The sequence below is a fragment of the Saimiri boliviensis genome, chromosome 1 (genome assembly GCF_048565385.1).
Source record: "Saimiri boliviensis isolate mSaiBol1 chromosome 1, mSaiBol1.pri, whole genome shotgun sequence".
Taxonomy (NCBI): Eukaryota; Metazoa; Chordata; class Mammalia; order Primates; family Cebidae; genus Saimiri; species Saimiri boliviensis.
This window is the reverse complement of record NC_133449.1, coordinates 150,097,462-150,240,635: the sequence shown is the minus strand read 5'-3', so window position 1 is coordinate 150,240,635 and position 143,174 is coordinate 150,097,462. Positions and strand designations below refer to the sequence as shown.

The window sequence follows — 143,174 nt, the reverse complement described above, 5'->3', positions numbered from 1 at the left end:
ACACAGGGCTCTGGGGACCCGAGGCCTTTGTCCGAGCCAGCCACTCTCTATCGCTCCCTCCAACCATCCTTCCCGGAAAACTCCTACACACCCTTCAGGAGCCTCTTCAGAGAGATCACCGTGCCTATGAACCCTCCTTGATGGGTTTGCTTCTCCTCTTGGGTGGCCCCATGGTAGCGTGGTCATCTCACACTCCCTCCTGGGCCAGAGGCCTTGAGAGCTGGGACTGCCTCACCCATCCCTGTTGTCCCAGCCCACAGCCGGCACTGTAGAGGGCCCAGCTCTCCCTCCCACTGTTCCCCGCGGCCTCTGCACCACATTCTCCACGTCTCCTGCCCTGCCTCTCCCTCCGCTCATTGAGGCACGCATCAGCTCAGCAGAGCTTAAGCTCCTCCCCAAGGACAGCTTCGGGACCTCTTGTCCCAACCAAATAAACCCTGGGAGCAGCCAGCCACCACTTCCTGCCACTGCGGCTTCGTCTAGGACCGAAGTCCACGGAAGCGGCTTCTTTTTGACTCCCTCAAAGGGGTCAATTGAGGATGCAGCCAGAGCCTGGTGTCCCTGAGAGTCGTCAGGGAAGGTGCTTCCAGCAGCTCTTGGGATCACTCTCAGGACTTCTGAGAGGAGCCAGCAGCAGCTAAAACAGCGATTTCTCCAAACGTCACAATTCAGCAACGGGCCTGCTTCCGCCAACACCTGGGCTGCCTCTGGTGTTCTCGCCTGGGTCTGATTTCCTTCAGATGCGTTGTCCCGTCTGCATGAATCTAACAACTTTGCCAGTTGCTGTCTGCTGTGGGAGATGGAGCTTTTTGGCTATAAAATGTGAGTTCTTGCCGGGCACGGGGGCTCAAGCCTGTAATCCCAGAACTTTGGGAGGTCGAGGCGGGTGGATCACGAGGTCAAGAGATCGAGACCATCCTGGTCAACATGCTGAAACCCCATCTCTACTAAAAATACAAAACATTAGCTAGGCATGGTGGCGCGTGCCTGTAATCCCAGCTACTCAGGAGGCTGAGGCAGGAGAATTGCCTGAACCCAGGAGGCGGAGGTTGCAGTGAGCCGAGATCGCGCCATTGCACTCCAGCCTGGGTAACAAGAGTGAAACTCCATCTCAAAAAAAAAAAAAAAAAAAAAAAAAAAGTGAGTTCTTAAAACTGCCGATGTGGGACTAGTATGTAATTCCAGCTGTCACTGCCCACCCACAATCACGGAATTCAGAGATCCATCAGAGGCTCCACCTCCCAGCTGCTTCTGGTCTGGGGACCTCTCACAAGGGGTCCAGACACAGGGGGCAGAGGCCACGTCAGAGAGGCTGCCCCACCAAGAGGCCTCCTGGAGGCCTGAAGCCTGGCTGTTCTTAGATGGGCACACAGGGACCCAGGCATGAGCGTTTGCTGAGCGCCTGTGCCCGGCGCCCCTAATCACTGTCTTGCACAGCATCAAGCCTCCCTGCAGGCAGGTCTTCTGTCCCGTGTAAGGCAAGGAAACAGGCTGGGGAACACAACTGGGTGCGATGTGGCCCCAGAGCTTGCCATCTCCCTGATGAGGCCTTGCAGAGCAGATGGGCCTGTGTGCAGAGACTGCACCCTGGCCAACGCCATGTCCGGGCCGTGAGGAGACAGGCCCAGCTGTACCATCCTCCTCCACTGCCTCCTCTTGAGTCTGGCCTTTGGGAGGGAGGGCAGTGGATCCGGGCCTCAGAATCTTCTTGGTTAAAACGTGGAGAGATCATGCGGGGGGTTCTGCCCATTTCTAAACTCCTAGCATGACGTTGCTGTTCTGAGCTCACACTGAGCACACAGGCCCTTCTTCACCATTTCTGCTTCAGGGGTGCGCCCGGGGTTCCCACTGTGTGGCTGCCTGTCCAGGCTCCACGTACTGCAGGATGCCCCAAGCAGCAGAGGGCAAGGCCAGTGGTCCTGGCACACAGGGAGCCTAGGGTCTCTGCATCTGCCAGCTCCGGGGCTGGAAGCCTGGTTTCCTCCTCTGTGCACAGGAGGAGATGCAGATTGTGAAGATTGGAAACCAGGTGTGCTAAACGTGGCTGCCCCTAAGCTGCTCAGTATTGTGGACCTGCTGGAAGACGGATGTGGTCGGTGTGGCAGAGCAGGAGCCAAGACTTTTCACATGGGAGGAGCTCCCGGGAAGTGGAGAGAAGGTTTAGAAAGTGAGGAAGGGGTCAGAGGCAGCAGGTCGGGGTGTCCAGTAACCACAGGGCCATGGGCAGGACACCTCATGGTGTCAGCCCAGCCTCAGCGGTGCCCTGGGAAGCCCTGGGAAGGGAGGGAGCTCTGGGAGGTGGTCACAGACCTCTGCTGGAGGGGGAGGGCTCTGCTCATCCTGAGCTCACCCGCGTGAGCATTCGGGTTGGCCTGTCTGGCTTACGGAGAACAGCCAAGCCAGGTAGCAGCACTCCCCACCCCTCTGGGGCTCCTCCCTCCCCTCAAGTCACCTGCTTTGGCCCAAGGTGAGGCACAGGTCTCGTATCACAGGCACCAGTGGGCCTCTTTTCCCTGTCCAGCCTCGGTGTGGCTAACAAACTGCTCAGCCCACACGCAAGGCTGCTGTCACGGATGGACCCCATCTGGGGTGATAGCTGGAGCCAACATATGTGTCAGATGCACCCCTGAGCCCACACCCCAACCCCCACGCCCCATCTACTCTGAACAGCTGAAGTCAGTTTTCAAAGCAGGATTCACTGCCTCTCACTTCCCTGCACCTGGGGGAACTCACTTTTTCAGATCCTGGTACCACCTAAAACAGCCAGTGACTACCCCCGGGGGGTCACAGCCTCACACCCCATCGTGGGGCTGGGAGCCGGCAGCATCTCCTGGACAGCGAGAATCTTCCTGACATGGATGTGGATGGGCTTCAGCAGAGTGAGGCATCCTGCCCCGGGCCAAACAGGTCACCCAACTGACCAGCAAAACTGTGGGGTGGTGGCCGACTTTGTGGTGCCGGCTGAGCTGCTGAGCTGCTGAGCAACCCTAGGTAAGTCAGTTAACCTCTCTGTGCTACTATTTCCAATATTTTGAATGACATGGCAATTATGCAATGCAAGGTATCATTACTGTAAGAAATTGCATCAGCCGGGCGCGGTGGCTCAAGCCTGTAATCCCAGCACTTTGGGAGGCCGAGGCGGGTGGATCACGAGGTCAAGAGATCGAGACCATCCTGGTCAACTTGGTGAAACCCCGTCTCTACTAAAAATACAAAAAATTAGCTGGGCATGGTGGCTCGTGCCTGTAATCCCAGTTACTGAGGAGGCTGAGGCAGGAGAATTGTCTGAACCCAGGAGGCGGAGGTTGCAGTGAGCCGAGGTCGCGCCATTGCACTCCAGCCTGGGTAACAAGAGCGAAACTCCGTCTCAAAAAAAAGGAAATTGCATCATTATTTTCCTCCTCTAGGCTGACAGACGAAACCTGGAGAAGGCCCCAATAGGCTGTTCCTACTCCTACCCACCTGAGCAACAGAGCACGCCCACCAGAGCCTGGGCCCTTCAAGACCTATCAGCCAGCAGCAATGGCGGAGAGCCCAAAGGCAGGTAAGAGAAGAGATGTGTGCAGTGATGTGTCTGGGCCAGTGTGCATGCACATGTGGACACATGCCTGTATCCATGTGTGTGCCCGTACACACAGATATGCACACACCAAACACACATGTGCATACACGCCTGTACATACATGCACACATGCATGTCCATATCCTGTATGCACAGCCATGCATGTTCACATATATGTCCATATACATATGCATGCACATACGTGTCAATCACGTGTGTGCATGTACATGTAGGCTAATGTGCGTGTGTATGTACCTCACATGCACATGTATGTGTTTGTGTGTATATACACGCACTGTATTCATGTGTGTTCATGCACACATGAATACAGTGCGTGTATATACACAGGTATGTAAACACAGGTGCGTGCATGCCTGTGGACACACATATACACAGCCACACACCGCCGTCTTCAGCAAGAACCATGATGCAAATCTTCTGTGTACCCAAAAGTGAAGTGGGCAGCCCTGGCAGAATCAGACGTCACAGGCAGTGCCAGGACTGGTGCAGGACCAGCTGTGGGAGTAACATGTAAGAGACAAAATTTAAACACACCCCCGCCTGCAAGGCACCCCACACACTCACAGAGGCCCAGTTTTCCTGCTGGCTCTGTTGCTCAGATTGGGCTGACACTAGGCTCCTGGGCTCCCAGCCTCACCCACATGCCCTCCTTTATGACCGTAGCTTGCAACAAAGTCCTTTCGTCTGTTTCTTCATGGTTCTAGCCTCGAAACATGGAACTCAAGAAGAAACTGAATTGTTTTAGCACCCGAATACGGAAGTGCGGTGCGAGCCTTGAGCTGCATCCTGCATTAAAAATAAAGGCCCAAATGCAAGGAGACTTCAGCTCTGCGTAGCTGGCAGCTCAGTCCCAGGTGCCACAGGTGGTGTCACTTAGCCACACTGAAGACCTCTATGTATCTCTACGGTCCTGGGGGCTGGGAATGCCTCTTGGCAGGGAGGAGCTGCAGCAGGGAGCAGCGGTGGTAGTGCATGTTGGGGGAAAGTAGAGATACCAAGGTCTTTCCCAGTGCAAACCTCTCTGCATCGTCGAGGCCTGTACCTCTAAGAGCTGGGACTCATGGCCACCCAGTGCTGGGGTTTTGTTTGCCCTGTCCTGGCTCACCCTGCCATGCCTTTCTTGCTTACACTCATGGCCTCCCAAGGGGTGATTTTTGCCCCTCTGCAGGGGAAGGGCAGCTTAGGGGAGCCGCAAGGTGGGGTCGTGCTGGGCACACCCAGATGTGTGATCACCACGCTGGCTCCGGCTAGCGCAGGCGGCATGAGGCCGACAGAGAGCCTAGAACAAGCCCCACGCAGCATTTTGCCGGCTGGGAAATGCAGGCTCAGTACCCAAAAAGACCAAGCAAAGATGTGAGGCCAGAATCACCTTTCTAGCTTTCCTCTTAAAAAAAAAAAAAGGCAGAATCTTTCTCTCTAGGCCAAGGATAAATTAGCTAAGGACAAATGCAGCACGATGATCATTCATCATCACGAGCCCAGAGAGGATCCTGGGAGCCCTGTCCAGGCCTCAGGACTCAAGGGCAGAAGCTGCTACTTTCCCTCATTATTTCTATTTTTAACAATTATGTTCAGGTCTCCTGCAAAAATAGCAAGAGGTGAGGCCATTTCAAGCACTGACATGCTACTCTTTTGTCAGAAAACCCCGGGATGCAGGAAAAAGTGGCCAGGACTTCAGCCATGTGGCAGCAGTGGAGCTGAAATGGTCCTTTGCTATGCCCTAATCCATTGCCCGGTAGTACAGGGGTAAACTGAGGCCAGAGAGGGCAGGCAGTGCCCAGACTCATCCAGTGACGAAGACCCCAGCTCCTCTGAAATGCAGGACTGGGTGGCCAGGACAGTGGGGCCTGGTCCCTGCCTGGCAGAGGAGCTGTGAGGGCAGAGCCGTGCCGCTAAGCCTCACAGTTCTCTAGTGTCCACGTCACCAATGCACCTGCCTCAGCCGGCGCTGAGATCCTGTGCATCACCTGGCCCCCGAGAAGCTGGCCACGCTCAGGGTCCCACCACAGGGAAATCAGACTCTGTCCCTTTGAAAGACAGCTAAGGGGTACAGAAGTGCTTGGGAGCCTCTTTTGTGCATACCTGTGTGCACATGTGTGTACATGCACAAACATGTATGTGTGAACGTACACACGTGTGCATTACACATACATACATGTGTGAATGTTCATATACATGTGAATATTCATACACATGTGCATGTGTGTGCACGTACAGACATGCATGTGTGAATGTTCATGCACGTGCATGCATGTGCGTACATGTACATATATGTGTAAATGTGCATGCCCGTGTGTATGTACATGTACATACATGTGTGATTGTGCATACCCAGGTGCGTGTGTGTGTGTGTGTGTACATGTGCGCAGTCACTCCCTCGAGGCCCAGGGCGTGGGGCCTCTTCTAAAAGGGCCAGAGGCTCCGGCTAGCTGCCTGCTCCTCCCCACCCAGGGCGTTGGACATGGGTCCCCCATTTTGAGGGCTGCCTTGAGACTGAGACAACCCTGGGACCCAGGCCTGGCCTCCCTACACTGAAGAAACTCAGAGAGGGTGACCACTGAAATTCACTGCTGGTCTGTCAGGCAGCAGAATGCCCTCGGATGCCGCTGCCTCCCCCTGGGAGAGCCTGGGGTCTCAGGGTCTTGCTGCACATCACCTGCTGAGTGTGGCTTGGGAGTGAGGGTCTCAGAGTAGGAGGGTCCCTCTTTGGAATTCACCCTCTGCGAGGCTCTGACCTCGGCTGGCCCCTCTTGGTGGATTGCTGTGTCCAGGCCCTGGCCTGGCCTTGTAGTGACCATGTGCTGGAAGTACAGAGCTCCCTCAGAACCCCAGGCCCCAGGGCCCCTGGAGATGCTGCCGCTCCTCAGCCATGGGTCCTGCAGAGTCCGTAGCTCCACTCAGAAACCAGAACCCGGAATCTGCAATCAAGCTCACTGGACTAATCAGTATGCCTAAATGGTCCCTAAATCCTGCCGCCATGCCTGTTTCTGACAGACGCCCACAGTTAGCTCCTGCGGCAGCAGGCAGGCAGCGTTCCTGAGGCCCCAGGTTGCCCTGCCTCCGCTCGCTGCAGACCCCCACTCCCCGCCTCACCCACTGCAGACAACCCAGGTGGCTCTGCTCATCCTCCGTTCATTAACTCCCTCATCTACAGCCCCTGGGGTGGGCTGGCCCAGCCGAGAGAAGGTTCCCTGGGGGGGTCCCTGCCCCATCTGTGGACACAACACTGGGACCCCCTCTCAGTCCTCAGAGAGTCCAACCTTCAGCACTGGCAGTGTGGGGCAGCCCGTGTCCTCTGAGAGCCCAGCTGGACTGGGGCTGACCTGAGTCCCTCTGCCCAGCTCCTCCGACCCACTCTTATTAATAGGTATTTTTCAGACTTCCTGGTTTCCTAGCTCTTCTCACTCCTCTCCTGAAGTCGGTGTCACAGATGGCTGGGGTGGGCTGCCTGATCACTCCTCTCCTGAAGCCGGTGTCACAGATGGCTGGGGTGGGCTGCCTGATCACTCCTCTCCTGAAGCCGGTGTCACAGATGGCTGGGGTGGGCTGCCTGATCACTCCTCTCCTGAAGCCGGTGTCACACATGGCCGGGGTGGGCTGTCTGATCACTCCTCTCCTGAAGCCGGTGTCACACATGGCGGGGGTGGGCTGCCTGATCACTCCTCTCCTGAAGCCGGTGTCACAGATGGCCGGGGTGGGCTGCCTGATCACTCCTCTCCTGAAGCCGGTGTCACAGATGGCCGGGGTGGGCTGCCTGATCACTCCTCTCCTGAAGCCGGTGTCACAGATGGCCGGGGTGGGCTGCCTGATCACTCCTCTCCTGAAGCCGGTGTCACAGATGGCCGGGGTGGGCTGCCTGATCACTCCTCTCCTGAAGCCTGTGTCACACATGGCCGGGGTGGGCTGCCTGAGAGGAGCTGCCCCCTTCTCTGCATGTACCTTCGGTTTGCCCAGGGACCCTCAGGTCAGCTGGATGCTCCTGTGAATGTGAGGCACCCCTCACCCCCACTCTCCAGTAAGGGCCCAGGAGTCCTCTGGTCTCCAAATCTCACAGCTCTGCTCCCTCCAGAGGGAAGTTACAGAGAGCAGAGTCCAAGGCCTGTGATGCCAGGATGGCAGGGGCAGCTGTGGCTCCCCCAGCCCCAGAGCTGCGTCTGGTGTTGTATTCCCTTGAACAGGATTGGAGGTCAGTGTGGAATTCCAGGAGCAAGCCCCTGGCCTCCCAGCTCCTGCACCCCTTCCAGTAACTTCTGCTTGTCCCACATGTGCGTCTCAACCTTTCGTCCAGGCTGGACCCTCACATGGGAGCTGGGCCCTCCAGCGAATCTCCGCCCATCTGCATGTGCAGGCGCTGTGCCCGGCTCTCTGCTCTCTGTGGGTGTTCAATGCGGAACTGAACCGTGCCCCAGCAGAAAAAGCAGATGACTTCATATTGAGATTTAAAAAAAATTTTCTGTGAATGTAACGTTTAAAAATCACCTGAAAGTAAAATGATCATTTCTCAATATAATATTACTCAAAGAAGTTACTACCTACTTTCTTAGAATTTGAAGTACCCACCTGAAGACATGAAGGCACAGACGGGAGAGGAGGTGTGAGCTGTGGGGCTCTGATCAACACCCCTGGGCCTGAAAGAGCTCCCTCCTGGAAAACAATGAGAAAGGGTGTAGTGCTGTGGCCCTGGGTGTGGACGTCCACACAGGGACACTCGGAGCCCTTTGCGGGGACGGGACACAGCCTTCTGTGGGTGTGTCAGGGAGGAGGCCGGGATGCCCACAGATGGGTGTGCCCTGCGGCAGTGAGACCAGTTGTGTTGAGTGGCTGCAGTGAAGGGAGCTGCTTCCCAGATGAGGGGAGCTCGAGGTGAGTCTGGAGTTGGTATGGTTTCACTTTGGCTTCCACAGTAAGGTGCAGGCTTAGGACAGCCAACTCCTAATCGGGAAAGGAGGTGGCTGTGTAAGCCCCTAATGGGGGCAGCTTTGGACACTGCTGTCCCATGCACAGAGCTGAGACTTCATGTAAATTGCAAAATGGTAGAGGTGGCAGTCCCTGCCGGTATTCCCGTCATTGCTGCTCAGCAGAGGACCCTGACCTGGCATCCTGAACAACACCCCTTGTTTCCCTATTTTCTGTGGCTGGGTGGCCTCTCCCGGCCACATGGTCTCCAAGCTCACTCACGTGGCTGCAGGTGGGATTCTCTCCTGGCGCTGCCGGGCACTGCCCAGGATTCCTGCCATGTACACCTCTCCATGAGATCACTCACTTCTGGGCACTCCCCAGAGGACACCAGAAAGAGGGCAAGAGAGGGCACAGCTGTCCCAGCTTCAGCCCAGGGGAGGCAAGGCAGCCTCCAGGCCACCCCAGGGACAGGCTTCACGGAACGCACACCAGAAGATGGGCTCATGGGGGCCAACATGCCTGTAGTCTACTGTGTGCCCCAGATGCCCACAGATGGCTGAGTGGGTGTGCAGCGTGTGGGGTATACACAGGAGAATCTGAACAGCAGTGACAAGCGAAGATCCCTGCCCCTCTGACATAGCTACAACTAGACTCGTCTCAGCCATGACCCTGAGACCAAAGGGTGGAGACAAACAGGGTGGGGTCACATTTATAGAAAATCCTCCAGCAGCCGAATCAATCCACAATGTTAGGGCAGCGATCACTGAGCAGAAGGGGTAGGTGGATACCGACGAAGAGGAAACAATAAAATTGTGGAAAGTAGAACAGTTCCTCTTTAAAGTTTCCTTTCTTGTTAAAGAATAAATCATAAGTGTGCTAATAATTCTTTGTTAAGCCCTATCCTATGTAGCTGTTAGACATGCCATACTTACAGGCACATAGTACATTCTGTGTCCTTGTACTTTAACCAAGACATCTGTGCTGGACGTGCTCACAGGCATGTCCCAGCTCTCCATTGCTTTTATGTGTTTAGAAAAGTTTTAAGTTGTTAGCCAATCGGGTTTTAATTTAGATTGTGAGGTCTGGCTCCACCAACGGAGATCAGACATAGCAGTAAGGATGACTCCAAATGCATAAGGGATAAATATGCCTGCTTTTCCTTTGTTCATTGCACGCTCATGGCAAGATGGCTAGCAAGAGTACCCTTCCTGCAGCCCAGGATGCAAAAGTTGCTTGCTGAGAGATTTTTTTGTCTCACACCTAATTTTTCTTTGTGGCACCAAGCATCTGTTCCCAACAGAAATGAACTAATTCTTGAGGGTCCTGCCAAGGCCCAGTGAGTCACCCAGCTCTTGTCTCTCACCCCTCCTGAGAGACCCCAAATGTCTCCCCTGCATCAGGTGTTTGTAGCCTTGCAAATCTGCTCAGCCTCTTTGGAAATCGAGACCCACGAGTGACTCCCCAACCAGCAAGGCCACTCTTCGATTGAAGAAACAAAGAGACAAAAATAACAATGCTAAAGAGACAAACTTCCATTTCTAAGGATATTTGCGGCATTACCTGTAAAAGTACTGAAATTGGTAAAGAAGAGTGTTTCCAGCATGTGAAGGATAGATGGAGAATTATGACTTAGGAAATTATCACGATATGTGCAATGATTGACAATGACAGTTTTCAAAACGTCAGATCTTGACAATATCATGCCAATTATAAGTTAAAACCACATTGTATGTGCACTAAAACAGAAGCCACATAAAAATGTCCCCATGAGCACTTCAAGGGACGCAGACATGGGTGAGATAAAAATGTGTCAAAGTGCCGGGCGCGGTGGCTCACGCCTGTAATCCCAGCACTTTGGGAGGCCAAGGTGGGTGGATCACGAGGTCAAGAGATCGAGACCATCGTGGTCAACATGGTGAAACCCCGTCTCTGCTAAAAATACAAAAATTAGCTGGGCATGGTGGTGCGTGCCTGTAATCCCAGCTACTCAGGAGGCTGAGGCAGGAGAATTGCCTGAACCCAGGAGGCGGAGGTTGCGGTGAGCCGAGATCGCGCCATTGCACTCCAGCCTGGGTAACAAGAGTGAAACTCCGTCTCAAAAAAAAAAAAAAAGAAAAAAGAAAAAAAAGAAAAGAAAAAAAAAATGTGTCAAAGTAACAGACTACCGGTGTGTGGCTTTTTCAAGTCTCTTTAACAACAAGATAGCTTTTGCTCACAGAGGACCTGTGCACATGAGGGGCCCGCTGAGTGGAGCCACAGGACCGGGTGTGCAGGGTCCAGGTGAGTGTGATGCAGGGGCGCAGGGCCAAGTCTGGAAGGAAAGCAGAGCCCAGGGCTGGAGGGAGCCAAGGTCGGGCGCCCAGGCTGAGGAGGTGCTGGCATGCTCCACTCCAGCCCCCTGCCCAGATTCATCACCATCTGAGAAACAAAGGTCAGTGACGTCAACATTCTCCCAAGATGATGGTAGAGAAACAAATCATGGAGAAAAAATGTGAAGGGAATGGAAAATGAGGTGTGTGCATGAACATATTTTTACCTTTGAATTCATTGTGATTAGAGGGGCCGATGTCTGGAGTGCCGTGCCGTCTGGGTGACAGGATGCACGGTCTTCCTTCTGCCGTCCTGGCTGTTGTTTAACCAGGGTCTTGACGACAAGAAACAAATCACCCACTGGTTCATTTTACAGCTCATTAAGCAGGCACAGCAGACACCCATTACTGCCTTTTGGCATCAAGGAGATTTGGAGACGCAGGCACTGCTAATGACACTGGAATTAGCAAAGGTCAGAGCGAACCTTAATGGAATTCTCAGAACGTTAATGGAATTCTCATCCACACAGAGTAAGCGGATCCATTTCCTGGTAATGGTGTGGGTGCTATTAAAGCTGGGCTGGAACCCACACAATGAGATGTGGGTCTCCACCGCCTGGGCCAGCCCCTCTGGGATGGGAGGTGAGGGGATAGGCATGTTCCCTGGTGCTGGGGCGCTGCTTCCAGCAAAGGTTCCACTTAACCATTTCCTGGCAGGGTCTTGCGCTGAGGCAGAGCGTAGCTCAGGTCTATTTTCCCTTTGAAACGATCCTAGTGACTTTTTTTTTTTTTTTTTTTTTTTTTTTGAGACGGAGCTTCGCTCATTACCCAGGCTGGAGTGCAATGGCGCGATCTCGGCTCACCTCAACCTCCACCTCCTGGGTTCAGGCAATTCTCCTGCCTCAGCCTCCCGAATAGCTGGGATTACAGGCACGCGCCACCATGCCCAGCTAATTTTTTGTATTTTTAGTAGAGACAGGGTTTCACCATGTTGACCAGGATGGTCTTGATCTCTTGACCTTGTGATCCATCCGCCTCGGCCTCCCAAAGTGCTGGGATTACAGGCTTGAGCCACCTTGCCCGGCCGATCCTAGTGACTTTTAACGTGGAAGTGTTTTAGATTCACTGGATTACATATATATATATAGAGAGAGAAAGAAGTGGACTCACTCTGTCACCCAGGATGGAGTGCAATGGTGCGATCACGTCTCACTTCAGCCTTGACTTCCGGGTGCAAATTATCCTCTCACCTCAGCCTCCGGAGTAGCTGGACTGCGGGTGTGTGCCACCATGCTTGGCTACTTTTTAATTTTTTTTGTAGAGGTGAGGTTTCACTTTTTTGCCCAGGCTGGCCATAAAGACCTGGGCGCAGCTATCTGCCCACTTTGACCTCCAAAATTGCTGGGATTACAGGCATAATCCACCATGCCTGGCCTGGTATTTTTTTTTTTTTTTTTACACTTTTTTTTTCATTCTGAGGACCTGTAAATAAAATTGAATGAAACCTCAACCTGCAGCTGCTGTGAGGGTTTTGAGCCTCTCACCAAGCCTCTCACCAGACCTCAGGCAACAGGGACATCCCTGCAGCTGCGTGGGATCTGAGGGGCTCCAGTGAGACCTTGGACCACAGGGAGTTCCAGTTGTCCCTGTAGACGGGGACACCTAGCCAACAAGGGGACCCACACATGTTTTCCTCCAAGTGGATGCCCACTTGGGGAGGACGGCTTGGCCACCAGCCCCTCCCTCCGTGGTGAAGAGCAGCATGCGGCTTTGGAGAGGGATCCGCTAGGGACATGGATCTGCCAGCGACATCGACCTCACCAGCGACACCCACCCACCTAGGGACACTGAACCCCAGGGACACCCACCCACCTAGGGACACTGAACCCCAGCGACACCCACCCACCTAGGGACACTGAACCCCAGCGACACCCACCCACCTAGGCACACTGAACCCCAGCGACACCCACCCACCTAGGGACACTGAACCCCAGCGACACCCACCCACCTAGGGACACTGAACCCCAGCGACACCCACCCACCTAGGGACACTGAACCCCAGCGACACCCACCCACCTAGGGACACTGAACCCCAGGGACACCCACCCACCTAGGGACACTGAACCCCAGGGACACCCACCCACCTAGGGACACTGAACCCCAGCGACACCCACCCACCTAGGGACACTGAACCCCAGCGACACCCACCCACCTAGGGACACTGAACCCCAGCGACACCCACCCACCTAGGGACACTGAACCCCAGCGACACCCACCCACCTAGGGACACTGAACCCCAGCGACACCCACCCACCTAGGGACACTGAACCCCAGCGACACCCACCCAGCAGGAGCACCAACCCCACCCAGGGACACTGACCCAGCAGGAGACAGATCTACCAGGGATACCCACCCACTCATCCAGGGACACTAATCAGCCCAGGGACACCGACCTGCCAGGAGATGGATCCGCTAGGGACACTGACCCACCGAGGGGCACCCACCCACCCAGGGACACTACCCACCCAGGAACACCAACCTGCCCAGGGACACCAACCTGCCAGGAGACTGATCTGCCAGGGATACACAACCACCCAGAGACACCAGTCTGCCCACAGACACCAAGCTGCCAGGAGGTAGATCCATTAGGGACACCAACCCACCCAGGGACACCAAGCTGCCAGGAGATGGATCTGCCAGGGACAATGACCCACCCAGGGACACTGATCCGCCTGGGACACCTGATCTGCTCAGGGCACTGACCTGCTAGGGACACCCCACAACCTCCAGGGACACCCTGACCCCAGCCAGACTCAGGATGCCCATGGGGCTCTGGCCAAGGCCTCTGCAGCAGCTGCCTCGAGGTCAGGACTTGGTCTGTACTGCCAGTGCCTCTAATTTTTGATCACCTCCCTCCCCTGATCACTCCCACCTCAGGCCTAGCCAGAGAAGCCATGGGCGCTCTCTTCTGACCCATAGGATGGCCTGGCGCCCACAGCCTGGAGCTCCCCCACAGTGACGTGACACCCTGAGGTCACCAGAAGCTCCCGTGCAGAGCCCATGTTTGCTCCCATCGCAGGGCTCTGCGTCTCTCCGCATGCCCCGTATGCCTGGTCATACATTACAGAGACTCTGTCCATCAGATGTGGCACCACCCTGGGACTTAGATGAGGCACTCAGGGAGGGGAGAGCAGATGTTCCCTTTCTGTGTATGTTCAACTCTATCTGGGGATATCCTGGAGTCACAGGTAGAAGGGGACACAATGCAATTGAGAGGTGGGGTCCTGGTGCTGGCTGTCCTGGTGGGGACCCTGTAAAAACCTCTGGCTCCTGATCACATGAATGTGCGTGCCTGGTGGGGAAGTTCCTAGCACCACAGGAAGCTCGATTTCCAAGCTGTGAGACGTTCTGGCAACCGAACAAAAATAGAGCCTGTTCCTCACACAGGTGCTGATTCGGAACTTGTGACATGTGTGGTCACGACGCAGCGCCTCCCGCTGGACTGACCCAAACGTTTAACCAGCAGATCTGCCTGCCTGCTGCCTGCCCCTGGGGCCCCCGCAGTCCCTCTGGTGATGAGCTTCAAGTCTGCCTTGGGAGCCTCGGGGGCTCTGAGACGGGCAGGAGAGCTGGTCTCACCCTGCCTTGAGTGGAAACGAAAGGAAACACCCCTGAAGGGGAAGGCGAGGGGACTTCTGGGGAGCTGGGAGGAGAAAAGGGTTCTGGGGCCGGCCTGAGGCTTCTGCCTGCAAAAGACAGGGAGAAGGGGAAGCTGACAGGGTGGTGGACACACCAGCTCCTGCCTGGGGCGGCTCCCAGCCTGTGAGCAGAGGCTCGTATCAGCACCGAAGGGGATGCCAGCCGGCCAGGCCGCAGGAGGGAGGTGCGTGAACACTGGGAAACCCACTTAGGGGCCTTGGCTAAGCCCTTTCTCAGGGAACACCCTCACTTCAACGTTTTGCAATCATTTCTCTTAGTATACATTAAAAGTTAATAATGCTTGTTATCAGAAAAAGTTACCTGAAACCTGGAACACGCCCCACTTCCTTCCTGCCCACACCTTCCCACAGATCAGCTCCCAGGTTGGGGCCCAGCTGGCGGTGGGGAAGGGCTGGGCGTTGGGGGCTCCCCAGAGACACTGTTCGGTAAGTAGCTGGCTGAAGGAAGGAGGGAAGAAAGGAGGGAGAGAGGGAGGGAAGGAAGGAAGGAGGGAGCGAGGGAAGGAAGGAGAGAGGGAGGGAAGGAGGGAGGGAGGGAGTGAGGGAAGGGAGAGAGGGAGAAAAACAGGGAAGGGAGGGAGAGAAGGAGGGAAGGAAGGAGAGAGGGAGGGAAGGAAGGAGAGAGGGAGGGAAGGAGAGAGGGAGGGAAGGAAGGAAGGAGGGAGCGAGGGAAGGGAGAGAGGGAGGGGAGGGAGAGAAGGAGGGAAGGAAGGAGAGAGGGAGGGAAGGTGAAGGGAGGGAGAGATGAGGGAGGGAGAGAGGGAAGGAAAGAGAGGAGGGAGAGAGGAAGGGAGGGAAGGAGGAAGGGAAGGAAGGAGGGAGAGGGAAGGACAGAGGGAAGGAAGCAGGGAGGGAGGGAAGGAAGGAGAGAGGGAGGGAGGAAAGGAAGGAGGGAGGGAGGGAAGGAGGGAAGGAGGGAGGGAGGGAAGGACGGAGAGAGGAAGGGAGGGAAGGAAGGAGAGAGGGAGGGAAGGAGGGAGAGAGGGAAGGAGGGAGGGAGGGAAGGAAGGAGAGAGGGAGGGAGGGAAGGAGGGAGGGAGGGAAGGAGGGAAGGAAGGAGGGAGGGAGGGAAGGAGGGAGGGAGGGAAGGAGGGAGAGGGAAGGACAGAGGGAAGGAAGCAGGGAGGGAGGGAGGGAAGGAAGGAGACAGGGAGGGAAGGAGGGAGAGAAGGAAGAAGGGAGGGAAGGAAGGAGAGAGGGAGGGAAGGAGGGAGGGAGGGAGGGAAGGAAGGAGAGAGGGACAGAGGGAAGGAGGGAGGGAGGAAGGGAAGAAGCAAGGGAAAGAGGGAAGAGGGGAAGAAGAGAGGGAAAGAAGGAGAAAGGGAGGGAGGGAGGTTCCTCCACAAAGCAGCCACCTCCCCAGCCATCACAGCCCTGACAGGACCACCCAGCCTTCAGCCCACAGGATGATTTTAAGGTGTACCTATATGTAGTCAGAGAACCATTTACGTTGCTAATGTATAATTTTCAAAGGCGTAAAATCACGATTCTCCAGCAATGGAAAATAGGTACGCATGGAAGATTTCGTTTAATTCATTAACAAATGAGGGACGATGTTTCGACAGGCGTGGTGACACTTCACAGGTGAGGGTATTTACAGGCAATTTGGAAAGAAAGGCTGAAATAAGACCTCTGGGTTATGAACTGGTTAATGTCCAACTGGCTTTAAATCTGTGTCCCTGGACAGAGATCACTACATCTCCCTTGGGCTAAAATTCAGGTAACAGGGGATGTCCCTGAATCAGGAACATTTGATCAACAGCAAACTGGGAGGTGAACTAAGTCCTCCCCAGCACGGGTCTAGGGAAACTTCCCCCCAACACTGCCCATGTTGAGAGGTCAGTTCCCGGTTTCTGATAACAATTACTATTAACTTTTAATGTATACTAAGAGACATAATTGTGAAACATCAAATCTGTGACAGAAAGTCTTCCATGTAAATACATTTATCTATGTAAAACGTCGGTTATTTTACAGGAAGGTATGTTCTTAAGTAATTGTAGATACCTTCCCATCCCACAGTGCCACAAGGCTGTGAGTGGCATCATTTTAAACTGTTGGGCAAACCAAATCTCAGCTCCATAAATTAAATGACATATTTAATTCAGTGATGCTCTCTTTTTATTGCAATCAAGTTTCTAAATATTTGGGAGGAAGTCCTGGCTAGTCCTGGCATCCACCAACACAGGGTGTGGCTGCCATCTTCCCAGGTTTGGAGAGGCTGTGTCCTCGGAGGCAGTGGTGCTTTGAGGCTGCTATCAGGTGGTTTTATGCTGAGGAGCCCCAGCCTGGACAAAGGAACCCCCACAGCGGCCAGTCCCCCTGCCTTCTGGGCACCTCCTGTGGTGGTGGGGTGGGTGTGGGGCGGAATTTCCTCTCCTGGACAGGCCAGCCACTTAGGATGGAACCCTGTGCCCTGCCCACATGTGCTGTGCCAGTCTCTAGAGGGCCTGAGGGTCAAGAGAACATTGGCAGGTGGAGATGGAAGGAGAAATGGCATCCAGTCAGCACAAACCGTAAACAGCAGGTGCACGAGGGTGGAGCTGGAGCCACATGTCTGGGTGGGGAGGAGCAGGGGCTGGAGGAGAACGTGGGTGGGGAGGAGCAGGGGTTTGAGGGGAGCGTGGGTGGGGAGGAGCAGGGGTTGGAGGGGAGCGTGGGTGGGGAGGAGCTGGGGTTGGAGGGGAGCGTGGGTGGGGAGGAGCAGGGGTTTGAGGGGAGCGTGGGTGGGGAGGAGCAGGGGTTGGAGGGGAGCGTGGGTGGGGAGGAGCAGGGGTTTGAGGGGAGCGTGGGTGGGGAGGAGCAGGGGTTGGAGGGGAGCGTGGGTGGGGAGGAGCAGGGGTTGGAGGGGAGTGTGGGTGGGGAGGAGCAGGTGTTGGAGGGGAGCATGGGTGGGGAGGAGCAGGGATTGGAGGGGAACATGGGTGGGGAGGAGCAGGGGTTTGAGGGGAATGTGGGTGGGGGGAGCAGGGGTTGGAGGGGAATGTGGGGAGTGGGGCTAAAGGTGCCTGGATTTAATCTTAGAGACAAAGGGGTGGAGAGGGGGTGCCCATGTGGGATCTGTGCACGTGGACAGGGCCTGCACTGAGGTGAGACTAGCTGGCAGAGATTGGGCCTTCATGAGCCCTGCCCACGACGGTCAGCTCTGCGCCTGATGGCCATGGAAGGGACATATTTCTCCACCCCACTAAGGTGGGTTTTGGCCACGTGGGCACTGGTGGATATCCACAGGCCCTGCAATGTGTTCCAGGGAGTCAGCTTCAGGAAGAACATGCCTGTAGTGCAGCAGAGTGAGGGGCACACAGAGCAGACCCGACCCAAGCTGCAGCCTGGACCCCCACCCCACACTCAGAGCCCTGAGCACGAGGCTCATCTGTGCTCACTGCGGGCAGAGGCTGTGGAACCACCCAGCAGTGCCGCTGCATCAGCACCTGCCAAGATGAAAATAGGCATGTTTAGGTCAGGCAGGAGGCTGGGGCACACCCCTCCCTTACCCCCAACCACCTACCCTCTAAGCCTCAGTTTAGGTGTTCCCTCCTCAGACCAGCATTCTCTGCCTGGTGCCTCACTTCAGGGCCTGTGTGCCTCCTGCCTGTCTGAGTCCAACCTCAGCTTCCTGGTGAGCAGCTCGGGAACCCTCAAGATCACGCAGCTGACAAGCCGAAGAGCCAATGAGCAACTCTCACACGCAGGTTGGCTGGGTTGGGGGCGTATGGCTGCACAAAGAGGCAGCTGGATCGATGGGGGCTTGTTTCTCCTGCTGGGCCCTTGCTTTGTGTGGCGGATCGGGGACCGTCCTTTTGGCTGCCTTGGCCCTGGGTCTCCTCCAATATCACAGTCCAGGGAGGGGGTGGCCAGTCCTAGAGGTCGACCTAAGCTGCCCTCAGGGGCTATGGGGATGAGGAATTGATGTTGATGGTACAATTAGGAAGGGAGATTTGACAGATGAAAAGATCACCAATATGGCAGGAAGCACGGCTGCTGATGGATGAAGAGATCACCAATTAGCAGGAAGCGTGGAATTCTGTGATCCCGTGCTGACGGATGAACAGGAGATCACCGATTAGCAGGAAGCGTGGAATTCTGTGATCCCGCACTGCTTCTCCATGCAGAGCTCTTGGCAGTCCCCAGACACGGCTGTCTTCAGAGGAAGAGTAGTCCTGGCAGCCGCAGCCGAGCGCTGACCCCCTCAGTGGTCTGCTGACCAAACAGCATGGCTCTGGTCTCCAGGCTGGCCACTTAGAGCCCTCAACCAGGGAAAGGAGTTTTGCCAGAGGAACCTTGGAGTCACATGTGTGGCCCCAGGATGGCGAGGACGAGGCCCCTGGTGAGCTGATGCTCATTTCGTAAGGACTGGTTAGAGTCACTCAGAAAACCCACCACATGCCTGCCATGGGCTTCCCCCTCGCCCAGGCACCGCCGGCCCCCCTGAGCTCAAGATGTGGTAGAACCCCTCCCATGTGGTGTGGTGCCAAGATTGATGGGTGTACCAGCTGTGTCTGTGCTATGCTGTGAGGAGCATGAGGCCACAGCCAAGTCTGAAAGGCAGTACCCTGAACCAAGCGGACCGTGTGAAACTGGTGAACAGGCTACAACTTGCTCTGCTTTCAAGAAGAGAGACTTTAGAGAACCGGTATCAAAGATGGTTGCTGTGTTTGCAGGATCACATGGGAACTTGGCTGTAAATATTTCTGTGCCAAGGCAGCACTGTGCCACACAGGGGCCATGAGGGCCTGTGGGTTTGATTTACCCTTTCCAAGATGCCCGCAACATTTCTTGGATGTGAAAGTTTGTTCTGAGCACAATAGTTGGAAAACCACTGTCCATGTCCTCTGACGCACCTGCTGCAGGGGAGGAGTTTTGCTGAGCAGACCATGTCACACTCAAAGGTGATGAAGAGGGGATGCCCCACAGGGTCCTGGGGACAAATGCTGCTGGCATCTGGCCATGGCTGAAAGACAGCCTCTGGGGTCAAGGGCACGACAGTAGTCTCAGCAACGGCTGGAGATGAGCCCACAGGCTGTCTTCCCCAGTGGGGATGTTCCCTCTCAGAGGAGGGTGGGTCAGAGGAGGATACACAGGGTGCTGGCGGTGGCCAGAAGCAATGTCCAGCCTCCTCTCCCCAGCTCCTGGAAGCAGATTCCGTCAGGGAACAGGGAGCTTGTCTGGTCACTGGCTAATGCTCCACATGACAGCCATCTGCCAGGCTCTAGGAGGTGAGAATTCCTCCACAAATTAATCTCATGCCTAGAAACCCATCATCGCCACTGACCAGGATGGAGAAGTACAGGTTCCTCTACAGAAACCTACATTCGAGCTTAATGATTATACTCAGATGGCTACTTAACAACTAATTGTTCAACTGACTCATCACAGACGTGTGCATGCACCCAGCTTTCCCTGGAGACCTGGGCCCCCTGGTACTTGCATTTTGAGTTAAAGAAGAATCATCGACCACGTAAGTGAGGACACATGTTTACTGAGAAACCCCCAGGTCTCTGTTCACAGCAGTGTTTACTCAGAGGACACAGAAACACACACACACACACACACACACACACACACACACACACCTGGGAGTCCTTGCAAATGGCCCCAGGCTTCATGAAAGGCCATGATGGTGACAGTTGGAACATGTTACTTTGGGGATAGCCCAATCGCTATGAAATTAATCTTCTGAGCTCCTGAGAAACTTGCCTTCCTAAAAACCATGATGGATGCAGAAGAACAAGGTGCTAAGTGGCCTGGAGTGGGCCCACGTGGGTGGCAGCTGCACTCCTAACTCTGGCCGGGTGAGGAGCCCTATCCAGGCAGCCTCAGTCCAGGCCCCAGGCAATCGGCGTGGCCACAGGGGCCGCCTCTTGGGGCGGTGCTGGGACTCTGCTGCAGGGGTAGTAGACAGCTCGACCCACCGACAGCAGGTCCGCACGCCACCTGAGTGCTCCTCCGACCTCCCCATCGGACGTCCACCTTCAGACCTTCCTTCGTGTAAATGTTCGGTTCCTGTGCAAGTAGCCAACGAAAACGGTAGCTGAGTGAAACGCCCTTGAAAATGCTTCCATCAGGAAACATTCAGACACCTTAAATATATACTTTGTATCCAGTTTAATGAACCCTTGACTACCTTTGATAACCATGATTTCTTTATCTACCTGGTGAACAGAGACCAGGAGCTTTCTCTTTTCACAGAAAACACGCTCTCAGTGTCCGCTCTCCAGCAGCCTCTCTGTGCGGTCATCCCATGGGCTGTGGGGAAGGGCCGTGTGCTGACCTCATGGGGAGTCTCTGCCTCACACTCGGGTGGCCGCCATTCACCGAAGCTGGGACAGAAGCCCTTGAGGAGCCGGTGGAATTGGGAATGCTTTTGCTCTAGCACCTCCTGTCCAGGTCTCTGGGTCCTGGAAGTCGCCAGAGCCCTGCAGTTCTGTGAATGACACCAGGACCTGTCCCCCTGGGGCCTGGAGGGCTTAGAGGAAGGGGCCCTAAAAAACCCTCGTTCTCAGAAATGCTGGCCGTTTCCTCCGTGTGCATGAATTCCTCAAACTCACCCTTGCAGAGGATGCTGCTGCTTGGTATGAAGCCCAGGGGATGTGACCGTCACGGATGGGACCTGGGGCACCGTCCTCAGAGTGTCTGTCCCCTCAGAGGCATGACTGGCCCCAGTGAGCACACTGCTCAACCTTAAGCCACCTCTGGAGGTGATGAGCTCAAGTTTGAGGAACAGAGAGAGAAGCCGTTTGTCCAGGATCATCAGCTCTGAGGACGGATGAACTCAAGCTGATGGCGGCCAGCCTACTGCCCCGTGCAGAGGAGCTGCCTTCGAGTCAGGCCAGAGGGGAGGCTTCTGAGCAACAGGCGGGGTGGGGGAGCCAGAACTGTGTGGATCTCTAGATCCACCGTCAGCTGCAGCCCAATCTTTATTGTTTTAAATGCGTTTTGTCTGATTTAGTCTGGCCTTGGTTCTTATTACTTGGAACCTAAAGAATCTTTAGTTCTATGCCATGTAAAGGAAATACTCCAGTTTACACAGGAGAAGTTCGAGGAACAGATGGGCAAAGTGCCAAGCGCACCAAGCCACGAACAGCTGTGGCCTTGTGAGCTCAGTGACCCTCATCACTGATCAAATGTGTGGTTCTGGCGCAAACCAGCATGGGACTCGCTGTGTGAGGCTGCCAAATGCAGAGTGCAGGGCCCCCACCAGCAAGGATTGTGTTCAATAGGTTAGGGCGGGTTCCAGGAATCTGTGTTTTTATCAGATGTCCCTGGTGATTCTGAGACAGCCCACATCTTACTGAAGACAAATCCACTGTGTAAGGTGGGGTGCACTTGGCCACTGGGTTTAACATCTCACTCAAGAGTCTTGCCAAGGATCAAAGCCTCGAACGTTCCCATGGACTCTCCACTGACCACAGAGGAGCTGTGGAGATGCTGGAGGAGATGCGGACATGTTCCGCCTGACACAGGAGTAATGTTCCCTGGGTCTCTCCACTGGCTCCAGGCAGGGGTGCATAGGGCAGTGGGTCAACCTTGGTGTTTCGGCCCCACCGGGCTCTGTGAGTGACAGTATCAGGAGGGATGTGTGTGCAGTGCAGAGGTGGCATCCATGCCTTCAAGGTCCTCTTTCTTAGTGGCAGGTGGCTCATGCCTGAGCATCCCCTGCACTCTGTCACGTTCACTCTGGTGCATCACAGACCTCAGTCACCTCTTTGCGTTGGCCGCTAGGAAGCTTACGGGCAAATGTGTGACCCACTCTGGCGCCTGAACAGGAGCTAACAGACTTCATTCTCGAGTTAATTCCTGGGGCCACGTGATTCTTCTGCCTCTGTTTCCCTCACTTGGATTCCACCAGGTTTGTGCAGCATTGCTTTGAACCATGTGCATTTCCGTCAGAGGCCTGATGGGCCCCATTTGGAACGAGGTGGAGCATTCGACAGACCAGCTCAATTCCCACCCCAGAAAGAAGGGCTGCTGCTGAGACCCAAACAAACGGTCTGCTGGGAGTGAAGAGCTCTGACAATAAAAACTTTGCCACCAAAACTCGTATTTCACAGGCTCTTTCTGAAGAAAAGAGAAACAAATCATGTTGGTGTAATTGTATCCATGCCTGCCGCCGTATTTATGTGACCGAAAGGGGCTGGAGAGGTCAAGTGTCTGGTGGGAGGAGGGAAGCAGCTATGAGCAGAGATGTCAATGGATCCTCAGTGCCACAGAATTTTCTAAGAGACATAAACCAGTGTGGTGGTTGGGCTCAGAAGGGGTACAAGGTGACAACCGTCAGCCGCCTCCCCCCAGCACTGCTCCATCCTGATGTGGCCATCGCTGCCCTGTCAAGAAATCCTGCAGCCTCTGCACCGCCAGGCCCTTTCCCACCCCTCTAACTTTGCCCAGTGCACGTGGGTAAGTGCATTAGGGTTGATGATGTGCACGCAGGAATACTGACCCAGAGCTCCTGGAAGCCTCCCCGCAAGCAAGGTGATAAGAAAGCTGGAGCTCCAGAAGCCATGTTGGCAGTGAGCACGGAAGCCAGGAGCAGGACATGCAGCAGAGAAGCGGATGTGCTCCTGTGGCCCTGAAGCCCCTGTGAGCCTCACACTGGCTGCTAGTGCCAGCCTCCAAGCTTCCTGTGCGTGAAAGCAAATGCACCCTGTCTTGTTTCATCCATTGTGGTTTGGGTTTCTGTTCAGGCAGCTGAACGTAATCACAGGGAATACCAAACACCACTGCCCAGTGTGCAATTACTTCCCGGCAGCTTCTACTGTGCGGCATCTTGAAGCCCACGTCAGCACCCTCTGCGATGTCCCAGGGTTCACCTGGCTGCCTGGTCCCCAGACTGCTGTTGCTGAAGAGTGGCTACTGTATTGATCCTGCATGTACCACAGGCAGGTCTCATGGCCCAGTAGATCCACAACAGGTGTCTTCTGGCTTGTCTGGTTCTCACTCACTATTGCCCCCGACCCTATTAACTGAAAGGGAATTATTAGTCGCATCCTATCAGTTGTAGGAAAGTCAATTGCATAGCACGGCACAACATCTGCTCCCTCCCCTGTTGGTGTCTGGGAAGCCACAGTCTGTGCGCACCAGGTGAGAACTTCTGGCCCCAGCCCCTCGAGCACGGCCCTTCTAGGCTGCTTGTCACACTGAGATGTGAACAGAAACAGAGTTGGGTAGGCAGGTGTCTTCAGGGACACCTGGCAAAGGGAGGGTGCAGCTGCTATCTGGCCGGGTTTACAGGAGGCTCTTCCCACACAGTGCCTCACATGTGTATCATAGGAGCCCTTGGAAGTGGGGGGACCATTGTCCCAGCTCTGCAGATAAAAAAAGGAGGCAACCCCGCCAAGCCACCCAATAGGTGCTCCGTCCATTGCATGTGAATTTTCTCCACCCGTCGGATGTGACTTTGTGTCTGTCTGAGCCTAAGCCTATGCCTGTTCTCCGGAGCGCCACTCTGAGTGGACAGGCTGTGGTCATGAGCTGATACAGCCCAGGCCCAGGTGTGCTATCAACTCAGCTGGGCCTGCCATTTCTAGGCCCTCTGAGGGATGTGCCATCAGCCTCTGAGGTCTATGTTGGGACAGCTCAGCCCCAGGCCGGTGCCTGCCATGGCTCCTGCAGCAGCCCCCATCCCAAAGGCAGGTCCCAGGCCCTGAGCACTGGCCACACACACGAAGAACAAAATGCTGCCCAGAAAACCCATGCTCTCAGGCCAACCTTTATGGAAAAAGAGCAGGCAATCTTTCTAGACCTTTTGTGTCATGACAACTAAGCAGTTGGCTTATGAAGCATTAAGCCGGCCTCCCACCCTCCCCGCCACGCAGCGACAGCTTAGCTTTCAGTGAAATGCATAAACCAGTGCGTTGTTCATAATAATCTAACCACGAGTCCTCTGTCACGTTTGCAGCTTCAGAAAGAGAAGGTAGCAAGTGTCAGGTCTTGGTAATGCCTCCAGCATTATTTCTTTAATTCTGCCCCAAGAGCAACACCATCCCTGAGGAGGGGGCAGAGTCAGCGGGCAAGAGCTCCTTCGCTGATCATGAATGTGAACAGGAGCCCATCGAGGCTGTTTTCTCATTCCAAGGGAAAAGGAAAAAAGGACAATCAGAAAGGTCCCCTGTCCCCTCTTTCCTCACGGCTCAACCGTGTCCTGAAAGGAGGCTGGCCACGGCCCGTGGCTCATGGGACTGCCACTCATTGCCCAGCCTCTCCAGAGGTCTTCGTCTATGGTCTCCCCATCTGAGTTCTCTAGGTGTTCGGGTTCCTGCAAGTTAAATCCGCCGCCATAAAACAGCTCCTGCGTTCACAGGAGGCCTCTATTCAGAGGTAGCTTGGCCACATCCTTCCTGCACTGTGAACCTCTCAAGGCCGATTTCTCCACCTCTGCTCTGGAGGAGGGAGGCTTCTGCGGCAGGGGACAGCCCAGCCCAGACATTTGCAGAGGTGACCACTGGGACCCGGGTAGGGCCAACCTTCTGCCACTTTCAGGCGTGTCCCTAAACCCGTGTCCTCCAGCCCAGACAACCCCACGTGTCCCCATGAAGAAAGCGCACCACCGAGGTGTGGGCTGGCAGCCTGCTCAGTATTGCTCAGCTCCTGCTGCGGAAATCTCTTGGGTCCTGTGGAGCACAGTGTGGAGCGGAGCCGGGGAAGGACAGAGGGTGCAGGTGGGACAGGGCCGCCCTGGAGGGCAGCTGCAGGTGGGGTTCTGGAAAATTATCAGGATGATGACAGACCGGGGCTGACGGCCACGGTTGAGGACCGGTCCCCAGAGTCTGCCAAGGGGAAAGAAACGGTGATGTTGACCTTATTTTACTCTTAGTCGCTGAAGTTTCTGGGCTGTTAAAAGGGGATGGCAGAGAAATAGGATGAGTCCCTTCAACCCCCCGGCACCTATCCTGACAGAAGAGACCTCCAACAGGATCCATGAGGGCCTCAGTGGACACGGGTGTTGTCCCATGTCCCTGCAGCTGGAAGCCTGGGACCATCTGGTCCCAAGGTCTGGCTGAGAGGAGGGCCAGTGGCACAGGGCCTGGGCAGTCGCCCTCACACCTGAGGCAGCAGCTCTGGACAGGGGCAAGCCCTAGGAACTCAGCCACCGGTGAGCAGACCCACTGCCTGGGGGGAGCTTGGGAAGTGGGAGCCTCTTCTCACCAGCAATGGTGGGAAGAGAGGTCAGTCTTCACATGCTCAGCCATGAGAAAGCCTAGGCATCCTTTGTTGTTTTCTCACTTGAATAAAACAGCAAATCAGCCTCACACTGCAGGTTCCTGGATTCTTCCCGTTTCAACGGCCTTATTAACTGGTTAGTGACTGGGAAAGCTGAAGGTTCCAGGTCTGCTCCATTTAATGTTGGACAGACTGGAGAGTTTGGATTCACTCTCTAAAATGACTTGGGAACTCATCCTTTTTTATGGCTACATAGTATTCCATGGTGTGTATGTGCCACATTTTCTTTATCCAGTCTATCACTGATGGGCATTTGGGTTGGTTCCTAGTCTTTGCTATTGTAAATAGTGTCACAGTGAACATATGTGTGCCTGTATCTTTATAGTAGAATGATTTATAATCCTTTGGATATATACCCAGTAATGGGGTTGCTGGGTCAAATGGAATTTCAATTTCTAGATTCTTGAGGAATCGCCACACTGTCTTCTACAATGGTTGAACTAATTTACACTCCCACCAACAGTGTAAAAGCCTTCCTATTTCTCTACATCCTCTCCAGCATCTGTTGTCTCCAGATTTTTTAATGATCGCCATTCTAACTGGCGTGAGATGGTATCTCAGTGTGGTTTTGATTTGCATTTCTCTAATGACCAGTGATGACAAGCATTTTTTCATATGCTTGTTGGCTGCATAAATGTCTTCTTTTGAAAAGCGTCTATTCACGTCCTTTGCCCACTTTTTGACGGGGTTGCTGTTTTTTCTTGTACATTTGTTTAAGTTCTTTGCAGATTCTGGATATCAGCCCTTTGTCAGATGGGTAGACTGCAAACATTTCCTCTCTTTTTGTTGGTTGCTGGTTCACTCTGATGATAGTTTCTTTTGCTGTGCAAAAGCGCTGAAGTTTAACTAGATCCCATTTGGCTATTTTGACTTTTGTTACCGTTGCTCACATACCGGGGCCTGTTGGGGGGTGAGGGGCCTAGGGGAGTGATAGCAGGGGGTGGGGAGATTGGGGAGGGATAGCATTAGGAGAAACACCTAATGTAGATGAAGCAGGGATAGATGCAGCAAATCACCACGGAATGTGTATACCTATGTAACAATCCTGCACGATCTGCACATGTACCCCAGAACTTCAAATAGAATTTTAAAATTAATTAATTTTAAAAATGACTCTGGCAAAGAAAATTAACTGACTTATGAAAAGGTCAGTCTCCATTACTGACAGCTTTGTATCACAAAGAAAGGCATTTTCAGAGCAGAGACACTTGATCACTGAGAATTATTGACTCGCAAGTCCAGAAAATGCCACTTGATACACCAGCGAAAGTCCTCCATTAGAGCACAGGGAATCGGACGGCACCGGTGGGATTAGCAGTACCATTAGTTCCACTGCTCGGAGCTCCCAGCCAGGGCAGCCTTGCGTGAGGGACTTCTCACCAAATACAGGTGAGCTTTGAGCTAAGGCTTCAGCAACGAAACGGTTTCACAAGCAGGCTTTAGGTTAATGCTATGCTTTTTAAACGAAATAAAATATGAAACTACTTTTTATTGGATTACATAAGAGATCTGGAGTAATCAACCTCTTGCATGGGTTTTCTACATGCAAACATAAAATGTGTTGTGATCTCAGGGTCAAGCTTCTATTGCTAATTCTGGGTCAGTCCCTCTGGCCTTTCTGTAAGTATTTGAAAATGCTGACGTGATCCTCACAGGACTTCTCAAATCTCCTGAGGACAGCATCCTTGGCCAGGATGTGCTCGGGAAAGACCACAGGAGCATCTGTTGACTGAATTGATGCTTTCCCACAATTAGAATAGGAGTTAAATATAAGCAAACTATGCAAACTAGGTGTACCATGAGGTAAGTCAACCTCCTTAGAAACCAACATGACAATATCTGAGATTGCAGTATCTGTATAACAGCAATAATGTTGCAATAGTCAATACCTGTACAATTGCAATACAAAAACTACAAAAATTCGATGTGATAAATGAAGATTTTACCTAGTGGGTAAAAAAAGCATGTGCTGGTAATGTATGTGCTGGTAAACATTTCACAGCTGGATCTCAGGAACAAAAATGCATGCATGTATATATATATGGGTAAGTTTATTACAATTTTTAGTAAAATAAAGCATCTGCAGCATACAGTTTACAAATACAGTATATGGTACTCATTTTTGTAAATTCTGTATGATCAATTGAAGAAAACATTCTTGCAGAAAACATCTGTTTAATTCTGACAAACTTGTATCCGCAGGGAACCTACAGCTGTATTGGACCAGGGAGGGCAGGCCCTACACTAAAGTTGGTGAGTGTTCTCATCTGCATTCATGAGTCAGACAAAAGCAAAACAAAGAAGTCAGTGTGATCTCTTGTTTGTCAGTGACTTCTCTGCTGAATTGAGTAACTGTTTTTAATGCCAGAAGATTCCCTTAATTTTTTTTTTGCTACTCACAATGTATTGGCTTCAACACTTTTAAGTCTAATCTGCGTTATCAATGTCTTCTCCATCACGTTTGAGTTAAAGGACGGCCCTGGTTTGTAGCGCTTGCTGACGTCTGCAGCGCCCACGTGCCCACCGTGACCCACTCCAAGCTTCCACCTCGGCAAGGCTGAACAGGAGCATGCGGCGTGGGACGCCTAAGAAAGGAGATGCCTCCTGTGGACCATCCAGGTTGCGCTCGGGGAGGCTGGCCTGTGGGCTTCATCCATTGGCTTTCATAGCCTCTGGCTTCCCGTCCTGTTTTGCCAGTGGGGACCCGTGGCAGGGAATGGCAGGAGGCAGGAGCATAAGTCCAGGTTTTACTCTCTTATGGGGTCATGTTAGTCTCTCTCTGGCCCTCGGTGAAGGTCATAACATCTTTCAAGGTGACTCTGTGCAACCTGACTTCCAGAATCCATTAACTGCTCCTCCCCTCATCCCTTCAGACCAGGGTGAGAAGAGCTCTGCTATTATTAGGCCCAGAACACTGCACTTTTTTTGGTAGTTATCCAGCCCTCTGCCTATGTCTCTGCAAACAGTCCCCTTACCAAGCCCTCTGGGGATGATGCTAATGTGCCCTGTGTTCCTGCAGGGACACAGATACAGACAGAACCCACAGAAACAGAACTGCCCGGAGGACAGCCATGTGGTGCACACAGTGACAGGCCCACCCAGGTGTTCCAGGACATCAGAGGGGTCCCAGATGGAGTTCTCCAGGAAAAAATAACAATTCCACATGGCTGCTATCGTGACACACTGGATCGACCTGAGCATGTGGGGGAAGGCACCTCATGCTTTGCCGTGGTCTGAATGTTTGCAGCCCCCAAATTCATATGTTGAAATTCTCACCCCCTTGCCAAGTGAGGTGGCTCATACCTGTAATCCCAACACTTTGGGAGGCGGAGGTGGGTGAATCAGAAGGTCAGGAGATTGAGACCAGCCTGACTAACATGGTGAAATCCTGTCTCTACTAAAAATACAAAAATCAGCCAGGTATGGTGGCACACACCTGTAATCCCAGCTACTCAGGAGGCTGAGGCAGGAGAATTGTTTAAACCTGAGAGGTGGAGGCTGCAGTGAGCTGAGACTGAGCCACTGTACCCCAGCCTGGGCGACAGAGCGAGACTCTGTCTCCAAAAAGAAAAAAGAGAAGAAATCCTCTCCCTCAAGGTGATAGTCTTAGGGGGTGGGGGCTTTCCAGGTGAATAAGTCACGAGGACATAATGTCGTGGATGGGATGAATGTCCTTATAAATAAGGCATGAGCTAGAAGGTACTGGGAGCAATGGGCCTTCCCCAGATGGCACCTTGATCTTGGACTTCCAAAGCCCCAGAAGCATGAGAGATGAATATGTTATTTATAAGCTTCCCAGTCGGTTACAGCAGCCAGACAAACTTCTATGAAAAAGAATAAAAGAACAGCATTTAGAAGTTTAATAAATAAAAGGTCTTAGTTTAAATATAAAGAAACTTAAATGTGGAGGACTTTAAAGAAATAATGGAGTACAAGGAAAAAGCACATCTGATCTTAAGGCTGGGAATGATTCCTTCGAGTGGCTCAGGGGTTGTCGTCCTGGGCCTTAGGGAGGGATGTACCTCCTAGCAGACTGCTCAGCTCTGGTGCACACCATTCATACGGATGTGCAGCAGGGGAAACTCAGTTAATGGTTACAGGGCTAAACGTACACTTCATCAGCTATAAAAGTCATCATCTGAGAGTATCTGGGAGATGAAAGAGGGAGTGGGGAGAGAATGGTGGGGCTGGAACCCCCTGGCATTACAGGGTAGGGACCACCAGACACTGCCAGAAATGATGGGACAAGATATAGTCCTGAGTATAGTCATTTAAAGCAACAAAGGCAACCACAGGCAAGCCGGGTCTCCTCCCACCACCGCCACTGCTGACCTGGAGGGAGGAGGCCAGCAGAGCCAAGTCCCTGGGGTCAGTGCCGCTGACCTCTCCCCATTTTCAGTGCTCTCTGTCCCGACACCTGCGCCTCTCACTTGGTGTTATCTCCTCCATCCTTTCTTGTTTGCCAAGCCCCTCTTACAACGTAGCACTTAAAACAGCTTTTCTTTATGGAAATCTACTTATTCCAAAGCTCTTACGCAGTGTTATAAATACTGGTTCAAAACATCAGCCAGGGGATTATTGATAAAATATAAAATAGAAACTATTTCTTGAGGAAACTTCATCTGAAAATACACCAGTTTCCCCTCTCTCCTCACTTGAGTGGAAGGCAGCTGAGGGGGTGCCAGGACCCGTCTTGGGTGAAGGCCACTTCCTCATGCCTCTCTGACATCGTTCCCATGAATTCCCCGGGAATGGGTTGAAAAAAAAAAAGTGACAATGGAGAAGAGTTGTACCCAAAGAAACATGCATAGGTCTTTCAGCTAGAAAAAAAAGTTCTGCATAAATAATTCAGATTGCTGAGCTTGGTGGCTCACACCTGTAATCCCAGCACTTTGGGAAGCCAAGGCAGCAGTTTGAGACGAACCTTGACAACATCACGAGACCCCATCTCTACAAAAAATACAAAAAAATTAGCCAGGCAGGAGGCTGGGGTGGGAGGATCACCTAAGCCTGGGAGGTTGAGAGAGCCATGATCACACCACTGCGCTCCAGCCTTGGCGATGGATTGAGGCCCTGTCTCCATGATCAATAATGATAATGATTCAGACAAACCAGGTTGAAAGATGTTCTGAGATGGGGAACTCGGAACCCTGCCACCTAGGGTGGACGCTGTGGCTGACAGATCATGGAAGAGTAGCATGGAAGGGCTCTGGAAGGTGTCTCACTCCTGTCTGTCGTTACTCCCGTTGACCGCTGAGAGCCTTTACACTCCCCAGAATTGCATAAGGGGCTCCTGGACAGAAGAGGGGAAACTGTCCCAGTGACGAGGTCTTCCTGCCCAGGGCTATGTTACTTCACTCCATTTAAGTGACAGAGCATGAACAGGTCACACTAGTGTCACATGCACGTGATTTCATTCTCCGTTCGCAACAATGAAAACTGCGTAATGACATTGTTATATACCCCAGAATTACAATTAATTCTTATTAGCCAACAGAATCTGAGTGCACTAAAATTACGGTTAGCTGGGACGGATGTAGCCACAATGGCCATGCTGTAGAGGCCAGAAGAGGTGGCTCAGGCCTGTAATCCCAGCACTTTGGGAGGCTGAGGCAGGTGGATCACGAGGTCAGGAGTTTGAGACTAGCCTGGCCAACATGGTGAAACCCCATCTCTACTAAAAATACAAAAATTGGCTGGGTGTGGTGGTGTGCACCTGTAATTTCAGCTATTTGGGAGGCTGAGGCAGGAGAATCACTTGCACCTGGGAGGTGGAGGTTGCAGTGAGCCGAGATGGTGCCGCTGCACTCCAGCCTGGGCGACAGAGCAAGACTCAGTCTTGGACTGGGGGTAGCGCAGGGCAGAGAGAAGGAGAGAGATCAGGCAGCAATATCATCTAAAACAAAATTGCAATCCAAATTCTAGGCCAGATTCTGGGATTGGTTTACATCCAGCTTGGTCTGGACTTGCCACGCCCACAGGGCAGGACACACTGAAGTCTGCCTGGGGGCGGGGGCTCTAGTGCTGGCCTCCCACTTTCTGCAGTCCCAGGTGCCCAGTATTCCTGCAGTCCCCCCTGGACACAGCCTGTCCTCATCTCAAACTAGGGACTGCTGGCCTGGGCATGATTCCTTCACTGTTTCTCACTAATATTTCACCCTTGCCTCTTAAAATATGACAAAGACCCTCTCCTTTGACCACACTCGCATCAGGCTCCTCTGAGCCCTCCCTGTGACCAGTCCCTGACCTTGGCCGGTTTAGGCCAATTTAGCAAGAATCCTGCTGAGTCGGTTTGGTGAAAATCCCCGACCAAAGTCCTCAACTCCCACCCTTGGTATCTGACCACGCTGCCTGCCTTCAGCAAAAATCCTGTCAAGTCTATGCAGCCAGAATCTGCCTTGTCCCTGACCCTTTATTTTAGTAATGTTCTATCCACCTCCCACCCTACTCCTTGGCTGTAAATTCCCATTTTTCTTTTTGGAGTCAAGCTGGACCTGCCTCCCCTAACCCCACACCTCGCTTTAGCAGCCCCCTCCCTTTGCATAAAGACACCTTTTCCCTCTTTAACAAGCACAGACTGGGAAAGGACATTCCCCGTCCCCCAACCCCAGTGCCCAAGAATCCTCAGCCCCAGTCCTCAGACCTCAAGAAACCCAGGGGGTGACAAGCATGAGTGTCACCAGCCAGGATTGCTGGTGGAAGCACCGGAGCTCCGGAGCACTTTTGTAAGTGATCAGGGCCTGAACAGGGGCCTCTCTGCCATCCACGCCTGGGGAGGACTCTGGGCCCTCGCTTTGGACTGCAGGGCTCCTTCTGCTGTTGCCTGCTGTCTCCGCGACCTTGGGGGTTCACTTAGCACCCGCAGGCCAACATCTGGCCTCTCCTTCCCTGGCTTGTGCCCTGCCTGCGTCTGGACTGTGGGTCACCTAGTGTGCACGTGGGCCTCGGAGGCGCCCTGTGGAGCCCGAGGTCCCAGGGAGAAGCAAAGGGGACCAAGCTCGCACTCACCCAGCTTCCTCTGGAACAATGGCCTCTGCAAGGCAACGACCCCGCCCCTCTCCTCCCCTCCACTGCCACCAGGGCCTGCGACCCCCCTCCGCAAGGGGCCAGGGTCCCACAACTTCGGAAGCACGCGCTCTCCAGGATGCTCTCTGGGTGTCACCCCGCCCTGCTCCCCTCGCCCCCGCACGGCCAAGTCCAGCCTGGTCGCTGCCATGACGGTCAGGGCTGCTCAGGACCGGTCGCCGCCCGCCACCACCAGTGGGGACCGGTCAGCGTCGGTCCGGGCCTCCACTCCCGCGTCCCCGCCGAGGCCAGGCAGCGGGGCGCGGGTGCCCCGGGCTCTAGAACCAAAATCAGCCAGGAGAAAACCTAAAGGACGAACGTTCCGAGTACGTATAAGGACTGTTAATATTTATTTCGCCACTTTTTTTTAACGTCCTTGTTAAAGAGGAAACTCTAACGCTATAAATAAAACGACTAGCAGCACTTATGCCTGCGTGGGTGGCGCCCACGCCTTTAAACCTGAAGTCACAGGGACTCACCCCAACACCCGCGCCAGACGGCTGCTGCGCATGCGTAAGCGGAGGGGATCGCCGCGCGCCCAGGACGACGCACAGGGGACGCACGGGCTAGGGAGGAGGTGGCCTCCGAGCACGCGCAGAGAGGAGGGGCGAGAGAGCGACTCCTGCGCAAGCGCAGAGTGAAGAGCCGGAAAGGGAGCTGAAGGGGTGAGGAAGATACTGGGGGAGGACCGCTGTGAGCCGACAGGAACACGCAGTCGATCAGCCAGACTCGGCTGTGCAGAGAGCAGATGAGGTGAGGAGGCTGCCGCGCAGGCGTTGTGTGGAGGCGGGTTGTATTCGGCACAGGCGTTGTGAGGAGGAAGCCCCGGCGCAGCACGATGTGAAGGCGGCGGACTTGGCGCAGGCGCGGTGTAAAGGAGGCCGGACTTGGCGCAGGTGCGGTCCAGGCGCGATGTAAAGGAGGCCGGACTTGGCGCAGGCGCGGTGTGGAGGAGGGCTCCGCGGCGGTGCAGATGCAGAGGCATACGCAGACAGAACAATGCTGCTGGGGTCTGATGGGCAGCCCGGGCCTCCTCGCGTCTCATGACCTTGGCCTGCCGGCCTTCTTCAGCTGGTGCCTCTGCAGTCGCCTGCGGGCCTGGCCATATCCTCCCGCCTGGCCAGGCACTTCTGTGCTGCTTTTTAATTGAGATTTTTTCCATCCCCTGCACAGGAAGTGTCCTTTAATTACTCCAAGGTTTTTATAGTTACTTTTTAAGAAACATTTTGGACTTTTCAATACAGAATGGTGTCAAAATAAAGTTTAACCTTCTTCAGGTTATATTTTAGTGAATGATATTAATAATATGTTCCAAAGTTGTATGGGATTTCTAAAATTCTAATTTGAGTATATGCTACCACTCATAATTATGGTTATTATGTTGTTATTGTAACTAAATATCCTTGTCTATTGTGTCTTTATGAGTACTCAGAATCATTTCCTCAGTTAATTGCTTCAGGTTGATGTAGTTTCTGAAAACTTCACAAGCACACAAAATCCTAGAACATGTGTCTTTTAGGAGGTTCATAAAAGGATGGCAAGGACGCTGAAAAGCACTGCTGAATGCAGGTTTCTAATAACTTTAAAATCACATCATTTGGACTGGGTAAGAATTGCTGAAACTTTAATGAAAAGACTGACTGGCTTATAAAATTGCTAACCCAAATAGAGCAAAAATTAATTGACTACCAAGGAAATACTTCAGCAGGTTTGCATGCTAAATCAGCCAATACGGAAATTGCTTAGGTACTCAATTTGAATGCACTCCATGGTCTAAGTCAAATTACCTGTGGTAACCCATCAGTTATCTATGCTACACACCCAATTTGGAGAAACAGTTGGCACCCGAGAGGCCCTAAGTCCAGTGTTAAGCATGCATTCATGGAGAACCAGGACAGCCGCCTTGTCCTTCCTGAGTCCTTAAAGCTTTTGTTATTAAAAGTTGTGCATTCCATGACTCATCTGGAAGAGACAAAATGATCCAAATTAAATATATTGGTGTGGTGACTTATAAATTGTTAAAATAGTTTATAACCAATGTTTAGTTTGTCACACTATCAAAGCATCATGTACATTTGGCTACCTGAGGGACCATTTAAACATTTATAAAGAGATTTCATTCAGTTTTCATTTTCAGTGTATGTTTTCTGGTTGTATGAAAGCTTTCCCATGCAGGAGGGCTAATGTTATAACAGTAGATTATTATGCTTCAGTGTATTTTCACCAGGTGAAGAGCTTTTTTTTGGTTTACTAAGGACAATCAATCCCTTCACAGTCTAGAACCCAAAGATGGGATCTCTGAGAAGATCAGAGAAAAACTTCCCTTGCCATCCACACTGCAATGAAACATCAGGATCTTGAACCTTGTGGTCATAATCTCACAACTGAGGAGGGTCACTCCACACTCTTGGAACGGTACATTCATTGAAACCCTTAAGGTAAAGCTAACCAGGGAAGTTTCTCCCCAGAAGAAGATGGCATCTTTGATGTCAATAGATTTTTTTGAAGATCTTGGATTAAAACTTCTCTACTGTCATGAGACTCTTATATCTTTGAATTTTTTCCCCTTATGCCTCCGTGAACAATAGAAGTGAGAAAGGAGTCTGTTGTGTGCACTTATGGTGTATACTTTTATTTGTGAAGGATTTTGCAGCCAGCTGTATACATGGATAATCTTGTAACCTGAGAGATAAGAGATGAAGGCCCAGTGTATCATAGGTGAGAAACTTTAATGGTACATAATGTTGCCTCATCACTCAGAAACAGAACATTGGTTCACTGCCCTTGCCCAAAACAGAGCAGACGGCTGCCCGCTGGGTGTGTTCCAGGCCTCGGCAGATGCGCACCCCTGCTGCTTTGCAAAGCGTAAGTGTCAGCCTGGCTCACAAACCTGCCTGTTTTCTGGGAGTCCTGGCCCTTCCTGGAAACAGTGGGGAGGGTGGCTTGCCAAGCTACCCACATGGTGTGTGCAGGAGGTCAGCCGATCACTGGGCCACAGGCAGCTGGGGGTGACCAGCCACTGATTGGGTCAGGAATAAGTGAACAGCACCTTCGAGAGTCAGGGATGTTTGGCGAGGGCCTTCCTTTGAACGAGAAAGGAGGTGGATGCTGAGTATTCAGCGGTTTGGGAGCAAGAAGGGTCCCTACTCTCCTTCCCTCCCTTCCCTTTTCCCTCCTGGGCCATGCAGTGGGCCTGTGAACAGCACAGAAAATGCACCCAGAGGAACTCGGGACGTCCAGGAAGACCTCGAGGAGTACCCGTGAAGAGGAGGCTTGCACCCCGAGTCTGTGGTGGGCTGGGGTGGGGCTCCTGCTCTGGAAAGAATAAGTGCTCTTCCCAAATAGGAGGGACATCCAGGGCCTGGCAGGGACCGTGGCCCAAGCAGGAGGGACATCCAGGGCCTGTGGGAGGCAGGGACTGTGGCCCGAGTAGGAGGGACATCCAGGGCCTGGCAGGGACAATGGCCCAAGTAGGAGGGACATCCAGGGCCTGGCAGAGACAATGGCCCAAGTGGGAGGGACACGCAGGGCCTCTGGGAGGCTGGGCCACTTCCGCAGTCGTGGCTGCAGGGCCTGGTGAGGGTCACTTTCAGGCTGGTTAGACCTGTCCCCTCCCCAGGTGGTGTGCTCACTCTTCCTAGAATTTCTTCAGCTTGGGCATTGGGAGCTCTGAAGACCTCCTTGACATTCACTCCCTGAAGTCCCCAGAGCCACTGCCCTTCCCTGACATCTTGTGCAAGGCAGGAGGGGCCAGGTCAGTTTCCACAAGGAAGAGGGACTCATCCAGGCTGTTGTTCCCTGGAGATGTGACTTTTGCAACGTTTGTAACTTTCCTGTTACAAACCTCATAACTTTCCTGTTAAAATTATCTCAAAATACAAAGTTAAAAAATGAATCAAGTGAGTTAACTCTGGAATTTGCAGATGAACAGTGACGATAGCAACGATAATAAAAATAATAGTGACCTTTGTTGAGTGTGGCAAGCTGTGTGCTAGCACCTTGTTAAATCCTCCTTAGGAACCTAGGGTCTTCCTGTGAGCATCCTGGGAGTGTGGCAAGGCAGCCAGGGAAGTGGAGGCATTCCAGGGACGCCCGTCTACACTGCCGCTTGCTGGCAGTGTTCACTCTGTCAGCTCAATGTTTGCCTTAATGGACCCTTTAGAATCACACTGTATCCTTGGAGGCTTCAGCGGCTGATAAAAAAAGAAGGCTTCTGTGTACACATTGGCAACTCTACCACCCAATTTCCAGTGGAGCTCCAGAAGCTAAAAATAACCACGTGCTTTCTGTTTCATGCAGAAAAGAGGACGTGTGCACTTTATTTCGTAACACTTGCCATTTTTGAAACTCTGATTTTTCCCACATGTATTTTTAAAATGTCCTTGAAGGAAAAGACACCATGTGGATTTTGCCAGTTTTCTCTTTTCTGTAATCCAGCTCAGGTCTAGAGGCAGGTCCAGATCTTCAGGAAACAACTCCCGGAAATCAGACGTTGGAAGAAAACCTGGAGCCAACATGCATGGCCTTGGGGTGGACTTGCCAAGAAGGGCCCGGAGACAGCTCCCTGGGGTCTGAGGCTGAGGCCCATGGGAGGAATGGCATCTTCAAGGGTCCCTGGATCCCTGCAGCCAGGGGCAGGGAGGAGCAGTGGCCTGCCAGGGTCTCTGCATGGCCTGTTTCCTGTGCAAGGAGAGGCCACAGACTTAGAGCACAATCCAGGGCTCTGTGTCCTGAGGTGGGAGCAAGGATGGCCGTCCAGGGCTCTGCCTTCCCCAAGCTGTCAGCGCTGTCCTCACCAAGGCCAAGCGTGGTTGCTGGAGGGAGCCATTTGTACCAGGTTTCCATCTGTGTGATGCTCACTTGCTTGCTTTTCACTAAGTGAGCCCCACGGAGGTACATTTTGGGGAATTTCCAGTGAGCACAGAGCAGGTGGGCCACAGGTGGGTCAGGGCTGGGCACGACATCAGAGGACGACCCTGCCCTCTGAGGAGCATCCTCCTCACAGGTTGGGCCGCCTGGTGGGTTTTCTGAGTTAGCTCCCTCCTGAGGCTGCCAGGCCAGGCCCTTTCCCATCTGGCTGCACTCACCCTGCCTGGACCAAGGATCCCAGACTTACCACCTGGCTGATGCTTGGGTGTGAGCAAAATTCCTAGGATCCAAGGTCAGGGACTAGAAGGGCAGTGGGAATGGTGTCTGTGGCTGGAAAAAACCCAAGGCCACACAGCCAGGAGGTTAGGCAGAGAGGTGGGACATGCCCTTTGACCCCAGTGAACCTGCGCAGTGCTGGAAATACCGCTGGGACCCTGCACAGACATACACAGCTGGTTAACCCTAGTCCTCCCAACTAGGACTGAGCAGAGCCCCTCCCAGCACCCTGCCTGCTGTTACTCAAGTGCAGCTGACTGCCTTGTGCGTCTGCTAGGGCTGGGCTGGCCTCATCTCCTTCAGTGACACACTGACAGGGCCACTGCAATATGACAGGAAGAGGAAATACGCAGTAAGAACGGTGACAATGTAAATGCATACAATGAACACGTTACCTCTAGAAAGTCAGCCATAAATTAGAAAATGCAATATGGACAAACTTAGTTCTCTTCTCAGTACTAACAACCCACACGTGAACTTAGCAGAGAACTGGATTAAGAACAGTATTAAAGCTGAGGCTTACTAAGGTTAAGGAAATTTACCTGTGTAGACACATTATCACCCCATTATTACCCTGGAGACAAAGACGGATGAGCAAATCGATTAATTCTCCTCTGGATTTAAGAACTTAGAAAGTCAAAACAAAATTATATTTGGCTGTCTTAAAACATGCTAATAGGATTCAAAAGCTTATCTGGAAAGCAACTGAGCTTGAAGAAGCACAAGCCATTTTAAGAGAAGATTATTAAGGAGGAACGTTCCCTGTCAGATATTAAACCATAGTGTGAAGCTACAATCACAAAAAACGTGGTACAACTGCAATCATCAATTATATCAGGGGAAAACACATTGCTCCTGAAAGAATTAGATTTTATGAAATAATAAACACTAGGGGTTAATGGTATCATTACATATCTCTGGAGAAAGATTTATTCAATCCGTGATATGTGATAAAAAAAAAATGATGTTCATTAAGTAATGTCTTCTCATATCTCCTTAAAATACAACAAGTTTTAGGCAATTTTTACTTTAAAATAAAACCATAGAAAATGAGATAAAACAAAACAGAACAATGTCCTTTGGCTCTAAGGCAAAAATGGCACTTTAAGAAAAATGTGTAAGAAAGTGCACAAAATAGACTTAATTAAGTTTATAATTTAAGACAATAGCAAAAATAAGGATAAAAACAAAGTATAAGAGGAGTCATAAAAAGCTTTCATGGACGACTTCCCTTCTCTATAATCATTTCTTAAAAATAATGATTAACATATCAACTGGAAAATGAACAAGTCATGAGAAGACAAATGTGATCAGATACCCAACATGTTCAGCCTTGCCTAATTGGTTACCACTCAATTTTTGGGAAGAGTATGAAAGTCAGAGAGAAAGCAGAAGAGCGGCCATGTTGACATCTTACATTAATTAATGCCTACAGAGAGTGTGTATGTGTTTCTGCCACCACCCAATGAGCTTGAAAATACCTCATTACCAATGTTGCATATTATCTTAAAAACAATAGTAACAGTTTCTTTTTATGTTTGCTTTGATTAGAGATGACAGTAACATTTTTCATGTTTATTGACTATTATTATCTGACATGATGCCAGAAGTCCTGATATCAGGAGCCATGATGCCAGGAGCCACGATGTCAGAGTCATGATGCCAGGAGCCATGATGTAGAAAGTTATGATGTCATGATGTCAGAGTTATTAAGTCATGATGTCAAGAGCCATGATGCCAGAAGCCCTGATGTCAGGAGTCATGACGTCATAAGTTAAGATGTCATGAGCCATGATGTCAGAAGTTGTGATGTCATGTCAGAAGTCATTATGTCATATTTTCAGAATTGGGGACAGTGGTTATTCTTCGGGAAACGGTGATGAGAAGAGGCACCTGAAGGACTTCCAGGTGTCTGTAACTTTTTATTTCTTGATCTTTATGTGGCTTACACCAGTGTTTTCAGTTTATGAAGCTCTAAGTTTATAATATCTGTGTATTGTAATCTCTGTGTATCCCATATGCTTTAATTTAAAAGTATAGAGAAAAGGATTGCAGTCTGGCTCTGTGTGGGGCCCACTGGAGGGAGTCATCTTTGGGGTGGGGGGCTCCGGGGGCCTCCTGGCTTTTGGGTGATGGTGGGCTTCTGGCATGGGGTGAGGGCACCCGATGCCCCTTCAAGCTGCTCTCCTGGCCCTCAGTGGGGGAACCGGGATCCGGGCTCAGGAACTTTTGTGCCTGCTGCTCCCACTTCCTTTTGACCTCACCCACCGGATTTCAGCTCTGCCCTCCCCTCCCTGCAGCTAAGAAGGAGTCCTTGGCCTCTGCTGACCTAATTTTAAACTCACTGTCACAATGTTTCATGGAAACTTCCCAATTATCACATGATGACAGTGGCAATGATTTCTTTATTTTATTAGACTTTAAGTTCTGGGGTACACGTGCAGATCGTGCACGTTTGTTACATAGGTCTACACGTGCCATGGTGGTTTGCTGCACCCGTGTCCCCTTCACCTACATTAGGTATTTCTCCTAATGTTATCCCTCCCCAATCCCCCCACCCCTTGCTATCCCTTCCCTAGACCCCCTCCCATCCCCTGGCAGGCCCTGGTGTGTGATATTTCCCTCCCTGTGTCCACATGTTCTCATTGTTCAACACCCACTTATGAGTGAGAACACGTGGTGTTTGGTTTTCTGTTCTTGTGTCAGTTTGCAGAGAATGATGGTTTCCAGATTCATCCATGTCCCTGCAGAGGACACGAACTCATCCTTTTTTATGGCTGCATAGTATTCCATGGTGTATATGTGCCACATTTTCTTTGTCCAATCTATCATTGACGGGATTTGGGTTGGTTCCAAGTCTTTGCTATTGTAAACAGTGCCACAGTAAATGTACGTGTTCATGTGTCTTTATAACTGAATGTTTTATAATACCTTGGGTATATGCCCAGTAATGGGATTGCTAGGTCAAATGGCATTTCTTTTTTTTTTTTTTTGAGACGGAGTTTCGCTCTTGTTAACCCAGGCTGGAGTGCAATGGCACGATCTCGGCTCACCGCAAGCTCCGCCTCCTGGGTTCAGGCAATTCTCCTGCCTCAGCCTCCTGAGTAGCTGGGATTACAGGCACACACCACCATGCCCAGCTAATTTTTTGTATTTTTAGTAGAGACGGGGTTTCACCATGTTGACCAGGCTGGTCTCGATCTCTTGACCTCGTGATCCACCCCCCTCAGCCTCCCAAAGTGCTGGGATTACAGGCTTGAGCCACCGCGCCCGGCTAATGGCATTTCTATTATTAGATCCTTCAGGAATTGCCACACAGTCTTCCACAATGGTTGAACTAATTTACACTCCCACCAACAGTGTAAAAGTGTTTCTACTTCTCCACATCCTCTCCAGCATGTTGTCTCCTGATTTTTTAATGATAGCCATTTTAACTGGTGTGAGATGGTATCTCAATGTGGTTTTGATTTGCATTTCTCTAATGATCAGTGATGATGAGCTTTTTTCATGTGTTTGTTGGCTATATAAACATCTTCTTTTGAGCAGTGTCTGTTCATATCTGTCACCCACTTTTTGATGATATCGTTTGTTTTTTTCTTGTAAATCTGTTTTAGTTCTTTGTAGATTCTGGTTTTTAACCCTTTGTCAGATGGGTAGATTGCAAAATTTTTTCCCATTCTGTTGGTTGCCAGTTCACTCTAGTGATAGTTTCTTTTGCTGTGCAGAAGCTCTTAAGTTTAATTAGATCCCATTTGTCTATTCCAGCTTTTGTTGCCATTGCATTTGGTGTTTTAGTCATGAAGTCCTTGCCCATGCCTATGTTCTGAATGTTATTGCCTAGATTTTCTTCTAGGGTTTTTATGGTGTTAGGTCTTATGTTTAAATCTTTAATCCATCTGGAGTTAATTTTTGTATAAGGTGTAAGGAAGGGATCCAGTTTCAGCTTTCTGCACATGGCTAGCCAGTTTTCCCAACATCATTTATTAAATAGGGAATCCTTTCCCCATTGTTTGTTTTTGTCAGGTTTTTCAAAGATCAGATGGTTGTAGATGTGTGGTGTTACTTCTGAGGCCTCTGGTCTGTTCCATTGGTCTATATCGCTGTTTTGATATCAGTACCATGCTGTTTTGATTACCGTAGCTTTGTAGTGTAGTTTGAAGTCAGGTAGTGTGATGCCTCCAGCTTTGGGTTTTTTGTTTGTTTGTTTTGCTTAGGACTGTCTTGGCTATGTGGGCTCTCTTTTGTTTCCATATGAAGTTTAAGGTGGTTTTTTCCCAATTCTATGAAGAAAATCAATGGTAGCTTCATGGGGATAGCATTGAATCTATAAATTACTTTGGGCAGTATGGCCATTTTCACTATACTGATTCTTCCTAACCATGAGCATGGACAGTGGTGATGGTTTCTTGCCTTCTCTGCAGCTAGGCTATGCTCAAGACTCCAACCATTATCTCATTTACCTCAGAAATGTCCCTAAGCTGGTGGCAGGGACAGCATCAGGGGGTGATGGCTCCTCATTTTTACAGGTGGCTAACCTGGGGTTCCAGCGGTTGGCCCTTCTTTGTCCTGGTGGATGGCCTGAGGCCCAGGTGTCCCTGTCACAGAAGACTGGCTAATGCCTGCCTATAGTTTATTCCTATCTAGACAACCATGTGTAGGATGGCACTGATGGGAGGAGAGGTGGGTTCAGGTGTCCCAGTCAGGGGAGACTCAGGCGGCAACTCCACAGAACACTGGAGATAACAGTGTGACTCACAGACCTGGAAGAAGAGGGCAGCCACTTTGCAGGGCTGCTGGTGGGAAGGGAGTGCCGTCTTGCACTTAGCCAGAGGGACAGGGACTGTGGCTGAAGCCTTCACTGGGGTCCAGGGTATTACCTAAGCAGGTTTCCCACAGGGAGCTCCAGGGGTTCAGAGGCAGTGGGGCACGGGCCCAGGTCACCCGGGGACTGGGAGGGGTCTGCTGTGGGACAGCGGCCCAGTCCTTGCAGGGCGTGGGGTCTAGGTGCATCCTGTGAGCTGTCCCATAGCAAGGTGGTTGCCAGGAGGCATCTGCGTAAGGCAGGTTTCTGGACGGACCACCCTGAGAAACTGTGGGGCAGTAGAGAACTGGAAACAGTGTCAAGGGTGACTGAGCCCTGATTCTGGGAGGACAAAGCCCAAAATGGGTGCTGAGGAAATACAGCATCGTCAGAATTCCACACAGACCCTTCAGTGTCACAGATGAGACAGGGTGTCAAACTGTGAGCACGTCAGAGTCTGGGTGGTGTAAAGTTATTGCACGTAAATAATCTGGAAACAGCTGCCTAGAATAACCTTTATGTTGGAAAGTGTGCTTTGAGGTCATTATGCAGGATTTTATAGCCATTTCTTGGCTGAGCTCCAGGATGGCTTACGGCTCTGCAGAAAGGCATCATCACATTTTATGAATGACAGATGGCTTTTATCACACCTTTGCATGATCACTTATGGTAATAGGGCTGCGACGTCTGAGCTGTGGGGACCTGCGTGAGTGCCCTGGGCAAAGTCTGCTCTTCTGGCCTGGAATCTGGATCCCATGTGAGGCCTGAGGATGTTATTTCTTCCTCTGATCTCCAGCTGGCCGGGTCACTGTGGCAGAACAGTGGGGGGCCCCAACCCCAACATGTGCAGGTGCAGGCCTGTCTAGGGGAGATCGGTGGTTCCCAGGGGCTATGGGATGGTGCACTGGTCCCAGAGCCCTGCACGGGAGGGCTTTGCACCCCCACCCCTCCTCTCCTGGACCAAAGCCAGTTCTTATCCAGCCTTGTCTTTTCCTTTTTTTTCTACGCCCCCATGATCCAGGCTGGGCTCTAGGGTGAGGGCTGCATGTTCTGCTCTACCCAGCTGTCTGGACACTGCTGCTGGACTACGGCCTGGCTCCCATGGGCTCCCGCCCATTGTGGCTCAGGTTTACCCAGCTCTGCATTGCGGCAACACAACCTTGTAAATAATAGATATTTCTCAGACTGGGAGAAATCACTGCATTTGGTCAGACAATGATTTATATTTTTAAAATGAGTTCTGCTCTGCTAAACAAGTATTTAGAGAAAAGATGGGCACAAGCCAGTCTAGACTGTTGAGATGGCATCAAGAGGACCCTGGGAAGAAGAACCAGGGCCAGGGGCTGAGCCAGGACGAACACCAGGGGTCAAGGCCACAGCCAGGAGGGTCAAGGCAGGCACCAGCTGCTGTGGGTGAGGCCAGGCCAGAGCAGGATTGGGGGTGACACTGATCCCTGGTGAAGAGACAAGAAGAGGGACAGGGGTCAAGGAGACTGGCAGGGGTCTCCAGGGACTTAGTATCTGATGAAAGAGTGGACATGACCTATGAGATGAGGCAGAGGGGCCTGGTAAGTGCCTGTTAAGGGCGGTGTAGAAACAGAGAGGAAGGCTCCTATCTCAAAGTGGGCTTATGGAGAAGAGCAGGTCTCCATGTCCAGAGCAGGAATCTGAAGTTGGAATGGGTTTGCCGGATGTTGTCTCTCTGTCTCCCGACTTCACTCTGCCTCCATCTCCGTCTCTCTGTTCTCTCTGCAGTAGCCCATCCACGTCCCTCATCCAGCAAACTCCACGGCCATGCAGGGCTCTTCACGATGCTGCCATTGTGCCCTGCTTAAGAAAATGACTGTTTCTCAAGTTTTGAGAGTGAAGCCACCGTGACCTTTGCAACAGCTAAACATACACTTTTTCCAAGTGTGACTCAAGGACAAAAGGTTCACCCACAAGGCAGTTCTAAAAGTGGATGGGTAATTGCTGGTTCTGCTTCCTGTAAGGATTTTGTAAGATTACACCAAACCCACTCCCTCGCTGAAAACAGCTTCAAAATCTGTACACAGACAGGCCGCTGGTGGGCACTGGAGAACGAACAGCAAGACAGGCCTGGGGTGCGCACAGGGGATAATGGAGTTGCAGGATGCAGGTTCTCACTGCCTGTGGCTGTTAGCCTGGGTCCTGTGTAGTTAGGGCATGAGGAAGTGGGGGAGGGGGTCCTCGGGGAAGACCACAGTCTTCATGGCCTGGAACAGGAGCAGAATGGAATTGGGGAAGCTGTGGTCCCTGGAGAGGGGGAGCATCCAGAAGGGGAAGGATTGCAAAGGGGAAACTTACAACTCGTGTTTCCGGCTGGCCCTGGGCTGCACACGCACAAAACAGATCAAAGATATCCAGCTAAAGGCAGAAAGTTTGAGTTCAGGCTGCAGCGGTAGCCAGGAGCCACATTTGCAGTTCAAGCCCAAACATGATCACTACCTAGTACACGCACGGTTACTGCTTACTGCCCCAGGGGAAACAGCAGCTGGTGGAAAGCAGCAGAGTCCAGCGCCTCCACATCACGTGCATGGCGTCCAGGACTCAATTCAGACTTACTCGGCATACAGGGAAACCAACTTAGCGGGACGCTTTCTTAGAAGAAAAGAGCCTCAGCTGAGATGGATTGCAAATGACCAGGTGTTGTGATAGAAGACGAGGATTTTACTTCATGTGGCTTGGAGCTGGATGAGGTGCAGAAACAGTGTTATAGCCTCTTGGGTAATTGGCCGTGTTGGAGTTACAGAATGACCTGCTTATAACCCGGGTCGTGTTCATTGCCCTGAAATCCACTTTGTCCAATATTAATATAGTTACTCCAGCTTTTTTTCTGACTAGCGTTAGCACAGTGTATCTTTGAAAATCCCATTGGTTTTCATGTATTTGTGAATTTATATTTAAAGGGGGTTTTGGGTAGGCAGCGATGAGTTGAGTCTTGCTTTCTTATTCAGTCTGACAAACTGGCATTTATTTAGACCAATGGTTATGGACCATTTTCATCTAACATGCACTGTTGACTATGGTTGGCTGTAAACCACCGCCTTGCTATTTGAGTTTTATTTATCCTGCCTATGTTTTGTTTCCCTGTTTGTCTTAGTCTACCTTCTTCGGGACTGGGTATTTTTTTAATGAACCCACTTAATCACTTTTGTTGGCTTATTCCCTGTAACTCTGTGCGTGTGTGTGTGCATGCGTGTGTTTGTGTCTGTGCGTGCATGTGTCTGTGCATGTGCGTGCATGTGTGCGTGTATGTGCGTGTGCATGTGTGTGTGTGCATGTGTGTGTGTCTGTGCACGTGCGTGCATACATTTTAGGGTTTACTGTATGCACCGTCAACCACATTCTATCTTCAAATAATATGACACCACTTCATGATGGTTTAATAAACTTAAAGTAGCACACTTCCATTGCCCACCCCTCCTCCGTGTCACTGTGGGCATACATTTCACTTCTTTACGCTCTACATCCAGCAAAACATACACTTCCTTTCTGCGTTTCTATCAGGTCTCCTACAATGTCATTTTCTCTTGTTCAAAGGGCTTCCTTCAATATCTCTTAGTGCTTATCTGCTGGTAGGATTAATATGTTAGCTTTTATATGTCTGAAAAAGTTGGTATCCCACCTTGTTTGTACCTTGGTTCCCAGGTACAGAATCAGGAATCAACAGCTTTTTCCTTGCAGTACTTTGCAAAGCTTGTTCCACCGTCATTTTCAAGGAGAAATCTGCCGTCATCCTTGTCTGGTTCCACTGTACCTAGCACATCTCACTTCTGCCTGCTTTTAAGATTGTCTCATTCTCATCCAATTTAAGCAATTTGATTAAGATGTGCCTTCCTCCTACTTCCTACTTCTTTGACTGGGATATGTAGCTTTTAAAAAGCAAATTAGAATATTTCAGTCATTGTATCTTTCTTTTTTTTCTGTTTTCTTTCTGGGACTCTAAATGTATGTATTTTAGGCCAACTGAAATACATACATTTGCCTCCCAGTGAGCTTTCTGCTCCTTTGGAAGGTGTCTATTTCCTTTCACTTTGTGAAGGAAATACTTTCACAAAGTGTCTCATGTTGGGTGGTTTCTACTATATAACTTCAGGTTCATTAATCTTTCCTTTTGTAGTGTCTGTGTAATCTGCTCATAATCTCATCCAGTGAATTTTCTTTCTCTCAGTCATTGTTTCATCTCTAAAAGTTTGAATTGGGATTTTGTGATGTCTTCCATATCTCTACTTAACATTATCATGTGGAGTACAGTGGTAATAACTTCACTTCGGCTTTTCTATGAATTCCTTCATCTGTGCCATTTGTGAGTCAGTTTCAATTTGTTGATGTTCCTCCTCATTACATGATACGTTTTCCTGCCTCTTTGCATACCTGGTAATTTTTTTACCAGATGCTAGACATTGTGTATTTTTCCTTGCTAGAGCCTGGATAGTTTTGCACTCCTAAAAATATTTTAAAACTTTTTGTGGGGTGAAGTTACTTTACTTGGAAACGATTTGATACACGTGAGGCTTGATTTTAAGCTTTTTCAGGTGGGGCCTAAATTAGCCTAGGATTGCTTATACTCCTGTACTGAGGTGATACCATGCTGAAAAGCTTCGTATACATCCTATCATGAGGAGAAAAATCAATCAATATTCACATAATCCTAAAACAAGTTAAGAAATGAGGGACCAAGGGGAAGACTGTAGTACAAAATTACAGACCCAAACAGAGCCATGTCAATACTTATTTAAATATTAGTGAACCTGAGATTTCAGGTAAAAAGCAGAGGTTGTCAGAATAGATATAAAAACAAGATTCACACATACGGTGTCTCCAAAATTGCACTTTAAGAACAAAGACAGAGCTAGCTTTAAATAAAATTAAAATTAAAACAAAAATTGGAAAGGAAGAAGAACTGCCTCTTTATGCAGATGTCATGAATCATGTATGAGGAAATATCTTAAGAAACCTGCAAATAATCAGCATAGGCATCGAGAAAGTGTGGTCTACCCATATGATGGAATATTACTCAACCATAAACAGGAATGAAGCACTAACACGCTACAATATGGATGAACCTTGAGACTGAAAACATGATGAGTGAAAGAAGCCACCAGACACAAAGGGCCCCATGTTATCTGATTCCAGTCACAGGGAATGGACAAATCTAAAGAGGCAGAACCCAGATTCATGGTTGCCAGGACTGGGGGAAGGGAGGAGCAGTGTGACTACTTAGTCGGTATGGTGTCTCCTTTCAGGGTAAGGTGAATGTCCTGGACAGTGGCTATGGCTGACAACATTGTGAATGCACTGGATCCCACTGAGTTGTGCACTTCAAAATTGTAATGTTTGAATTTTACTATGATAAAAACCAAACTATTAGTCCAAATAAATTAGTTTAGCCAAGTTGCAGCATTTAACCATTATTGAAAAATCAATTGTAGGTCTATATACTAGCAATGAATACTTAGAAAATAAAGTTAAATTAATTGGAGTAAAAAAAAAAAAAAAAAACTTTCTTAAGAATTGAAAGACCTTTACACTGAAAACCACAATACATTGCAAGGAAAAACACAATAAGTGGAGAGATATACTGTGGTCATGGATTGGAAAACGCAATACCGTTAAGATCAAAATTCTCTCCACATTGATACCAAGTTGATTTACATATTGAATACAATTTTTTTTTTTTTTGAGACAGAGTTTCGCTCGTTACCCAGGCTGGAGTGCAATGGCGCAATCTCAGCTCACCGCAACCTCCGCCTCCTGGGTTCAGGCAATTCTCCTGCCTCAGCCTCCTGAGTAGCTTGGATTACAGGCACGCGCCACCATGCCCAGCTACTTTTTTGTATTTTTAATAGAGATGGGGTTTCACCATGTTGACAAGGATGGTCTCGATCTCTCGACCTCGTAATCCACCCACCTTGGCCTCCCAAAGTGCTGGGATTACAGGCTTGAGCCACCGCGCCCGGCCTGAATACAATTTTGATTGAAATTTTAGTGCTCCTTTTGGAAGGAAGCTTTGCTCACCAGTATACTACCAGTGACTCATGGTCCTTTTGAAGAAATGGGACAGCGGATGCTAAGATTTATGTGGAAAGATAAAAGGCTTAAAAAAGCCAGAAACAACTTTGAAAAATAAGAACTAGGTTGTGGGGCCCACACTACCTGATTTCAAAAATCCCTCTACAGGTATAGTCATCATGACAGTGTGGTTTTTGCATCAGGAAAGAGACAGAGACCAATTGAGCTGAAGGGGACATCAAAAGAGACCCACATTTATATAGTCACTTGATTGTTCGTAAAGGTATAAACTTAATTCTTTCAGAACGAACTTTTTCAATAAATGGTGCTAGCACAAGTTGATATCCACATGGAAAAAAAAAAATACTTTCAAGCCTTACCTTCCCTCACATGCAAAATTATCTTGAGATGGATCATGGACTGAAAGTTGGTGCTAAGACTTTTAAAGTTCTAGAATAAAACATAGGGAAGACTTTTTATGACTTGGGCTAGAATAAACATTTTTTAGAAACAAGATGTGAAAAGCACAGATAAAAAAATGAAAAAGTGAATTCAGCAAAATTGAAAAAGTTTGCTCAAAATTAAAAACACAGAGTTAAGAAAATGCAAAAGCAGACTACGGACTGGAGGAATAATTTTACAAAATGCATATCTGACAATGGGCTTGTACTCAGAATATGTGAAGATATCTTATAAATCAGTACTTTGAAAATGCAATGAAAAATGGCAAAGGACTTAAACAAATACATAACAAAAAGATGGCATATGAAAAAATGATCAACATCATTTTCCATCAGAGAGGTGGTACACGTTTAAAGCAGTCTAAATTTAACAGGATTGACAATACTAAGTGTTGACAGGGATAAGAACAATGGGAATTTATGTACAACTTAAATGGGAATATATGTAAATTTTGTTGGAAATTTAAATGGAAATACTTAGGGAAAATGGACACTATCTGAGAAGTAAAACATTTACCACATGACTCAGCAATTCCAATCCTAATTATTTACCCTGAGAAAATGAAAACATATCCACACAAAGATGTGGACACAAGTCCCCACACCAATGATATTTGTAATACATCCAAACTGCAAGAGCCCAAATGCCCGTCAACAGGCAAGTTGATAACCTATGGTCCATCCATATTATGGGATACTACCCATTAATAAAAAATGAACAAAATATTAAGCCCACATGACTTGAAATCATTGAGTTAAGTGGAAGAGATAGAACACCACTCCATGTCTATGAGCTTCCAGGAAAGGCAAAGTTACAGGGACAGGAATCAGATCACTGTCTACCTGGGGCTGGGAGCTGCAGGAGGGAATCTGAAGGAGCAGGAAGGAGAACACTTTTTAGGAGAATGAAATGTTCCACACCTCGACTGTGGTAGATGTTTCATGACTGTATACAACTGTCACATGAATGGGCTTTACTGTTGGTGAATCAAACCTAAACAAGCCGGGGAAAGAAACTGAAGGAGCATGGGCCACTGAAGCCATGTCTACAGGTGGGTGCTGGAGGCCATGGAGCTGTGTGGCACAACCCACAAACAGTGGGTGTCTCCCGTGGGTGCCTGGGGATGATCGAGGCAACCTCAAGAAGCCCACCAAGGTGCCCCTGGGGAGGCAGGAGCCCCACAAAAGTTTCTGAAAGTGACTTCATTTCCAAGCAGAGAGGGAGGTGGGGATGGGGCACCACACAGAAGGGCTTCGATGGAGAGGGCGTCTGCACAGCATGGTGATTACACCTGATCAGGGCTCAGACTTCCTTGGTGCACAGCCTGGTTCTCACCTGCATTCACTGTGTGACCTTCAGGAAGCTACCTACCATCTCTGTGCCTAGTCTGTTCTTTCATAAAAGATGGTTCATGAAGTGGCTGACTTACTGTGCCCTTGAGAGAATGACGTGAGAGAATACAGGCACAGCACTGGGAGCAGAACTGGGATATGGAGGGGTGTTTGTAAATGGCGCCTGCTGTCATTACTGTTGATCTAGGAAGAGGACCTTAGCTTTAACCCCACTGTGGAAAAAAGGAAAAACCAAGGAGGAGGGACTGGTCCAAGGCAATCATCCCATGTTCCAGACACCAGGCCAAGAGGTCTGGTGTCCAAACACAAGCGTGGCAGAGAGCCTTTGCTGCCTTTCAATGCCCATGGTGGCAAGGGAAGATCTTGGCCCTCAGAGGACCTGAGCAGTGCTTGGGGGTCCCCCTCAGCACTGGCAGGGAATGCGGAGTTGCTGTGACTCACTCAAGAGTGGGATTGGGCCCAGGTTCCTTTCCTTACCACTCAGAGTCTGACAGCACAGTAGCTGCCTGAAGAACACACAGCCCTTGCAAGTCTTTGGGAGCCAAAGGAACTGTCTTCCTTTCTCTGAGAAGCATTCAAGTTGACAGCTGTGCCACCACTTGCTGCTATTTCTCTTCGAACTTCGGAACTGTGGTCACAGTGGCAGACACAGCCATTATTCCCTGTGTCTGCTGAGGGTCTGAAAGTGGCGTGGTGATTCGGCTGTTCCCTGTCCCCAGAGCCCACCCCGTGTGATGGGGCCAATGATGCTGGATCCCTGATGGTCCTGGTTCTGGCTGTTGCTGGAGGGGAACACAGACTCCGCCCGTGCTGAGCGTGCCATTACCTGCGTTCTCCATCTCCGTGTTACCACCAATTCCTGCTCTCTTTTCCTCGTGTATCAGGATCTCACAGCTGCCTAAGGGTCACCACGTGCTGTCCCTGCAGAGCGCAGAGATTTCCCTTTGATGAAAATGCCCTAGAGCAATCGGAGGGATGAGAGGGGATGCAGCCAGCTGCAGTCCCACGCTGCTCCTCAGACTGAAGGTGCTGAAGGGTAAGAGAATGAACAAAAGGTAGTGAGTGTTTTTCTCGTTAGGATTTTAAAATCCTCCAGGTAATAGATCATTCTGTAGCATCTTGCATTTTCTGCTTATACTAACAATGTGGTATTAACGGATCTGGATAATTTTAATGAGGGAAATTCTTTTCCTTATAAAAATGTGAAGTGGCTATCCATTTAAAAAATATTATCCAGGTAACTCTAAGGGTGTAAATCAACAAGGAGGCCGTTAGCTGTGGTGACCCAGTGCCCCCGTGTTTTAGATATCAGGGCCTTGGAGGAAGCAGGGACCAGGACCTGCCTTCTGCAGTGGGGCATTCCCAGGCTTCTGCCGGACAGGGCCAGTCTGTCTACACTGACTGGGGTAGGCCCTGGCGTGTGCACAAACTTCCACAGGGACTTGTTTTATCTGGGGTGTGGCAAGAAATCTTGAGCTGAAAGAGAAGGTGGTGGATGCTGAAACAGCCTCTGTCCTTCTGCCACTACCCAAGAAGTTTTGCTGTTTGCCTCAAAACAATCCCTCTCCTTCCTTGGCTTGTTTTTTTCACCCGTGAACATGTGTCCGATGCAGACTCACCGAGTTTCCTCTAGGTCTCTGGGTTGCCTGGTGTCTCCAAGTGCTCATTTCTCTTCCTTGGTCACCCCATGAGCCCTTACCCCAGGAGGGAGCAGCACAGATGCCCACACAGACGCTAGTGGTTTGGGGTCCTCAGCTGATGCCATTTTAACTGGGTTCCCTCACCTGAGTGACAAGCTAGGAGGAAGTGGTGGTTTATTACAGGGACCGATCACACTGCACCTAGGAATGCCAGGAAAATGTATTCCCATTTTACCTCCTCTAGTAGTCTATTTTCATCAGTGGCTGAATGAACATGGCTTGTTCCTCCTCCCAAGGATGGTGCAAATGTATAATTTCTCCCAATGAAATCTGATTTTAATGAGAGACTAAATCAGAGGAAAGAGTAATTTTTTAGATAGTATGCACATGTCAGTTTAATTTAAAATCAGCTTTGAGGTCAATCTATCTTATTCTATTAACTGCTTTTGATAGCAATTCCGATCATTGTATTAGCATAACACTTGTGAGTGTAATTGCTTTTTGGATTCTGTTCATTGTTACATCAGTGTCTGTTCCTGGACCTCTCTCCCTGGTGAACTATGCTTGGGTTTAATATGTATGCCTGAGTGTGCCTGTGTGCGTGTTTGGTTTGAGTGTGTGCTTGGGCTGTGTGTGCACGTTTGTGCAAGTGCACGTGTGGTAGGGTTGAGTGTGTGCATGAGTGTGCATGTGTGCATGCTTGGGTTGGGTGTGTGCATGAGTCTGTATGTATGCATGTGCTTGGATTGAATGTGCTGATGGGCATGCATGTGCACACATGCTTGGGTTGTGTGTGCACGTGTCTGCTTATGTGCTCGGATTGAGTGTGCATGGGTGTCCATGTGCACGTGTGCTCAGGTCGAGGGCTTGTGTACATGCACATATGTGTACATGGGCTTGGACTGTGTGCTTGCATGGGTGTCATGCACATATTTTTTTTTTTTTTTTTTTTTTGCCAGCCTGGAGTGCTGTGGTGTGATCTCGACTCACTGCAACCTCTGCCTCCTGGGTTCAAGCGATTCTCCTGTCTCAGCTTCCTGAGTAGCTGGGATTACAGGCATGTACCATTATACCTGGCTAATTTTTGTATTTTTAGTAGAGACAGGGATTGAGTATGTGTGCGATGTGTACATGAGTGCATGTGTTTGGGCTATGTATGCATGTGAACACGTGTTTGGGTTGAATGCGTGGGCATCCACATTCATGTGTGTGCATTGTGTCTGCACAGATACACGTGTGCATGTGCCTGGATTGTGTGTGCATGGGTATGCATGTGTGCACATGCTTGTGCTGAGCACGTGTGCATGTGCTCAGGTTGCATTTGTACATGGGTATAAATGTGCCACGTGTTTGGGTTGAGTGTGTGGGCGTGGAGGCACACAGGCATGCATCCTTGGATTGGGTGTGCATGAGTGGAGATGCTTGGGTTGAGTGTGCACAGGTGTGCCTGTGCATGTGTGCTTGAGGAGTGGGTGCATGGGTGTGCATGTATGTAGATGCTTGGGTTAAGTGTGTGTGCGTTGGTGTGCATGTATGTGACTGTGGGTGTACATGTATGCCGATGCTTGGGTTGAGTGCATGCACACAGGTGTGTGTGTGCATGGGTGTGTATGTGTGCGTGAGTGTGCATGTGCTTGGGTTGTGTGCGCACAGGTGTGTATGTGCATGTGTGTGCATGTGTGTGTGCATGGGTGTGCATGTGCATGTGTGCTTGGGTTGTGCGCACAGGTGTGTATGTATGTGTTTGCATGTGCATTAGTGCATGTGCATGTGTGCTTGGGTTGAGTGCACAGGTGTGCATGTGTGCGAATGTGCATGTGTGCTTGGGTTGTGTGTGCACAGGTGTGCATGAGTGCGTGTGCATGTGTGCTTGGGCTGTGTGTGCACAGGTGTGTGTGCATGGGCATGCGTGTGTGCATGAGTGCATGTGCATGTGATTGGGTTGAGTGCACGTGTGTGTGCATGGGCATGCATGTGTGCATGAGTGCGTGTGCATGTGTGCTTGGGTTGTGTGTGCACAGGTGTGTGCATGGGTGTGCATGTGTGCATGTGCATGTGTGCTTGGGTTGTGTGCACAGGTGTGCATGGGTGTGCGTGTGTGCATGTGTGCTTGGGTTGTGTGTGCACAGGTGTGCGTGTGCACTTGTACTTGAGGAGGTGCTTCCCTCATTATTAATGAATGTATTTTCATGGGGTTTATTGATATCAAGGACCCCATCTTCATTTTTTTTTTAAATAAGCTTCATTTGAGAATAGTTTTACATTTACAGAAAAATTGTGACGGTAGCACAGCCTTCCTCTACACTCCGCACCAACGTTCCCCTGCTCTCACCATGTCACATTATATTGGACCTTTGTCACAGTGAATTAGCCCATGTTGATACTGTAGTAGGAACTAAAACCCATACTTTGTTCAGATTTCCTCAGTTTACCCTTAATGTCCTTTCGTTCTTCAGAATCCCATTAAGTGTGATGTTGTAGTTGGTCCTGTTTCCTTAGGGCCCCCCTAGCTGTAACAGTCTCAGACTCCTTGTTTTTGGTGATCTTGACAGTTTTCAGGAGAACTAGTCGGGTATTTTGGAGAATGTCCCTCATTTGGGATGTGTCTGATCTTTTTTCTGATTAGCTTGGGGTCACGTGTTGTTGGGAGGAAGGGCACAGATGGAAAGCACCCTTCCCACTGCATCACATCAAGGTCCTTGCTGTCTGCGTGACTTGTCACTGGTGACGTCAACCTCAGCGACTTGAGGCAGAGATTTCCAGTTCTCTCCACTGCAAAGTTACTATTTTCCCTTTTCATGCTCTCTTCTTTGGAAGGAAGACACTATGCAATGCTTATACTTTTAATTGTTTATTGATGCATAATATTTTACATACTTATGCGGTGCATGTGATAGATGGATATGCCTGCGCGATGTGTAGTGATGGAATCGGGGTATTTAGGATCTCCATCACCTCGAACGTCCTCCTTTCTTCATGTTGGGAACATTTCAAATCTTTTCTTCTTGCCATTTTGAAACATACAGTGTGTTGCTGTTAACTACAGTTCCCTCATTGTGCTGGCAACACTAGAACTCACTCCTCCTACCAAATAGTTTATTCGTACTCATCAACCAACTTCTCTTCCTTCCCTCCACCTGTCCCCCACTATATTTAAACAGCTTTACTGGGTTATAATTCACATACTGTGCAATTCACCCATTTAAAGTGTACAATGGCTTTTAGTGTATTCACAGAGTTCTACGACCATTACTACAGTGAATTTTAGAAAATTTTCACCACCTCGAAGAGAAACTCCATACTCGTTAGCTACTCCCAGCCACCAGTGCTACCCCTACTCCTGCCTCTTGGGTTCAGGCAATTCTCCTGCCTCAGCCTCCTGAGTAGCTGGGATTATAGGTGTGCGCCACCACACCTAGCTACTTTTTGTATTTTTAGTAGAGATGGGGTTTCACCATGTTGGCCAGGCTGGTCTCAAACTCCTTACCTGGTGACCTGCCTGCCTCTGCCTCCCAAAGTTCTGGGATTACAGGCGTGAGCCCCCATGCCTGACCAGATGTATGGTTTTAATCATCTGGGATACACACCTGGGAGTGGGATTGCTGGATGAATTCATACGCTTACTCTATGTTGAATTCATACCCTTACTCTATGTTGAATTCATTTTCAGCACCTTTTAATTGTTTTGTCTGCATGATTTTCCCTCCCAAAGAAGGTTTCCATTTCTCAAGTCCTTGTCAACACTGTTTTCTGTCTTTTTGAGGATTACCCTACTAGTGGGTGAGGGGGCATCTCCCTGTGGTCTTGATTTGCATTTCCTAATAACTAATAATGCTGAGCATCTTTTTATGCACTTTCTGGTCGTTTGCATACCTTCTTTTGAGAAGTGCCTATTCAAATCCGTCGTGCATTTTAAATGGGGTTATTTGCCCTCATTTTTGAGTTTTAAGTGTCCTTTCCACATTCTGGATATGGGCCCCATATCAGATACAGTACGCCCCACTTACCCGCTGTTTTGCTTTCTCAGTTTCAGTTACCTGTGGTCAACCATGGCTTGAAATATGACATGGAACTGTACATCGTTCTGATTAACAAAATGCAATCTTGCGCCAGCCCAAGCTATCCCACCCAGGTGTGAACCACCCCTTTGTCCAGCGTATCCATGCTATATAGTCTGCTCCTTCCTTAGTCATCACATCACCTGCCCCTGACATCCAGCCATCAGCCTCATGATGGCTTGAGGATCCTCCTTCCGATCAGGTTAATAGCACCCTAAGGCAACGTCACAAAGCCTCCATCATTCACCTCACTTCACCACATCCCAAGGGCATTCCGTCATCTCACACCATCACGACAGAGAGGGTGAGTCCAGTACAATAAGGGATATGTATATATGAGAAAAAGCAGTATATACAGCGTTTGGTAATATCTGCTATCTCAGGTATCTACTGGGACCCTGGGATGTATCACTGGCACATAAGAGGGGATTACTGTATATGATTTCCTAATATTTTCTTCCTTTATGTGGGTTATCTTTTCACTTTCTTAGTGGCATTGGTTGCAGCCCAGAAGTTTTTGATTCTGATGAAGTGTAATTTATCTCTTTTTTTCTTCTATCATTTGTGCTTTTGGTGCCACATTGAAGAAATCATTGCTAAACTCAGGCCGTGAGAATTTCCTCCTGTGTTTCCTTCTAAGAGTGGTTCTGTATGGATCCGTGAATACACTGTATTATGTTGATCAGCTTTTGGATCACAAATCAACCTTGAGTCCCTGGGATAAATCTCATCTGGTTTGTGTACATAATTCTTTTTATATGTTGCTGGATTTGATTTGCTAGTATTTTGTGGAGGATTTTTGCATTTATATTCTTAAGGATATTGGTCTGTAGTTTTCTTGTAATGCCTTTCATCTCGAAGTATTTTCTAATTTCCGTTGTGATTTCTTCTTTGATCTGTTTGTTATATAGCAGTGTGTTGTTTATTTTACACATTTTCGTGAATTTCTCAAGTCTCCTATTATTGATTTCTAATTTAATTCTATTGTGGTTATGGCACGCACTTTGTATGATTTCAGTCCTTTTAAATGTATTGAGGCTTAACATGTGGTCCCCTGGAGCAAGCTCTGACATGCTCGAGAAGTGTGTACGCTCTGCTGTTGCCAGGTGGCGTGTTCCGCAGATGTGGGTAGATGGTTCCAATCTCACATTTCCCGATTGACCTTTTGCCTACTTGTTCTACCCACAACGAAAGTGTGCTATTGAAGTCCCCATTTATTGCTGAATTGTAGTCCTGCCTTTTTCCTCCAACTTAGAATCTGAGTCTAAGCTTCTTCATGGGAAACGCATGATTGGCTCTCAGGTCCTGGCTTCTGCTCTCTCTGCATGACATGCCTGAAACATCTCGAGGGAGCTCAGAGCAGGCAAAGGCCTGGCTTCATGCTTCAGATGTGCTTCCATAATTCCCACCTTACAAATGAAGAACTGAAGGGCAGAGGGGTCAAGAACACTGTTGGCTGACTCAGAGCTATACTGTAACCTAAGGCAGCTCCGTCTCAAATTTATGCCCAGCTCCTGGTTGGTCCATGCCCTCCCGGGGTAGCCAGAGGGTATCATGATTACACCAGAGATGGAGTAATCGGAATATAAACCCACTCCTGAGCTGCTGTGTGGGGAATTCCAGAAGTGCACACCAATGGAAAAATAAAAATAAAAATTTCTAAGAAACAATTTTTATTATTTATTAGAATAATTAATAATAAAAAAAATTTTATTAGCAGGTATAGCCATGACACCAGCGACCCTCAGGCCCCACTCTGTGGCTTTTGTGAGTGACAGGTGACTGCTCAGTGACTGAGCAATGGTGCAAATGAAATGCCAGGGGATCAGACCCATCTGGAGTTTCCTTAAGAAGTAAAACCCTGGACACAGGAGGGGGACATCCATGTCTATTCAGCCTCCTCTGCCTTGAAATCCATGAAGCTCGGAAGCTTTCTATGGCAGGCTTGCTGTACATGGGCCTTTCAGCCTCTTCAGGGGGAAGGAGTCCTCAGCTTTCTGGGCCTCCTTAATGAGCCCAAGGCCTGCTGTGACCCAGTGAGGCCCACTCTGTGCTTTTGTTGGCTTTGGTGAAGTCAGTCCTGCCTTTAGTAGGCCTGCTCGCAATTAACATGAAATATAATACTGAAGAAAATCCTGTAAAGCACTCGGCCTCTCAGGAGCAGAACACTAAATGTTGATGCACAGAGGCACTAAATCGCGTGCACACTTAGGCAAATAACTCTCCCCTAGTTTCCAACGTAGAGAAAGGAGGGAAGTTAAGGAGGGTATGTTCAAGCCTGTTGGCTCTGTGATGCTAGGGAGATCCCTGGGGCTGGCTTCCTAGGGCCCAGGGTCCTGTGAATGACTGGGCAAAGCAGCCTTGCCGTGTGCCCTTGGAATACTCTCAGGGAAAGGTCACAGGAAAAGGTCACACTTCAGTTCTTTAGGCAGGTGCAGCTCACAGCTTTCCAGGCTGATCTCTATCCCAGGGAACAGCAGGCCCAGAGAGGGGATGGACCTGCCCCAGGCCCACGGAGATGGAAGACCCTCGATTCTCCTGCAGATGAGGCTTGAATCTGTTGGGTTCTTTTGGAAAGTAAGTCTGGAGAAGTTCAGGGTGCAAACGGGATAAAACGATGCCGAGTTACCGTTTTTCTCATCACAGGGCGTTGAATTTTCTCAAGTCCTTTTTCTCTGTCGACTGAGAAGGTTGTGTAGTTTTTGTCCTTCGTTATGATAATGTGGTTCATTATCCAGGTTGACTTTCATACGTTGAGCCATCCTTCCATTGCAGTAATAAATCCCTCTTGGGTCAGGGTGTATCATCCTTTCGATGTGCCATGGAATATGGTTTGCCAGCATTTTGTTGAGGATTTTGCATCAACAGTTATCAGGAAAATTGGTCTGTAGTTTTCCTGTAGCTTTATTGTCTGGTGTCGGTATCAGGATAATGCTGGCCTCATACAATGAGGTTGGAAGTGTTCCTTTTGTTTAGCTTTTCAGAAGAGTTTGAGGAGATTTGCCGTTCATTATGTAAATGTTTGGTAGAATTCTGCAGTAAAGCCATCTATCTGGTCTTGGGCTTTCATTTTTTGCGAGATTTTTGATGACTAATTCTGTTTCCTTGCTGGTTAGAGGTCTTTCCAGATAATTATTTTTTTATGATTCAATCTTGGTAGGTTGTATATTTCTAGGAACTTATCCAATTTGTTGGTGTATAGACATTGATCATGGTATTATCATAATATTTTTTATGTATGTGGCATCAGTTGTAATGGGCCTCTTTCATTTGATTTAATTGAGTCTTGCCTCTTTTTTTTTCTTAATCTAGCTAAGAGTTCCTGTCAGTTTTGTTGATCTTTTCAAAAAGCCAGCTCTTCAGTTTGTTGGTTTTTCTATTTTTCTATTCTCTATTGTGTTTATCTCTGTTGTAATCATTACCACTTCCTTCTTTCTGCTAATTTGTGTTTAATTGTTCTTCTTTTTCCAGTTCCTTGAGCTATGAAGTTAGGTTGTTTATTTGAGATTCCTCCTCTTTTTAAGTGTAAGTTTTCACCACTATAAACTTCCCTCTTAATACTGCTCTCATTGCATCCTGTAGGTTTTGGTATGTTGCGTTTTTGTTTTCATTTGTCTTAAGATATTATCTATTTTTCTCTGTGATATCTTCTGTGATCCATTGTTTTTTTTTTACGAGTGTGTTTTTAAATTTTCACTAATTTGTTAAGTTTCCAGTTTCCCTTCCGCTATCGATTTCTAGTTTCATTCCTTTGTGATCAGAAAATATATTTTCTATAACCTGAAATGTCTTAAATTTGTTAAAACTTGTTTCGTGGCCTATCATATGGTCTGTCTTAGAAGATACTCCATGCACCTTTGGGAAGAATGTATTATATATTCTGCTGTTGTTGGGTAGAGCATTCTATACATGTCTGAGCTCCAGTTGATCTACAGTGCCGTTCAAGTCCTTCGTTTCCTTACTGATATTCTGTCTGGTTCTTATATCCATTGTTGAAAGTAGAGTATGGAGGTCTTTTACCACTGTCGTGTTCCTCTTTATTTCTCCTTTCAGTTTTGCCAGTGTTCCTTCAGGTATTTGTTAAATCTTCCTGGTGAATGGACCCCTTTATCATTATATACTGTTTTTATCTCTCATGATAGTTTTTGAGTTAGCATCTATTTTGTTTTCTGTAAGTTTGGCTGCCCTTGCTCTCTTATGATTACCATCTGCATGGACTATCTTTTTCCATCATTTTACTTTAAGCCAATGTATGCCCTTAGATCTAAAGTGAGTCTTCTGCAGACAGCATATAGTTGGATCTCGTTTTTTATTTATTACTCCATTCAATCTATGTCTTTTGACTAGAGAGTTTAATCCATTTACAGGTAAAGAAATTACTGGTAAGGAAAACTTACTATTGCCAATCTTTTGATTGTTTTCTGTATGTCTTATACTTATTTTTTCCCCCTTTTTCTCTCTTACTCCTTTCCTTTGTACTTTTAACATTTTTTATAGTGACATTCCTTATTTTATTTTGTATGTCTTCTCTAAATATTTTCTTTATATTTGCCATGGATTACATAAATTATCTTAAAGTTATAATAATCCACTTTAAACTGATAGCAGTTTAACTTCAATTGCAAGCAAAAACTACTCTTTTACATCCTCACTCCCCCACACTTGGCTACTGATGTCACAAATTTTATCTTTTATATTGTGTAAACATTAACAAAGATCTGTGATTATTTTTAAATGCTTTTCTTTTAGAGTCTATACAAGAATTAAAAGCGATTTGTATGCTAACATGATAGTACAGGATTCTACATTTGTCTGTGTATTTAGCTTTAACAGAGAGTTTTATGTTTTCATGTGGTTTGGGGTTGCCGTCAGGTGTCCTTTTATTTTAATTCAAAGAACTCTTTTCACATTTCTTATAGGGAATATCTAGTGGTGATGAAGTCTCTCAGTTTTTATCAGGGAAGGAGATTTTTGAAGAAGAACTTTGCTGGATATAGTGTTCTTGGCTGACAGTTTTTACTCTTGTAGCACTTTGAATGTATCATTCTATTCCCTCTGGCCTACAGAGTTTCTGCTGAGAAACCCACTGATGATCTTATGGAAACTTCCTTGTACTGATGAGTTGCTTTACTTTTGCTGTGTTCAAGATTCTCATTTTGCCTTTGACTTCTGACAGTTTGATTACAATGGGTCTCTTTGGATTTATTCTAGTTACATTTCTTGAAGTCTTCTGTCTATTCTTTTGCTCAAATTTGGGAAGTTTTCAGCCATGATTTCTTCAAATAGGCCTTCACCTTTTTTTGTCTCTATTCCGGAACTCCCGTAATGTGTGCACAGGCATATTTTATTTTGCTTTGCTTTATTGAGCTTTTCTTTATTGTACTTCACAGACATCGTGGGTTTGTTTGCTTTTTTGTTTGTTTGAGAAGAGATCTTGCTCTGTCTCCCAGGCTGGAGTGCGTATGACCCTGCCTCACTGCAGCCTCCACCTACTAGGTTCGGGTGATCCTCCCACCTCAGCCTCCCAAGTAGCTTGGACTACAGGTGTGTACCACCACAAGCAGCTGTTTTTTAATTTTTTAATTTTTTTTTTTTTTTTTTTGGTAGAGACAGTGTTTTGCCATGGTGCCCAGGCAGGTCTTGAATTCCTGGACTCACACAGTCTGCCTGCCTCCACCTCCCAAAGTGCTGGGATTACAGGCATGAGCCACCAGGCCCGACTGACATTGTGTATTTGTTTTACGAATGGAAAATTTGTGGCGACACTGCATCCAGCAAGTCCATCGGTGCCATTTTTCCAACAACATGTGTTTACTTCTTGTCTCCGTGTCACGTTTTGGTACATTTACAACATTTTAAACTTTTCACTATTGTTATATATGTTCTGATGACCTGTGATTGGTGATCTTTAATGTTACTGCTACAATTGTTTTGGAGTGCCATGCGCCATGCTCATACCATATAAGATGGTGAACTTAACTGATAATGTTGTGTATGTTCTGACTGCTCCACCAACTGACCATTCCTTCACCTTTCTCCCTCTCCTTAGGCCGCCCTCTTACCTGAGACACAGTAATATTGAAATTGGCATAATTAATAACCCTACAATGACCTAAGTGTTCAAATGAAAGGAAGAGTCACATCTCTCACTGTAGGACAAAAGCTAGAAGTGACCTTAGTGAGCTGAGTGAAGAAGGCATGTCAAAAACCAAGATAGGCTGACAGCTAGGCCTCTAGCACCGAATAGTTAGCCATGTTCTAAATGCAAAGGAAAAGCTATATAAGGAAATTAAATGTGCTCTTCTAGTGGGCAAATAAATAAGAAAGTAAATCATCCTTGTTGCTGATATGAATGAAGATAGTTAGAAGATCAAACCAACCACAATATTCCATTAAGCCAAAGCCCAATCCAGAGCAAGGCCTTAACTCTCTTCAATTCTATAAAGGCTGAGAAAGGCAAGGAAACCACAAGAGAGAAGTTTGAAGTTAGCAGAGACCACCAGTTCATGACGCTTAAGGAAAGAAGCCATCTCCATAACGTCAAAGTGCAAGGTAAAGTAGCAAGTGCTATTGTAGAAGCTTCAGCAAGTTCTCAGGAAGATCTAGCTGAGACACCGATGAAGGTGGCTAGGCTAAACAACGGATTTGCAATGCAGATGAAACGGCCTTCTATTGAAATAAGATGCCATCTAGGACTTTTAGAGCTACAGAGGAGAAGTTAATACCTGGCATCAAAGCTTCAAAGGACAGGCTGACTGTCTTGTTAATTACTAATGCATTTGGTGGTTTCGAGTCGAAGCAAATGCTCACTTACCGTATTGAACATTCGAAGGTCCTTAAGAATTATGCAGCATTTACTCTGCTTGCACTGTATAAATGGCACATAGAGCTTTGATGACAGCACATTTGTTTACAGCATGGTTTACTGACTATTTTCAGCCCCTGTTGAGACCTATTACATAGAAAATAAATTTTATTTCAAAATATTATTGGTTATTTATAATGCACCTGGTCACCCAAGAGCTCCGACAGAGGTGTGCAAGGAGATTAATATTGTTTTCATGCCTGCTAACACAACATCCATTTGCAGACTACAGATCAAGGAGTAATTTTGACTTTCCAGTTTTACTGTTTTTAAGAAATACATTTCTTACGGCTACAGCTGTCAGTGATTGCTCTGATGGATTTGGACAAAGCGAATGGAATGCCTTCTGGAAGTAATTGACGACCCTAAATGCCATTAAAAACATTCCCGTTTCATGGAAGTAGGCAAAATATTAACATGAACCGGAGTTTGGAAGAATTTAATTCCAACCATCATGGGTGACTTGGAGCGGTTCAAGACTTAAATGCAGGAAGGAGCTGCAAATGTGGAAACGGCGAGGGAACTAGAAGAAGAGGAGCCTGAAGACGTGGCTGAATTGCTGAACTCAAGATCAAACGTTAACGAATGAGGAGTTTCTCCTATGAATGAGCCGAGGAAGCTGTTTATCGAGATGGAATCTATTCCTGGTAGAGATACTATAAACATTCTTGAAGTGACAAGTGAATCAGAATATTACATAAATTGAGTTGATAAAGCAGCAGCAGGATTTAAGAATATTGGCTCCAATTTTGAAAGAAGTTCCACTGTGGGTCAAATGCTATGAAACAACATGACATACTGCAGATAAGTCTTCCATGAAAGCAAGAGTCAATTGATGAGGCAAAATTCATTGTTAATAAGGCAGTTACCCCCGTCTTCAGCAACTACCACACCAATCAGTTAGCAGACATCGACGCTGAGGAAAGGGCCCCACCACGAAAAAATTATAACTTGTTGAAGGCTCAGACGGTCATTAGCGTCTTTAGCAAAACAAAATATTTTAATTAAGGTATATACATTTTTTAGACATAATGTTATTGCACAATTAAGACTACATTATAGTGTAGTCATTATTTTTATGTGCACTGGGAAACCAGAATATTTTGTGATTCACTTTTTTGTGACATTCACATGATAGCAGTGGCCTGGGATCAAACCCACAATATATCTGAGGTATACCTGCATTATTCTGCTTGATGGTTTCCTGCAAGTCTTGTAGGTGCTCATGACTTTTCTTAATTATTTTTTCTCCTCCCACTCAATAATTTCAGATGATTTTTCTTCAACTTTGCTGATTCTTCCTTCTTAAGTCTGCTGTTGAACTCCTCTATTGATTTTTAAAATTCAATTATTCTTCAGTTTCAGAATTTGTTTTGTTCTCTTTTAGTAATTTGTCTCTGTAGATATTCTTATTTTTGTTCATAAATCATTTTTGGGATTCATGTAGTTGTCTATGTTCTCATTTAGCTCACGAGCATTTTTAAGATGGTTATCTGAAATGCTCAGATAATTCGTAGATCTCTGTTTCTTTAGGGTCATTTTCAGAGATGTATTTTGTTCCTTTGACTGGGCCATGCTTTCCTTTTTTTTTTTTTTTGTATGCCTTGTGATCTTGTATTAATATTTAGGCATTCCAAATAAATTGCCACTTCCCATAGTCTTTGTTAACAGGCTTTGTACCTTCACTAATTGGTGCGGGTAGAGATTCTGGGAACTTCTCAGCCTTTTCTGGGGATGCATCTTCTTTGGGCTTGTGTAAGGAATTTCCCAGTTAGAGTTTTGCCCCTGTTTTTCAGGAGGCCTCTGTCCTCTGGTGTCTGTGACCCTGCAGCTTCCTTTGTGCTGACTGAAGGTGCTCATCTTCGCTCTTAGCAGCCCCTACCCCGACATTCAAGCTCCGCAAGTCCCCGTGAGCTCTCTGAATCCTGTGAGACAGATACCCATCCCATGGGAAGGAAGCCCCCTGAAAAGCCAGGACACTGGATGCATGTTCCACTCTTCTCTCCCACTCTTTAGAGAGAAGCTAGGCATTGAGATTTCCTATCACGCCAGAGAGGACAAATGCAGTGAATTTTCTTCATACCTGCTCAGACGTCGCTGTTCTGGGCTGTGCACTCACAGGGGTGCTGCAGCCTCCTAACTGTATTCTGGAGTTCTCACCCAGAATTATTGTCCATGAATTATTGTTACCAGTGTCTACATGGGGGAACGAGGGCTCCCTGGGGCTTCCTAGTTCACCATCTTGCTCATGTCCCTGTGTTTAATTTGTTCTTAGATTATCTATGTTGATTTATAAATTCTGGCTCATTCATTTTAATATCCCATTTAATCAGATAGTATACCATGATTTAGGTATCTCTTCCGTGGATGATAATGCAAGAACCACATTGATAATGCCAGATTTTAATTATTGCTGCACTCTGAGTGTGAGATGGTAGCCTTCACATAATGAGACAAGGTGAAGGAAGCTCCGGGTCACACTGACGGAGCTGACAGACCGAGAGGGGTCCTAGGCAGTTGGATTTCCTACTTTTAAGTGGCTGAGCTGTCAGAAACCTAGAGCCTCATAGTGTTGTTCCTCCAGGAAAGTGAGAGGAGAAATAGCCACTGGACTAGGTGAGAGCTGCATCAAATTTGAGAAGCACTGACTTCCTGCAGGACTGAAATGGAACTGTGTTCCTTCAGGTCACATGGTTCCACTCCTGTATGTGATTTTCAGTGCATGTTGCTCCTTTAGTATAAATCAATCTGTGTGTCAATTTCAGTGCATGCTGCTCTTTGAGTATAAATCAATCTTGTGTTTTAAGGTAGCCATCCCCAACCATTTTGGCACCAGTTTCACAGAAGACAATTTTTCCACGAACTGGGGATGAGAGTGGGGTCAAGGAATGGTTTTGGCATGAAACTGTTCTATCTCATATCATCAGTGTTACAAGGAACATGCATCCTAGATCCCTCACATGCACAGTTCACAACAGGGTTCAGGCTCCTGTGAGAATCTAATGCCACCAATGATCTGGGGGGGTGGGGGATGGGGCGGAGCTCACACTCACCTGCTGCTGTGCGGTCCCTTTCTTAATAGACCACGGACCAGTATTAGGCTGTGGTCTTAGGGTTAGGCATCCCTCTTTTAAGCTACTTTGTTAATATGCCCAATCTAGTCCCAGAGAATGCTGTGTTCATGCCAAGTTGTGTGTGCTCATAGCTGTAGACACGCTGTAGACACCCCATCCCTGGAGTCAAGGATCAGAATTCTCTCATACTGGAGGATTTCAGCAGAGTCTGAGGGGTGCAGAGCTGACGGTGTTGCATTTATGAGGAGCCAGGCCAGCACCTGGCCCAGCGATGGTCCTGTCATTTCCCAGGGAATGACGAGGCGTGAGGGCACAGGCCCCTGACTGCCCCCACCTAGCTACTCGGGAGGCTAAAACCTGGTGTGGGTGTACCCTTCAGGAGGCAGCTTGCTCTGCAGAGATGCTCACATGCTGCTGTCCTAGGCACGTCCTGCCCTCAAAGTCTCAGGTTACTAAATGATAAAATCGGTAGTTACTAAGTATATTTTCCTGCAGTTCTAACATACCCTTTCCTTTTTACTATTGGATTTTAGATCTAAAAATTGATTCACGTGAGGACAGTACCTCTGTTTTCTCATCGAGTTCTAAGAAATGAACCAAGGTGGATTTTCCTGTTCTCCCAGGGAGACCAAGAACCATACCGGGGCCCTGGCTTTCTTCCCTTCTCTTTTCTTCCTTTCTCATTTTTTTTCTTATTTTTGTGCCTTTCTTTCAACTTCAAAAGCAGTCTCTGCTTGATGGAGAAAACCTAGAATATCAACATGAGCAGAAACATCAAATTACCCAAAGAGCCACTCTTGAGAGGTAACCGGTAAGAGTGTGGCATTTGTCCTTCTGGCTTTCGAGGAACTGGTCTAAAACTGCGATGCTTCACGTTGGGCTGTGAAGCAGGTAAAAGTATTGATGACCCTTCATTGAACATTCGTATCGGTACTTCACAATGGCAGACTACACAGGCATATTTGCCTTTGGCATTTCTACATTTAACTGAATTGCAATTTATGTATTCATTTATTTATGTCAAGACAGGGTCTTGCTCTGTCACTCTGGCTAAGAAAAAAAAAGTGGTGTGATCACAGCTCACTGCAGCCTTGGCCTCCTGGGCCCAAGCAATCGTCTTGCCTTAGCCTCCCTTGTAACTAGGACTATAGGTGTGCACCACCACACCTGGCTACATTTAAAAATTTTTTTTTGGTAAAAAAGGATCTCACTGTGTTGCTCAGGCTGGTCTTGAACTCGGCCTTCAGCGAACCCCCAAAGCTTTACCGCAGCCCCTAAAGCACTGTGATGACAGGCGTGAGCCACTGTACCCAGCCACTTTATCGATGTATATAAAGAAGTAAATTCACAGCATCAAAGGAAACAGAGTTCCAGCAGAGACATCAGTCATTAGTAGACTAAAGATTTTGAGATTTCAACAATAAAGAAAATAGTAAGAATATAATCCTGCAAAAAACAGAGTAGTTAGGCCCATAGGGAGAAAGGAAGTTGGCTTCTTTTGGGAGGAGATGCCAGGCCAGGGGCACTGTGGGTGCACACTGGGGCACCCTGCCTCCTCCAAAATTGGAGGTAGCCTTCTGAGAGCTGACGTGCCCCGTCCGCTGCAGAGATATCTTCCCTCAGGAATCAGAGCACAGCCCACTTCACAGGACAGTGGAATCCAAAGAAATACAAAGCCGTGACATCGTTTATCTTCAGATTTTCTGAGTTATCAACAAATCCTTTTACACCTATGTGCTTACACGTGTCACACACTTAAACTTCAAGGTGAGAACCCCAGTCTCGTGACTTAAGACCTCAGCGTTTTCAAGTTCCAAACATCCAGGCTGCTTCCCTGATGAACGAACAGGGGTGTCCAGCCAGGTTGCTTCTCCTGGGGCCCACATAGTCCCATCATATGGTCCTGGCAGGCAGCCAGAGACTCTTCCTGCCCTGGGGTCTCCTAGTGAGAGGATCCTAAATACAATTAATTCCTTAATCTCTTTATTCCAGCACTTTCTGTCTACGTTATTGAAAGATGGGCATTCAAGATGCTCATTTTTAATGACTTGCTATTTTGCACCCATTTGGTCACAGCTCTGTTGGGTTTTATTGTCAGTGGGTAAAACACCTGCCTCTGGGCTGTGCAGATAAACTACAGAAAACGGCATGCTCCCTTTTCCTCAACCAGCGATGAGCCTAGGCAGGCAAGGGAATTAAAATGCACAACTTAATTGGATTTTCATCATGTCCTTCTGGCTGATAGAGGAGCTCCCCTCTCTTCATTATTGCATTCAAATGCCAGGTTTAATTCTGAGACTGCAGCTTGAAAGGTGAAAGGCATTTCGCAGTAAACAGTTCATTAAGAGACACTTCCAGCCTCTCCGCCTTCTCTGAGTGTGGAGAGAAGCTTTCTGTGTAAGGAGTTTTTTATTTAATTGAGAAGTGAGTGAATGTCTGGACTGTGCTGTGGGCCCGGGATCATTGCCACAGACACACCAGCGCTCCATCCTGTTTGCACAGGGGTTTCTGAGTGCAACCGATTCAGATGCCCAGGACCCAGGAGCCTTCCCCAGTGAGTCACTCTACGGCCACCCTGTGCATTGGGTGCTGTTGCCCCACTGAGAGAGGTGGAATCAGAGGCTGGGAGATGCATGAATGTGACTAGGATCACCTGGCTGGAAGTAGTAGAGGGGCACTCCACCCTGAGGCCGGCTAGTGGCCGGGTTCCTTTTCAATGAATGAATGAATGAATGAGTGTCCAGAAATGGGGACTCTCCTGCCTGAAGCGATGGTTGGGGTAAGCCCAGGGCTGGAGGCAGGGGGTTGCCTGGGAGGGCAGAAGGGGTAGGATCGGGGAAGGTGGGAGCCACAGTCCCTGATGTGCATCTGTACCCGTAGGGTCCTGGGAGGGAATAGGGAGGCGGGTGCCACGGCGGAACAAGACAGAAGCCCCTGTCCTGACCTGTCCTCAGACCTGGACCCCCTGCTCCTGACCCTACAACTGAGAAGATTTTGGATCTGAAGCCTCAGAACTGAGCTCTGGCTTGGAATATGGAATTTACCTCCAAAGGAAAGAGTGTGGCTCTGGGAGCATATGTCCCCACCCCTTCTGCAGACCCTGCAGGCCGAGGCTGACCCTGATCTGCACTCCAACACACAAACTCACCCACTCTCCTCCACACAAAATGTGAGGGCAGGTCTCCCTCCACTCAGGGGAAGGGGCCTCATAGGCCCTGGAGAAGTGCATCCTTAACCTCACGGCACCAAGTCAGCGCACCGCACATACACAGATACATGCACACACACATGCACACGCACACACACACAGCCGTACACATGCACATACCTACACCTGCATGTGTATATGTACACACACAGACATATACACTCATGTACACCCAGGCACATACATGTAGACACGTATGCACACAGAGACATACAAATATACACAGGCACATGCAGACACGTGTGCACATGCATACACAGAAAGTCATATATACATCTTGAATGTCCAGACACACATACAGACACATATAGTCACACCCACAGAGAAACACACACGCATGCACACCACCTTCTGTTTGCCGCCCACACTGCCTGCCCTGCCCTTTTATGTGAAAGGATGAAAGAAAACCTCAGTCTGGTACTGACAGCATTTAGCTAATTGTGCAAACTGCACACTCACCCGGAGCGAAGACATCTCTGCATTTTATCCTCAGATTAGGATGGATTCAAGTCATTCTGTGTTGAATTCATCCTGGAGTGTTGCAACTTGTGGGACGGGGCTCTAGGCCGGGCCTCACTCATCCTTCCCTCGGGCCTTGCCACCCTGTTCTCTGGTGGAGTTTCCCTTCCCACAAGAACAGAGCAACCACTGGGGGCGGGGAAACAGTTTTCCATATGGAAAATGGAATAGGATCCCCATTTCCCAACATACACAACGTCAGTCCCAGATGGATCAAGAACTTATGTAAGAGTTTTCCTTTAAAAGTTTCTGTTGAAAATGTAAGTGGACATTTTATGATCTCGGCGTAGGGAAGGATTTCTTAAATATGATGTAAGAAGCCCTAGCTGTGAAATAGGAGTCTGATAAAATTTGAGCGCTTTTTAAAAAAAACTGTTAGTCAAAAATAACCTCGAGGAAAATGAAAGAGAAGCTAAAAATGAGAAGATAACTCACCGCGACATAACAAACAAAGGGTGGGCCTCAGGAATATGTAAGGAATTTCTAGAAATCAGGAAGAATGGGAAAAAGACCCTGAGACATGAAGGGGCATTTCCCCCTGGAGAAACAGATGCGAAGTAAGGTTTGCCAACTCAGACACATGCAGATCAAGACCACAGTGAAACGCCATCTGGCTCACTCATTAGCCAGCCCTGGCCAGGGGTGAGAGGCCCAGGCGGCTGCCCAGCCTCACAGGCCCGTCCCAACGATCTCTGGCTTCCGGCACAAAGGGTTTTGGAGTCTTCCCATCCTGTGACAGAAGGGTTGCCCAGGGCTGCCCAGCAGGCGGGGTGAGTGACCCTGCCTGGGACCCTTCCTCCTCATGGGCTCCCTCCCTGTCCTTGGCTGCCCTTCCTGGGCAGTGGTTCAGCTGGAGACCAGCAGGTGGGTGAGTCACAGCTGCGGGTCTGAGCTGTGGGCGCCTGTGCTCCCCAACTGTGGGGGTGGAGAGGGCATGAGGAAGTGGTTCTGTGAGTCAGAGACCCTTGGGGTGTATGGTTTCCAGGACGATGACTCCCTCCATGGTCCTGACAGAAGTGGGGTTGTGACTTCTGCCCTGTGAGCCTCAGACACATGCAGACAGGCACACAGAAACACATGGAGACACATGGACGTTTACACAGAAACACAGACATGGAGAGACATGTGGGCGCACATATACACACGCAGACACAGACACACATGGACATAGACACAGGGACACACAAATATCTACATCAAGATGCACATATCCACACACACACATGCAGAAGTCCAGACACACGTGGACATAGACACACACACACATATCTACACTAAGACATGCATGTGCAGACATGCTCACACACACCTGAAGACACATGTGGACAGAGATACACATCCCGCAGAGGGATGAGGCGAGAGCCAAGTGCTACTGACTGGTACAGCTCCTCCGCTACCTCACTCCGCCCTGGTCCAAGTTTGCAGAGCAATGTTGCACTGAGATCCTAATACAGAAGGGACACTGTAAGTTTCTGGGGCAAAGAACTGCCTCTAGTAAATAGCAAGGGGCTTAAAAGACTACCACAGAAGAATGAGCCATGAGATTCTTGAAAATAAGTCTCATGTCTTATTCATTTTTGTTTTACCAGGCCTGGAACACAGAAGTCTCTAAAGACATGTCCCAGGAATGAATACTAACAATAGAGAAAACTATCTCCAGTGGCCACTTACGTACCTATTGTTTTCTGAAATAAGTCTTTATCCTATTTGTTCAGGGCATGTAATGGTTAATGCTAGATGAGAATAAATGGACACTCAGTTCATTTACTTATTTTCTCCCCAGTGTGACCTTAGAGAGGGAAGCACAAAACAGTAAGTGGAAGGGAATACTAAACACTGTATTTGCTATCACAGTCATGGTGTCAATTTCTGTACTACACAAAGGTACGTGGTGAAGGAAATGGAGGAGCCGTACTGCCTAGGTTACTGGATCTGCTACTTATTAGCTATGTTAGCTTGGACAGGGTACTTAGCTTCAGAAATCTGTTTCCTCCTCTATAAAAACAGGGATAATAACATGTGCCTCAGGGACTTGTGTGTAGAAAACACAATATAATATTCGCACCCTAGCAATGCTTCAGTAAAAGAGAGAGAGAGAGAGAGAAGGAGAGAGGATATGTGCATTTATGTACGAACAAGAATTGGACATAAATCAGAAGGATGTGAAAAGAAGTCAATATTCACTGGCTGGCCTCACAAAGTTCATATTACAAAAGAAAGCAGAAATGCTAACATCTCTCACTTTCTAATCTACAATGATGGAACTAATGACCGCTAATTTTTGTTTTCTCCCCGCTTGTAAAGCAGAATCCCCAGTTTTCAGAAAATGATGGAAGGGGTTCCTGCTTCAGGCTTAGAATACAGGTGGGAGAGGTACACCAAGTCAGAGATAGGTTTTGCTCTTACCTGAATAGTAGCTTCATTGGAGGAGAGCAACCTTTCTAAGTCATGATCTCGCACTCTCACAACAAGACGAAGCTGGCACACTTCTTTATCTTTCTCTTCCAGAGCAAAGAATTTTTCATCTATAGACCCCTGCAAGGAAAGGAAGACTCCTAAAGCTCTGTAAAATTCACTATCCTCATCACTCTTACTCAACAAGATGGCAGAATAGAAAACCAAATCCAAAGCAGCAAACTTAAGTAGACACAGATTTCTGCCTACTTTCATAGTAGGCAAAACAATGATACATACCTTCAGAGCAACATCTTTATCATGTATTCGCTGGCAAAGTTTCTCAAGCAACATTTCATTTGCTTCAAGGGCTTTATCTGAGTTAAACTGTAGGAGCGCCTCAGTAATCTGAAATTACTGAGACCAAAAAAATAGTTTCTTTTATTTCTTTATCCAGTATTAACTAAATTGCCAAGTAACTTGTTAGTCATTCCGGACAGAAAAAAACAAAAACATTTAAAAAAACCAAGATGCAGCTGGGCGGTGGCTCAGGCTGTAATCTCAGCACTTTTGGGGGCAGGGATCACGAGATCAGATGTGTTCGAGACCAGCCTGAGCAACACGGTGAAACCCCGTCTCTACTAAAAATACAAAAATTAGCTGGGCATGGTGGCGGGCACCTGTAATCCCAGCTACTCGGGCGGCTGAGGCAGGAGAATCACCTGAAACTGGGAGGCGGTAATTGCAGTGAGCCGAGACTGCGCCACTGTACTCCAGCCTGGCAACGGAGTGTGACTCCATCTCAAAAAAACAAAAAATAACAAGATGAAATCACTCTCCTCAAAAGTAACAAGTTTAGCAGAGACAATAGACATGGAAATTGTTAACTCTTCTGCAAGACACAACAGACATGACAAAGAATTAACTGTTCTGCGACACAGGCAGGTGTCAGTGAAGACCTCACAGAGGAGGCAACTTTTACAGGGAATCTTCATCAAAACACCAGGAGTTCCCAGGTGAACAAGGGAGAGGAAGGTATGTTAGAAAAAAAAAATTATGCACACTATGCATTCAATGAAAAAATTGTACATTCAGTGAAATGTAGTGGATTCCATGTGACTGAAGCTTAGAGTAGGCGGCAGAACCGATCAGTCTCTTCTTAATGCTCCAGTTTCCCTTAAAACTTTTATTCTATCATTAAACTCACTCTAGGCTTCTGTACCTTTTGCCTTCATCTATTAAACTGAGAGCAGTAGCCTAATCTTTTGCCTTCCCAGCACCGAGAAAAGCGTTTGACTCACAGAGGTGATTAATAACTATTTTCTGGATATTGTCTTTACAAAAGACTTCATAAAAGACGGCTTAAGTCAGGGCTGTATGTACTGTTTCTTACACTTGTTAGTAAGCATCTTCATTCACAAATCGTATTTTCTACTTATTTTAAATCCTCCTGATTCTCTCCTCTCAATTTTCTCCATGTAGCAGATACTCAACACAGGTGAATTACTATCTTCCAATGATAGAAACCCGCTTCAGACTTCTACCAGCCTAGTTTCCATCGAAATCGTGTAAACTCGCCTGAAGCGACTGCTCCCTGTGACTCGGACTCCGAGTGAGGCGCTGGATGTCTCGTTCTCATGGTGTACTTCGGCCCCCCGGCACGAACGCTGCCGGCTCTTACTCTGCAATTCTTCTCGCAGCGGCGGCGTCAGGGCGCTGAGCCGTCGGCGTCCGGGACGTTCTGCAGCGCGGTCGGCTTCGGGCGCGGTCGGCCCTGGCAGCAGTGGCGCTCTACGTTCAGGCTTACCCGTACCCAGCCAGCGTTTTGATGCGAGCTCCTTCGTCTGCGGCGACGGGACGTCGGAGGCGCGGATGGCGACGCCTTCGGAAAGTCTGCACGTCCGGGGCGTCGGCGGCGGTGTTGGCGGCGTCTGCGGGGCGGTTTGCGCGTCCGCGGTGCGTAGGTGGTGACCGGGCGTCGGCGGCGGTGGCGGCGCTCTACGTGGCTCTACGTAGAGGCTTACCGGTCCGTCCAGCCTGCCTTTCCAAAGTGAGTGCCATCATCTGAGGCTAGGGTGCCGCTGCGGCACAGTCGGCGGTGCCTTCGGGGAGGTCCGCAAGTCCCGGGCGTCTGCAGGGAGGTCAGCGCGTCGGCAGCGGCGGGCGGTGGAATCTGTGGTGCGTCTGCGGCGTTAGTGGCGTCTGCGGTGCGTCCGTGGGGTCGGCGGTGACTCGGCGGTGTCGGCGGCATCTGAGGTGCGTCGGCGGCGTCTGCGGTGCGTCGGTGGCGTCTGCGGTGCGTCGCGGCGTCTGCGGTGCGTCGGCGGCGCTGCGGTGCGTCGGCGGCGCTGCGGTGCGTCTGCGGTGCGTCGCGGCGTCTGCGGTGCGTGGCGGCGTCTGCGGTGCGTCTGTGGTGTGTCTGCGGTGCGACGGCGGCGTCTGCGGTGCGTCTGTGGTGTGTCGCAGCGTCTGCGGTGCGTCGGCGGCATCTGCGGTGCGTCGGCGGCTTCTGCGGTCCGCGCGTCAATGGCGCGGTCGATGTCGTCGGAAGACGCGCCGTGAGCTCGTTGGCAGCTACTGGGAGTCAGCGGCGCCGGCGGCGTGTCGGCGGTGTTTGCGGAGCGGTTGGAGCATAGGTGGCGCTCTAAGTTAGGGTTTTCTGGGACGTCCACGCGGCGTTTCCGAGGTGAGTGCCGCGGCGGGGCAGCGGCCGCCATCTGCACTGAAATCGAAGGTTTACTGGGACGTCAAGGTTTAGGGGGAAGTCCACGCAGACTTTTCTAGGCGAGGGCGCCGCGCGAATCCCGGAGGGCTGTGAGTCCGGACCGGCGGCTACAGCTGGGTGGATGTGCGCACGCGGGGCCTCCGGCTTTTGCGGTGCCAGCGGGGCGGGCGCGCCGGCCCCCTCTAGGGCTTAAGTTCCCTGCGTGGGACTCCTCGCCTGCCGCTGCCGCCCGCAGCCCTGCTCTCCTGGGCGCTGGGAAAGAAACTTGTGGGCAGGTCTTCCTGTGGCACCCCAGGGTTGGAGGGATGGAGCAGCTTTGCGGGCGCATCCTCTTAGGTCTGGTGGAGGACATGGACGCTTTGCCCCACCTTCGAGGCCGGGAATCGGTTCCCTCTGGGGACCTGAGGGGCGAGCGATCTCAAGCCCCAAATGTGCAAAGTGGCGGTCTTTATTGGCCTCCGGGATTCCACGCTTGGCGGTGTCTCCAGGCTGCTGGTGGGAAAGCCAGGTGTGCCAGGTCCAGGATGCACTGACGCAGCCTTTGTAGCCGGCACTGAATCGCCTCAGGACTGGCGGGGCAAGCCTCAAATTCACCGCGGCATTTCCAGTAGGTTGGATTGTGGTGGTGCTCTTTGCGCTCCGCAGAGTTGCTGTGGTTTCCGTGTGTCTGTCTGCCTTGGGAGCTTCTCAGTTGATCTCATTTGGCACCCTCGCACAGAAGAGTTAAGCAAGACTTTTGGAATGGTTTCCTCGCTGTTTTTCTGTCTCTCACTGGTAAAGCTGCTTTCAAAGGGAAGTTTTTTCTTGCAGTGCTATCTTTTCTTTGACTCCTGGTGCTTGAGGAAGTTAAAGAAAATCGATGTGCTGGTAGTTTTTCATCTTTGTTCTGAGCTGATATGCGTTAGTAGCTTTTTTTCGTTTTTCAATTTTATTGGTAAAACTTCGCTTGTAAATCAGAAGCTTTTTTCTATTCTAAAATGCTAGTTTTAAGATTTCTGAGAACTCTGTGTCAAAGAAATCTTTGAAAAGTTACTGAAGTCTACAGAAGCAGCTCACAATTTTAAATGTGCAGGTGGTCTGGGGACGGTGGATCACACCTGTAATCCCAGCACTTCTGGAGGCCAAGGTGAGCAGATCAGTTGAGCCCAGGAGCTCCAGACCAGCCTTGGCAACGTGGCAAAACCCCATGTCTACTAAAAAGACAAAAAATTAGTTGTGTGTGGTGGTGTGTGCCTGTAGTCCTAGCTACCCGACAGGCTGAGATGAGAGGATCACCACAGCCTGGGAGGTTGAGATTACAGTGAGCCATGATCATGCCCGTGCACTCAGGACTGGATGGCAGAGGGAGAGCCTGTCTCAAAAAACAAAAAACAAACAAACAAAAAGCAATACAGGTAATGAATTTACACTAAGTAAATTTCACCACAAATCAAGAAATAGAACATTGCTAGATTGGTGTACATACGTAGGAGTGGCATTGTTGGTTTTAGAGGTATATGAATGACAAAACTTTAGTATCAGATATTGTCGATCATTTTCCCAAAGTGGCTGTACCGTTTAGCAGGGAATATTCTGGTCAACCCACATCTTTGCTTATGCTTGTCAATTAAAAATTATTTTGCCATTCTAGTAGAGGTACAGTAATATCGGTGTGGTTTCATTATGCATTTTCCTGGTATTGAGATTGAATATTTTTTATTGCCATTTATAAGTCCTCTTTTGTGAAGTGCCTGTTAAATCTTTGTATCCTGTTTTCATTGAGAGGCTTGTTTTTCTGTTGATTTGTAATACTTGATTCTGGATTGTGTCCTTTCTAGGATATATATGTATAATATGTATTACATTTCTGTTTTTTTCAAATGGTAGCTTGCCTTTTCACTCTTAATGGTGTTTTTGCATGAATGGAGATTCTCCAATTTTTTTTCTTTTTGAGACAATCTCATTCTGTTGTTCACGCTCCAGTGCAGTGGCACAATCACAGCTCAGTGCAACTGCCACCTGTCCCAAGGCTCAAGTCATCTTCTTGCCTGAGTCCCCAAGTAGCTGGGACCTACAGGGAGCACCATTATGCTCAGCTGTTTTTTGTGTTTTTAGTAGAGATTGGGTTTTAACACGTTGCAGAGGCTGGTGTGGAATTCCTGGGATCAAGTGATACACCTGCCTCGGCCTCCCAAAGTGTAGGGATTACAGGCATGAGCCAGTGTACCCAGTCTGAGCTTCTTAATTTTAATGAAATTATACTTGATCAGTCTTTTCTTTTATGGCAGGCGTCCCCAAACTACGGCCCATGGGCTGCATGCGGCCCCCTGAGGCCATTTATCCGGCCCCTGCCGCACTTCAGGAAGGGGCACCTATTTCATTGGTGGTCAGTGAGAGGAGCACAGTATGTGGCAGCCCTCCAACGGTCTGAGGGACAGTGAACTGGCCCCCTGTGTAAAAAGTATGGGGACGCCTGCTTTATGGTGACTGCTTTTTGTGTCCTGTTAATCAATGCCTAATCTAAGAATATGAAAACTTAACCTCATAGCAATTTTATTTTAGTTTATGCTTTCCCCCACTGTCCCAGATAGGCTCTCACTCCATTTCTCAGGCTGGAGCGGGGTGACATAATCTCAGCTCAATGCAGCCTCCACCTCCTGGCTCAAACAATCCTCCCAACTCAGCCTGCTGAGTACCTGAGACCATAGTTGTATGGGGATTCAGCGTTTTCCCAGGTTGGTCTCAAACTCTTGGGTTCAAGTAGTCTGCCTGCTTCAGCCTCTCAAGAGTGCTGGGATTACGGGTGTGAGCCACCCCACCCAGCCGTGATTCACTTTTTACTACATGGATGTGACTGCTTGATCCAGCACAATGTATTGAAAAGACCGTCTTTGTTCTTGTGCACTGCGTAGCACTTTTCATCATCAATTGGATGGCTGCATGGTCATCTAATTGACGAAATCAGTGTGGGTCTGTTTCTGGACCAACCTGGGCAACATAGCAAGATCCAATCTCTACAATAAATAGTAAATAATGAAGAAATACATGAATTTTTTTAAGTGGGTAGAGCAGATGCAGTCATAGGTGGTAATTTATAAATGATTGTCAATTTCTTGGCTATATACAGGTGTTGGTAAGTGAGATCAGTTGGGAGTTCAGGCAAAATGTATTACTTGAATTCTGTGATGTTCAGAATGATTGCTAGACGTTCATTGTGGCTTCAATTAGATGTTATTTGCGCCTCACAGAGCTACAGGTTTTATTCTCTATTTGTTTGTCTTTAAAAATTTTTACAATCTTCCTGTTGAGGCAGTACCTCTTTTATAGTTAATTGTTTTTAAGTATACTTAATTACCAGGAAAATTTTATGGATCATATCTAACTGTTAAGCCACTCAAAGTAAAGGGCTAATGTGGTACAATGTAGACAATAGGATTTTACATCATAGTTACAGGAGTATATCGATTAAATTATTTCTTCTTTTTTGTTTTTTTCTTTTCTTGAGACAGGGCCTTGCTCTGTTGCCTAGGCTGGAGTACAGTGATGCAGTGGTATGATCATGGCTCACTGCAGCTTTGACCTTTCAGGCTCAAGCAGCCTCCCATCTCAGCCTTCTTAGTAGCTGTGACTGCAGGCATGCACCACCATGCCTGGCTAATTTTGTATCTTTTGTATGCAGGGTCTTCCTATGGTGCCCAGACTGGTTTCAAACTCCTGGGCTCAAGTGATCCTCCCACCTTGTCATCCCAAAGTGTTGGTGTTAGAGGTGTGGGCCATAGCACCTGGCCATTTTATTTTGAATCATTTTATATTTTTCTAATTTAGAATATTTACTAAGTCTATTTAATTTGTGAATATAATATTCATTATTATTATGATTGTTTAGTAGGTGTTTAATCTCATTGTAATATAAGCTCTTGGAAATTAGAGATCTTGTCTGTTATTTACTACTGTATTATCAGTACTTGACCCTGCCTGGTATGAAACAGATATTGAAGAAATAGTTGTTGAATGAATGAATGAACCACATTCAGAATTTCTCCCAAGTATCACAGCGTTCACCATCTAACAAAATAGCTTGTCTAGAGTAGAGTCACAGTTAACGTGCCATAAAGGAAATGTCAATGAAGATAGACCTTTGTATGTGCAGCTGCTAAGATTTGGGGGCTTTTGTTACTGCAGCATAAACTAGCAAAGCTCAGTGAGACAGCAGACAGAATATACATATCTAAATAGACCAGATAGACCAGTAGACGAGAAGGTCAATTTTGTGATATGCCATGATTTTTTTTTTTTTTTTTACAGACAGGGTCTTGCTATATTGTCCAGACTGGCTTCAAACTCCTGGGCTGAAGCAAACCTCCTGCCTCAGCCTCCAGAGGCCTGCTCTGTCACCCAGGCTGGAGTACAGTGGTGCGATCTCACGGCCGACTATTTTTTTTTCCCTTTTTTTTTTTTTTTGTATTTTTAGTAGAAACAGGATTTCATCATGTTGGCCAGGATGATCTCGATCTCCTGACCTTTTGATCCACCCACCTTGGCCTCCCAAAGTGCTGGGATTACAGACATGAGCCGCTGCGCCTGGCTTATTTTTTTTCCTCTTGTCTCTAAAGAAAAAATGAAAAATGGAAATTAAAACAAGAAGCAATACTAGCATCTGTCTTCTCTTTAGAAGTGTATATTATGATATTTTAATTTAGTTAATTCTGCATTTTTTTTTTTTTTTTTTGAGACAGGGTTTCGGCCGGGCATGGTAGCTTATGCCTGTAATCCCAGCACTTTGGGAGGCTGAGGCGGGCGGATCACGAGGTCAAGAAATCCATACCATCCTGGCAACATGGTGAAACCCTGTCTCTACTAATAAAATACAAAAATTAGCTGGGTGTGGTGGCGCGCACCTGTAGTCCCAGCTACTTGGCAGGCTTAGCCAGGAGAATTGCTTGAACCCAGGAAGCAGAGGTTGCAGTGAGCCGAGATCATGCCACTGCTCTCCAGCCTGGTGCTTGGCAACAAAGCAAGACTCTTGTCTTAAAAAAAAAAAAAAAAAGACAGGGTTTCACCATGTTGGTCAGGCTGGTCTTGAACTCCCAATCTCAGGTGATCTGCCTGCCTTGGCCTCCAAAGTGCTTGGATTACAGGCATAAGCTACCATGCCTGGCCTAAATCTGCATTTTAAAAGCACTGTAATACCGTGGTTACAGTATGGGCTCTCTACAGTGGAAAACTTAATATTCTGATTCAGGCTCTACCACTTTTCTTGTTCTGGGATTTTGGACAAGTTACTTAATAGTTGGAAATCTGTTTTCTCATATATAATATAGGGATAATAATAGTATCAGTCTTTAAGGGCTATTGAGAGAATTTGATAATCCATCTAAATCTTTGTGACTTATGGTTAGAACTTTTTTTTTAATTTTTTTTTTTTTTTTTTTAAATAAAGACGGGGTTTCACCATGTTGGTCAGGCTGGTCTTGAACTCCCGACCTCAGGTGATCTGCCCACCTTGGCCTCCAAAGTGATTGGATTACAGGCGTGAGCCACCACACCCAGGCTTGTGGTTAGAACTCTGTTCCCCGGGGCCGGGCCCAGTGGCTCACGCCTGTAATCCCAGCACTTTGGGAGGCCGAGGTGGGTGGATCACGAGGTCAAGAAATCGAGACCATCCTGGTCAACATGGTGGAACCCCATCTCTACTAAAAATAGAAAAAAATTAGCTGGGCATGGTGGCGCGTGCCTGTAATCCCAGCTACTCAGGAGGCTGAGGCAGGAGAATTGCCTGAACCCAAGAGGTGGAGGTTGCAGTGAGCGGAGATCGGCCATTGCACTCTAGCCTGGGTAACAAGAGTGAAACTCGGTCTCAAAAAAAAGAAAAAAAAAGAACTCTATACCCAGTAAACATTAGTTATTGTTAAGGTCTGGTGTTACTTAGAGCAGTGTGGTAAATTGTACACAGTGCTTTCAAGGACAGCCAGTTATTTGATCATATGAGACAGGCAGGTTGTTTTCCTTTTTTGGATGAGATAATGAATGGCACACAAGGGTTTTTTTTGTTGTTTTTTTTTTGAGACAGAGTCTTGCTCTGTCACCCAGGCTGAAGTGCAGTGGCACAGTCTCTGCTTGTTGCAACCTCCGCCTCACCGGTTCAAGCAATTCTCCTGCCTTAGCCTCCTGAGTAGCTGGGATTATAGCTGCCTGACACCAGGCCTGGCTAATTTTTGTATTTTTAGTAGAGATGGCGTTTTACCATGTTGGCCAGATTGGCATTGAACTCTGACCTCATGATTTACCCGCCTCAGGCTCCCAAAGTGCTGGGATTACAAGCATGAGCCACTGCACCCTGTCTTTTTGTTGTTGTTGTTGTTGTTGTTGCTGAGACAGAATCTTGCTCTGTTGCCTAGGCCGGAGTGTAGTGGTGCCATCTCAGCCCGCTGCAGCCTCTGCCTCCCAGGTTTAAACCATTCTTCTGCTTCAGCCTCCCAAGTAGCTGGGACTACAGGTGCACGTTACCACATCCGGCTAATTACTTTGTATTTTTAGTAGAGATGGGTGTCACCATTTGGCCAGGCTGATTTTGAACTCCTGACCTCAGGTAATCTACCCACCTTGGCCTCCCCAAAGTGCTGGAGTTACAGGCATGAGCCACCGTGCCTGGACTGGCACAGGTGTTTTTTACTTTCCTGAGTCAGAGTTCTGCTGTGGCAGATGTGGCAGAACTGGGTCTTCAATGTAGGATCACTGGTGCTTCATCGAGAACTTGTATTCTTTTTTTTTTTTGAGACGGAGTTTCACTCTTGTTACCCAGGCCGGAGTGCAGTGGCACAATCTCGGCGCACCACAACCTCCGCCTCCTGGGTCCAGGCAATTCTCCTGCCTCAGCCTCCTGAGTAGCTGGGACTATATGGTGTAGCTACTACTACACCATGCCCAGCCAATGATTTATCTTTAGTAAACAAATTAAATTTACTGTCTTCTCTCTGAAGGAACTTGGTATTTAGAAGAAAAGATTTAATTGGAAGACCACTGAAGGTAGAAATGTTCAGTCATTTGAATGTGTGAACTCATTTTTTTTTTTTTTTTTTTTTTTTCTGAGACAGAATCTCCCTCTGTCACCCAGGCTGGAGTAGAGTGGTGTGATCTTGGCTCACCGCCTCCTGTGTTCAAGTGATTCTCCTGCCTCAGCCTCCCAAGTAGCTAGGATTACATGTGCACACCACCATGCCTGGCTATCTTTTGTATCTTTTAGTGGAGACACAGTTTCACCATGTTGGCCAGGCTGATCTCAAACTCCTGGCTTCAAGTAATCTGCCTCAAGTAACTCCCTTGGTTCCCAAATCGCTGTGATTATAGGCATGAGCCATTAGGCCCGGCCTGAATGTGTGAACTTCTAAATTATATGTCAAATTTTATTTATTAGGAAGTGTGAAGTATAGAATTTCTTATGGCTAAGACCTGTAGAAGGTATCATTAAAACATTTAAAGACATAAGATACCCATAGTTTCTCTGCACTTTTGAAGGAAAGCATCAAAAATAAAAAACTAAAGTGAAACTTACTTTTTACAACAATTTAGTTCCTAGAGATAGAGCAAATAAATAGGCACTATGAAAGAAAAGAGAGTAGAGTCAACTAAATTTGAATGCACTGTAAATACTTACAAAAAGATAATGTGTAGCTGGGGATGTTGGCTCACGCCTATAATCCCAGCACTTTGGGAGGCCAAACAAGCAGATCTCAGGAGTTCGAGACCAGCCTGGCCAACATGGTGAAACGAAACTGTCTCTACTAAAAATACAAAAATTAACTGGACTTGATGTCTCGTGCCTATAGTCTCAGCCACACAGGAGGCTGAGGCAGGAGAATCTCTTGAACCTAGGAGGCAGAGGTTGCAGTGAGCTGAGATCATGCCACTGCACTCCAGCCTGGATGACAGAGCTAGAGTCTGTCTCAAAAAAAAAGAAAGAAAGAAAGAAAGAAAGAAAGAAACATGTGAATCAGGTCTGATTGGAATCACTACTTGTGCTGCCTTCCTGTTTGTATTGTTCAGCTGCTGTAAGAATGATCCAAGCTGCTGCTGGGTGAGGTGACTCAAACGCCTGTAATCCTAGCACTTTGGGAAGCTGAGGTGGGAGGATTCCTGAGACCAGTGTGGGTAACATAGTGAGAGACTGTCTTTATTTAAAATAAATAAATAAATAAAGGATGATCTAGGTGGGTCGGGATGACTCATGTCTGTAATCCCAGCACATTGGGAAGCGGAGGTAGGAGGATCTCTTGAGCGCAGGAGTTTGAGACCAGCCTGGGAAACATAGGGAAACCTCATCACTACAGAAAAATTTAAAAATTAGCCAGGTGTGATGGTGCACACTTGCAGTCCTAACTACTTGGGAGGCTGAGGTGGGATGATTGCTTGAACCTAGGAGGTCCAGGCTGCAGTGAGCTGTGATCACAGCACTGCACTCCAGCCTGGGTAACAGTGAAACCCTGTTTAAAAAAGAGAAAAGAAAGAGAGACAGGATTTTGCTCTCACCCAGGCATAGCTCTTGCTATGATCGTGCAGTGGCATGATCATAGCAAAGTGTAACCATGATGTCCCAGGCTCAAAGGATTCTCTTGCCTCAGCCTCCCTAGTAGCTGTTACTACAGGTGTGTGCCACCACGTCTGGCTACTTTTCAAAGTTTTGTAGAGATAGGGTGGGATCACAGGCTTGAACCACACCTGGCCTCATTTTATTATTATTATTATTTGATTTGGAGTCTTGCTTTGTCACCCAGGCTGGAGTGCAGTGGTATGATCTCAGCTCATTGCAACCTCCACCTCCCAGGTTCAAGCAGTTCTCCTGCTTCAGCCTCCAGAGTAGCTGGGATTATAGGCACTATCACTACGCCTGGGTAATTTTTGTATTTTTAGTGGAGATGGGGTTTTGCCATGTTGGCCAGGTTGGTTTAGAACTCCTGACTTCAAGTGATCTGCCCACCTTGGCCTCCCAAAATGCTGAGATTATAGGCATAAGCCACCACGCTTGGCCCTCATCTTTTTAAATATATACATTTTATTTAGTTTTTGAGTAGATTGTGCTTGGACATGGTTTAAATTTTTTTTTTTTTTTTTTTTTTTTGAGATGGAGTTTTGCTATTGTTACCCAGGCTGGAGTGCAATGGTGTGATCTCGGCTCACCGCAACCTCTGCCTCCTGGGTTCAGGCAATTCTCCTGCCTCAGCCTCCTGAGTAGCTGGGATTACAGGCACGCCCCACCATGACCAGCTAAATTTTTTTTTTTTTTGTATTTTTAGTAGAGACGGGGTTTCACCATGTTGACCAAGATGATCTCGATCTCTTGACCTTGTGATCCACCTGCCTTGGCTTCCCAAAGTGCTGGGATTACAGGCTTGAGCCACCACGCCCGGCCAGTTTAAAATTTTAAAGATTACTTATAGTTTATCTTCTTGTGCTGTTTCCCGTTCATTTTCTTTCTTTTTAAAATTTTTTTTTTTTTTTTTTTTTTTAATTGAGACAAGGTCTTGCTTTGTTGTCTAGGCTGGTCTGGAACTCCTGGTCTCAAGTGATCCTCCTGCCTCAGCCTCCCAAAATGTTGGGGTTACCCGTGTGAGCCATTACACCCAGCCCCAGTTCATCTTCTCTCCCCAGAAGTGATCAATATTAGCAGTTTTTTGTGTCCTACAGATATTTATATGCATATGGAAATTCCTATAACACTTTTTGCTTATGAATTATCATATTATTTGTTTCATATACTGAATATATATACAGTATGGTTTCTGAATTTTATTCTTTTCCTTAACGTTCCATTTTTTTTGTTTGGTTTTATTTTGTGTGTGTGTGTGTGTGTGAAATGGTCTGGCTGTGTCACCCAGGCTGGGGTGCAGTGGTATGATATCAGCTCACTGCATCCTCTGCCTTCCAGGCTTAAGTGATCCTCCCACTTTTGGGGCTATAGGTGTGTGCCATCATGCCAGGCTAGTTTTTGTATTTTTTGTAGAAATGGGGTTTTGTCATGTTGCTCAGGCTGGTCTCAAACTCCTGAGCTCAAGCAATCTGCCCACCTCGGCCTCCCAAAGTGCTGGGATTATGGATGTAGGCCACTGCACCTGGCCTAAAATTTCTGTTTTCATGCATCAGGTTGCTATGCATCTTTAGGCTTGTGTTAGGTATGTCCTTCTGTGCAATATGCATCGTGGTGGTAATAGCAGACCTGCTGGCCTTTTCATCTTTAATAGAAAAAAAAAATGTGGGGCCTATGAGTGATGGATTTTACACAGTGCATTTTCAGCATCTGTTAAGGTTATATACTTTTTTCTTTTATTATCTGGTAACATAAAAATTGCTTTGATAGATCTCCCTATGTTAAACCAAATCTTTGCATTCCTGGCAGAAGCCTATAATGTGAGAGCTATCTTTATTGTGAAGTTTTATGGTTCTTTTTTGAGACGAAATCTGGCTCTCTCACCCAGGCTGGAGTGCAGTGGTGCAGTCTTGGCTCACAGTAACTTCTGCCTCCTAGGTTCAAGTGATTCTTCTGTCTCAGCCTCCCCGGTAGCTGGCATTACAGGCAGGCACCACTACGCCTGGCTAATTTTTGTATTTTTTTTAGTAGAGACAGGGTTTTGTCACATTGGCCAGGCTGGTCTTGAACAGCTGACCTCTGGTAATCCACCCACCTTGGCCTCCCAAAGTGTTGGGATTATAGGCGTGAGCCACCGTGCCCAGCCTTTTTTTTTTTTCTTTCTTTTTTTTTTTTTTTAGGGGATAACTTAAAAAAAATTGTTTTATTTGACAACTCTTCTTGTGTTTAAGTCTCCATTTCTTTAATTTTCAGCAATCACTGGCATTTCTGTATTTTTGAGATGGAGTTTCACTTTGTCACCCAGGCTGGAGTGCAATGGCGTGATCTCAGCTCACTGCAACTTCTGCCTCCCGGGTTCAAGCAGTTCTCTTGCCTCAGCCTTCTGAGTAGTTCAGATTACAGGTGGCCCCCACCATACCTGGATAATTTTTGTATTTTTAGGAGAGATAGGGTTTCGCCATGTTGATCAGACTGGTCTCGATCTCCTGACCTCAGGTGATCCGCCCACCTTGGCCTCCCAAAGTGCTAGGATTACAGATAATGAGCCACTGTGCCTGGCCTGCAATCACTAGTATTTTTAAAAGTAAATTTTTAAAGTTCCTTGGTTTTTAATCTTTTGTCTGCCCTCTAAATGTTAATATTCTTGAGACTTCAATATAATTCATTCATTTCTCATAGATATTTATTAAGTTAGTGCTTTGTGCTATGTACAGTGCTAGGAACTAGGTGAATAAAATAGACGTGATCCCTGTCTTCAGGGAACTTACCTCCCTATTGCTAGATGTTTTTTCCTTTCAGTCTGACTTCACCACTACTTATAGTCATTTTTGAGGTGGGAGAGGGGAACCAAACTCATCATCTCACCCCATTGCTTAAAGATCTCTATTGACTCTTTTATGTTTATAGGATCATGTCTGGAATTTGGAGTGCAGCACACAAGGGCCTTCCCAGTCTGGTTCGGTCTTCCTGTTCACACATCTCCCACCCTTCTCCGTCAGACACATTGGACACACTAGCTATGTGATTGATATCCCCAATAAGCCCAGGTCTTTCATGACTCTCATTTGACACATTTTGTTTTCTCTGACTAGAATATTTTCTCTGCCTGACAAATTCCTACTCATCCTTTAAGGCACTCCTAAAAATTTTTTTATATCCATGGAGAGAGTTTGAATCCCATAGTATTCTGTTAATAGATCTGTCTTGAACTTATTATATTATATGGTAAAGACCTATTTATATGTCTGTCTCCATCATTAAATGATTGTAAACTGCTTGGAAGAGGGTCTTTATGTCTCCATGCATGTCTTCTCACTTGACCTTAGCCAAAAAGCCAAGAAGTGATCTATGTTGTGTCTTCTCAACAGTGCTATACTGATTAGCACAGAATGGGCCCTCAGCAAATATTTGTTGTGAATGTTTGACTGACTATAAAGCTGGATGCCTGAAACAGCTGTACCATTCTCTTGCCTTGAAGGGGTTACTACTGCTGCTAGTCATGGAAGGTCTCTGAACTAAAACAACATATACTGGCCTAATCCTTTCTTCTCCCCTTCCCTTAAGTTTTTCTTTAAATGTGTATATGTGTGTATGTGTGTATGTGTGTGTAGTGGTTGTGGGGATATATACTTATAAAACTGTGTATTAGTATGTTTCCATTGGCTTTAATTTTTAAATCATTAAAAACATGAAAACAGCTGCATAGGATGATGGGATTATGACTGGACTTTTACTTTTTTGCACATTTTTGTTATTACATTGTTTTATAATATAAAATCAGAAAATGTACTTAAAACCTTTTTCCCCCAAATGCAGTAAGATCCTATTTAAGAAAGCATTATCATTTTTAAAATCACATTTTAAGAAAAGGCAATATTTTCCTGGTAAGTGGAAAATATTTGAGATAAACCAGTAAATATTAACTCAAAGGGATTGGATTTCTTTCCTTTTTTGGTACATTAGCAAAGTGCTTATGGACAAATTGTAGTTTGAGTTTGAAAATTCATCAAATGTTGCAAGCACTCAGAGATTTCATCACCACCAGGCCTGCTTTACAAGAGCTTCTGAAAGAACCACTACACATATGAAAGGAACAAACAGTATCAGCCTTTCTAAAAAAATTATCAAAAAGAGCATCAATATAATGAAGAATTTACATCAACTAATGGACAAAATAGCCAGCTAATGGCAGTATTAAACCACATATATTATTATTAATTCTAAATTTAAATTGACTAAATCCCCCAATCCAAAGACAGGCAATTTGAATAAAAAACTAAAACCCATCAGTATGCTGCATCCAGATCCATCTCACATTCAAGGATACACAAAGACTCCAAACAAGGGATGGAGAAAGATTTACCAACCAAACAGAGAGCTAAAATAAATAAATAAAAAGCAGAAGTTACAATTAAGCAATAAAGATCAAAAGAAGCAAAGAAGGACATTATATAATAATAAAAGGATCAATGCAACAACAAGAAGAGCTAAAGATCCTAAATATATACGCACCCAATACAGGAATACGCAGACATACAAGACTTATAAAGAGACTTAGACTCCCACATAATAATATTGGGAGACTTCAACATTAATATTAGACAGATCAATGAGACAGAAAATTAACGATATTCAGGACTTGAACTCAGATCTGGAACAAATAAATGTAATTAATATTTATAGAACTCTCCATTTTAAATATACAAAATATACACTCTTATCAGTACCACATCATATCAACCTAGAAGTTTAAAAGAAATCTTGGTTGGCTCCTTGTTTGCTATTCTCTTCCCTCATTTTCTTTCATGTCTCCATTATTAAGGACAATTATAGGCATACCCATATTTAGACTGCATTCTAGCCCGGGCAATAAAGCAATACCCCCATCCTCTCTCCCTCTTCCTCTTTCTCTTTCTTCCTCTTCTTTAAAAAAAAAAAAAAAAAAAGTGAGATATGTAATATGATGTCAAATATGTAAAATAGAATCTCTGTAGAGAAAAAAGTAAAAAAAAAAAAAGAAAATTCATCAAATGTCTTGCTGCCTTATAGCAAACCTAGTGTGTCATGCTCAGATTCTGTCTCCTGGCAGATTTATATGATCTGAAGGGATCAATCGATATAAAAAGACAGTAATTCACAGTGAAGGAGAGAGGGGAAACAGTCCTGAGAGGATGGTAGTTCATTAGCGCATCCATCACTGAAATAATGGAGAAATGGCATATTTGCCGAAATACAAATGTATCTTCAAATTTGGTAAAAGCCAGACATTGCGTCCTATGGTGACTCACTTTCCATATTTAGGTCCTCATTGCAGGATGACTGACTGCATTTTTTCATGGTGTTTGTTCTGCAAGCAGTTGTTTCTTTATTGTAATGAGACCTCTTCGTAGTTAGTCTGTGCTGTTAAAAGGGGAGCTTGTGCTCAGAATGGCAGTGTTCACCTCTGAAGCTACCAGCATAGTCTGAAAGTAGGGACAAAAAGATTTAGAAATGGGAACTGATGTCTAAATACTTCTGGCCTCAGCTTTTTCTTTATAGCCACAGAGCCCTGAATGAGGAGAAATTGGTTCTTTAAAGAGTGTTTTCAGCTGAATGCTTAATTTCTTCTCTCTCTCTCTCTCTCTCTCTCTCTCTCTCTTTCTCTCTCTCAGTTTCTCTCTTTCTTTCTTTTTCTTCCTGCTCTTGTCACCCACACTGAAGTGCAATGGCGTGATCTCAGCTCACTGCAACCTCTGCCTGCTGGGTTCAAGCGATTCTCCCACATCAGCCTCCTGAGTAGTGAGGATTACAGGCGTGAGCCAGCACGCTTGGCTAAATTTTGTATTTTTAGTAGAGACGAGGTTTCACTCTCTTGGCCAGGCTGGTCTAAAACTCCTGACCTCAGGTGATCCACCCACCTTGGCCTTCCAAAGTGCTGGGATTATAGGTGTGAACCATTGCACCTGGCCTTTTTTTTTTTTTTTTTTTTTTTTGAGACAGAGTCTCACTCGGTCACCCAGGCTGGAGTGCAGTAGTGTGCTCTCTCTGCAGCCTTGATCTCCTAGGCTCAAGCAGTCCTTCTCCCTCAGCCCTGGAGTAGCTGGGACCACAAGCATGTGCCACCATGCATGGCTAATTTTTAAAATTTTTTTTGTAGAGATGGGGTCTCTCCATGTCACTCAGGCTGGTCTTGAACTCCTGGGCTCAAGCAGTTCTCCTACCTTGGCCTTCCAAAGTGCTGGAATTACAGATACTCATGCCTCCATGCCTGGCCTGAACACATATTTCTGGTTTAAATGTGTGCTTTTGTATAAAATGGATTAGGGAGATAGTATTGGTAACAGGCTACAGGGAAGCAACAGAGGTCAAAGAATTCTAACAACCCCTATCTCTGTTGAAAGAAGTTTTCGTGTGAAATGACTGGAGTGAATTAAAAAGAGAATGAACGAACATTCATCCATTCAGAGACTACCATGTGCTGGGTATGGTAGTGCCTGCTCTTCCATCCGTTTCTCATTCAAGATGAGGTAATTGAGGCCCAGAGAGGTTAAATGACTTGCCCAAATACCACACAGTAGTGAATAACAGGATGGATTCATTTTTTATAATTCCCAAAACCACACTAAACTTTGTCCTTTGTGGTTAGGTGACTGACATCTCAGGAGACAGAAGTTTTTTGTTGATTTTAAGAGCAGGTATAGCTTACATGTCTGGTTCTTCACTCTTTCCTAGGTTGTCTTGGGACACAGGATTTCAGGTATTACCTGTGAACTGAGAGTGTCAGGACATTATTCTTGACCTTGAGTGGCTAGCTCCTTGCCCAAAGCTCATCTCAAAATTATAGCTGCTCTTGGGAGTTTGATGTAACATGGAGACTGTGTTGTTGGTTTTATTTTCTCTGATACCATTATTTCAACACTAGTGAATGGTGTCCAGAGCATACCCTGCTTAATTGACAACTTTCTCAGCTGTTTTGTAGCAAGTTCTCTAGTATCTTTATCTTCATGACCATAGCCAAGTCTAGTTTTTCTTTATTTAAACATGATTGTGGGATAAGTATGTAATTATAATATGCTTTTTGACTATGCAGGAACAAATCTTACCCTTGAGGCTAGGTACAGTGGCTCACAACTGTTATCCCAGCACTTTGGGAGGCTGAGGGAGGTGAATTGCTTGAACCCAGGAGTTTGAGATCACCCTGGGCTACGTGGTGAAAGCCCGTGTCTTCTAACAAATGCAAAAGTTAGCCAGGCATGGTGACGCATGCGTGTAGTCTCTGTTACTTGGGAGGCTGAGGCAGGAGGATCCATTGAGCCCAGGAGGTTGAGGCTGCAGTGAGCCATGATCGTGCCACTCCACTCCATCCTCAATGACAGAGCAAGACCCTGTCTCAAAAAAGCAAAACAAAACAAAACAAATCTTACCCTTACCTCAAAAGCTGGTTAAGGAGGGTTGTAAGTGGTAATGTTAGTTTCTCCATGTATCAGTTCAGACCTTATCTCAAAGGAAGACCAGAGCTGTTTGAACTCCAGCTCTTCCTTAGCTGCTAGGTGTTAACAACGTGTGTTTCATAAGCACAGACAGATTCAAACCACTGACCTGGAGTTGAAATATTTTCTAAGCTGTGACTCATCTTTTGTCCAGTGGGGTCAGTCAGCACACAGATTATTTGCTCTTTTGATTTGATAAATTCTTAATAGTTTTGCTACTCTCAAATTCCAAAGGCAAAACTATTTTCTGATTCTTTTGCTGTGTCCAGTTGGCTTGTGGGACCAAAGTGGCAGCTGAGACTGCTGTACCACACTGTGCATCAGGCATCAGACAGTAATCCTTCAGAAGGCCTGGCCACTTTTCTTTTTTCCGTTTTTTTTTTTTTTTTTTTTTTTTGAGACCGTTTCGTTCTTGTTGCCCAGGCTGCAGTGAAGTGATACGATTTTGGCTCACTTCAACCTCTGCCTCTTGGTTTCAAGCCATTCTCCTGCCTCAGCCTCCCAAGCAGCTGAGATTACTGGCGTGTGCCATGACATTGGGCTCATTTTGTATTTTTAGTAGAGATTCATTTTCACCACGTTGGTCAGGCTAGTCTTGAACTCCTCACCTCAAGTGATCCTCCTGCTTTGGCCTCCCAAAGTGCTGGGATTACAGGCGTGAGCCACTGCACCTGGCCATTTGGCTACTTTTCTATATATATTTTGTCTACCTGCTCCCTGTAGTAAACTGTGTTCAGACTTCCTTGGGGGAAGGAATGATAGTTTTTACTTGCTTGCCTTTTGACTCCATAAATATGTTCTTTTCTTACTAATTATTCTTTCTTTCTTTGTCAAACAGGCTACCAAGCAGTTTCTCGAAGAGATTGACAAGTGGACAGTTCAGTACAATGTCTCCCTGCTGTCTTGGAATGTGGCTGTCAAGTTCCTCGTGGCCAAGAAGTTTGATGTGCTCTGTGCCATAGAATTGTTCCAGTCCTACAGAGTATGTTGCTCGGGGTGGACCAGACCTGTGGCAGTTGGCCAGAGTGTCGCTGTTCTCTCTGTCATGCTGGACGCACACATTGGTTCTCTAAGTGTCCTCTCCTCTCCCATGAAAAATGGATCCATATCCAGGAGCCCTTGTGGGAGCTGAAGCTGGGCAAGGCAGCTGCTGGAAGGCACTGCTTTTGGACCTAAGTTTTGGTTACAGACCAGGATGCCGCTTCTAATGATAGAGACTGAGGAAGTAGCCTGACAGCATCCTGGTGGCGGGAGGGGGTTCACCCTTCCTAGAATTTTAATCCTAGCTCTTTTCACTGGCCTCTGGCCACATGAAAATCTGTTGGTTTTTAGAAACTTGCCATTTGGATGAATGCTGAGCTTAGTGGGCAGTTCAGGAAGGGAAGTTTTAACCCTGGAAAAGAAGAGCAACTATGTATTAGCTAGGTCCATTATCTGAAAGTATCTTAAAGTAGCTGCATCAGGATTTTACTTTGTTTTGATTTTTGTTTTTTGAGGGGGCATGGAATTTGGTTTTGTGCTTATGTTTGCTTTCTCAGTTAGTAGTGTCTTTTTATTTTTTTTTAGATGGAGTCTCAATCTGTTGCTAGGCTAGAGTTCAGTGGCATGATCTTGGCTCACTGCAACCGCCACTTCCTGGGTTCAAGTGATTTTCCTGCCTCAGCCTCTTGAGTAGCTGGGATTACAGGCATCTGCCACCACACCCAGCTAATTTTTGTATTTTAAGTAGAGATGAGGTTTCACCATGTTGGCCAGGATGGTCTTGATCTCCTGACCTTGTGATCCACCAACCTCAGCCTCCCAAAGTGCTGGGATTACAGGTGTGAGCCACCATGCTTGGCCAATAGTGTCTTTGATAAAACACTCTACAGCATGTTACTTTGGGATCAGAATCCTCCCAAAGAGATACAGAATCTCCCTAAATTAAAAAAAGCAATGGGATAACAAGCACTAGGATTGGCGTAACTGAAGCTCAGTTATCTCTATCTTGTGGACTAACTCATTCGCTATTGTGGACTAACTCATTTACTCAACAGATATTTATTTTATACTTCTATGTTCCATGTGCAAGGATTAGTATTTAGAAAAAGATAATAGGGCGAGATGTGGTGGCTCACACCTGTAATTCCAGCACTTTGGGAGGCCACAGCAGGAGGATCACTTGAGGTCAGGAGTTCAAGACCAGCCTGGCCAAAATGGCAAAACCCTGTCTCTACTAAAAATACAAAAATTAGCTGGGTACCTGCATTCCTAGCCATGTGGGAAGCGAAGGAGGAAGAATCATTTGAACCCAGGAGGTGGAGGTTGTAGTGAGGCAAGATCACACCACTGTACTCTAGCCTGGGCAACAGAGTGAGATTCTCTTAGATTCTTTTTCTTTTGAGATGGAGTCTAGCTCTGTTGCCAGGCTGGAATGCGATGGTACGATCTCAGCTCACTGCAACCATGTGTGCCACCACCCTCAGCTATTTTTAGTAGACATGGGGTTTCACTGTGTTGGCCAGGTTGGTCTCAAACTCCTGAGCTTGTGATCCACCCACCTTGGCCTCCCAAAGTTCTGTGATTACAAGTGTGAGCCAGTGCACCTGGCCGAGATTCTGTTTAAAAAAATAAAAAGAAAATAAGCAGAATAAGTCTAAAATTATATAAATGTTATGATAAGGCAGCATTGGGATCTGTGGAATCACTTTTCTTTTTTTGAGACAGAGTCTTGCTCTGTCACCCAGACACGAATAGAGTGGCATGATCTCAGCTCACTGCAAATTTCTGTCTCCCGAGCTCAGCTGATCCTCCTGCCTCACCTCGGCCTCCTGAGTAGCTGGGACCACAGGCACACACCACCACACACAGCTAATTTTTTGTTTTAGTAGAGATAGGCTTTCACTATGTTGCCCAGGCTGATCTTGAACTCCTGATCTCAAGTGATCTGCCCACCTCGGCCTCCCAAAGTACTGGGATTATAGGCTTGAGCCACCGTGCCCAGCCTAAAAGATTTAAAACAAGCAGTTGATAAAAGGGGACAAACCACAATAATATATTTTTGTTATCATGAAATACAAAGGTAGAGAATGTCTCCAGAAAAAGGAAATGTAAGTGGTGAATCTTGTCATTTAAAAGGAGGACTGGAGGCTGCGCACAGTGGCTCATGCCTGTAATCCCAGCACTTTCGGGGGCCGAGGCAGGTGAACGGCTTCAGCCCAGGAGTTCAAGACCAGCCTGGGCAACATGGTGAAAGCCTGTCTCTACCAAAAACACAAAAATTGGCCAGGCATGGTGGCATGCGCATGTAATCCCAGCTACTCAGAAGGCTGAGGCAAGAGAATCTCTTGGAGGTGGTGGTTGCAGTGAGCCGAGATCATGCCACTGCACTCCAGCTTCGGCAATAGTGTGAGACTCGGTGCCAATAAAATTTCTGAGAAAGAAAGGAGGACTGAAATGTCCAGCGAATTCAACGACGTGAAGATCCTGGTTACGACAGAAGGAGCTTTCAGCGTAGCAGTTGAGTTGGGAGGAAACCAGAATGCAATGGACTGAGTATGAGGGAAATGGGGATCAGTAAAAAATCTGGCCATCGAGGCTGGGCACATGGGCTCATGCCTATTATCCCAGCACTTTGGGAGGCTGAGGTGAGCGGATGATCTGAGATCAGGAGTTCAAGACAACCCTGGCCAACATGGCGAAACCCGTCTCTACTAAAAATACAAAAATTAGCCAGGCATGGTGGCATGCACCTGTAATCCCAGCTACTTGGGAGGCTGAGGCAGGAGAATCTCTTGAACCTGGGAGGCGGAGGTTGCAGTGCTCCAAGATTGCACCACTGCACTCCAGCCTGAGTGATAGAGTAAGACTCCAGCTCAAAAAAATAAAAAATCAAGATAAAAATAAAAATCTGACCATCAAGCTGGGCATGGTGGTGCACACCTGTAAGCCCAGGTACTCAAGAGGCTGCGGCAGGAGAATTGCTTTAAGCCAGGAGTTTGAGACCAGCCTGGGCATCATAGTGAGACCCTGTCTCTTATTAGAAAGAGTAAAAGAAAGAAGGAAGGAAGGAAGGAATCTGGCTATCAGAGTGAGGAAAATGAAGTCACAGTAGCTGTTGGAAACTATATCAGGTGGAGAGAGGGTTCCTGTTTAAACATAGGAGAGGCCTAAACCTAGAAGATGTGTGAGGATGAATGCATCCAGACGTTTTTCAGGTTCATATTTTAGTGTCCTGGTACCATGTCAGTGCTGCTGCATGTTTAAGGACCTTGATCCTGAACCTGAATGTAACATACTGGTTACTCTTCAGGGTTAGGGTTCTTACTGATTCAGAGAAAAATACCCTACCTGAGGGGCTGATAAGGTAGCTTCGGACAGGAATTCTGAAAATGTTTAGCTGGCTTCGAAGCAGGTTACAAAGAAATTCATAATTCATTTTGTTGACTTTATTATTCATTTAGCTGAATTCTTTTTTTTTAAATTTGAGATGGAGTCTCATTCTGTCACCCAGCTTCAAGCCATTCTCCTGCCTCAGCCTCCCGAGTAGCTGGGATTACAGGTGTGCACCACCACGCCAGGCTAATTTTTAGTAGAGACAGGGTTTCACCACGTCGCCCAGTGGTCTCCAACCCCTGACCTTAGGTGATCTGCACGTCTCGGCTTCCCAGAGTGCTGGGATTACAAGCATGAACCACCACACCTGTCCTGTTCAGTTGAATTCTAATTCAACTAAATGAGGTAGAACTACTTAGGAAATAGTTATGAAATTTATTTAGATATGAAATTTATAATTCATTCATTGATGACCACCTTATTGCTGAGATTTGGTGGTTACATGGTGCCGTCCTGGATATACAGTATTTTCACATCACTACATTCTGCTGTTCTTCCTTTTTAGGAAGCTCAAAGGAAGGAAGGCATTGTGAAGCTGAAACCTCATGAGGAACCTCTTCGTTCTGTGATCCTCAGTGGAAAATTCACGATCTTAGTGAGTCTTTAGGGGCCTATCTTGTAGGGCCTCATTACTGCCTTTTCTTAACTGGCGTCATGTTACCTTACCCTGAATCTAGAGAGTCCACACACTTAGGAGCAGATGTGAAACAGCCATGCAGTTTGTTATACAATTATTTTAGTAATAATTGAATTACTAATAATTACTAGTAATTAGAGTTTCTAATGATAATTGAATAACTGAATTATGGAAAATCAGTTGTACAGTAGACTTAGAAAAGTTTCTTCATTTGGTCCATTAAGGTTAGTCATGGTCTTCGCGATAGATACGCGATGTTTCAGACACCCATGCTTCCATCTTTATCACAAGCCCTCCATTTAGCTGAGACCTCAGCCTTTTAAGTGAACATATAATGGCACTTTTACGGCAGAGGCTGGAAGTCATGGTCCTGTTGCCTGGTTCTCTCCTGCTGCTTGTTTCTTTGGCCATCCTGCTGGGGAAGTTAGCTAAGAAGCCATCTTTTGATCTGTCTGCAGTTGAAGGGCAAAGAGAATGTGATTTTTTTTCTTACCACAGAAATAAGGTCCAGAGAGTCCTGAGAGAATCGGGCAAGGGATGATATTAACGTTCTTCCCTCTGGGGAGCAGTTGGTGAGGTCAGGGAATTACTGTTAGCATCTGTTTTCTTCACATATCAAACCCTTACCCACTGTATGTCTTAGTAACTGCTGTGGTTTTCTATTTGATTTTTAAATGTTTCTTGTTTGATTTGCTTTAGAATGTTCGGGACTCAACAGGAGCCTCCATTGCCCTCTTTACTGCCAGGTGGCATCATCCCCACAAGTCAGTCCAACATGTGGTACTTCAGGCTCTGTTTTACTTGCTAGACAGAGCTGTGGATACGTAAGCACTGAGATGATTTTTTAGGTAGTCTCCATGCAGGTAGGAAGTTGACAGTTTTTGACTTGATTAAATTCAGCAGTGCCTTCACCATTCTCCTAGAATGCACCCTGGGCAATGCTATGGATAGAAAACAGTCCATGTCCTTCAGGACTCGGCATGTTTCCAGGCACTCTCAAGATAGTGGGTGTTCTGTGTCTTTACCACCTTGGCTCTTTGTCAGGAAAACACAAGCTGAGAAAGTCAATTATCAGCAATCTTCAGTGTAGGGAAAACCATTTATTGGAAGAGAATGAGAGGGAAATGACCTGTGCTGGTTAGTTTTGTTCATATCAGAACCCTTTAAGGCCTAATTTTTTTATTTTTATTTTTATTTATTTATTTATTTATTTATTTTTGTCTGCATAACAGGAATAATGTCATTTAGCTCAGAGGATTTTGAGACTCAACACTCAGGGAGAACTGGGTGCGGTGGGTCACACCTGTGATCCCACTTTGGGAGGCTGAAGCGGGTGGATCGCTTGAGGCCAGGAGTCTGAGACCACCCTGGACAACATTAAGAAAACCTGTCTTTGATTAAAAAAAAAAAATACAAAAAATTAGCTGGGCATGGTAGTGTGCACTTTTAGTTCCAGCTTCTGGGGTGGGGTGGGAGTGGGGGAGGTTGCTGAGGTGGGAAGAGGATCATTTTAGCCTAGATGGATGTGGCTGTAGTGAGCTGTGCTCATGCCCACTGTACTCTAGCCTGAGTGACAGAGTGAGATCACACACACACACGTGCACACACACACCCACCAAACAACAACAACAAAAATTCAAGGAAAAGTCCAAAAGTATAAAGTTAAGCAGAAATCATCCTGAATAAACACAGGTGCATAAGCATAAACAACCAGCTCAGGTCGTCACTCTCCCCCTTCTAAGGTAAATGAGATTGTTACAATTCAGTAGACAGTTAAACTGAAGCCCCAAGAAGTTTTACAGTCATAACGTTAGTCCAGCTGGTTCTAAGACCCTGGTTTCTTCAATCCCGAATTATTTGTATCCTCCCATGCCATCTTTCTGCTCTTCTTTTTTCTCTGGTGTTTGCAATTTACAGTTTCTTACTGCCCTTGACATCTTTGGCTGGCCCTCTGGATTAGAAGTGCTATATGGTGGCTGGGCATGTTGACTCATGCCTGTAATCCTAGCACTTTGGGAGGATGAGATGGGCAGATTATCTGAGCTCAGGAGTTTGAGACCAGCCTGGGAAACATGATAAAACCCTGTCTCTACCACAAATGCAAAAAAATTGCCAGGTGTAGTGGCATGAGCTTGTAGTCCCAGCTACTTGGGGAGGCTGTGGCATGAGAATTGTTTAAGCCCAGGGGATAGAGGTTGCAGTGAGCAGAATCATGCCACTTCAGTCCAGCTTGGGTGACAGAGTCAGACTTGGTCTCCAAAAAAAAAAGTGCCATGTTGGGGACTGAGACCTGAGGTAGTGAGAGACAGCGATGCATAACGCGATTCATGCTGTGGACCGACATGTTGGGAATCACTAAGGGATTGCCTGTGGTGGGGATGCCTGTCTGGTTCATGTGTTGCTGCCTTCTTGATGTGACTGATAGTACGTAGCTTCTGCTGTTGATGTTCAGTGGGAGATACACTAAGCCACACACACAGCATTATTCTGAAGAGGAGAAGTTACCAGGGAGTGTGGACCAGCATTCTCAGTGGCGCTGGACTCTCCAAGTGGAAGTGGAGACTTCTGAGCTCTTCTTCCCTGTGACTGGCCTTCAGGTATAATTTCCAGTATATGGGTTCCTTAGAAATTCTGTAGCTCAGGAGAATAAAGGAGAGGCCGCTTCCCCAGAAAACCCAGTCTTGGTCTTCCTCCGTAGGAGGCTTGGAGTCAGAACTCTCCTGTAGGCACGGCAGGGTGCATGGAGGAGCCATATCATGCTTTCTCCATTGTGAGTGTTAGATCCCACAAGGCGACCACACAGCTACACATAGGTAAAACTTAGGTTTTATGATATTTATTCCTTTCCTAAAAACCCTCAGTGATTTCTTATTATCCAGAGGGAGCATATAAGCTAAATAAACGTGAACTCCTTTCTCTAAGCAAAGCATTCTCCCCAGTGAATAGAAAATCTTCTTTTCCCGTGTTACCTTGAACTACAGTGGTCTTACCTTCGTCTTTACGAAATCCTACTCTTCCTTCCAAACCCAGCTTCCATGACTGGCTCCCTCGGACTCCAACCTGTCATAAATGAAATCAGGTTCCCTCTGACCTTAATAGAAGTTATTATGAATATCAGTCTTTAGGTACTTACATTATATATAACCTTATATCATTCATCTTACACTATTACTAGATTTTTCATCTACCATTAGCATGTGAGCTCCTTGAGGGCAGGAAACTTTCTTTTTAAAGATATAAAGGAAAAAAAAAAGATATAAAGGAAAATATCCAAATATCTGTACGTCAAGAGAGAATGGTATCATTAACGCCTACATATCCATCATCCATCTTCCTGGTAGCCCCTCAGAGATCTGCCCTCAATTTCTGTCTTTCTCTTTCTCTTTTCTTTTCTTTTTTTTTTTTTTTTTTTTTTTTTTTGAGACCACGTCTTGCTCTGTCACTAGGCTGGAGTGCAATGGCATAATCATGGCTCATTGCAGCCTTGAACTCCTGGGCTTAAGCAATCCTACCATCTTGGCTTCCCAAAATGCTGAGATTACAAGCATGAGCCACTGCCTCTGGCCTCTCTCTCTTTTTTTTTTTTTAAACAAATGTCAAGGACTGTGTTTTAAACTTCTTGGTGTTTTCTGTAACACGTAGCTCAGAAATCAAACTCAGTAGGGAATCAGTCAGCTGTCATTATAAATCTTAAATGGGGTACAGGGGCTTATGCCTGTAATTCTAGCACTTTGGGAGGTCAGGCGAGAGTATCGCTTGAGACCAGGACTTCGAGACCAGACTGCACAACATAGAAAGACCTCGTGTCTACAAAAAATTAAAAAATCAGCCAGGCATGGTGGTGTGTGCCTGCAGTCCCAGCCACTCACAGAAGACTGAGCTGGGAGGATAACCTGAGCCCTGGTAGGTCGAGGCTGCAGTGCACCTATGCACTTTAGCATAGGTGACAGAGTCAAATGCTGTCTTAAAAAATATATATATTCTGGCCAGGCATGGTGACTCACACCTGTAATCCCAGCACTTTGGGAGGTCAAGGTGGGTGGATCAGCTGAGGTCAGGAGTTCAAGACCAGCCTGGCGAACATGGTAAAACCTCATGTCTACTAAAATTACAAAAAATTAGCCAGGCGTGGTGGTGGGCACTTGTAATCCCTGCTACTTGGGAGGCTGAGGTAGGAGAATCACTTGAACTCAGGAGGTGGAAGTTCCAGTAAGCAGAGATTGTGCCATTGCACTCTAGCCTGGGCAATAAGAATGAAACTCTGTCTCTCTCTCTCTCTCTCTGTCTCTCTGTCTCTCTCTCTCTCTCTCTCTCTCTCTCTCTCTCTCTCTATATATATATATATATATATATATATATATATATACACATTTATATATAAACACAAGCACACATTTATTCTATACCCTAAAGTGTGAAAATCTTACTGCATTTGTGTTTTATGTGCCTTCACAAGATGATCAGTTTGATCTTGGAATACAGAGCCTGGATCATTCATTATGCATCTAAGCTTCTTTTTCTGAAATTCTCTTTGCCCCTTCACTGACTTGTTTATGTTTTAGTCCCCTGTCACAAGCTGGAGTGATGAGGGGAAAACTCATAATTTGAATTTGACCCTTGAGGAGCTCATGGAGAAATAGGAAGTATCTTGATCTGGATAGTCTGATCAATAACTGTGCCATGTTTTCTTTGTTTTTATTTAAGAGACAGGGTGTCCGTTGCTTGGGTTGAAGTGCAGTTGCATCATTATAACTCACAGCAGCCTCAGCTCCTGGGCTCAAATGATCCTCCTGCCTCTGTCTTCCAAGGAGCTGGGACCACAAGCACACACCACCACACCTGTCTAATTTTAAAATTTTTTTGTAGAGACGGAGTCTCACTATGTTGACCAGGCTGGTCTCAAACTCCTGGCCTCAAGCAATTTTCGTATCTCAGTCTCCTGAAATTCTGGGTTACAGGTGGGAGTCAGTGCACCTGGCCTGTGCCACACATTTTACCAGCATCTTGGTTCTTCAGTTGAACAACAGCCTGCCTGGGATTGTGAAAAAGGAGTAACGGGCTGGGCGCAGTGACTCACACTTGTAATCACAGCACTTTGGAAGGCCGAGGGAAATGAAGGTCAAAAGTCGAGGCCTTCCTGGGCAACAGAATGAAACCTTGTCTCTACTAAAAACAAACCAATAAATAAGAAAAAAGAGTCCAGATTTAACACATCAGGGGCCAGTTGAAACCAAGTCTGCTGGAGAAACTTTCATGTACCGCAGAATTAGACATTTTTGAAATGTTAGCTCATGGGTGGGCGCTTCTGTCTTGGGATTTGTTAAAGGGAGGAAGATACGAAGGTTCCCAGGAGGTGATGGTGCAAAAATAGTAAGATAGAAAATAACTTTGAGGCCGGACACGGTGGTTCTCACCTGTAATCCCAGCACTTTGGGAGGCCGAGGTGGGTGGGACCAACTGAGGTCAGGAGTTTGAGACCAGCCTGGCCAACATGGAGAAATCCCATCTCTACTAAAAATGCAAAATTAGCTGAGTGGGGTGGTACATGCCTGCAGACCCAGCTACTTGAAAGGCAGAAGCAGGAGAATCACCTGACCCCTGGTGGCAGAGGTTGCAGTGAGCTGAGATTGCACCATTGCACTCCAGCCTGGGTAAAAAGATCAAAACTCTGTCAAAAACAAACAAACAAACAAACAATAAACCACAGTAACATTGAGATTCCTGATTTCAGGAATGTGTTTTGTGCCAGTTTTCTCAATTCTAAATAGATGAGAAAACTGTTGCTGTCATCTGTGAGTAATCCAATCAAATAATTATTTCTTTTTTTTTTTTTTTTTTTTTTGAGACGGAGTTTCGCTCTTGTTACCCAGGCTGGAGTGCAATGGCGCGATCTCGGCTCACCGCAACCTCCGCCTCCTGGGTTCAGGCAATTCTCCTGTCTCAGCCTCCTGAGTAGCTGGGATTACAGGCACGCGCCACCATGCCCAGCTAATTTTTTTGTATTTTTAGTAGAGACGGGGTTTCACCATGTTGACCGGGATGGTATCGATCTCTTGACCTCGTGATCCACCCGCCTCGGCCTCCCAAAGTGCTGGGATTACAGGCTTGAGCCACCGCGCCCGGCTCAAATAATTATTTCTAATGACCATTTGGGTCTGCAAATCAGATGTAAATATAGATCTGGCTTGGTGGAAGAGTACATCTTTGAGAAATCTTTATATATCTGGAAAATTGGTCTGAGGAATACTTGCTGTATCTTCAAATGTTCCTCAGTTTGATCTGGAAGTAGGCTTATTTGTTTATTTATTTATTTATTTTTGAGGCAGAGTCTCACTTGGTAACTCAGGGTAGAGTGCAGTGTTGCAATGTTAGCCCACTGCAACCTCTGCCTCCTGTGCCCAGGCAATTAACTGTCTGTCACCTACTCTCACAAATCAAATACTACGGGGCCTCCACAACACCAATCAGAGCTGAGCTCCTCCCTTCATGTACCCCAGGAAAGGAGAGACTAGCTGCACAAGAGGCTGAGTTGGGAGGATTGCTTCAAGCCATGCCCACACCACTGCATACCAGCCTGGGTAACAGAGTGAGTCCTAATGTAAAAGAAAGAAGAAGGGAGGAAGGAAGGGAGGGAGGGAGGGAGGGAAGGAAGAAAGAATAAAGGGCTGGTCCCCGTGGCTCACATCTGTAACCCAGCAGTTTGGGAGGCCGAAGTGGGCAGATCACTTGAGTAAAGGAGTTCAAGACCAGATGGGAATATGGCAAAACCACATCTCTATGAAAAATATAAAAATGTAGCCAGGTGTGGTGGTGTGCACCTGTGGTCCCAGCTATTCAAGAGGCTGAAGTGAAAGGATCGCTTGATCCCTGGAGACTGAGGCTGCAGAGAGACGTGATCATGTCACTGAACTCCAGCCTGGGTAACACAACGAGACCTAATCTCAGTAAAAGCACAAAAAAGAAGAAAATAGGGCAGCACACAGTGGCTAACGCCTGTAATGACACTTTTGAAGGTTGAGGTGGCCAGATTACCTCATTTCAGGAGTTCAAGACCAGACTGGTCAACATGGCAAAACCCAAGTCTACCAAAAATACAAATGGTTAGCCAGGCGTGGTGGGGTGCAGCTGTGGTCCCAGCTGTTGAAGAGACTGAGGTGGGAGGATCGGTTTAGCCCAGGAGGTTGAGGATGTAACAAGCTGCGGTCATGACACTGCACTCCAGCCTAAGCAACAGAGAGACCCAATGTCAATAAATAATTAAGAAAAGGGGGCTAATGCCTATCAGCACTTTGGGAGGTCGAGGTGAGCACATGACTTGAGATCAGGAATTTGAGACCAGACTGGGGCAACACAGCCAAACCCCAACTATATTAAAAAAAAAAAAAAAAAAAAAAAAGCCAGGCGTCGTGGTGTGCACCTGTGGTCTAAGGTATTCAAGAGGCTGAGGTAAGATGATCATTTCTGCCCAGGAAGGTTAGGCTGCAGCAAGCTGTGGTCAAGCGGCTACACTCCAGCCTGAATAACAGAGCAAGACCTAATCTCAAAAAAGGAGAAAAAGGAAAAAAGGGCTGGGCACAGTGGCTCACAGTGGTATCCCAGCATTTCGGGTGGCTGAGGTGGGCAGATAACTTGAGTTCAGGGGTTCAAGGCCAGAACGGGCAACATGGCAAAACCTCATCTCTACCAAAAATACAAAAAAGTAGCCTGGTGGTGATACGCACCTGTGTTTTCAGCTACCCAAGAGGCTGAGGTGGGAGGATCGTTCAGCCGCGAGGTGGATGCAGCTCGCCGGGACCACGCCGTGCACTCCAGCCTGGGTAACAGAACGAGACCTTACCTCAAAGGGTAAAAAAAGGAAAGGAAGAAAAAAGGGCTGGGCACAATGGCTCAGGCTTGCAGGCTGACATGGTAGGCTCGCTTGTGCCCGGGAGTTTCAGGCTGCAGACAGGCGTGACCACGGCATTGTACTCCAGCCTGGGTAACAGAGCAAATTCGAAAAAAGAAAGAAATGGTGAGGCACAGCGGCTCAGGCCTGTAACCCAGCACTTGGAAAGGCCAAGGTCTTGAGTCACCCTCTGGCCTCAGCCCAGGCTGGCGGGATCACCCTGAGGTGGAAGCTGCCCGGACCCCGCGGCCAGGCCACTCCTGCTCCGGGACCTCCCGCCGGTCTGTGGGCATAGGTGTGGGGCTGGCTGGGTGCGCGGGGCTTTCCTGAGTGCACATGTGTGTCCGGGCCGAGCGACGGGAGAGCACGGTTCTGGAATGGCGTGTGTGCAGACGTGGGCCATGCACGGACATGCAGGCACGGGTTTGCATGCATGGCGGCGGCCTGTGTGTCAGCCTGCTGGATGCACGTGCGTCTCAGCGCTGCCGGGAGGGGCTTGGGGACACCCGGAAGCCCGCCAGGTTGGGTGCCACTGCAGCCTCAAAGCGGAGTTGGCTGTGGGCCCAGGCGCCAGAGTCATGCTCAGGGCGGGTAGGGGAAAGGCGGTAGAGACCGATCCGTTCACCTTCCCCTCCACTGGAGACTTTAGGCTGCCCCAGGTTGGGTTGTGGTGTCTGGAGAGCCCCGAGCCTCAGGTAGGGAAGGTGGGAGGTGGAAGAACACTCGCAGAGGCCCGATCCAGCCCTCTGGGAGCATCCAGATGCCGGCCACAATTGGGCAGAATCGAGCTCTTCCTGGTCTTTCCCATCGGCCATCCCGAGGTCCCTGGAAGGTGAAAGTGGGAACGGAGACACAGCTGCTCCTTTCCCACTGCCTAAGGCAGGGATGGTGCTGCGGTGCTGGGCTCTTCTCCGGGACCCTGGCCTGGGTGCTGAGTGAGGTTGGAGCTCGAGAGCGAGGATCAACAGAGCTGCTTCTCCAGGATGACCTGAGCCTGCTCCCTGGGCACTTGCCCTGTCTGAGAGCCTGGTTGCCTCAGTATGGGTCAGGGAAGGAGGCACCTACATTTTGGTAACTGTTTTGAATGGAGGAGCAGCCTCCCTTGAGGGAGTGTATCCTGGGCTCTCCACCTCCTACTGGCAGGAGAAAGGTCACTCCTAGACCCCTAAGAGTTCTCTGTGGGCTCCATGGAGCCCCCACCCCTCCCACAAAGACTCCCGAGGGTCCCAGGCCTCCTGTCTACTGGCTGGGTCCCAGGTGGGGGCCTCAGGAAGTCTCCAGGGCAAAGGGTATTGCATGCGCTGAGGCCCAGGAGAGAGGGACTCCTGAGGTTGGGGATGGGGACCCAGCAGGCCCCAAGGAGCATGTGGGGAGGCCAGACCAAAGTCAGTACTTAACCCAGAGTGTCCGAAGGGTGGGGTGGGGAGTATCCACACCCCAAAACCCTACAATTCTTTCTCACAGCATTGCTGTGGAGTGAGAAGGGGGCTTTCACTCTCATAGGGGGCTCTGTCCACCAAGGCCAGGGAACCCACACCCACAGTTCCCAAGGCCCCTGACTGCCAGGGAACTCACACCCACAGTTCCCTTCTTTCTGAATGCTGGCCCTTCCACAGCCTGGATGGTTGAGCCTGGGCAGAGGGGTAACGACCCCAGGAGTGTCTTTGCAAGCAGAGAGGCTACTTGCCACCGGACTCTGACTCCTTGGTCTGAGCTCAGCATCAGGCATGTCACCAATGCCCCCTGGACAGAAGAGGCTTAGCACTGAGGACCCAGCACTCCCCACACCTGCATGTCCCTGCTGGGCATCCACTCTGAGGACCCAGCTTTCCCCTGCCCCCAGCTGCTGGCAGCCCCATCTTACCTCATCCGGGGTCCCTGAGGCCACAACAGGAAGCAGCCGGCAGCTGGGAGGAGCACCTGCTGTTTCTGCATCTATTTTGTTATTATTATCTTTTTTATTTTTTTGAGGCAGTCTCACTCTGTCACCCAGGCTGGAAGGTAATGGGACGCTGTCAGCTCACCATAACCTCTGCCTCCCAGGTTCAAGCAATTCTCCTGCATCAGCCTCACAAGTAGCTGGGATTACAGGTGCACACCACCAGGCCTGGCTAATTTTTGTATTTTTAAGTAGAGACGGGGTTTCACCTTGTTGGTCAAGCTGGTCTCAAACCCTTGACCTCGTCATCTGCCCACCTCAGCCTCCCAAAGTGCTGGCTTAAAGGCGGGAGCCACCCGGACCAGCTGTTTCTGCATCTTTTTTTTTTTTTCTGCAGCTCACTTGGGTGGGAGGGGCTACAGACTCCTGCAGGCCACGCCCCCCACTCCCTGGCTGAGTGAGCTTTCTTCTCAGGAGTCTGACTGCAGGCTGGGACCGCCTGGTCACAGAGGCAGGTGTGAGTAGTCCAGGCCCGTTCCTACTCTCCAGCAGAGCCCCTCCTGTTCATTTGTGCAGCTGCCTTCGCCCAAAGCACAGATGAAGTCTGTGTGGACTATGTCCCTTGTCCCCAAGGGGAGTGTGGCTCCAGTCCTGGCCTGGAACTCAGATGCCTTAGAATTAGAGGTCACATCTGGCAGGGAGGAGCAGCGTGGTCTGCCCACGGCCAGGGCAGGTACCATGTTGGCAGCCCCAGACCTGACACCACAGCTCCCATGTCCCCTCTCCACTTCCGTCCAGCGTATCACCTACACTACGTGCTGCCCGTGATGAATCTGGACTGTCAGCTTCCCCAGCTCAGCTGGGAAGTCCTGCCGACCCTAAGGAGAACAGTGAGTCCTGAATCGGGGCTATGTGTTAATGGGCCTGGTGTGGGGTGGGGGAGGTCAGGGTGAGGCAGGTGTCCAGTGCCATTCTGCTTATCTTCCCTTCTCCTTTGCCCACAAAGGAGGCATCTTCTCCATGTCCCTCTGCCACCCCGAGGACATAAAATACTTCCCCAGGTCTGTCTGCCCTTGAACACAGCCCACCTACCTTCCTGTGGGACTCAGGGCTTTGTTTTGTCCTGTGGTCCACATGAGAAGCAATTATCCCTACTCTGCCCAGCTGAGAGAGGTAAACTGAGGCAGAGCAGGGGAACAACGCTGTTGTAGTCTGGATGTTAACGGCAGAGTCAAGAGCAGCCCTTTTCTGAGTGGTCAGGTCCAGTGGACACCAAGCGTGGAGGCCGTATCAGTCCGTTTTGCATTGCTCCAGAGGAATACCTGAGACGAGGTCATTTATTTATTTAAAGGGGTTGGCAGGGCCACTAGGCTGCGGGTTGGAGCCCCGTCTCCTAGTCCCAGCCAGGGTCTCCATCACCGGCTAGCCTGCTCTGCTCGCTGCGTTCTCTCCACACCTGCCTTCTGCAGCCCAGGGTCAGTCTGGGTGCAGGCCTGGGAAAGGTCCAGGAGCAGATTCTGCCCCCAGCTCATGCCTCCTGTGCACCAAGGCAGCCAAAATGCAGCAGCAGAGCCAGGAGCGCTTGCTTATCCCTGTATCCCAGTGTCTTGGGAGGCTGAGGTGGAAAGTTCACTTGAGACCAGGCTGCACAACATAGCAAGACCCTGTCTCTACAAACAATAAAACTAGGCATGGTGGCATGTGCCTGTAGTCCCAGCTACTCGGGAGGCTGAGGTGGGAGGACCACATGAACGCAGGAGGTCGAGGCTGCAGTGAGCTATGATTGCACCACTGCCCTTCAGCCCGGGCAACAGAGCAAGACCCTGTCTCTAAAACAAGAAACCAAGTGCACCTGTGTGTGGAATCCAGCTTCTGGTGTGTGGACCTGACCTCACTCGGTCCCATCAGTGAGTGGGAGGCTGCCTGCTGTCTTCCAGAGCATTCCCACCACTACACCTGTGTCCCTCCTGTGTTCCCTGGCAGGCTTTGTGAGGGGGCCTGTCACCTACTCCTCTGACTTTTCTAAGGCACAGCTCAAACCTTCCTTGCCACTGAGAACCTTTTCCTGAAGAGTCTTACCCTCACCCACAGGCCTCCACATTTCAGAGCTTTTGGTGGAGTGAGTACCAGGATTGACTCACTGCTAACAGCTGGGAGGAATTGTCCCTAGGGTTGGGTCTCTGGATGTCATATGAGGATCTAGACGAGGACCCAGATGCCTGTAACCTGAAGGGCAAGGGCCTTGGCTGCCCAGGCTTCACACAGCCCCTCGTCCAGCCTGATCTGGGACAGCCAAGACCCCTCCATCCTTTGGTCTTGGTCTCTACTGGGAACTCTGGTTTCCCTGGCTTATCGACTTTGACTCCAAAGGTAATAATGCTGACATCCCCCGTGAGACAGAGTGACAGACTGAGACTATGGTAGGGTTGTCTGGCTCAGAGTCACCATAGCCAGGCAGAGCTCAGGTCCTGGCCCTGTTCAAGGCTTTCCCCAATGCCTTCTAGCTCTGGTACCTGGGTTCTTCCTCACCCAGCTGCAGCTTCCCCTGCCCCTTCCACCTGCTGACAGAGAACCTGGCAGTCTGTAACCCATAGAAGGCTTCACTTTCCTTTTGGTGAGGCATGAGAACCTGCTTGGGGTGGGAGGGAAGAGGAGTCTGGGGGCCTTCCCAGCTCTGCCTCTGGCATTTGAAGGATGGTGACTGGGCAGCAGTATGATTCCAGCTAGACAAGTTGGCCCCTACGTTTATAGCCTGGCCTCAGACAGCTGCTGCCATGTCACCTTCTCTTCTGCACATGCTGACCTGGCATCCCACCTCGTTAAAGGTCCTCAGGCCTCCTGCTCCTGGGCACTTCCCTCACTCCCTGCTCAGACATAGCTGTCCTTGTCCTGGACTCATCTTCAAAGATTCTTGTCCAGCACACAGCTTTGCTGGACGTCGTATGCTGATCCGGGCCCCCTGCCCTGCACTGACTTTTTTTTTTTTTTTTTTTTTTTTTAAGATGGGGTTTCACCATGTTGGTCAGGCTGGTCTTGAACTCCCAACCTCAGGTGATCCACCCACCTTGGCCTCCAAAGTGCTTGGATTACAGGCATGAGCCACCGTGCCCGGCCATGCACTGACATTTCTTTATGTGTCTCAACTAGACTGAGCTGCAGCTTCAGGGTCAGGACAGGATCTGACTTAATTGATGTGACACAGGACAATGGTGTTAACATCTGCTTGAGGTCTTGGCCTGTATGGACTGTTTGGGGCACGATTCCCCGTTGTCTCATGCCTAGGTGCCTACATGTGGCCACAAGAGCTTTTCCTACCACCATCCGTACTTTAGGCCACTGTCCAGGCACCTGTGGCTCCAGGCAGAAACGTGAGTGCAGAGCCAGGCCTGGGGGGACGTTCTGTAGGTGCTTCAGGAGCTTACAGCCTTGGCCATGCAGCCCATGTCCCTCCGTTCCCCTTCACTGTGGCTGCCCCCAGTCCACCATCCTTCCAGGGCCAGGCCTGGAGCCAAACTGACTTCTGTCTGACCCTGACAGGTTCTCGGCTGAGCATGACGGTCTTGCCCATTTCATTAATTATTCTCATTAAAAGGATTATAGAGCCACTTGGGGACCTCACATCTGACTACCAGGTCCTCACCAGAGCCATGACTTCCTTGGGCTGGGCCTGGGACAGTCAGGGGTTACACCTGCCTTTGGGACCCAGATTCAGTGGCTTCAATCTACCCAATGGGTTGATGGGCAGCTGTCACTTCTCCTCTGCTTGGGGGAGGCAGGAGAGGAAGGTCAGGCAGGAGATCTGCTTGGCGCCCACCTGTGCCTGTCTGAACCCCTTTCCTGATCTCCTGCAGGTGTGGATTTCAGGTTTCCAGTGGGTGTCAGGGTGCGCTCCAGTGCTCTCCTGGCCCTAGGGAACCCTGGGCTCCATGGGGCCTTGGCCTAGGCAGGATAGTTTTCCACACTGTCATCTCCCCATACAGTCACCTTCCCAAACACTGGGCTGCATGCTCTGGTAGACTGAAAAGTTTAAAAGCAAAAGCCGGGCCCTCCCCTCTCCCGGAGTTGGTGGCTCCTCCCCTCTATGAGTGGGCGGGGACAGGAGTAAACAGGTGACACTTTCCTTGGGATGCCACAGGTCTCTCTGGAGCTGCCTGGCCACGCCTCCTTTCCCTTTCATCTTTCTTACAACCAATGGGTTTGGAGCATGAAGGCCACGCCCCCATTCTACATTCTATTGGTTCCCTGGTTACGCCGCCTCTGGCTCAGTCAACACAGCTGCCGGGTAGGAGAGAGGAGCTGCTTACCAGTGCTCCCTTGAATTGATGTGGCCCCAACCCCCGCCCCCCCCCCCCGTCCCCAACCACCCCTCTCTACCCACCCCACCATGGTGATGTCAGAAGAAATTCGCAAGATGAAATTAGCCTCCGCTAGGAAGAAGGTAACACGCACACAGATCCCCTCCGACGGCAAGACAGCTGCCAGAGTCCTTAACACTTCTGAGACACAGCAGACTGGGTGGGACCCCAACCCCGGGCCTCTGGGCTCACCCTACCAACGTCTTGTCAGTCAGCCCCACCCCTTCAGCAAGGAGCCCAGCCCTTGCCAATCACCCCAGGGTGGCATTGGATGTGTAACCCCTGAGGCTCCCCGCTCCCTATTTAGGCCTCACCTTTTCCTGCCCCAAGCCTGACCTCCCTGGGCTCTGTGGACTCCTGTCTATAAGGAACTGGGTCAGCCACCACTTCATCAGTCATTTCTGGCTGACTTTGGGCTGGCAAATAGTGGGGCTCCCTGCTGCAGACTGCCCTCTCCTCCTGCTACCCCAAGCTCGACCTCCCTGTGCTCTTTGGGCTGGCGTCTCCAAGGACCTGGGTCCCAGCCCTGCATGCCTCTCCCCCATCATGGAACAGTGACTCGGGTGTCTCCTTGATGTGGTCCTCTCCCCCAGGAGGAGTGGAATGTAGTGATGGCACCGTCCCCATGGAAACCATCAGTACTGCTACAAGACCAGCCCTTGATCGTAGGACCCAGTCCCCTAAGCATTCTCATCCCATTTCTGGCTCCTCCGGTCCCAGCACAAATTTCCAGCTAGAAGGGGAATGCGGACTATGGGACCTAGGAGCAAGAGGTTTCAGGCTGCCTCACTCCCTTAACATAGACATTGACAGTGTGGAAAGCCTACACTTCCCCCGTGAGCTCAAAACGTTGACAGTGTCTCTCGGGGGTATGGGAGAATGGGTTTGGTTTGGTTTTCTCTCAGGCTTCTGCTCTCCAGAGAGACTTTCACGTTTCTTTCTGAGTTCCCCACCTCATCTTCAAATTCTCCATGGTTCTGGAACCAGACTGCCCTTCAGTTAGTGGCCTCTGGAGTGAGATCTGCTCATCTTCTGTGGAACAGATCTTGGGAAATTGAACTTGACAGCTTGAATCTTTCTTTTATCATCTCAACTTAGGCTACTTTGAATGCCAAGGGATAAGCATGGGACATCTTTCAGAAGCATCAGTTTCCCTTGAGTCTCTTGAGACAGCAAAAACATTAATGTACTTAGGGATGACAGTCACAAAGGTTTCTAGTATACCAGACTTCTCTCTGAATAGAGACTTGGGTTGTCCTCTTTCTGATGAATTCCCAGATTTAACAGAAAGGCTGCCTTCTGCCATGGGGACACATTGAATATAAAAGTGTGAGAGGTGCTGGTGCTCTTAACACTAACAGACGTGTGAGGCTGTATGACTAAACCACACGGCGTACAGTTCCTGCCTACTTAATGGTAACTTTTCTGCTTCTGCCTGTGGTTTTGGTCTCTGGCAGTTGCTAATTCGTGGCAAAACCCCAGAGCTTGGAGTCAGAGGAATGAGTTTAAGGTCCAGTATTGCTTTTTTTTTTTTTCTTTTTTGCCATGATATCAATCCCTCTGAGTCACTAAGTGATTGTCACAACAATTTATAGAGTTGTTGGTGGAATTAAATCATATAGTGTATAACAGTATTTTGTAAAAACTGTAAAGTAGGTTGTGACTGTAGGGGCTTGTAGTTCTCATGGGCATTACTGCTCTTTTTTTCCCACAGTTAAAAGAATTTCAACAAAGAAACAGCCTTGCTGTTCCAACACGAGTGAGAACAAAGAAGAAAAGAAACAACAATAGTCATGAGACGGCCGCTTCTGATGGTGGCCAGTCACCATGCCATGTGAGTCTTGGCTGGCCAGGCTTCTGGGGAAAAGGGGCCCAAGGGGCAGTAGAGGGTAATTGTTAAGATTGTGGAAGAACTTCTGGGTACTGGTTAGGAATTCTGGGTTTGAATCCAGCCTCTCCATCTGCTAGGGATATGATTTAGGGCAAGTTGCTGGAGCTTTTTGGGCCTCTCCTTTCACATCTGTAAAACAGAGGTGGTGGTGTCTGACTTCCATTTGTGAAGGTGAAATGAGATTCACTATTGTTGTTTTTTTGTTAATCCCTAGTACATGGCCCGCTGTAAACACCCAGGACACCCAGGAAATGGTCCTTGCTGTTTGGTTTTCCTCATCTCCAGTCTCAAGGGGAAGCCAGCCCAATAAGAACAGCCATTTGCTGTCAGGCTGTCCCTTTAAGAGTCACTGAAAGGGCCCCAGGGTGGGATGGTGGGGGATAAGAACCATGAGAGGAGCTGGTACAAGGGAGTTATGGGACCAAGGCGAGAGAGGCAGAACAGAAAATGCTGCCAGCTGATGGGGAGGAAAGGAAGTCAGAGGCTTGGACACTGAGGGGACAACATCTCCGTGTGCCTCCATGAAAGATCCAGAGGTAAGAGGCCCTGAGCTGAGGTACAGTGACCCTGCAGGCCAGCCCTTCACCCTCCTCCCACAGTGGCGGCTGGGTGCCCCTCTGCCAGCCGAGACAGCCCCCACACACCCCAACCCTAATGATTGTTCTCTCTACCTCTCCCCCAATTCTCCTCCAACTCCTCCTCTCTGCATGTGCCTCAGAGCGCACACCAACTACAAAGAGCCCTGGACTCGAGCTCCATCACAACCAGTGAACTGAATAACACAATCGACGTATTGGTAAGAGTCTGGTGGGGTCCCCTGATTCCACACCGCCAATCCTCGGCTCCAGTTTCCCCTTGGGGCTGCTGTGGGTGAGTTGAAGGACGCTATGGGGAGCCAGCACTGGACCCAGAGCTCAGAGGCCAAATGCCCGCCCTGCCCTTACCTGGCTGTGGCCTTTGCCAAGTCCTCGGAGGGGGACTGGGTACTTGGACAGTGAAGGTACAGAAGAGTAGCTTTAGTATGTTACCATTTGTATATAGAGAGGAAACTGTGTGTGTGTGTGTGTGTGTGTGTGTGTGTGTGTGTGTGTACATACTATGATAATATACGTTAAAGATGTCTGTAAGGATTTGTAAAAAACTCAGGAGAGAGCACAGGTGGCTGGGAGATACTTCCCTTCTGTACCTTCTGAGTTTTGGACTATGCGAATGTATCATCCTTTCAAAAAGTGAACAAAAGATTCATTTCCCCCTTCCTGTCTGTGCCCCCATCCCCAGTAGGAAAATAAATGGACTTAGAGGATCAGATGGACCTGGGTGTTCAAATCCCAGCTCTGTCTAAGTGATCTTAGGCAACCACCTAACCTGTAATGCTCCATGTTTTCCATCTACACAATAGAGGTAATAGTAGTAACTGCCTCACGTGGTGGTTGTGAAGTTAAATGGAGTTGTTACCATGCTACCTGATTACACACTCAATAAAGGTTCCAACAGCAGCAGTAATAGGAAAAACAATAGAATATGATCTGATCTCTCTGGGTCTCTGTGAGCCAGCTGTAAATTTGATCTCTTTGCCTGTCCCGTCCAATGTTACTGAGTTCTTTTAAAATCCAGACCATGGGCCTTGATCTTTACTGACCAAGTTGTGTGTTAAGCCCAGCCCTAGCCCTTTTAAGGGGCACCGTGTGGAATGGCCCAGGCCCTCCAGATTGAAGCTTCTCCCTCTCCACCATCCAGCCCTCGAGCCACTGTGAAGCAGTCCTTGAGCAGCAGTTACAGCAGTTTCTGCAGGAGCGGGAACTGCTGAAAGCACAGGTGGCAGAGGTGAGATTTTGCAGAGGGAGGGATGTGGAAGGAAGATGACCCCAGGTGGCCAGGAGCAGGTGAGGACCAGTGGCAGCCCTTCCTAACTTCCGGGTCCATTCTTGCAGGTGACAGAGTGTCTTAAGAAAGCTCAGCTAGAAAGAGACACATACGCTCAACAACTCAAAACAGAGAGGGCACGGTGGCAGCAGCAATTGCTGAAAATGGCAGGAGAAGTGAGAGCTGACCCTTCAGCCCCCCACCTTAGATAGCTCACTTGATCTTCCTGGGCATCTGTAAAATGAGAATAGTCCAGCCAGGGGTGGTCACGGGACTGGGCTTTGTGGAGCTAGGGGCGGAGAGGGAGATGGTAGCCTGTCCAGCCACCAGCCCCTCTCTCCAGGGCCCTTTCCCCCTGTGCTTTGGGCAGATTGAAATATTCGAAATGGAGAAAAGGCAGGATGCAATTAAAATTGAGGAGCTGAAGGGGAGCCTTGCCCACTTACAAAACCATCTGGGTAAGATGGGGCTGGTGTGACCCGGGAGCAGGACTGGCATCAGAGGGCTGTGGGGGTGGCTTAGAGTGCCCCAGGGAGGTGGGTGGCTGGAAGGGGTTTGAGGCAGAGGGAAAGAGGTCTGTGCCAGGAGATGGCAAGTCTTGTAATCTCCATGAGCCTCAGTGTCCCCATCAGAAAAGAGGGAGGGGTTCTTACTGTCAGCCACCCACAGTGCTCTCTATCTGAAAGTGGCTCGGAAGACTGGCTACCATTTGCGTGTGAGGAAACATTAGCAGTGAGGGCAGGTTTGGGGAGCTTCAGAGGAGCTGTGCACCCAGAAGGGTTTTTTGTTGTTGTTGTTGCTTTTTTTTTATTGAGAATCCAGAGGCCCTTATTGTCTGCTTCCTTTCTCAGCTGAACCCCCAATCCTGAAGCACCCAGCAGGGCGCTCTGACTTGAAGAAAAAACTAAAAACTGAAATCAAGTACCTGAGAGATGAGCTGCAGGAACAGGAGAGACTGCAGGAGGTGAAAATGAGGCTCCGGGAGCAGGAGGTGAGGCTGAGATAACAGGAGGAGAGGCCTCTTGAGCAGAAGGGGCTCCAGGAGCAGGAGGAGGAGCTGGTGCATTGCCCACCTGCGGAGCCTGCCCTGATTCCCAGCCCTCCAGGCCTTTGTTTTCCCACCTGTAAAGTAGGGGAGTGTATGAAATGGGGCATCTAAAGGCACATGTGAGCCACAGCCCTGCTCTGATTTCTGTGGGAGAAAGGAGACAATTTTTCTAACCTGCCTCCACTCTTCCCGGTGCCATGGGAGGCAGACACCAAGTTCTGGGGTCTCCAGCTGCAGTGGGTGGCCGCTGATTGCTTCTCTCTGTCCAGAAGAATGAGAACAGGAGCGCACTGCATTTCAAGCAGGCAGTAAAGAAGCTTGGTGAACAAGAGATGGTAACTTCTGCCCCATCCAGGAGGGCTGGGAGGCAGGCACCTTCTTCTGGGGAGGGGAGGTACAAGGCCACAGGCAGCTCCACCCTGGGGGCAGGTGACCCCACAGCCTCCAGGGCAGTCCTGTGACCGTTTCTTGCTTCCTGCCCCCTGACTTTTAGAGGCGGGTCGCTCTGGGCTCCTCCCAGGTCTGGACATCATCATCCCAGCTAGAGGCATGGAGCACCCCAGTCATAGGGCAAGACACAGTGGTGTGAGAGGCTCTTTATGCTGGGTGCAGTGGCTCACCCCTATAATCCCAGCACTTTGGGAGGTTGAGGCAGGAGCTTGAGATCAGCCTGGACAACATGGCGAAGGCTCACCTCTACTAAAATTATAGCAACAACCACAACAACAAAGCTGGGTGTGGTGGCGCACACCAGTGATCCCAGCTACTCAGGGGGCTGTGGCATGAGCATTACATGAGCCCAGGAGCTGGAGGTTGCAGTGAGCTGAGTTTGCATCACGACTCTTCAGCCTGGGCCACATAGTGACACTGTCTCAAAACAAAACAAATTTAATCAAAGCAAAACAAAACGAAAGTCTCCTTAGATCCAAACTGGATTCCAGCCTCGGTTCCACTGGTCACCATTTGACTACTTTGCATCTCTTAGTCTCTTGTTTCTTTAACTTCCAAAGGAAGTTAGCGTTTTCCTAGCTTGGGTGCTGAGGATTAAATGAGATGATGCATGGAAAGCATTAGGCATGTGGCACACTTGGCAGATGGTGGTCGGCTCCCTCTGCTTTTCCACCAGTCTGTTTAAATGGTGGAAGGAAGGACGTGAGATCTGAGGCTGGGGAAGGAGGCATGGGGTTCTAGGCAAGGGAGGCAGTCTCTTAGGCCGGAACCAGGGGCCAGGCACCTGGGCAGGTCACCTTCCTCTGTGGTCCCTCCCAGACCCCCTTATGCTCTTGGTTTCTCCACCTTCTGATTCCTCTGGACCCTCACCCCTTCCGGGAGCTGGTGGTCAGACACCTTCATGACTGACAGGTGCACTCTCTGAGGCCCCAAGGGACAGGGCTGCGCTCCACCTCCCTGCCCCGTCTGTCCTGTGTATGCCCCTACAAGAATGCTCTCCTCTTGCCTTCAGGTGCCATTTCTGAACGCTCCTGGAGCCGGTACCCAGGAGGAGCAGGCACAGCTCTGTGAGCAGCTCCAGCAACAACAGGTGTGCTGCCAGCAGCAGGCTCACCCGGTGGCCTCGGCCCTGAGGGAGCCAGAGGCAGCAGCCGGGGCCACAGGGACTAGGAGCGAACATGGGCATGGGGAGACCCAGCGGGCCCTGCAGGAAGCCATCCACAAGCTGCAGGTGAGTGAGTCCTGGCAGGGGCCATGAAGGCTGGGGGTGGGGCAGGTCACTGCCGAGATGTGACCCCATTATTTTGGCTCCAGAGAGACTTCATTGACATTGTGAAGGAGAATGCGGACCTCAAGGAGCGGGTGGAAAAACTAGAACTCGGACTGATCCAGCTCTCTGGAGAAAGAGACATGATAAGTGAGCAGGAGGCCAGGGCAGGGCAGGGGAGTTGCAGGGTGGTGTAGGGGCCCCGCCCTCTGAGCCTGTCCTCCCGCAGGAAAGTCCGTCAAACCAAATGACCGTGAGAGGGCAGTGGCCAAGACCCAGCACCAGAAGAAGAACGATGTTAGCATGCTGTCCCAGGCCGAGGAGGGGATGAAGGTAAGGTGTACAACCTCTCTGCGGGGGTGAGGGGATGGGGGTGGGCGTGAGCGTGGGTTCGGGCACCGGCGTGGCAGCTGAGCACCCCTATCTCCAGGTGAAGCGACAGGAGCTGCAGGGGCCAGTGATGCAGCTTATGATCAACCACGAGGTCCAGCACCCTGCTCATGATTCCACTCCAGGGGCCCCAGCCCCCCAGGAGCTTGGTGATACTGACGAGGATGGTGAGTAGAGCCCTCAGGCGGGGTGGGCAGGCAGGAGCAGGGGAGGCTGGCACTGTGCTCAGATCCCCACCTCCCTCTCTCCAAAGAATTTTATGAGGTGAGCCTGGACGATGACAGCGACAGCCTGGAGCCTGCAGGAGGGAGGGTACACCACACCCCACTGCACAGCAGATGGCACATGGCTTTGTGAGCTGCGGGACGGCCAGCAACACCGGCCCTTGGGCAGCAGTCCCTCTATGCCATCCTTTTACCCCGCTGCTGCGAAGGAAGAAGTAAACATCACCATCAACTAAGAGCTGGCCAAGAAATTTACAAAGGAACAAAGTTATAGGATTAGTCTTCTACATGTTACTTTATTTAGATGTTAGAGCCACTCATGATGATTTGTGTTTTTAATTTATAGTTTATTTGTAAAAAGTTAAAGGAGAGTGGGTCTTCGTGTGGCTTTCACTGATGTTCACTCTGGCATCCTTCAGCATTTTTAATTTGATAATCATAGGTCATTAGCATGCCTATCGAGTTTGTCCTTACATGGTGGGAGTTCAAACACACAAAGACCCAGTATTGGGACAAAACCATTCTCACCAGTTTGAAATAGGCTACCATAGTTTTTAACGTTATTGTAGCATGTATATTCATTATGGAATTCAGATACAATTTGCTTATGTTCTGCCATGGTATTTGATCGAACCCTAATTACAGTGAGCTCTTGGTTAGCTCAGTATGTGCTTTGCCCTCACATGCACACTGTTTATTACTTTGTAAGATGCCACTATGAGTACTGAGATTTAGAGCTGTTGAAAGGCCGAGAACTGGAAACAGCCTTTCTTCCATTTTCTGTGTACTGCAAATGAGAGTAATAACATTTTTGGGAGCTTTTAAAATCTCACAGAAGAGGAAAGTGGCCTGCTCTAGCAGGTATGTGCAGAATAGAGTATTTCATTCGTTCCCATGCCAAGAACGAGCACTGTGCTATGGCAATTCTTTCAGGGTTTTTCTGTGCTCTGGGCTCATGAAGATTAACAGTGGTATGATTTCTAGCCCGGGGGTTTAAAATGGACTTAAAGTTCTGTTCTTGTGTTTTATTTTTGAACTTGCCACTTTTGCATTCTGTGAGTTCAGTTTAAAGACAGTTAAGTCCATTTTCAGCCCTCGGGCTAGAAATCGTGCCTCCGTTAATCAGCCACATTATTTGGGCTGACATTTTTTCTTGATCATTCTGAAACTGAGTTTATCTAATACATTGATAAATTATTTCAAAGGTCTTTTGATAGTTCAAATCACTTCACTTTTACCCTAAGAAATATAAACTACTAGGAATGACCTTGACATAGTGTTTAGCATCTGTACCCAATCTGATGAGAATGTGTTCATCAGGTACCTACGGAGTAAATCACATACAGGCGTATTTAAGCTGAATGTCAGTCTGGAAAATACATTTACTATATTCACAGAAATATCACTCGGTGTAGGTATTTTGTCATCTATTTAGGAAAAAGCTAAAAAGAATGGAAATCATATGATAGTGACTTAAGTCTGTCCTCAAAGTGCATGCGAGTCTTTTGCAGTACTTCATTCAGCCAAGTATCTGTTCTCTGCCTCATTGAGTAGAAGGCAGCTTTCAATTTGCTTAGAAGGCAACATCAGAAGGTTAGCATTCATCAAAAACACAGAATTTTGTTTTTTTCCTGTTTGTGAATGTTTATTTTAGATAACTGAAACTTCACAGACTTTAACAGCAAACAAAGTTTAAAAAATTCAGTTCTGTACTTTAGCTCCAACTATCTCTAATTTACAATCTATAAGGCTCATGCCATAGTTCAGCACCAACAAGATCCACACAAAACTGTTAAAGCAATCTTCTTATCTATCCTGTGTGATAGTTTTTGTTCGTTGTTGTTTTTTAAGGTAAAAGTCCTACTTTCAGACCTTGAAGTGGAATCCCTCTAGTCAGAGTACAAAACTTCGGTTGTACCTTCTTATTTTCATTGAACAGATAAAAAAAACAAAAAAACAAAAAAACAAAAAACAACTGTGTTCCACCATTGATTTAGGTTGTCAGTCTATATATTGAATTTATAACACTGAAGGGTCAGAAGGAACATAACAATGCCCTGCCCTATTCTTCCCGTCCATTTTAAAGTTTTAAAAACGCAACCAGAAAAGTGTTTGATTTATTCTTTACAATAAGGTGCAAAGAAGGATTACATTACAACAACAAACGTCCTCATCCGCACCTCCAGCAACATCTCACTATTTAGTATAATCTACCATGAACGGATTCAGAGACTCACCTAGAGCTATATTCACAGCTCCTGAATGTACCGTGTTTGCTATACCAGAGGCCTGCTCAATGGCAGCGTACCTCTGTTCAGAGGTCATTACAAAACACATAGACTTTTCAAATGTGGGTTCAACTGAATAAATTTGAATTTCTGTAGAAAGAATCAAAATACCTATTTAAAGATTGCAATTTATGATAATCATATATTAAAGGATTTTGTTAAACCTGATAGGTTTTCCAGAAATGAATAAAAATCAGTTCGGAAACCAAAGCTGATTTTAAGAAAATTTGAAAATGTAAATCAGTCCTATCCTACCCATAATACAGCTGCTCCAAAACTTTATCTTAAAGAGTCATTTAAAAATAACTATTAAAACATGTAACTGCTATCTTAATGTTTTGAAATTACTTAAAACATTTTAAAATATGAATATCGCAGTTTAAAAGAAACCAGGGGAAGGAAAAGTAGAGAAAGAAATGCCAATTCCAGTCCAAAGCTTTAGTTGCCAAGTTTTCTAAGAATGACTTTTACCAATGTATGAACTCTTGTGAACACAAAGTAAGATGGAAATCCTGAGCTTTTTGTCTAAAGCGGCATTATTGACTTCTGCTGTGATGCTCCTGTAATGTAATAACTTATTCAATTGCTGCAAAGTGCTGTTTTTGCCTTAAAATTTTGTGCGTCTTGACAACTATAGTATTAAAGGTATTGAGACTCTGCAAATGTTGGGCACGCTTGGCATGAGAATGTGTTTTTATTTTTACAAAATTGTAATGTAGCTATGCAAGTGTGTTTACTAAAAGAATACAAACTAATAAAAATTATGGGATTAAAAGTTATGGGATAAAAAATGTGGAAAGGTTGTGGTAAAAAATGTGGATAAAACGTAGAAAATTTTTATGAAAAGTATAAAATTTATGAAAAGGAAGTTACGAGATTTTAAAAAACATCATGGGAAAAAATATAAAAATAAATAAAAGCAGGCCCATGTCAGCAAGGCCTGGAGAAGGGGCTGGAGTCTCTGCCCCACCATGTCCCTCTGACCCCTTCCTAGTCACCCCTTTATTATTAGGGTAGCAAGCCAAGACCCCTGTCTAATGGGGGAAGACAAACAGACCCTTTGAAACCTTGACCAGGGCGGAGTCCTCAAATCTCTGGGTGATGATGGTTGTTATTTAAGAGCCAGAGGCTGCTGGAGTTGGTTGGTTTAAAGGAGGCCTAATGGCCTCCTTCCTCTCACCAAAGCAGCTTTTCCCTCAGGGGGCTCCCATCTTCTTACTCAGAGAGGCAGCTGAGGCAGGACAGTGGCGCTAACTGTGGACCAGGCGAGGGCACGGGCTGCTGGGGTGACCCCATTCCCCAGTGTACATATTGTATCTGCGTAACATGTATATTTTAGTGGTTTGGGGTGCCCCGTGTATCTTACCTGGCAGAGGTTGGAGCTGGCACATGGGGAGGAGGTTTTAATAATAATTTGCAGCTGGGAAACTTGTTTACTGATAGAGGACAGAGGAAGGAGGAGGGGACAGGGTTGTGGCTCCCTGGTGATGCAACTCCTATTTATTTGGCTTTTTATTTTGGAATAAATGGATTTAGCCACACTGCTCCGCCTGCTGTAGTCCCGTTTCCCTCACTGGGTCCTGGAGATTGTGCCACTGAACGAGGAGCCCCAGAGTGTCTGAGCATGTCCAGCCGGGCTGTTGGGGACCTTCCAGGCCTGTTACCTGTGTGCTGCCTGGTAACACCTGGGGGACTTCCCGGGGACTGCCATGGCACCTCCGGCCCTGACAGCCAGCAGGCTCAGAAACCTGATCCAGCGGTGGCCGGGAAGGCAGGTACCGGCACCCAAGGACGCTGACTTCCACCCACCCCAGGCGTCTGTCTTCCATCCCCCCGCCTCCCTCTCCTGTCTGCGCCTGGTGGCCTGTTCTGTCTGTCCCTCCAGAGCGCCGGCTGCCCCGCGGGCTCCCTCCAGGCTGAGTTCGTGGCCCTCCTGCCCCCTAGTGGCCAGAGCCGGCTGCACGGGACAAGACCAGCTGAGCTCCAGGGGCCTTCCGGGAACAGTGTCCCTTGGAAAGGGTGGGGCCTTTTCACTGCTCCCAACAGCACCCCAGAAATGGCTTGGCCTTTCCCCTCCCCTGAGCTCCACAGAGAACACAGTCAGCAGAGGGCACATTCCCCGTCGTCCAGAAATGGGTTTGACTCTCAGCCGAGGGACAGCAGGACTGGTAGAGGCTGTCAGGCCACAGGGCTGCCTGCACAGCACCCCCATGCTTGGTGGGGACAGGAGGGAGGGCGGGGCCTGGGTGACTGGGAGGCTCACTGGAGGTGGCGCACTTTGGAGGGGCAGTGTCAGGGGACAGCTTTCTCTTGTTGGGCCACACACAGCTCCACCGCAAGGACATCACGGTGACTGATTCCCAGTGCCAGAGGCGAGGCGGTCGGCCACGTGGAGGTGTGTGTATATATGTGAGTATTTATAGATATTTCTAGAACAGGGCAGGGGCATGCCACAGAGGGGCTCGGTCACACCTGGATGTGTCAGCTCACCACTACAACAGACTGAGTCACAGATGAAGGGGGCTGCCTTTGGGGCTGGGGATTCACAGAACAGCCGCCCAGGCCGGCATCGCACCACATGGTAGAGCAGGAGCTGGGGGTCGCCCCGGCGCTGGAGCTGACTCTGAGGCTCTGGCTGCTGAGTGGCTGCACGGACCCTGCCAGAGGCAGAAGAGACTGTCAGCCTTTGGGACCCAGGCCCAGGCCTGTGGCTGCAGAGAGGCAGCATCATCCTGGCGTGTGACCTTGAGCTCCTCTCGGGCTTCCAGCAGCCAGGAAGCCCACGGTCAGCACAGGCACCTGGGCGGACAGTGAGGGTCCGGCTGCCCTCCAGCGAGAGGAGCACCTGCTTCTGGGCTGTCACTCGGAAGAAGTGTCCGGAGGAAGCGTGCTCGCCCGTCAGGGAGGCTGAAGCGGAAGCCTCCGTCCAGGGCTCCTGGGGACGGGGGCATTGGGTCCGCTGGCCCGAGCTGGCTTCCCACCTCGGGGCTCTCCCATGGGCAGCAGGAACCCGGGGCCCGCCCTCAGCACCCACCTCTGTGTGAGAACAGCACGATCCCGCCGTCCAGCTGGGCCTGTGTGAAGCTGCGCACCTCGGGGCCCGGCGCCGCCCGCAGCGCCACCCGCCCGTTGCTGGGCTGCTCGATGGTGTAGACCAGGTCCTCAGGCCCGGAGTCGCCGTCCGTGCTCCTCAGAGCCTCCGCAGGGATGGGCGCCGTGGCCCCCTTCCACATCTGGGGACACGGGCCTGTGACGGTTCTGCCCTGCCACGCTCACCCACCCCTTCATCCCCAGCCTGGGCGGCCACCAGGACTCCAACCCCACTGCAGCTCAGGCCTCAGCTGGCATCCAGGCTGGCGCCGCTCCGGCTCCCCTGCACAAGGGGCCCTCCCCGCATTCACCTTCCCTGTCACCCCAGGGAAGGCCCCAGGGAAAGCCCCCTCCAGGCCCAGCCTTCCTGCTCTCTATCCGTCCTAGGCCCGCATGTCCCTCAAGGCCAGCTTGTGTCCCCTGCCCAGGAAGGCACCAGCTCTCACCCTCACCAAGTTCTCACCCCCGGAAACCTCCAACCCTGACCAACAGTGCTCCCTAATTTGCCTCGCTGATGGCGTCGGGGTCTCCTTTCAGGCCCTCCATGTGTGTCTGGCAGGGGCTGGGCACGGTGGGAACAGTGATTTTGGAAATGGGCCCTCCTTCCAGCTGAGGGAGGGGTGGACGCGCAGAGAGTGGGGGCCGATGGCTGGCAGTGTCCTCGGCACAGAAGCAGCGCTGGGACGGGCCAGGTGCTTCCAGAGCAGTTCCGGGCCCTGCTCATGCTGGGTGAAGGGGACCCCGCTTCAGGCCTCCCACGTGCAAGCAGAGCAGGCACAGGTTCCTGAGGTCCTGAGGTCTGGTCTTGCTGGGCCAATTATTTGCGGGCAGTGCTGGCATGGGGCTCACATGCCCGGAAAATGGAGCTCTTTGGCAGTCCTGGGTCCTCTTCCCCAGCCCCAGGGAGCCCTCAGGCCCATCCTTGGCAGGAGGGGCCTTAATGTGGGGGGCAGGGCCCCAGCGCTGTGCTCCTGGAGCAAACACGGGTGGATGGCCCCACCTGGTGGCCGCGCTGCCACTCAGCCATCCCGGCCTGTGGTTCCTGAGCGCTGTGTCCCACTCACTCTTCAGCGACCTCCCCACCACCAGGCCACCTCAATGGGCACATCCTAGACCACCAAAGCCCCCCAGTGCCCCACATCAGAGACAGCCCAAGTCGGCCCTCTGCGGAACTTTCAGTGGCTCCTGACCGGGGAGGATGCCCCCCAGAAGCTGGCGTTCAGAGCCCTGCCACATGGGCTTAGTAAACGCACGCCCCTTCCGTTCCAGCAGAGCTACCTGTGTAGCCATGACAGGTTCCAGCCCATTTCCGGACCTCCACTTCCACCCCTGCGAATGGGGGCCCTGCTCTGCTGGGGCACAAGGGGCAGGAGTTTGGGCAGCCAGGCCATGCCTTCACTTGCTGGGGTGAAGGTGGGAAACTTAATGGCTCCTGCCCTGGCGCCTGCCCTTAAGGGCTTGTAAGTGATTCTGGCAGGTGTTCTGGTCCTGAGCCACGGGAGAAGCAGCAGCAGAGCCACGCGGGGCCGTTCAGAAGTCTGCCTGCCGTGCCTGCGAGCGTCCAACAGCAAAACCTCCCACCTTGTTCCGTTTCAGCACAATCTCACATCTCTCCTTCCAGCCACCGCGTGAGGCACATGGCAGCACCCCATTTGCAGAGGAGGAAACTGAGGCTTAGAGAGGGGGAGCTCTGTGCCAGAAGGGAGGGGACGCTGGCCTCTTTCTCGAAGCAGACATGGGGGGTCCCAGGGATGCTCTCACCTGCAGGCTGGTGTTTGTGCTGAGGAAGGGGGGTTGGTCATTGCCAGGCAGGACGGTGACAGTGAAGGCCACAGGATGGCTCTGGCAGTCCGTCTCGGAGGCGTTCACCGTCGGGACGAAACTGTCTGTCAGTGTCTCACTCCCATCGTGCACGTAGCGGACGAGGTGCTCTTCCACCTCGGGGCAGGCCCAGGGCTGGCGGTCAGGCCCCAGCAGCACCCTCCGCGTCCTGCCTTTGGGGGCAGGAGGAGACTGACTCTTTCAGGGCCCCCGTTTCCACTGTGGAAATGGGGAGAACAGGCTCCAGCTCCCGGAGGAGTTGTGCGGAAGAAAGCAGACGCAGTGTGGAAAGCAGAGGTGCTTCCGACATGCGACTCCCGACTCCTCTGTGCAAACCCCAGATGGGAGTCCCGGGGCTCCCTTCACTGGTGCCCGGAGCTGGCTGCAGCCCTGGGCCTGTCACAGCCGTACCTCTCTCCAGGAGAAGGCGCTGAGGGTCCCGGCTTGAGGTCCGTCCTCCTTCTGTAGGGCCCCGCAGGCTAAGGCCAGGAGCGCAGGTACAGGACCTTTTCAGGGATTTGCCTGAAAATCTCCGGTTGGCTCAGAGATCTCTACACCCCTCTGGGGGCTGGGCTGCGAGCCTACAACATGGGGAGACCCCTGAGAACAGCACGTGGGATGTCTGCTCCTGGGGAGCTGTGGGTCCCGGGGGTGAAGCTTCCACCCAAACCAGGGACACAGCACCCCCCCCCCCCCCAACCTGCTGAGGACTTACTGTGTGACTCCGAACAAGCAGGCTCCTCTCTCTGAGCCCGGGGTTTCCCCAGGATCCATGGGGGTCTGATGCAGCTCAGGGGTTTCTGCAGTAAGTTCTGGGAAGGGAGGCAGCCTCGCTGACACACCCAAACTGTTAGGCCGTGGGAGATCCACACGTGGGCGTGTTGAAGCAGGAGTGATGGCTGGAGGACTGGCTAATGCCAGGGCTGGCACAGTGGTGGGCCCTTCCACAGGCTGGGAGCTGGCCTGGGCATGGGGAGGAGCTGAGTGAGGGGCAGGAATGCTCAATAGGACAGATTCTGTCCCTGCGGAGCCCACCCCTGCCACCCGGCCACCTTGATGGCAGCCCTACAGCCATCACCCTACATCAGAGACAATCAAGGCTTCATCGGCAACCCTGGCTTTTGGGGGGTGCTTTATTGAAGGGGGTTTGCTTAGGCTGTGAGAAAGCAGGGGGGGTGTTGGAGAGGCAGAGAACGGTGGCGGGTGGGAGATGGGGAGACAAGAACAAACATCTGGTGTCCTCAGGGAGCTGTCTGTCCCTGCAGACTTCTCTCTCTCCCCTCCTGGGGTTGGAGCCACTGGTGGGTGGCTGCCCCGCTGACCTGATGTGGGGAAGCTCGCTGCTGGTGGGGTGAATGAGAACACCACGGCCTGTGTGCCCAAAGAGTGACTTGAGACAGTCCCTGCTTTTCTCTGAGCCTCAGTTTCCTCATCTGTAAGATGGGAATGCTGGACAGGTGTGGTGGCTCACACCTGTAATTCCAGCCTTCGGAAGGCCAAGGCAGGAGGACTGCTTGAGCCCAGGGATTCGAGACCAGCCTGGACAACACAGTGAGACCTCATCTCTAAAAAAAGTAATTACTCTGGTGTGGTGGTACGCACCTGAAGTCCCAGCAACTCAGGAGGCTGAGGTGGGAAGATCGCTTGACCCTCAGAGGTTGAGGCTGCAGTGAGCCGAGATTGCTCCAGCCCTGGGGGACATGGAAAGACCTCATCTCAATAATAAAAAAAGAGCCGGTTGTGGGGACTGTTTCCTGACCTGCAGGGCTGCTGTGGGCTGCAGGAGTGACAACATAGTTAGTGGCATGCTGGGGTGTCCCTGGAGGAGACAGCTGGCCTCTCCTGTTTGGAGTTACGGACCCTCCTGAGAAGCGGAGAGAGCTGGGAACCCTTGCCCCATGGAGTGCTAAGGACAAAACTGTTCATACAAAGTCAGTTCATTCAGACACTTCTCGTACAAACTCAGGAGGAAGAGTCATACGGTAAATTTGAAACCCGGCCTAAGCCCGCAGCTGGAGGAAGGGTCTGAGCTCTGGAAGCCTCTATAGAACTGACAGCTGGGGCAGAGGGCCTGTTGGAGGCAAGTGGAGAGCTGGATGGGGTGGGAGTCGGGGTGAGGCAGTGAAGGAGCAGAGAGACCAGGGAGGGACCAGGCTCCAGGCCAGACCCACAGCCTCTTGTTCATTTGCTCCTGGCCTTGAATAGAACAGAGCTCAGTGTGGCACCCGTCCCCATCCTGTGCTCACTTCCTTTCCCACAAGTGCCAGTGGCCCAGGTCTTCAAGGTAGGGGACTTGGAGACGGAGGCAGTAGCCATGCTGGTCTCCTGGTCTCTGCCACCTCGGCCAGGTCTGTGAGAGTGGCCGTGTGCACGTGCCCTCATCTGTCTATGCCAGTAAGTGTGGACGTCATGGCTATTTCCAACTCCCCCAGCAGCCCAGGAAGACCCCCCCCCCGCCCTGCTTTGAGGGTGCTCCCAGCCTGCGCGGGGGGCTAGGCTTGGGCCACTGTGAGTGTGATGACAGATGCGGTCTCCAGCTCCTTCTGAGCTGTGTGGGAGGCCCCCGCAGAGAGCCAAGCATGGGAGGAGACTGGATTTGAGCTGATGCTGGAAGGACAGGCAGAGAAGGAAGGAGGCGACCTTCCAGTCTGAGGGTCAGAGTGAGAGCAGGGCAGGCAGGGAGGTGACTCCCACACCTCTTCCCTGGCCTGGCATTGCTGACTTTGAAAGGCAGAATGTGAGGGGTCGAAGTGGGACCCAGGTGGGTGTACCTGGCAGAGAGGGCTTTTGTGTTACCTGGGTGGGGACTCAGAACTGGTGGGCATGTCTTAGCAAGCAGGGCCAAAGGGGCACCAGGTACAAGAAATTGAAGCAGGGTAGATCCTGCTGCCTCTGAGGATGGCTTGTGGGGACCGGCTGTGCTCGGGACAGGCACTGAGCCTTGTGTGCAACTTGCGTGCTACCCCAGGCCTCTGGAGCAGGGCAGGGCTCCGGGGCCAGCGCCCTTGGCCCAGCCCACCCAGACTCGAGAAAACTGTTCCAGAGCCAAGTGTAACTGAGCCTCCCTCCCTATGCCAGCCCATCCAGGCAGGACAAGAAGGGCCTTTTAGTGCTGCCAGCCTGGGGGCCCGGGGATGGGCCTCAGCAGGTGGGCCTGGCGGCTGGCGATAACGGCGGGAGGGGAGTGGGGTGTGTGTGGCGCTCACGGAGGAAGTGTATAGGCTGCACATTGTCAGGGCTGAGAAGGGATTTGAGAATGGCTCTCAGTTGAAGCCCAAGGAGGTGGGAGCGTTGGAATCCCTCCTTGGCTGGAGGCTGGGCCTGGATGAGCTGACCGCCCGGGTCACCCTGGATGCTCCCTTCCCATCTCCCTGGAGGCCCAGCCCTTCCCTCAGGCCCTGAAATCTTAGGGAATCTGGTCCCTGCAGACAGGAACAGGGAGCCTGGGCATCCAGCACTGATTCACCCCGGCGGGTCCTCCCTTGACTCACTTCCCTTCCAGGAACCCCGTGATGCCCTCTCTGAGAGCTGGCTGCTCCATCTGAAGGGGAGAAGGGTGTGGCCTGGGCCCGGTTGAAGGAGGCTCAGGCCCTTCCTCGCTCCATGTTGCTCTTGGGAATGGTCTCGAAGAGGAAGCTGAGGCACTGAATCACGCATGGGAGGTGATGACGGGTGTGCCCTGAGGTCGCAGTTCCCATGGCATAACTGGAGCTGCCTTGGCTGAAGGAAGAACGCTGTCATGTGGGGTTTCTGGCATCGGGACAGAGAGGGGATGTATCCCTGCACCTCTCTGAAAGCAGACTTCCATTCAGCCTCGGCTGGGTTAGGCATCAGTGCCAGGACGAGGAGGTGTGGCAGTGGAGGTCCAGGGCTATCTGTAGGACAAGCCCCCGCCGGGGGACGGGGCATCTGAGGGGCACCAGCTCTGCCTCTAGAAGGCTGAGTGGGTGGTGAGTGGGGGGGTCCCGCCTGTCACCAACAGGAACAGGGAGAGAAGGGCAGAAGGAGAGGGGAGTGGCGGATAGACAGATGGGTCCACAGGGGAGCAAGCAGAGGGAGAAGGGGCAGAGCTGGGGAGCAGCTGGAGGGGTGTGTGGGTCTCCTCACGGGGAGGGCAGGGTGGCACCTTCCTTGTTTCCCACCTTGCAGCACTGCACGTTCCTGGCCCAGGGCATCTGAGGCTGCAGTACCCACCTCTCACTGTCACTGGGTCCCTTTGGGCCCCAACATGGCCACCTCAAACTTGTCTGGCAAATTAAGTCTGGCCAGCACTGGGGTGACCCCACCGGGTGTCTTGGACACTCCAGACGGGCAGAGCCACACCCTAGGCCATCCATGCCTGGGTCGCCTGCCCTCGTCCCCAACTGGACAGCCTTGGCTAGCTAGAAACCCCATAACCTGAGATAGCGGGGTCCGTGTCCGCCCCAGGGTTGATCCCTGGCAACCCCAGCCTGTGGTGGGAGAAGCGCAGCCTGCTTGAGTCCTGCTCTGGGGCCACTTCTGGCTCCTCCTGTCCTTTTTCCCTCCCCGAGGTGAGGAACCCCTCTAGTTCTACCAGGCTGGGTCGGGGTCTCAGGCCCCTCACTCACCTGCGGGTGCAAGTCTGGCCATCATAGCCAGGGTCCAAGCCACCGCCAGAGCGGGGGCTGGAGGTGAGCCACAGCCCGGACTGCGCCCCGGCGGGGTTAGCGACAGGACTTTTGAGATGTGATGGTGTCTGGCCCACACGGGGTTTTGGTTTCTCTTGAAACCACAGAGGCCTGGGTTCCAATCCCAGCTCTCCTATTTGGCCGTCAAACCGTGAAGTCCCCTCACCTCTCTATGGCAGTTTCCTCATTTGTAAAATTGGGTTGATGAGGATTAAATGCTTTAATGTACCTCAAGTGCCTAGCCGAGGGCCTGGCATTCAGTAGGTGCTCAATAAATGCTTATCCTTTTTCCTCTGTCTCTGTCATCCTACACATCCCTGTGGTTTGTGGTATACATACAGCTTTACACATATCACCTCCCTTGTGGCAAAGCTTGAACCTTCCCCCCCCAGAGGCTGCTGCATACAGTAGGTGTGCAATAAATGCCTGCTGTGTGGTTGACTAAGAAACCAGTTGCTGCTGTTCTGTGGGGATCTGGGCAAACCTAAGTGCTTCCATACGGGTACCCTGGGAGGCCTGGGATGGAGGCTGTGCCAGGCTGGCCTCAGTGGTGGTGAAGCCGTTGATTCCACAACTTGTCCCTTGTTTTTCCTTCTCAAGTCACCAGGACACCTAGTCCTCGTTAGGGGCTAATTACTGGCCAGCTATGGGCCTGGGGCTGGGGGGCTGTTGGAAGACTGTGTTTGGAGGAAAAGAGCTTTCTTTTCAGGAATTAAAAAAGAAGGGAGAAGGCTTCTGCTCTATGAATCAAAAATTTGGGTGAACATCCCCGCGGGCTCCATCTCCCCCACTTTCCCCTCCCCATCTTCCCTGTTCTCCACCTACACAGATGTCTGCGGAGCCTCCAGACAGCGTGCTCCCACCCACAGCTGAGATTCAAGTCGGATTAGCTGGGAGCCTCCCCCTGCCCTGTTGCTGGCTGGGCAGAGAAACACAGGCCTGGAAGTAATGGCAAGAAGCAGGGCGGTAATAATCTGGCTCCAGCATCTCTGCTGGGGCTTCCTAGTTTACCAAACATTCACGTGGTCTCTTGACAACCTTGGTAAGTGTGCGTGTTGGGAGACAGCGTCCCTGCTTCCAGATGAGAAAAAAGAAAAACATGGGCGATTTAGATGATGTGCCCCAGCCCATGTCAGCACCAGGGGCCAAAACCGAGTCCAGGGCTGGGCGCGAGGTCAGCCTGGGGCGGGCCTGGGGAGCCCGATGGCAAGGGGGGCAGGCAGGCGCCTGGGCCCGCCGGGGGTCTCCAGACAGAGAGGATGAGTGCGAGGGGCGCCTGCTGTCGCAGGGCTGAGTGCCAGGCCGGCCCTGGGGACCTGCTGGCCTCACACGGGCTGCATGAAGGTGGAGTCCAGAGCCCCGTCGTCCTGCAGGCTCAGGGCGGGGCCTCCACAGCTGCTAAATGAGCGGGACTCCTCCTGCTCCAGCTGCGTGATGCACTCACTCTTCTCGGCCACCTCCTGGGTGAGGAGTCGGTTCTGCACCTTCGGCATGAGGATGGTCTGCTGCTGCCAGCCGGGGCAAGGTGGACGTCAGGGCAGGGCAGGGCAGGGGGCCGGGAGGAGGAGTGGGCAGGGCCCGGCTGGCACAGGCCGCAGCCAGCAGCTCCCCCAGGCCCCGGGACACCTCCTGTACCTCGGGCAGTAGCCGCCCCAGTGGGCGGGGCTCCCCGCGGCCCCGAAGTCGGCACGGGCTCTGCTCTGGCCCAGGCTTGCTGGCGCTCCGGCACTCCTGCTGCTGCTGCTGGTACCAGCCGCTGCCCCGCGCCATCATCTCCGAACCCTGCAGCAGCACCTCCTCCTGCTCCAGCTCCTTCACCTGCTTCGGCAGGCCGCAGCCCACGCCGTCGGTGATGGTGAGCCTCCGACGTTCCCCTCGGGCACCCGGCCTCCGGGCATCCCCTGAGTCCGCCTCCAGGGCCTGCAGGCCGCTGCATCTGCGTCCGCGCTCGGGCTCCATTCCAGCGCCGCGCTCTGGGGCTGTTCGGGCTCCGCGGGACAGGTGCCGCCTGGACTGGGGGCACAGCTGCTCCGGGCTGCGGGTCCGCACCCCTGAGGCCGGCCTGAGAGCGCGCACGCCCAGGGGCAGGGCCTTCCTCTCCAGGACAGGCCACGGCTAGTAGGGGGGCACCCACACCAGGAGCTGCAGCAGCGGCGGAGGCGGCGACTGGTCCCCTGGGGGGCCGTCAGCCTCAGCAGCGAGGTGCGCAGGCCGGCCACGAAGCGCTCGAAGATCAAGTCGCCGCTGGCCGGGGCCACCTGGCACAGGCCCTGGAGCCCCCCGCGGGGCAGCGCGGGCGCGTCGGCATTCTGTCAGCGGGACTCGATCTCGCGCAGGTGCAGCAGCCGCGCGACGGTCGTCCAGGCTGTGGAACAGGCTCGCTGGCTCTGCAAGAAGGCGCGGGGGCGAGGGGGCGGGCTCGGCGGGCGGCAGGCAGCCCCGCTCAGCCGTCATGGCTTGGGTCCCCTGTCCACCCGCTTTTGTTCCCGTGCGGCCCCACGTCGGGGCCGGCTCAGCGTGCTCCTGTGTTTATTTTTAATAGATAATAAAATAATAAAATGGGTTGTGTTGCCCAGGCTGGTCTCGAATTCCTTGGCTCAAGGGATCCTCCCACCTTGCCCTCCAGAGCGTTAGAATTACAGGTGTGAGCCGCTGCACTGGACAAAGAGGAATTTTATAGGCAGAACACTGCTGAGCCTTGCCATGGCATGATAATGTGGTTTCATTTTAATTTGTCCCCTTCAAATGTTTCTCTTTTTTAAAATTATTATTTTTGGCCAGGCGTGGTAGTGTAAGCCTCTAATTCCAACACTTTGAGAGGCTGAGGCAGGAGGATACATTGAGCCCAACAGTTTGAGGTTACGAAGCTATGATTTCACCACTGCACTCCAGCCTGGGTGACAGAGTGAGACTCTATCTCTATTTATTTTTAAAGACGCATAATAATTGTACATAATTTACATAATTGTACATAATTATAATTGTACATATTGTGATGTTTCAGTACATGTACCTCCAAATGTTTCTGAGTGTGGCTATGAAGTGTCGCTGTTCCCTGATAATCACCACTCGGTGTTGATTTTTATGTATCAATCTTTTTTCATGTTAATGTCAACTGAGAGGAAATGTTTGTAGATCATAAGCAGAAATACAGTTTCCCCCAAGAGCTCAGCTGAGGCTGAAAGGGAAGGAGGGGGAGGGAAGAACACTCACATGCTCTGGAAATGAGCCAGCATGAGTGCAAATCCCAGCCCTGACATTCGACAGCCAAGGGCTCAAGTGAAAAAGGAGACAGAATTCACAAACACACACACACACACACACAGGCAAGCATATCTCAATAGGAACTCAGAGTGAATACTATGTGTGGATCCAATAGAATGTTACCTTGGGCCAAGCAAGGTGGCACATGCCTGTAACCCCAGCATTTTGAGAGGCTAAGAGGGGCAGATCATTTGAAGTGAGGAGTTTGAAACCAGCCTGGCCAACATGATGAAAACCCTTCTCTACTAAAAATATAAAAATTAGCCAGGCATGGTAGTGGGTGCCTGTAATCACAGCTACTCGGGAGGCTGAGGCAGGAGAATCGCTTGAGCCTGGTAGGTGGAGGTTGCAGTGAGCAGAGATCATGCCATTACACTTCAGTCTGGGTGACAGAGTGAGACTCAATCTTAAAAAAAAAAAAGAAAGAAAGAAAAAGGAAAAGAATGTCACCGTTAAATCCTAATGACAGTGGAGAAACCTGGCATACACTACTGTGCCAGGTGATGAAGCTCATCAGCAGTGAGAAGTCATGTGGCTATTATGTGCTCTTGATGGAATGTGACATGAAGGCCTTCACATCTGAGGTCTTTCTCCCTAAAACCCATCACTCCAGTCTGACCATGAGAAAGACACTGGACATATGCAATTAAGGGACAAGCTACAAAACACCTGACCAGACCTCCTCATGACTGTTCAGGGTACCAGAAACAAGAACACATGGGAAACTGTCTCAGCCCAGAGGAGCCTGAAAAACAAAATGACTTCTTAGGATTACTGGACAGATGGATAGGTGGACTGATGGATGGATGTACTGATGGGTGGGTGGACAGATTGGTGAGTGGGAGGACAGATGGATGGCTGGACAGATGGATGGGTGGGAGGACGGATGGATGGCCGGACAGATGGATTGGTGGGTGGGTAGGTTGGTGGGTGGATAGGCAGATGGCAGGTGGGTGGGTGGGTAACTGGGTAGATAGGTGGGTGGGTGGATGGTTGGGTAGATGAGTAGATGGGTGGGTAGGTGAATGGGTGGATGGATAGGTGGAGGAGTAGGTGGAAGGATGGATGAGTGGATACATGGTTGGGTGGATGGCTAGGTCAGATGGGTGAATGGATGGATGAATAAATGGACAGATGGATGGATGATGACTAAGTGGGTTGGTGGTTGGGTGAATGGATAGATGGCTCTGGCTGGATGTATACGTGGATAGATGGATGGATGGATAGATGGATAGATGAATGAATGGGTTGGTGGGTGGATGGATGGATAAATGAATGGCTGGATAGATGGGTGAGTGGATGGATGAATTGGTAGATGAGTAGATGGGTGGATGGGTGAATGAGTGTATGGATAGGTGGATGGGTGGATGGAAGAATGTATGAATGGATGCATGGTTGGGTGGATGGGTGGGTGGGATGGGTCAGTGGATGGGAGGGTGGATGAGTGGGTAGATGGATGGATGGATGGATAGATGGATAGATGGATGGATGACTAGGTGGGTTGGTGCCTGGGTGGATGGATGGATGGATGGATGACTACATGGGTTGATGGCCGGGTGGGTGGATGCATGGATGGATAATGGATGGATGGGTAGGTGGATGGATGGATAGATAAATGAATGGCTGGATAGATGAATGTGTGGATGGACAGATGGACGATGGATGAATAGATGAGTGGAATCATGGGTGAGTGAATGTATGGATGGTGGATGGCTGAGTGGTTGGACGATTGCATGAATGGCTGGATGAATGTTGGATGCATGGATGGATGGATGGTGGACGGAGGGGTGAATGAATGAGAGGATAAGTGGATAGATGCCTGAGTGGACAGATCCAATGCATAGATGGATGGATAATGGATGGATGTATGTATGTATGTATGGATGGATGGATGGATGAAAGGATGGGTAGGTAAGTGGATAGATGCCTGGGTGGGTGAATGCTGACTAGATGGATAGCTGGATGGAGAATGGGTGGATATAGACAGATAAGCTAGAAAGGTAGATATCAGATGAATATAGAGGCACACACTCATCTTCATATATACATGCATATACACACATGTATTCCCATACATATCTTCCCTACAAATACATACGTTTTCAAGCATGCATTTCCTAGGACTTTCCTAAATTACAGTTTCTGAGACATTCCAATCTGACCTGCCCCTGCTTTGTCCCTTGTCCCTTCCTCTCTGCTCACAGATGTCCAGTCACTAAATTCTGCCAGTCCGGCTTCTACAAGGGTGGTCAGTTACTGACTTCTTTTTACCACCTCCACCCCCTTGACAGGCATTGTCTTGCTGGCATCCTTAGGTGTCAGGAGGGGTGTCAGACTCCTGCTTTGGGTCTGGCCCCTCTGTGTCCTCATCACGAGGCTGCCATCTTTCTGACACATAAACCTAAACCACTAAGTCCTTGATATAATCTTGGGTTTCCCCCTGAGCACTGTGGACACATGGGCTGGTGCTTCTCTGGGGTGGGGCCATTCTGAGCACTGCAGGGTACTGAGCAGCATCCCATGCCACTCCAGGCCAGGAGCCTCCCCTCCAAGTTGTGACAACCACAGATGTCCCCAGACATTGCCCAGTGTCACCCAGTGGCCAGGATCAGCCCCATGTGAAGACCACTGGGTTGGAGGTTTCACCACAGAGAGTTGCAGCAGCAAGAAGACACCAGGAGGAGCCAGGTGTGGAGGCTCATGCCTGTAATCCCAAAACTTTGGGAGGCCAAGGTGGGTGGATCATGAGGTTAAGAGATTGAGACCATCCTGGCAGTGAAACCTCTGTATCTACTAAAAATACAAAAATTAGCTAGGCATGGTGGTGTGTGCCTGTAGTCCCAGTTACTCCAGAGGCTGAGGCAGGAGAAGCACTTGAACCCAGGAGGTGGAGGTTGCAGTAAGAAGAGATTGCACCACTGCATTCCAGCCTGGCCTGGCGACAGAGTGAGACTCCATCTCAGAAAAAAAAAAAAAAAAAAAAGACACCAGGAGGATCAGGAGGATGTGACCTGCATAGACTCACCAGATCCTCCCTGAGCATTTGGCTTTAGATTCTCTGCCTGGTCAGAAACATTCCCAGTTGCAGACCCAGGTACCTCTTCTGCCCCTCTGGCCTCACCTGCGTACCCCATGTTGCTTCCTCTGCTGGGAAAGCTCACCCTCTCTCTCAGGTCCCGGGTGGAAGGACAGAGAGCTTCCCGGGGCATGATGTCTTCTGATGAGAATCACAGCTGCTGAGATGCAGCTGCAGGGGGCTGAGAAAGTTCCCTGGACTCAGGGGAGCTGTGAACAACAGCCAGCACCTGTGTTGGGGTTGGGATGCAGGTGGCCACTCTATAATGGCCACAGATGGGCAGCAAAGGGGAGACAGGCCTGGGCTGCTGAGTCACTGGGCCTCGTGCAATTCTCAAGAAGCTGTAACTCGAGGCAGCATCACACCCACAGTGGAAGCCTGGAAAGTTGGGGACACTGTCTCAACCTCCAGGAGCTCAGGGTTGGGAGGGCGCTGATTAATGCTCATGATCCCAAAATCCCTAACACACGGAGTAGCCTCTGTGACTTGCCATGCAACCCATGGACACCTTAACAACAGAGGTTTCACTTTAGCCTGGGCTTCTCCCCAGGCCCTGTGGACGTCGGGCCCAATCCTTCTCTGGGGTAGGGGCATCCTGGACACTGTGGGGTGCTGAGCAGTGTCCCTGGCCTCTGCCCACTCCATGCCAGGAGCACCCCCAGACATGACCACCACAGATGTCCCCAGACATGGCCTAGTGACGCCTGAGTACAGAATCATCCTGGGTGAGACCCCTGGGGTTAGGGGATTCCACAGATCGCCAAGAGACTCTGCATCCCATTATTCTCTGCTCCACTGAGATCCCAGGAGGCTGCACACATTGAAATCCACACCCCGAGTGGGGAGGGAGAGAGGGGCAACAGTCACTTCTGCCTGTTGCTCCGGCACCAACCCAGGCAGCTCTGCTGTGGCTTCTCCTGGGCATTAGTTGGCCTGTGTCACATTGTCAGAACAGGTGGCTGCTGTGTGGTGCCATCGAGTCCCTGCTAGTTCCCCTTGTCCTGGTAGGGTCACCTGTTGCCCAAGGAAGCCCATCTACCTGACAGGTGACCTGGAGGATTAGCTTCCCCCAGGACCCTTAGGCTGGGCCTGTGAGTGTCCAAATCCACGGCTCCTAAGCACCCTGGGCACCCTCCAAGTGTGGGTTTTAACATCCCTGTGAGATTGAATACCTGTGCCACAAATGTCACAAAGAGTATGGAAATAAAAGAATATTTATCTGAAAAAAAAAAACACTTTTTTTTTGTTTGTTTGTTTGTTTTTTTGTTTTTTGGTCTGAGGATGATGGACATTTAGACACTGGAGCCAGGTTTGCACCTGACCGGCGCCACGCAGGGGTGGGTGGAGCAAAGACAGAGGTGGGCTGCAGGTGTCATGGGGCACCAGCTGGGGCCTAGGGTGCCTGGGGTGAGAGTGGGTGTTTGGCCACAGTGACCAGGAGGGGGTCAGGTCAAGTCCAGGTGGTCAGAGCCAGGGGTTCCAGGAGGGGAGAGCAGTGCCATACCCCTCATAATGTCCAACATCACAGAAAGCAACCTCGGCCAGGGACACAGGTCTGCAGCAGGTGGGCAGGGTCAGTTTTGCTTCCATGTGGGCGGCATTGCCGGGGCCAGATCCTGGCTCTCAACCCCCGGACCTGCAAAGGCTGGTGCTGTCCGTCACACCATGGCCGCCGAGGCTGCCTGGGTCAGCTGAGGCTTGGGATCCAGGCAGCAGTGGAAGGTCAGGCTGCTTGAGGCTGGTGTCTAACGTTCTGCACTGGGACCTGTGCTGAGGGCGGCCATCCCAGGGAATGCGGGCCAGGTCTCCCAGGTCATGGCTCCCGGCTTGTCAAACACCCTCAATGAGACCGAACACTGCAGGCCCTCACCTCATGCTTCTGCAATGCTGGAAGTGGGGTGTCTCTGAGGGAACGCTGACCAGATACATGGAGGGGCTGGCCAATCTCAGGGCCACAGACCCCGTTGGACAGCAGAGGGTGTTGTCTCGTGCGGTGGGCCTGAGATACTAAGGCAGGAAGATCACCTAAGCCCAGTGGGGTGGGGCGGGGAGCGCAGGCTCCAAGGGCTGCACCCCGGGCCTGCAAAGCACACAGTGAGCCAGCAATGGCCCCGGCCCATCTTGGACAATTTGGCACAGGATGGAGGTGCGGGGTGATCTGGAATGTCCATGGCTCTTGCTGGAAGGGGCGCCATGCCCTGGCCGCCTCTAGGAAGGCCTCTGGATGAGGCTGGCACAGCAGGGCAGGCCCACGGGCCAATCGAGAGCCGGAGTGTGGGAGTCTGATGCTCACCTGGGAGGGGCGTGCACTGATGCGAAGGTGCCGTGGTCGTCGCTGGCAGGCCCTCAAGGAAGCAGCAAGAACGAGGACTTGAGAGCGGACGGAGAACCTGGGAGCTCCGGCAAGCTTGGGCAGGTGGCCTCGCGCTTCAGGGGTGTCTGCGCAGGCCGGGGCACCTGAGGGCCAGGCGCATGAGGTTCTCGGTGATGTAGGCCACCAGATGACCACCAGCATGACGCAGATGGAGCCGCCCACAGCTGTCATGGGCACCATGCCGGCTGGCTAGGCGGTGAACTCCACGCACCCGGCTAGCTCGGCGGGCTGGGGGTGGGGGGCTCCGGCGTGGGGGCGGCGGGCCAGGCGCACAGCGGCAGCTGCTGCAGGCACAGGCGGTAGAGGACGCCATCGAGCACGTCGGGCAGCAGGTAGTCACGGCAGGAGGCCCCAAGCAGCAAGCACTCGTACTGGAAGCGCGTGTAGGTGCCGCGGCACGAGCAGTTGAGAGCGAAGGCGCGCACGGGGCGCGCGGCGGCCAGGGCCAGGCCACTGCAGGAGGACGCCGTGGTTGCGCAGGATGCTGGCGCCGCAGGGAGCGGCTGGCCGGGGTGTGTGCAGCCCAGGGCCTGGCAGGGGAAGCTGCACGGGCCTACGGAAGCACAGGCGCCCGCCACCCGCCCTGGGGCCCTAGGGCATCACCTTCTAGAGGCACCAGGGTGTGTCGGCCGGCGCGCAGGCGGCCAGCAGCACCAACAGCGGGGTGCGCATCCCGTGGCTGGGCCAGGGCGGCGGGGCCCGGGTCGTGGCACTGGGTCACGTGGGCCGCGCCGCCACCGCCACTGTCCCGGATGCCAGCTCGCCGTCCTCCCTGCGCTCCCCGGGAGATGGGGTGCCCTGGTTTACACTGTCTGCCCTGTTGCAAACGTATTCTGTTGCTGAGTGTGAGTAGGGAGCAGATTCAATATTTTTTCCAGCAATGAACACAGGTCTCTCCTGCTCTGCACTCTGTGTATGGAGGCCAGATCATTCTCTGGGGTGGGGTTGTCCTGGGCACTGCAGGGTGCTGAGCCGCATCCCTGGCCCCCACCCACTCCATGCCAGAGGCACCCCCAGTCATGACAACCACGAATGTCCCCAGACATCACCCAGTGTCCCCTGGGGCAGGATCACCTGGTTGAGAACCACTGCTAGGTGACTGCTATCTTCATCGCAGCCCCGGAATAGAATTGACATCAGGGTTAGACACAGCAGGAGTGGAGGCTGTGGGTGGCTGGTGACCCTTCGGTGGAGAGAGGGAGGGCGGGCTGATGCCTGGCTCTGGGCTCAGGGAGCAGGGATGATGTGACCAGGCTCTGGCTGCCTCATCTGGGGTGAGCACTTTTCTTCCTAGAGAACTCAGGGGTGCTTAGATATTGGTGGAGGTCTATTTTGGTTTTTTGTTTGTTTTTGGAGACAGGGTCTCACTCTGTCACCCAGGCTGGAGTGGAGTGGTACGATCTTGGCTCACTGCAGCCTTGACCTCTCAGGCTCAAGCCACCTTCCTCCTCAGGCTCCCAAGTAGCTGTGAATACCACAGGTGCTCATCACCATGCCCAGCTAATTTTTGTATGTTTAGTAGAGATGGGTTCTCTCCATGTTGCCCAGGCTGCTCTTAAACTCCTGGGCTCAAATGATTCTTCCACCTCAGCCTCCAAAAGTGCTGGGATTACAGGCATGGACCACTGCGCCTGGCCCTTGTGGGAGGATTTGAACACCTGCACGTGGAGGAATTAGAAACCACTTAAAGGGAAAATACAGAAAGTCTTGATCTAGCCTGGAGAAAACCAAGAAGCGGCTTTAGAATGGAAAAGGATGTTTACGTGGTATAGAGGCTGATGAAATAAGTTGTGATAGAATTAGCCCAGAAACTCATTTTTTCTCTTTTTCTTTTTTAAGACAGGGTCTTGCTCTGTTGCCCAGGCTGGAGTGCAGTGGTGAGATCATAGCTCACTGCAGCCTTCACCTCGTGGGCTCAATTGATCTTCCTGCTTCAGCCTCCTGAGTAGCTGGGACTACAGGCATGTGCCACCACATCTGGCTAATTTTTGTATTTTGTATTGTTTTTGTAGAGTCAGGGATTTGGGATTACATGCAGGAGTCACCACACTCAACCCACATGATCATTTTAATAGATGTAGACAAAATTCCACACTCTTCGTGACAAAAACACTCAACAAATTACAGACAGAAGAAAATTTCCTCCACGTGATTAAGTAAATCAGGAAAAATCCCGCAGCTACTACCATACTCAACGGTGAGAGACTGGGTGCTTTTCCCCCAAGCCAAGAACAAGACAGGGAGCCGTGGCCCATGCCTGTAATCCCAGCACTTTGGGAGGCCAAGTAGGGAGGACAGCTTGATCCCAGGAGTTGAAGATCAACCTGGGACAGATGGTGAGCTCCATCTGTAAAAAAAAAAAAAAAAAAAAAAAAAAAAAAAAAATTAACCAGCCACAGTGGTGCTCGCCTGTAGTCCCAGCTCCTCAGGAGGCTGAGGCAGGAAGATAGCTGGAGCCTGGGAGTTTGAGGTTGTAGTGAGCCATGATTGCACCACTGCACTCCAGCCTGGGGCAAAAGAGCAAGACCCTGTCTCAAAAAATAAAAAATAAATCAGGGCCAGGCTTAGTGGCTCATGCCTGTAATACCAGCACCTTGGGAGCCCAAAGCAGGAGGATCACTTGAATCCAGAGTTCAAAACCCTAGTTCTGCAAAAAATTAAAAAATTAGCCAGGCACAGTGGTGCATGGTTGTAGTCCCAGCTACTTGGGAGGCTGAGGTGGGAGGATCACTTAAGTCCAGGAATTCAAGGCTGCGGTGAGCTGTGATCACACCACTGCACTCCAGTCTGGGTGACAGGGTGAAACCCTGTTTGAAAAAAAAAATTAAGGCTGGGCATAGTGGCTCAAGACTATAATCCCAGTGCTTTGGGAGGCTGAGGTGGGTGGATCATTTGAGAGGTCAGGAGTTTGAGACCAGCCTGGGCAACATGGTGAAACCCCATCTCTTCTAAATATACAAAAATCAGCTGCGCGTAGTGGCAGGTGCCTGTAGTCCCAGCTACTCAGGAGGCTGAGGCAAGAGAATTGCTTGATCCTGGGAGGCAGAGGTTGCAGGGAGCTGAGATCATGCCATTGCACTCCAGCCTGGGAGACAGAGCCAGACCCTTGTCTCAAGAAAATAAATAAAGAGCAGGGACAAGATAAGGGTGGCTGCTCTCGCTGCTTCCATTCATTATTGTTACTGCAAGTTCAAGCCAGGGTGACTGGACATGAAAATGAAATAAAAAGCATCCAGATTGAAGCCAGAGAAGAAATGCCATTTCTGTATTTACAAACAGCCTGATGTGACGTAAAATGTTCCCAGGCACAATTTGTGCAGCAGAAATATGGTGCTTCACAGGCTGCTTAGAAACCTAGTGGGTCACTCCAGCACAAACTATTTCCCTAGGCTTAATGAGGGCATGAGAGGGTGGCCGGGGCCTGGTGACAGTGTTGTTTGTCCACTGGGAGAGTCTGGCTGAATTACAACTGGCCTTTACATCCTCATCAGCTCCCTGGGCACAGCCTGAAAGATGTCAGATTAAAAAGTCACACTGAAATAAACCATCCTGACTCGGCTCTCAGCAGAGCGACAGGTAGTAAACAGACTTAAACACACATCTTGAGGTTTGTTTTCCTTTTAAAGTCAACACCTGGTGAATTGCACAGGGTCGGACAGAGCAGTCAAAGGGCCTGTTCCCCAGGCTGGGAAAAGGGCAGGAGCCCCAGACACCAGCCCTGCAGAACTCTCTCCCATCAGTCAGGGGCCATATTTCTTTTCCGTCCTCCTCTGACCTTCATTTCAAACCACCTACTGATGAATCAAACCTTGGCGCCCTCCTTGGGAACTCTGTACTCAGAGTGACCAGCCCGACCTTGGTTGCCCAGGGTTGTCCTGGTTTGTGTCGACCAAGTCCTCAGACCCAGCACACCAGGGCTTGCTGATTGTACTGCAGACCCCACTGGGTGGTCGTCTTTCTGGGGAAACTGGCTTCTTTTCCTCCCCGACCCCCTTGCTTTGACTTGAGGGTTGCATCTCTCTTCCCAGGTGTTCAGGTGTGAAATTGACCATCCCTGGCCAGCCTTGGTGCTAGCTGACCCCCAATCTCCTTCCTTTTCTTTCTTTTAAGACAGAGTCTCCCTCTCTGCCCCAAGCTGGAGTGCAGTGGTGGGATCTCAGCCCACTGCAAGCTCAGCCTCCTGGGTTCAAGCGATTCTCCTGTCTCAGCCTCCCAAGCAGATGAGACTACAGGTGCGTGCCACCATGTCTGGCTAATTTTTTCTTTCTTTCTTTCTTTTTTTATTTTCTGAGACAGAGTCTTGCTCTGTTACCCAGACTGGAGTGCAGTGGCAAAATCTTGATTCACTGCAACCTCTGCCTCTGGGTTCAAGTGATTCTCCTGCCTCAGCTTCCTGAGTAGCTGGGATTACAGGCATGTGCCACCACACCTGGCTAATTTTTGTATTTTTAGTAGAGATGGGGTTTCACCATGTTGGCCAGGCTGGTCTCAAACTCCTGACCTCATGATCTGCCTGTATCAGCTTCCCAAAGTGTTGAGATTACAGGCATGATCCACTGCACCTGGCCTGATTTTTTGTATTTTTATCAGAGATGGTGTTTTGTCATGTTTACCAGGCTGGTCATGAGCTCCTGACCTCAAATGATCCACCCACCTTGGCCTCCCAATGTGCTGGAATCACAGGTGGGAGTCACCGTCCTGGTCCCCCAGGTCTCATTTCTTGTAGATCTTGGGGTCTTCCGTATGTCTCTGGATCTTCCTGCGTCATTCCCACCTCCACTCTTTGACTCTGGCCCCTCCTCTCATGTCAGATGATGGCAGCAGTAAGGAAATAATGCCTTGATTTACCTCCTCTAGGCCCTGTGCACAGGAGGTTTCACTAAGTCTAGGAGCATTGAAAACCTCACTGCATACATGCTACCACATGGATGAACCCCCAAAAATCACATCCAGTGAGAGAAGTCAGGCAAAAGACCACAGTGTGTGATCCCATTTATATGAAATGTTCAGAATATAAATATTTCATTTATATGTAATGCTCTGTTGCCCAAGATGGACTGCAGTGGCACGATCTTGGCTCACTGCAACCTCTGCCTCAGGGGTTCAAGGGTTTCTCCTGCTTCAGCCTCCCAAGTAGCTTGAATTACAGACATGCACCACCACACTAGGCTAATTTTTGTATTTTTAGTAGAGACAGGGTGTCACCATGTTGGCCAGGCTGGTCTTGAACTCTTGACCTTAAGTGATCT

The 143,174-nt window shown here is 49.4% G+C and overlaps 1 protein-coding gene and 2 pseudogenes across 1 annotated transcript; 1 reads left to right on the top strand and 2 right to left on the bottom strand.

The window, feature by feature from the left end:
- Positions 1 to 33,464: 33,464 nt before the first annotated feature.
- LOC101040449 (golgin subfamily A member 2-like) lies at positions 33,465 to 121,115 on the top strand. The gene is made up of 14 exons (XM_074406522.1): positions 33,465 to 33,548; positions 91,939 to 92,082; positions 95,980 to 96,069; positions 111,945 to 112,064; positions 112,840 to 112,917; positions 113,859 to 113,945; positions 114,053 to 114,160; positions 114,355 to 114,442; positions 114,836 to 114,975; positions 116,495 to 116,713; positions 116,797 to 116,899; positions 116,979 to 117,082; positions 117,180 to 117,306; positions 117,393 to 121,115. Exons 7-14 carry the CDS (start codon positions 114,149 to 114,151, stop codon positions 117,494 to 117,496), a joined length of 897 nt encoding a protein of 298 aa, XP_074262623.1. The 5' UTR covers positions 33,465 to 33,548; positions 91,939 to 92,082; positions 95,980 to 96,069; positions 111,945 to 112,064; positions 112,840 to 112,917; positions 113,859 to 113,945; positions 114,053 to 114,148; the 3' UTR covers positions 117,497 to 121,115.
- Positions 121,116 to 130,536: 9,421 nt separating this feature from the next.
- Positions 130,537 to 131,665, bottom strand: LOC101041100 (suppressor APC domain-containing protein 2 pseudogene; annotated as a pseudogene).
- A 6,315-nt stretch (positions 131,666 to 137,980) lies between these two features.
- On the bottom strand, positions 137,981 to 138,597 carry LOC101041417 (fibronectin type III domain-containing protein 10-like; annotated as a pseudogene).
- Positions 138,598 to 143,174: the final 4,577 nt, after the last annotated feature.

What these genes read in the sequence shown, in the direction of transcription:
- LOC101040449 (XM_074406522.1), top strand. An exon ending in CCACTTACAAAACCATCTGG is followed by an intron (nt 114,443 to 114,835) that starts GTAAGATGGGGC and finishes TTCCTTTCTCAG; the next exon opens with CTGAACCCCCAATCCTGAAG. An exon ending in TGGTGATACTGACGAGGATG is followed by an intron (nt 117,307 to 117,392) that starts GTGAGTAGAGCC and finishes CTCTCTCCAAAG; the next exon opens with AATTTTATGAGGTGAGCCTG.